This window comes from Castor canadensis, chromosome 1, assembly GCF_047511655.1.
Source record: "Castor canadensis chromosome 1, mCasCan1.hap1v2, whole genome shotgun sequence".
Taxonomy (NCBI): Eukaryota; Metazoa; Chordata; class Mammalia; order Rodentia; family Castoridae; genus Castor; species Castor canadensis.
In genome coordinates this window covers 148,181,777-148,321,995 of record NC_133386.1, presented here as the reverse complement: position 1 = coordinate 148,321,995, position 140,219 = coordinate 148,181,777, and the positions used below count along the sequence as shown (strand labels likewise).

Genomic DNA, 140,219 nt, shown 5'->3' with positions numbered 1-140,219 from the left:
CTCCCTTGGTGGCTGTGACCAGACCTGTGGGCTGCATGGTAAATCAGCGCATCCCCGTTGGGCCGAGCACAAAATGGACCACGGTGTTTATGTTTGCTCGCCAGCACGTGGGCAGCGGTTGGCCAAACTGATTGGCTTGCAGAATGGCGAGGTGCAGCTCTCTCGTAAATAAACGGCTGTTCTTCCGGGGTTTTTTGTTTTAATTTTTCAGGACTCATTGGCCGCCAGAAAACAACAGCCTCACTAGCAGTAGACGAGGGCGCACGGCTTGTGAATTCTGGATGTTTTGTTGGTGTGAACTTACTTTGAGTCACATCGTTGGACCGGTAGTCCTGGGTTTAATGGCCATTTGCGTGTTATTTCTTTTGTCTTTTATTGTAACAATTTATGGGTACAACACTTTTCAAAGGCTAAAGTCAAGCTGTCTTTGTGCTGGTGGTGGTGGTGGTGGTGGTGGTGGTGGTTTTTGTAGCCCAGCCTGGCCTCAAACTGCTGGAGGTCCTCCTGGCTCTGCCTGGCTCTGCTTGGACTGCAGGTGTGCATCATCCACTCCCACCTAAGCTGAATTTTTAATGAAAACTCATCTTAGTACTTTACCGAATGGAGGCTTTCCTGAGATCACAACTTTGAAGGGTCCACAGCTATCTTCCCCAAACATTTGCTAGCTGATGTATAAATGTGACTATATTCTAACTGAAGCAATTTTAAGCTAGTGGAGGACTAGAACTGTATACGTGGCCATTTTTTCAAGGAGAGGTATCCTCTGATCCATAGTGGCCAAGCCCAGAAAGTGATTTCTAGCTCCCTCCTTCTCACACCTCCCATAGTTACCATTTGCTCAAGTGTATGTGAATTGTAAATAAAAATAACTTTAGAGGTCTGGTGGAGTGGCTCAAGTGGTAGGAGTGCTGGCCTAGCAAGCATGAGGCCCTGAGTTCAAACCCCAGTGCTACCAAAAAAAAATTATAACTTTAGAAAACATTCCCCCCCTATCTCCCCATTCACAGTACAGACAGGTGTATATCCAATAGTTTACTTTGCCTCTTTCTGTAACGTGTAAGAACACAGCCTGTGGTAGGCACCAGAGGGTCAAAAGCTGCTGCTTTTTATTGATCTATAACATGAGTTATGTGAAAAAAGTCCTTCCTAGGTAAACAAAAACTAAGGCTCCTTAGACACCTGTTCTCCATTGCTAACCATGCAAGCTCGCTCCCTTCCCTCCCCCTACCTTCTGATCTTTCACAATTCCCTGCTTTATTGCCTTAATCTATCTCAAAGTATGATGTCTGTTACTGTCCCCAGCTAGGGAAAAAAAAAGTCCCTGAGGATAGGGACATTTATCTTGTTTATTGTAATGTTCTGAATGTGGCTTAGGTGCTGCCTATCTTCTGACTGATAAAAGAACCCTAGTTTACATGTTTGTTGGTTTGCTTCCTAAATTGTCAGGTTTGCAGATAAATTTGCCTATTTAAGATTGAGCAGATTACTACTTTATTCAATGAAAGTTTGTAAAGGTTAAAAAGTATCCAGTATCACACCTGATTTTTTCTTCGATGTTTTTTTTTTTTCCCCTTCTCTCAATAAAAATATAAATTGTACAGAAGTCTTCCACCTACTCCTTCAGCCCTTCTCCCTCCTCTTTTCCTCTTCCTGGGAAAACACACTCTTAATAGTGTTGTTTTGTTTTCTTTCAACTCCTACTGGGCCACCTGTCTGCTTCCATAAACTGGGAGGACCTCAAAGTAGTCAGGAGGAAAAGAGCCTGTGGTCTAGATGGAAAGTGTTCTTGGTCCACAGACCCAGAACTTTGGATTCATGGCATCCAGATCCTCACGCAGAATGAGAGAAGTATTCGCCCAAAAATGTACAGAACAAGTTAGGGAAAGGAGGAATTTTTTAAAAGATGGAATGACAACAGTAAGGGCTGGGATGTTGCTTAGTGGTAAAGCACTTGTTTAGCATTCTGAAGGTCCTGGGTTGATGCCCAGTACCACAAAAACAACAAAACACTAGAGCCACTTCCTATAGGAAGCTTTCTTTGACTTTCCTTCACCTGCAAGGACTGTGGAACACTTACTTTGTTTATTTGTCAGACTTCCCTCCTACCCAGGATTTGGAAGCAAAGTTTTGTCCTTAGAGTTCCAGCAACCAGCACTGTGCTTTGGATCCTGGGAAGATGCTTAACAAATATTTCTGAAATAACTGAAGGAAAATCTAGCAGTCATCTTTTAAAGTGAAAGTACCAAAATGAATAAGAAACCTAAGCCCTGCCTTCTCCAGCTAAGCACATGGCATGAGGTTATGGTTTAATTACAGCAACATCCTAACTGAAATTTTCAGTGACTGTTCTGATTTTTTTAATTTCAGGCTCCTCCAAGTACAGCACACTCTGTACTAGAGAGAAGGGTTACACCCACCTGCCGCAGGGCCTAAGACAAATTTCTAGTTCCTTTCCCCACCCAGTGTTGTTTCCAGCTGTAATGTTGCTCGGCAACTTTTGCAGAATCTACATGCTTGTGGTAATGTTGTAATAACTGAGTAAAAATCTTGCCTGCAGCTGTGGAGAGAACAAACTTAACCTGTTTGTCTTCCTTGGATCCATGACTTAGCAAGTAACAGGTTTTAATGCCACTGTTGTCAGCCTATTCACCTTCCTTTGCAGCAAAATAAGCAAGATTCTTGCCCTGAAGATTTATAATCAAGAGTCATAAATCACCCTCTCAAGTACTTTATTTTATTTACTTATTTTTGGCAGTGTGGAATTTGAACCCAGGACCTCACATTTGCTAGGCAAGCACTATTTTTTGGGCAATACTGAGGTTTAGACTCAGTGCTTCATGTTTGCTAGGCAGGCACTCTACCAGTTGAGCCAGTCTATCAGCCCTTTTTTGTTAGGTATTTTCCAGTTAGGATCTCATTAACTATTTCCTTGGGTTGCTTCAAAATGATCCTTCTGATCTCTGCCTCCTGAGTAGCTAGGATTACAGGTGTGAGCCACCAGTGCCTAACTCTCAGCCCCTTTGCTTTAGTTATTTTTTAATAGGGTCTTACGTTTTTGCCTAGACCTGCCACCACCACACCCATCTTATTGGTTGAAATGGATGAGCTCACTAATTTTTTGCTTGGGCATGAGCCACAGTATCCTTCAATACTTTAAATACATATAGCCACTCTGCCAGCCTTGTGAATATTCTTAACAAAAGTTTTGCACTCTGAGTGAAATTCTTCAGAACTAAGAACTAATTTTTATCAGTGACGTAGTCATAGAAATGTTTCATTAGACTAGTGGGGCTTTACCCAAAGCTGAATCTTGTTTATGCTTTTGATTCTGGAGAAATAATCAGTTTATCTCTAAAGAACCTACTATGATAGATTTCTGATTTTTAAACAAAGCCATGTTGATCAAATCTCAGATTTTCACTTAGATATGCTGAAGTAGTTCAACTGTATTCTTCATCTTCCCTGTTATCTTTACGTTTCCCCTTCTGCTTGTTCTCTCAACAAAACTTACTTCAACTCAGCTCTGTTACCCACTGCCACTTGGCCCCAGGAATCTAGGTCTTAGCCTGGAATGTGGTAACTCCTCACACTGTTCTCAGGTATAGGTTAGATTTCTCTACTTTGTCCTTTGTTTAATACCCCTGCTGGATGGGGTTATTTGGGCATTTTACCACACGTACACCCTGAGAGTACAGTGTAATAAAATCCAGTTCTTCTTTAGTTATTTAATGGATTAAACATGAGATTAGTATGGCCCCTTGCAAGGTTCAGAAAACAAGTGTGCTTTTGACAATAGCAGTGCTGTTTGAAAATAATCTACATTTGTTTATAGCATTTACAATTAGTAAATGTAACATGTGATTCCTGATGTCCTCAAAATAAGTTTACTTAATATGGGTAGACATTTGAATTGTGCACAACCAGCTAGGATAATCAGAACAGAGATAGAATCCATGTAAGAACAACTTGAGAAGCATAATTTGAGAAAGGTGACTAGTTGAGAACTCATAGTTTAGTGAGATAAACATTATTTCTTGTCATGCCTAATTAATCTTCAGGAACTACTACCATACTGTTTTCCATTTATCTTTCTAATATCTATATAAATTAGATCAAAGACAGATTTCATTATTATCCTTTAGATATGAATTTTATGGATTTTATGGATTCTGTACAAAAACCGAGGACCTAAGATTCTCATTCAGGTTTTGTTTGAGGTCTTAAGGTAGGAGAGACCATGCTAGGGTTTTTAGGTTGTGTGTGTGCCTACACAATACCTTGACTATCACCAGCCTTATTAGTGGAAAGAGCCTTCAGGCTCCTAGTTATCTCATCAGCTCTCAATCTTTCATGGAAAGTCTTATAATCAATCAGGTGGTGATACTAACTGCAAGACCTTTCTCAAGAGAAAATATCTCTGACCACATCATTCCTGGATAAGAGGAGTTCTCAACCAACATGTTTTAAAACTATAGCTTTTTGAAGCAGTTAGCCAGGACATTATGCTTCCTGTTTTGTTTTGTTTTGTTTTGCAGTACCGAGATGAATACCTAGGGCCCTGCACATGCTAAGTGAGCACTCTACTACTGAACTACATATTTGACATAACTCCCTTTTCTCCTCTTATTTATTTAATTTTGGTGGGACTGAGGTTTGAACTCAGGACTTCACATTTGCAAAGCAGGTGCTCTACTACCTGGCCAAATCTCCATCCCAGTTTGCTCTGGTTATTGTGGAGATGGGGGGGGGGTCTCACAAAGTATTTGCCTGGGCTGGCCTTGAACCTGGATCCTCTCAAATCTCAGCCTTTCAAGTAACTAGGATTACAGGAATGAGCCACTGGCACCTGGCTTCAATGTTTGTTTGTTTGTTTGGTAGGTTTTTTATTTTCGTAGTACTGGGATTTGAACATGGGGCTTTTGCTCTTGCTGGACAAGTACTACCACTTCAGCCACACATACAGCCCTTTTTGCTTTAGTTATTTTTTTCAAATAAGGTCTTGCAATTTATGCCCAGACTAGCCTGGATCACAGATCCTTTTACCTTGTAGCTGGAATGACAGGCACTCACAACCATGCCAGCTTTTATTGATTGAGATGGGGTCTCATGAACTTTTTGCCTGGGCTCATCTCAAACTGAGATCCTTTGGATTGCCATCTCCTAGAGTAGCTAGGAATCTAAGTGTGAGCTACTGCACAGGCTTCCTGTATACTTTTAATGAGTTTGAGTAGCGAAAAAACTCATTTCACAGAAAGGTCACAAACAGGGAATCACAGATCAACAGGCTAGCCGCTCAAAGCCAAGTGGTAGAGCTCTTGCCTAGCAAGCATGAGGCCCTGAGTTCAAACTCCATACTGCAAAACACACACTCAAGACAAAACAAAAACAGGGCAGTGCTGAGGTTTGGCTCACACAGTAAAGCTCCTGTGTCCTGAGTTCAGAGTCCATCACAAAAACACACACACACAGAGCAATCAGGTAATTGACTAATTGCTTGTCCCTTGGATTCCTGACTTGTATAGGAAATGACCTGGATGGACAGGAGGAATGAGGACAGCCCACTGTTTGCTGGCCACATTATAATTATTTGAAACAACTTTCTTGAAATTACTATAGCATAAAAGATGTGATGACTCTTCTCCAGTGAGTCAAGGAGCCCTGCCTCATTAGGGGAGGGAAAGGAGATAAGACAGCCGTGTCTGTGCTGGTCTTTTGTTAGCAACAGGAGCATGTTTGGGGATTGCTGTGTTTTGATGACTCAGTGTGAGTCACCTTTAAAGTTCTATAAAAGGCCTTGTTCAGGTCAGACAGGATTGAGGATCTCATCCAGCAGTAAGCTGGGTAGAGTGACATGATCAGTGAACTGGAAGCATAAGTGCATACATAATAAAAATACATTAGTTCTTAAATTCAGAGATAAACTTTACTTAGAACCATCTATTGAGTGTCTACCATTCAAGTACCATCTTTAGCCTGCCAACTGCATGTTACCTTTAAACAGGTCAGAAGATGAGAAATGTCCTAAATACTACAAAGAGCAGGGTACTTTGGAAAGGCTGGGAGAGGGGAGGATATTTTTAGTGGTGGCTATATGATAGCCACTGAGTTCAGTGGCTTTACATCTTGTTTCCTTTATAGATGAAAAAATGAAAAACATTGAGCTGAGAATATAGCTCAAAAGTGTATCTGCTTAACAAGGCCCTGCACCAAAGTGGGGGGAATCTAACAAGATTAAAAATGCCCACATAGGGCTGGCAGAGGGGCTTAAGTGGTAAAAGTGCCTGCCTTGCAAGCATGAGGCTCTGAGTTCAAACCCTACTGCCACAAAAAAAAAAAATTGCCCACATACACAACCATATAGCTAGCATTAATGAAGAGACTATCTATGTATCTACATAGATATATGTAGGTATATATATATTCTTCCTTCCTCCTTCCCTCCCACCCTTCCTTCCTTCCTTTTCCTTCTGTACTATGGTTTGAACTTAGGGCCATGTGCATGCCAGGCAGGAGCTTTACCACTTGAGCCACACCCCCAGCCCAGGACTGTTGAAGCAGGATAAATCAGGGAAAATGAGGCATAAAAAAACAACAGCAGCCAGGAATTCAGAGGTAACACTGTATTAATAAATAGCTTGGTTAAAAGCACACAGGCACTATTTTCTTTGCTTTAAGTCTTATACTCATTCCCTCAATAAGCTATACCATTTAGTAAAAAGAGAAAGAAGAAAAGAGCAGTTCACTCCCTGTGACCTTGCCCAAATAATAAGCGTGCTCTGAAAACTCACTAAGAGTATATTAAAGACACTTATCCTGGAGAAAAAAAAAAATGCCTGAGAAAATGACTTCTCTGGCATAAAAAGTGTTTACAAAGATGGACACCTGTCTTAAAGGGAGCATCCTTTGTTTAACCTTGAAATTTCTGGTTCCAACTGATAAAACAGTGTAACAGCAAGAATGATTAAATACACAAGGTGTCAAAACAAAGGGGAGCACTTATCCTAAGGTAAATTTGAGACACCCCCACTGTACTTTTTCACTCTAAATATTGCTGACATTAGAGCACTCATTACACCTTTTATCAGATACGCTGGTACCCATGTCTGGGCTATGTTCTATCTATCTTTGCTTTGCTTGACTAATAAACTTTCTTGTCTCTACCTAAATGTGTCCTAAAGTCCTTTTTTGCAACCACATCACAAACTCAGTACCCAAGGGTCAGGCGGAGGCCTCCCCCTTTCAGAGACCTCCTCACTGGTTCTAATAACAATGTGATTTCTTGTCAACATACAAACCATAGTTCTCAGCCATCAGGCTTCCTAATTCCTGTATTACTCCTACCCCAGTAATAAAGGGGTAAGATGAAGGGCAAGAATTAATTAGGAGACAAAAAGCAGTGTCACTAGCCCCAGCTGGTGAACCAAGCTAATTAGGCAGTGTGATGTCCAGAGTCTTCCATCTAGACAGCAGGACACACAGTGATAGCATGAATGTGGGAAGTGGATCCAGAGGGAATCACTTGCATCTTTACTTTTTTGTTTCATCCTAAAACCCAAATGTATTTTAAATTCTCTTACCAAGGCAAAAGATTGCATGGACAAGTAGAGTGGCTCAAGTGGTAGAGCGCATGCCTGGTAAGCTCCAAGTTCTGAGTTCAATCCCCAGTACTATTAAAAAAAAAAAAAAAAAAGAGAGATTTCAAAGTTTGATATTCTGTGTCCTGAAGGTTATGCATTCTTGTCCACTATTGGGGTGGGTATGACTTGGTGCTACACCCCCAGTCCATTTTGCTCTGGTTATTTTATTGGAGACGGGGGGGTCTCTTGAACTATTTGCCTGGGCTGGCCTCAAACAGGGATCATCCTGATCTCAGCCTCTCAAGTAGCTAGGATTACAGGTGTGAGCCACCAAAGCCCAGCAATTGGTGCCATTTTTAAAAAGATTGGTTTGGCAATTTCTGAAGCAACTTAAATATTCAAAACATTTTTTTGAGGTACTGGGGATTGATCCCAGGGTCTAGAGTATGCTAAACAAGCACTTTTACCACTTGAGCCATGCCCCTACTCAAATACTTGCACTTTTTGACACAGCAAGCCCTGCTGAAAAACATTTGTACAGATTTACAAAAATATATAAAGAATGTTTATTGCTATAGTATTAGTTTACTCAGTAAATACTTAGTGAGATTCTCCTATGGGACCAACATGCTTCTGGGAACACAACAATAACACATAACAGAGCCCTTTCATGACATTTTTTGGGGGCGGGGAGGAGTTCAAGATAGGAGTTTTGCTATGCAGCCCAAACATGCAAGGCTTGAACTTGTGATCCTCCTGCCTCAGCTTCCTGAGTGCTAGGATTTCAGGCCTGCACCACTGTGCCTGGCTTCTTTCATAAAAATTTTTTGTAGTAAAAATAATAGTAAAGTTTATTAGGAAAGAAATTTAGTATAAAAGTACAAAAGTGGGGAGAAGTGCAGGAAATAGGAGTAGAGAGACTCATTTTTGAGGTCTCTAGTGAAGATACACACATGTAAGTAAACAAACGCCTGTTTTGATACCACAACTGCAAGCCACTCAAATGTGCATGACATATTGTATAACTGTGGCTTGCAAAATAATAAACCAGAGCTACAAGATAAAAAAAAAATGTATGATAGACTAAAAAACAGTTGCCAAACTGTATGATTCTATTTTTTAAAAAAATTAAAAATCGATCCAAAGCCAATGTATTTATCTCAGGGAAAACATGTAAAGACAAGTTGTTAAAAAAAAAAGTCCTGATGACATGGTAAGACTCCATTAGAGGGATTGGACGAATGGCTCAACTGGTAGAGTGTCTGCCTAGCAAGTATGAGGCCCTGAGTTCAAACTCCAGTACCAAAAAAAAAAAAAAAAGACTCCATTAGAACTAAAGGGAACCAGTCCTAGGTCAGCTGGAGGAATGCAAGGAAGGCTGAGCTTCTTCATGTGCCTTGTTGGTCTTACTGAGTGACAGTCTTGGTTGATGTCTGCAGTCTCCAATCACTAACTGGTAACTGACTCACATTGGTTTGTGCACTAATAAAGGCGTTATTGTTGCATTGAAAAAAAAAAGTCTTAACTTCTAATGGATTGAATGAGGCATAAAAATGTCCAAGTGCCAGGAGGAAGGACTGTCCTTAGTGTTCTCCTTCTCTCTCTTTCTTTACCACTTGAGCCATGCTGCCAAACCCTTTGCTATCTGTAAAACAGGAGTAGGCTGATGGAATTGTGACACACTTCTGAAGATCTTGGAGCTCTCCTCTCCTTCAGGTCTCTAAGTCTGAGCCCCCTTTGTAATTCTTCGCTTCCCCACGCTCTCTCTGTCCTCTGGCTTTGCTGTTGGGAAAGGAGCCTCTGCCTCTGTTCTCAATCTGTTTACTTCTTGGGGCCTGGCCTTCCCGCCTGTCTGCCACAAGCAGCTTTGTGCTCTGGCTGCGGTCTGTGGAGGAGGTGCTGATAAGGAAAAGGGTTTCCTGGCCCCTGCTGGCTCATTATAGCCTCGCTTCTAAGTGCAGCCTAAAGGGCTTTGTCCCAGGTTACCCTAGAGTATTAGGATTGCTTACCACAGCCCGCCCAGCATTGGCTGGTTCGCCAATCTTCCATTTAAGGTATTTGAAGCAGCCAGTTCTTCTGTGTTCCAGGCCCATCAGCACTCTCACCCTCGCCACCAAGCTCTGCGGACTTTCAGGGCCCTGTGTGGAGGAGGAGGGGTGGGGGGAGCGGAAAGGGGAGAGGGAGGGAGGGGGGAGGAGGAACAGAAGAGCAAAAGTGGCCAGTTTAAAAAAAAAAAACATGTAAAATATAGAAAGAATATTCTGTGCTCTTGTGTTGTTTTCAACAATAATTCATTTGGTTCTTTTGGATTTCTAAGTAGACAATCATATAATTGATGACAATTCTCTCTTTCTAGTATTTTGATCTTTATTTTATTGTCTAATTGCATTAACTAGCACTTCCAGAAAAAGCATCAAGTAAGTGAGGAGCTGAACACCCTTGTCTTGCTCCTGACTTTACTGGGGTTAGTAAGAATAATAGTGGTTGGGGAGAGGGGGCTGGAAGCATGGCTCAAAGGGTAGAGCACCTGCCTAACGAGTGGGAAGCTCTAGGTTCAACCCCAAATGCTGCCAAAATAAATAAATAAGGACTAACAGTGGTTGATGAGGTATGAGGTATGTATGCTTATTGTGCAAGTGTATGTGCGGAAGATTTCCATCTGTATCATGTTAAAGATGTATCCTACCCTTTATCACTCAGAATATTTATGAAGAGTAAATATTAAATTATATCAGAATTTTAGTTTCTCTTTATTATTTTTTTTCTCGTTTTATTTATTTATATTGTGAATTAGGTTAATGGATTTCCTTATATTACACCTCTCTTTCCTTTTTTCCTGAAATAAACCAAGTCAAGTTCTTTTCAAAATGTACTGCACAAGTAGGGTCATATTTTCTAGGCTTCTTGTATCTACATTTATAAATTATATTAGTCCATAATTCTTCTGTTGTACAATGGGAAATTTTGGCTTGAAATATGGAGGTGTTTATTTATTTGTTTGTTTGTTTTAAGAGATGCTGCCTTGATCCCCTGGCCTCAAGTGATTCTCTTCAGCTTCCAGAGGAGGGCAGGCCACCTCACTCAGTTTCGCTTACTTCTTTTTCTTTTCTTTTCTTTCTTTTTTTTTTTTTTGCTGTACTGGCTCTTGAACTCAGGGCCTTCACCTTGAGCCACTCCACCAGCCCTATTTTTATGAAGGTTTTTTTTTGAGATAAGATCTCGCCAACTATTTGCCTGGGCTGGCTTCAAATCACAATCCTCCTGATCTCTGTCCCCTAAGTAGCTAGATTACAGGTGTGAGCCACCAGATGGCTTTCTCCTTTCTTTCTTTTTTTTCTTTTTTTAATGCAGTACTGGGGCTTGAACTCAGGGTCTCACACTTGGTAGGCAGGCATTCTACCACTTGACCCCTCATCAGCCTTTTTTGTGTTGGGTGTTTTCAAAATAGGGACTTGTGAAATATTTGCTAGGGCTGGCTTGAAGCACAATCCTCCCTGAATAGACTTAATAGTACGAAAAGTGATTAATTCCCTGAAAAGTTTTCAAAGAAGCTGCTGCTGAACCTAAGTTGTGATTTTTTTTTTTTTTAACTCAGGGCCTCACAATTGCCAGGCAAGTGCTCTACCACATGAGCCATATCCCCACTCCTGTTTGTTTTAGTTTGTTTTCAGATAGGGTTTCCATAGTTTTTGCCTGGTGGGGGAGTTCGGTCTTCTGCTACCTCAGCCTCCCAGTTAGCTGAGATTACAGCTACGCACTGCCGAGTCCGATTTTGTACGCATGCGCGTTTGTACCTGTGTATGTTTAGTATAGCTTTTGACAGCTTTCATCCACCGTTATTTATCTACAGATTTTCTAGTTTTCGAAGTCCCTGTTGGTAATTTACGATTCCTTGAATATTGTCTGTTTCATTCAGGTTTTTAAACTGTATTAGCGTGGAATTAGACAAAGTATTCTCTTGTAATTCTCATCATTTCCTCTATACTGATGGTTATAAACACTTCTTCATTCCAAATTTGCTTAGTTATGTGGTTGGTTTGTTTTCTGTTTTGTGGTGACTGAACGCAGGGCCTTGTGCTACTAGGCAACCCCTCTTTCTTCAATGTCTTTCCTTCTCTCCTCTCTCTCTCTCTCTCTCTCTCTCTCCCCTCCCACCCGCCTTCCTTCCTTCTTTCCTTATTGCCTAGTGATTTGTCAGTTTTCTTGAGTGCTTCCTCCCTCCTCAAAGAATCATATTTTGGGTTTATTCACCGATCACATCTTTTTTTTCTTTTTTTTTAAATAATTCAAAATGGCCTCCTACAATTGTGGTTCAAAGCCAGCCTGGAGGAAACCAGCTCAGGCAACTACTTCACATGACCCTATCTCAAAAGAACCCATCACAGAAAAGGGCTGGTGGAGCGGCTCAAGGTGTAAGCCCTGAGTTCAAGTCCCGGTACAGCCAGAAAAAAAAGGCCTCCTATATTCTGTAGCTTATGGCCGTTTCCTCCATCTTCAAGGCACATCACTCCAACCTCTGTTACCACATGTCTGTCTCTGTCTCCTGCTGTATCCGTTTATAAGTACCATGTGAAAACCTGAGGCCCACCCGGACGATCCCAGGACAGTCTTACCATCTCAAGATCTTAATTTAGTCACATCTGCAAATCCCTTTTGCCATATAAAATAAGAACCAACAGCTTCTGGAGATGAGACTATGGCCATAGAAAGGAAGGTACATTACTCCGCCTCCCACATCCTGTGAGCAGCCTGTCCTAAGACTCTCTGGAGCAGCCCACCCAGAACTGGTCCACACACCCTGGGGCCAGGAGGAGCCCTGGGCAACAGAACTCCTGTGATTTATCTGAACAGGTCTCCTTTAGGCTGTTTCAAATTTCAGCTATTATGAGTATCCTTGGCATCCAGTCAGGATCCTGTGTGAGCTTAGCCTTAGGACACATAATTAGGAGGAAAATTGCTAGGTCAAAGGAATGTGCACTTTAAACCTATTTCCTTAAATCTTTGCCAACAACATCAGCAACTTTTTTTTTCTTGGGGGAGGGGAGAGATGATGGGGATTAAACCCAGGACTTTGTGCATGCTTGGCAAGTGTTCTACCACCGAGCTACCCCAAACCCATCAACTTTACTGATATTTATCAGTTTGATAGGTAAACAATGGGATTTCAATATAGGGGTTTTTTCATCTTTTTATTTTTATTCTTTTTTTTTGTGGGACTGGGGTTTGAACTCACATCTTTTTATTTTGAAATCACTTCAGTATAGTTTTAATGTTGATTCCTCTCATTACAAGTGAACCTATGCAGCTTTTCATGTGTCCTTCCTATGATTTATTGGGCCCTTGCACACTCCATCTGAAGCCACGGTCAACAGTGGCAATTAGGCAAAGAGTGGTGTCATAGTATTAAAGCATCCCAGGAGGGTAATGATGGATGGAGAACTCAGAGGCAATGAAGAAAGAGGTGAGTCTGCAGGCTTAAGACCCCTGCTTCCAGGCCCCACTTCCAAACCAAGAAGGAACCCTTGGGGTTCTGCTGGGATAAACTTAGTTTAGTAATCTGGGATCCAGGAGAGGAGATCAAGGCAGAGTCAGTCAATCCTCAGTTACAAGGCCAGAGCCTCCTTATTGGACTTGGGTCCAAGGGCAAGGCAGCAAAAACCACAGACTGGGTAATTTATAAAGAAAGGAAACCTTGTCTCACAGTTCTGGGGATGTAAATGTCCAAGACTGAGGGTCACATCTGGTAAGGGTCTTCTTTAATTTTTTTTGGTGGTACCAGGGTTTGAACTCTGGGCCTCACACTTGCTAGCAAGGTGCTCTACCACTTGAGTCACTGCACCAGCCCACTAAGGGTCTTCCTGCTGCATCATAACACATGGAAGGTATCCTATGGCAATGCAAGAAGCTGTTCAAGACAGAAAGCCTGGGTGCTAAAGTGATCCTTTTAACAGGAGCCTACTCCCCCATTACTTCATTCACCTCCAATCACCTCTTAAAGATCTCATTTCTTGCTGGGCACCTGTAATCTAACTACAGGATCAGAGGGAGAGATCAGGACGATTGCATTTCGAAGCCAGCCTGAACAAATAGGTGGAAAGACCCTATCTTGAAAACACTCAATACAAAAAAGGGTTGGCAGGATGGCTCAAGTGGTAGAGTACCTGCCCTACAAGTGTGAGGCCCTGAGTTCAAACCCCAGTACTACCAAAACAATAAAAATCTCATTTCATAATACTACTACAATGCAATTGGTGGCAATTTTGGAGGGGACATTCAAACTATAGCAATACCTTATTCTTTCCAGTCATGTCTGGCCCTGGTGCCCTGAAATAGGCTCTGCCTGAGATTTATAGAGTGCCACCACCCTGCCTATCCATTAGAACTGGTCCGAGGAGTATGAACCGGTACTGGAGTAAGTGACCGGGGTGGGGGAATCTTTAGGCCTGACAGAGCTTTTTCTGTGTTTGTGTGAAATGGTATTTAGTCCTCCAAACCTTCTAATCACAGCATACAACCTGGATCTAGACAACAATGGTTATAAAGCCAAAAGTGGGTGCCAGATTGTGTAAGGAGACAAAACTAGTCTCCCAGGTCTGGCATAAGCATTTCTTCCTTAGCGACATCCCAATGACCCGAGGAGGTTGGCTGTCATGGTCCCTCTCTTCTTATCAGTCACCCTTTTTTCTCCCAGCCCAAAATGATTTCCTTCAGGGTGTTGGAACTGAGAAAAAGATACATTCAAGTATGGTGCTTTGACATGCTGAGTACTTTGAATGATAGGGTGGGGGAGTGAAGAAGTCTCAGAACTGAGGTCCTTTTGGCCTTCTGTCACCACCCCTGTCTCACCCCCACCCGCTGGGTGCGGATGGCACACATCTGTCACCCCAGCACTCAGGAGGCTGAGGCAGGAGGATCAATATTCAAGGCCAGCGTGAGCTACAAAGCAAGAGCCTGTCTCTGTGGAGTGTTTTGTTTGTTTTTGTTTTTATATTTTTGTTGGTTGTCTATTTGTTTTGCTCTTTTGGGACAGGATGTCACTTTGTGGCCCAGGCTAGTCTGCAATCAATCCACTTCCTCAGTCTCCTGAGTGTTGGGAGTATAGGTATGTACCACAACACCCATCTTGGCCTTTCTTTGATACTCATGTCTCCAGTCGCCTTTTCCCTATTAATCTGTCTGTTGTCAGTTTATCTCATCGGACTCAATTATTAAACCTTTGGAGGGAATTTCCCTTTGCCCCTATAAAGGTTAGAGAGAAGACTGTCAGGGTCAGCGCCAGGCTAGTTCATCTGTCCCGGAAGGAAGTAGTGAGCAGTAGCTGGCTTGGCTGTGCATTGCTTCCTGACCCTCCATAGCACATCCGGCTGATGGCCCAGTGCCCACCTCCTGCCTCTTTGTGAGCCAGTTCTTTCCATCAATTTGCTGGGTGCTGATGACTCCCGTCTGTAATCCCAACTACTCAGGAGGCAGAGATCGTGAGGATTGCAGTTAAAGCCAGGCCCCGACAAATAGTTCATGAGACCTGTCTTGAAAATACCCAATACACACACACAAAAAGATAAAAGATGCCACCAACTTCACAATAGTGAAGCCATCTTTGCAGAAAAAATGAAAAAGGGGCCACTTTTCAGTTGCTGCTGGCTTTCTGATAAAAAAAAAACAAAAACCAAAAACAGGAAGCAATTTCAGGATATTGGAAAACCCCTAAGGCAGAAGGAATCTGCCTGGTCAGGTTTATCTGGGTAAAACCTGGGATTAATTGGGAGCTGCTGCCAGTGGGACCTGCCTTCCCAGGACCCCTAATGTCACAACAGCTCTGTCACTGGTTTTGGAGCAAAGTTTGCCTATTCAAAAAGATAAAGCAACAACCCCCCAGGGAGATGGAGCAGGCAGATATTGCCTCTTTCCTTTTCCCATAGAAATGGCAGAATTTGTGTGATAGACTTTGGGACTGAGTCTGCAAGCCGGATGACCTGTTTCTCACACCACTTTTGAAGACTGGGGACCTTGAGGCAGATTAGTGGAGGTGCTCAGACCTGGAGAGAGTTTTCAGATGCCCAGGAGCCCTTGGCATCACAGGGAAACCTGCAGAGGTGACATCAGCTCAGGGGAGTTTAAGGATTGACTTTAGAGACAGAATCTCTTTTTCTTTTCTTTTCTTCCCCCTTTGGTCAGATGGGATTTGAACTCAGGGCTTTGCACTTGCAAAGCAGGCACTCTATCACTTGAGCCACACCTCAAGTCTGTTTTGCTCTGGTTATTTTGGAGATTGGGGCTCACAAACTGTTTGCCTGGACTAGCTTCAAACCTCAATTCTTTCAATCTCAGCCTCCCGATTAGCTAAAATTGCAGGTGGCAGCCACCTTTTTTTTTTTTTTTTTTTGGCAGGACTGGGGTTTGATCTCAGGGCCTCATGATTACTAAGGCAGTTGAGCCACATCCCCCAGCCCCGTCTTCCCCCCTTTTTGTTTTTAGTTATTTTTCCCTCTCTAGATAGTTTTCTTTTTTTGTCCTGGGCCAGTCTTAGCCTGTGATCCTCCTACCTAGCCCTCAGGCATAGCAGGACCACTGGCTGGCTACCTACATACAGCCTCAGGCTTGTTGGCTGAGATGGAAATCTCACTAACATTTTGCTGGGAGGGCCTGGAACCTCCATCCTCCAGGATTCTGCCTTCTTAGTAGCTGTGATTATAGATGTAAGCCACCTGGCTGGCCAGAATTTCATTTTCTTTCACCTGAATGCAAAAGAATAAGCAGAAAATACTTCTGCCAAATAGTCTTCATAGTTATCCATGCAATTTATCCTGATTTTTCGAGTGCTTTTCATGGTCAGTATGGCTCCCTGTCCCTCAATTTTGGTCATGGTCTGAAAGCAAAATGAAACTTCTGCCTGGAGAGTTGAGGTGTCTCTGTCTCCAGCCAGGTGAGTTTGGAGTGAGAGCAAACAGCTAGAGGTGAACTGTGTCTGTTCAAGGCCCTCAAGAGTTACAGGGAAGATTAAATTCCCAGTTGTTGTCAAGGAGCCCATAGTCTAAAAGAAGAAACAGATAATATAGATTCCACAAACACAAGTCACACACTACAGCAGAAAATGAAGGACTAAAAGGACACATTCCTCAGCTGGGCAGACTACATCGTCTGTGCGGCCAAGTGGTCAAAGAGTAGGAAAAAATGCTTTGGTGATGCATGCCTGTAATCTTTGCTACTCAGGAAGCAGAGATCAGCAGGATCATGGTTCAAAGTCAGTCTGGGCAAACAGTTTGAGAGATCCTATCTCGAAAAAAACCCACCACTAAAAGTGCTGATGGAGTGGTTCAGGTGGTACAGCGCCTGCCTAGCAAGGTGAGGCCCTGAGTTCAATCCTAGTGCCGCTAAAAAAAAAAAAAAGATCTGCATAAAGGCAGACAAAAAAAGACAAATATCGTGTGAACTGAGTTGCCTAGAGGAGTCAAATTCATAGAAAACAAATGGTGGTTGCTAGGAGCTGAGGGGAGGAAGGGGAACAGGGAGTTAGCCTTTTTAATGGGTACAAATCTTCCATTTAGGATGGTGAAAGTTCTGGAACTAGATGGCAGTGATGGCTGCATGACAATATGAGTGTACTAAGTGCTACTGAACTACACAATCAATAATGGTTACAATGGCTGGGCGTGATAGCTGCACGCTTGTAATCCCAGTGTTCTGGAGGCTGAGGCAGGAGGATTGAGAGTTTAAGGGCAGCCTGGCCAACAAAGTGAGACCCTATCTCAAAAAAAAAAAAAAAAAGGGGTTGAAATAGGCTGGGAGTATAGCTCGGTAGTGGAGTGCTTACCTAACGTGATGTGTGAGGCTCCAGCAGCTTCATCCCTAGCACTGAAAAATAAATAAATAGCCGGGCACTAGTGGCTCACATCTGTTTGCCTGGGCTGACTTAAAACAGAGATCCTTTCAATCTCAGCCTCCCAGGTAGCTAGGATTACACGCATGAGCCACTGGCACCCCACCTGGTTCCCCAAGTTTTTTGTGTTTTTTTTTTTGGTGGTCGTGGGATTTGAACTCAGGGCCTCATGCTTGCTAGGTGCTCTACTGCTTGAGCTACTCCATCAGCCCTTTTTTTGTGTTGGGTATTTTCTAGATAGGGCCTCCAGGGCTGGCTTTGAACTTTGATACTTCTGATCTTTGCCTCCTGATTCCCAAGTATCTTTAAAACTCAGAGCTACAGCACACTTGAAAGGGTAGGCAAGAGGCTGGCCCTGGGGAGACTTGGCTACTGCTGCATCCCTGCACCCAAAAGCACTGTGGTGCTGTCAGCCTTGAGTGGAGATGGCCACCACACCCTGCTCTACAGGTGCCAGCAGAGAGGGTGGCAGCAGTTATGAGGTAAGGATGAGAAGGAGAAGCCTAAATTGTGCATGGTGACACATGCCTGTAATCCTAGCACTTGAAGGCTGAGGCCAGCCTGGGCGATGTAACAAGACCTTGTCTCAAAAAAATCAGAAAAAGGAAGGAAGGAAGGAAGGAAGGAAAGGAGGGAGACATGCACCAATGCAGGGATTTCATGAACATATTTCACTATTTTGGCAGTATTGGAGTTTGAACTTAGAGCCTTGTGCTTGCTAGGCAAGCACTCTACCACTTGAGCCACACTGCCAGCCCTGGTGTTGATTATTTTTGAGATGGGGTCTTGCTTTATGTTCCAGTGGGCCTGGACTGCAGTCCTTTTTGTGCTTCCCTGCATAGCTGGGATGACAGCTGTACTCCACTATGCCAAGCCATTGCTTGAGATTGTGCCTCATGAACTTTTTGCCCAGGCTAGCCTTGAACTGTGATCCTCCCAGCGTCCACCTACCAAGTAGCTAGGATTACAGGATTGAGCCGCCACACCTGACATTTTCTTTTCTTTTCATTGGTGTATATTCAATTGTAAGGAAACATAAACTCAAATCTAAGTTTATTTTGAGAATTTCCAGAGGGCAATCACAGCGCATTATATTCTAAGTGCAGGATCCTTCTGGGAGTAGGGTCTTACTACTGTTTATACTCATGAAACCAGTCCTGTTCCTCAGGGAAAAAAAAGTTTGGAGAGTTCCCCTCATCCCCAGAAGAAACCCAAGTCTAGAAAGCTTTGCCTGCGGAGGGGGTAGAGGCAGCCAGTCTCCATTTCCCATGTTCTCGTTCCCTCGTTGGCAACAGCCTTCAGCTGTGCCCTCCTCGAGTGGTCTGCTTATAGTGGACTGCTCTGCAATCTTATCTGAGTCAGGAACTACTGGACAAGTTCCTTGGGTTGGTAAATGGAATTCAGCACATTTCAACACAAGATCCAGTTTCCCAAGTTGCTTACCTAGCCTCAGGTGGCCATGCAGGAAGGCCAGCATAATGTGAGGCTGGCCAGTTAGTTTGCCCCTGAAAGCTTGGGAGATGGATATGGGGGCAGGACAGATCTGGCCTGGCTGCGACCTGCAGAGGGATACCTTTTTCTTACTCATTTCCTAAATTCTTATAAGGAGCTCAGACTGTAGGTAATCAACTTTTTTTTTTTTTTTTTTGAGACAGGAGCTAGATATGTAGCCCAGAGTAGCCTTGAACTCACGATCCTCCTGTGCGTTTTCTTTGTAGCAGCCTCAAGTCGTGCCTGGATAGAGCAGGGTGTTTTTCTTGGACGGAAAGATTTGCCTTGAACATTGATTGGACACGTTGCAGAAGGTTATGTTCCAACTGGTATAGACTTTTTTTTTAAGTGTCTTTTGGGGATTTTTCATCTCTGGAGGACTCCTTTCTGCGTCTTGCACTGCAAAGAGAGCCCCACGGCAGTCTTACTAGCTACTGTCAGTCAGAAGCTGGAGTCTTGGGGGAAACCGGTCATGTAGCCATGTTGGGGGCAACCAGCAGTACAGTACCCCATGCCCCTTTTCTGGGGTGCCAGGAAGGCTTTTTTTTAGCCTGGAAACTATCAGGCTCACCAGAACTGTCCAGCTCAATCTTGCCCAGTCCAAATTGCCAGGGGCCGGAATAGAGAGAATGATCTGGAATCTCAGCAGCAGCAATGTAAGGAGCAAAGGAAAGCTGACACCGTGGGTTTTAGTCTTGGGAAGTAAAGCACAGCGGAGCGGCTCCCTCTTGCCAGCTGCCAGGACACACCCGGGAGGCTGGAGCACCATACTGTGATCACACAGATTCTGGCTTGCTCCATCGTGCCACCTCTTCCTGAGACTCAGCAGGCCTCAAGTGGCCGTTCTGTGTGTGCTTGTCTTCATCAACAATTAAGACTGGTCGGTGACTCAAACCTATAATCCTAGCTACTTAGGAGGCAGAGATCAGGTGGATTGAGGTTCGAAACCAGCCTGGCAAGTAGATTTCAAGCCCCTACCTTGAAAATACTCAACACAGGGCTGGTGGAATGGCTTAAGTGGTAGAGTGCCTGCTTAATAAGCGTAAGGCCCTGAGTTCAAACCCCATACCAGTAAAAAAAAAAAAAAAAAAAAATCTGTGGCTGACTGGGTTTGAACTTGGGGGCTTCATGCTTACAAATTACAAAGCAGGCACTCTACAGCTTGACCCACTTATCTGTATTCTGTGAAGGAATACAGAAGCCCTTTTCCTTATTCTACTTCCTAGGGCTTTATAAGGAGCACAGACTGTAGACAGTGTACTTGTTTTTGTTTTCTGAGACATGGTCTCACTTGTAGCCCAGGCTGGCCTTGAACTCTATCTGCCTCTGCCTCCAGAGTTTCTTGATCCAGTTCATTTCATTCTTGTTACTTTATAGATGGGGTCTCTCAAACTTTTTGCTGGGACTGGCCTCAAACCTTGGTTCTCATCTCAGCCTCCCCAGTAGCTAGGATTACAGGCATGAGCCTCCCGCACTTGGCACATCAGATCAGGCCCTTTTCGAAGGTTATGTAGCTGTAAAGGGCCTTGAAAGGAAAGCAACCAAACCTCTACCCAACCTTGAATAGTCTCACTTAAAATGATTAAGTCATGACTCTTGTTTTGCATAAGTTCTAAGAACCTGATCAAAGAAAATACTTACTTTAAATAAAACAGCTCAATGCTATTTGTCTTTGTATAATAAAGCTTGAGACGAAAAAAAGAGCCATATTTCAGTGCCCTGATAACCAAAGCTGGGTGAAAGACAGTGAAAGAGTAGTGATTAAGGACAGCCCTTTACTTTTTTTTTTTTTGTGATATGGGGTTTGAACTCAGGGCTTCTCGCTTAGCTAGGCAGGCACTCTACTGCTTGAGCCACGCCCCAGTCCTAGAAAATAGTTTGAGTGTTCAAGTCGTTAGGCAATTAGAAAAGTTCACCTTAAAAAAAAAAACCAAAAAAAAAAAACAAAAAAGAAAAGTTCACCTTGATAATCTCTGCTGTAGTAAATTATCATTAGAGGAGACAGCTGTGGGATAGTGGAATTAAAAAAATAAAAAAACCCACTGAACTTGGAGTTAGAAAGCCTGGTTTCTCCAGTTCCAGCTTGTACTTTCACAGCAACAAGACAATTAACCTCTCTGGGTGCTCAGTTTCCTCATGTGCTGTAAATGATACTATCTCCCTGACAGTAAATCCCTGTATTCACAAGATTGTTGGGAAAAAGTAAGAAGTGTGTATTCTGTGCTTTGTACACAACATCCTCTCAGCCTATGCGTGCTGGGTTATGAGCTGTGACATTTGTGACACTTTCTGAACATTCCCCCCAACCCCACACAAATTTAATGAAACAAATAAAAGGTAACATTTAAAAAATTGCTGTATTCAAAATTAATAATAAACTTTAGAGTAAAGAAGCTTTAAAGCAAAAATACATAAGCAAAAATAAATAATTACACCAACCCGCTAACCTAATTTTCAGAGTAAAGCATTTCCAATTACAGCGCTGTTAGCTTGGGCACCAACCTGTGGTCAAATTTTGATAGTCCATTATCTTTAAAAACAGTTACAAAAAACTGAACACTAAGTGAAATCTTTAACAAAACCCAAACACTGGATTTAATGTTTTAATTTTAAATAACCAAACTTTGTAATTTTATACATAATCCATTGTAATGCTAATATAATTAGCATTATAGCTTGAAAAGCCAGTATGTAACAGGGATGAGAAACTGTAAGTGAATAGTCTTCAAACCATGAGATACAAATAAAAATGGACAAGTATATAATAGAACAAAAACTGCAGACACTCTACTAATGGGGGAAGTATCTGAAGGCTTCACATCCTTTATTGTCCATGATGGCTTTTGGAATTATGACTGTTTCACATGTAGAACCTTCTCCATTTTTAGTTACAGCCTTTATTTTCTTTTTCACAGTAAGTTAAAAATCCATCATAAGACTCCATTAAGATTTCACTGGTCTTGCAAGTAGATTCTAGGAGTTTGCAATCTGATAAAAGAGTAACATGAAAATTTACTGTATTGCCCTAATTTCATACTTCCTTGTACACAATGCATCACTTTGGGAATTTATTCCAGGGGTTATATACACAAAAGTGTCAAGAATAAAATGTTCTCCACTCTTGCATTAAAATGTGCAGTGTACAGGAAGGGAACTTCTGGTCTTCCTGGAAGGGCTTCAGGGATTTCTGCTGCCAGAAGATGAAAGGCTCTCTCTGCTTTATTGCTCTACTGTTTTGAGGATTAATCATCCAACCCCGGTGTTTCTCCTTGCTGGATTCTAGATGCTATTCTGATGGCTTCTTCTAGAGATGGCTGTTCTCCAAGCTGAAACAGCAAACTCACATCAAACACGAACAATCCAAAAGTCACAATCAAGAGAATGCCAAAGAAATGTTATGCACCAGAAGCAAAACTTCTCTTTAGGATTCTGATACTTGGGCTTGTAAAAATACTACTGCTGATCCAGTTTTTTTTTTTTTTTTCCTCCGACACTGGGGTTTGAACTCAGGGTCTCATACTTGCTAGGTATGCACTCTATCACTTGGGCCACTCCACTAGCACTGATTTGTGTTGGGTATTTTTGAGATAGGGTCTGGAGAACTATTTTCCCGGGCTGGCTTCGAACCTCCATCCTCCTGATCTCTGCCTCCTAAGTAGCTAGGATTACAGGCGTGAGCAACTTGTGCCTGGCAGTATTTGGGATTTTAATGAGCTCTTCATACATGCCAGGGGCAAGAGATTATCATCTCGACTGATGGAGATGGAGAGCTTCCTGAACTGTTAGCTTCTGTACTCATAAACTAAGTAAAACCAATCAGTGGCTGGCATTTTCCTAATTATGTACTAATCCTTTATCAAGTAAAGGGTTGGGGGCATAGCCCAAGTGGTAGAGGCCTAGCAAGCGCAGATCAAGTTCAAACCCCAAAAACCCCAGTACTGCCAAAAACAAAAAAGTAAACATATGGAGAAACAGCTCTTCCTCTTATGTGCAGTCAGCATCTAGAATTCTAGATTATCTGCTTGATTTAGTGACTCTTCTCACAGAATGGATTTTTTCCAGGTCTTCTGACATTCCTCACATTAAAATGGGGCTGTGTAGAACTTATCAGAAGACTAATTACAGGTCTATGTTTATACTAGGTTCATCTCCAAGGATAGCTCCTTAAGTACCTTATAGAGTCCTTCCTAGTCAGACTTGACAGTGAAGATGGCTGGCTGCATACACACATGCACAAATGCCTGAAAAAATTTTTTCTTGCTATAAGTTCCCCAAGAATATGCAAAGGTAGTAAAGAATAAAGTGTGGGGTTGCTTTGAGATTGCCTCATATTGAGCAGTTTCTTTAGAGCAAGCCAGGTACACAGATCATTCTGTGCCTATAAAGGTTATATACAAAGGTTGCAGGCCTACTCACCTGAACTGCAATCTGGGTGCCATTGGATGTCGCCACTAAGGTCAGAGGCCTGGTTTCTGTGGTTACTAAGTGATGGCTATGCTGCTGGTGACCCATTTCTGATGAGGCCGTGTGGAACGCTGCCAGGTCTTGGGCTACAATTGCAACCTTAAGCAAAACAAAACACACATGAATTAAATCTGTGATTCAAATAGGTTAAATCCACTTTATTCGAGGTACTGTAGACCTTAGAAGCCTTACGTATTGTTATTCTGGACTCTTCTGAGGAAGTTAAGGCTCAGAGAGAAGGGACTTAAGATTATGAAATGAACCAATGACAAAACAGGGCACAGGACATTGAGATGTGGATCTGCTATACCAGGCAGGCTCCATGAGCCAGGGAGACCTGGCTATACCTAGGTTCTGTTACCCCTATGTGGCTGTTTGGGAAGTTATACATGTAGACTAATTCACATCACCAATGTCTATTTATTCCTCAGACTATTTTTCTTCCGTTTGCCTGTTGCATTTATTAATTAGATTAACAGACAACTAAAAGGGCCAGTGGCATTACTAACAAACAGCAGTATCTCTAACTTTCTCTTTCATTTTTGTTTTTGGTGGGACAAGGGTTTGAACTCAGGTCTTCTTGCTTGCTAGGCAGGCACTCTACCACTTGAGCCACATCTTCAGTCCATTTTGATCTGGTTATTTTGGAGATGGGGTCTCCTGAACTATTTGCCTGGGCTGGCCTTGAACTGCAATCCTCCCAACTTCAGCCTTCTAAGTAGGCAGGATTACAGGTACAAGCCACTGGCACCCTGCTAACAGTATCTCTTTTTGTACTCACATTCCATCTTAGACTCCAAACAACTCTGCAGTCCTGAAGCCTCTAGCTGGATTGGTTAACAGTGCTTTTGTGGCTGTTATACCATAATTATAGCTTTTAAAATGTATGTAATATAGAAAATGGTAACAAATACTTCTGTTTCAAGAGATTCTGAAATTTCTGGGCTGGGGATATAGCTCAGTGGTAGAGCACCTCCTTAGCACACTGGAGGCACTGGGTTTGATCCCTAGCATTGCAAAAATAAACAATAAAATTTTCTTCAGCCAAATTCAGAGGAAGAATGGATAAAAACTAAAATTGCTATTTTACTTGGCCATTAATGCACTAAAAATGCTAGATTTTTAAGCCAGTAGATATTAAACTTGGGTCAATCCCAGTGACGTTCCATAATCTAGGAAGAAAAACAGATTTCAGTCTAGCAATAGCAGAGGAGTGTATACTGCACTAACCCTCCTGAAGATAACAATTATAAACTCTTGAGAAAAGTATGAAAAAGCAATGGTTTGAAGGTATTGGAGAACAATGGAAAAGCAGAAAAAAATTGGAAAGGATTCTCAAAAGAAGGGAGCTACACACTAGATTAGATCTATGTTTGAACAGATTTTCCACTGAGTATGGTATCCAGTCTTTGCAACGCGGGTGACTTTAGGGTATTAGGCAATGGAGCCTAGGCACCAGGATGGCTGTACTCTGAGAGGGATATCCAAGAAAGAAGAGATGGGCTAGAGGGGTGGTCAAATGGTAGAATGCCTGCCTAGGAAGTGCAAAGCCCTGAGTTCAAGCCTCATTATCACCACTTTAAAAAAGAGAGCGAGAGAAAGAGAGAGAGCAAGAAAGAAAGAGAGCAAGAGCGGGAGCCCCTAAACTATATTTAACTCTGCTCAGGACTCTTTGCTCTCATTTCCTGTGTGGGGAACAGAAAATGTTTCTCCCTCTGCCCCCGATTCTCCATACTTTGTTTATTGAAATAAACCCTTACTAAAAAAAAACAAACAAAAAACCCCAAAAAAACCCAAAAAACTCTGCTCAAATCCTTAAGATCCAAGAGCCACAAATACATGCAGTTTCCAATGAAGTTACAATAACCAGAAGCTGGAAGGGTGAAAAACTAAGAGATTTCACCTGTACTTACTGAAAGAGAGACAGAATTTAGAGGTTCTTTCTAGACACTGGGAGGGCTGTTAAACACCTTGGGCTTTACCTTAAAATCCTAAGGGCCATAATTCAGGATTAAAAACTAGGTTAGGTTGAAAGATTCACCATAGGGCTGGGGTACATGGCTCAAAGGATAGACTGCCTGGCTAGCAAGCACAACTGGGTTCAAACTCCAGTACCAGGCTGGGATGCTGGTGGCTCACACCTGTAATCCTAGCTACTCAGGAGGCAGATACCAGGAGGATGGAGGTTTGAAGCCAGCCCGGGCAAACAGATCTCAAAAACCTATCTTGAAAAAACCCTTCACACACACAAAAAAAGGGGGTTGATGGAGTGACTCAAGGTGTAGGCCTTGAGTTCAAACCTCAGTACCAAAATAAAATAAATAAATAAATAAACAAACAAAACAAAGCCAAAAAAAAAAGGCTGAGGGCACAGTTAAAATGATAGAGCGTGCCTAGCATACACAAGGGCCTGTTTTGCAAACAAAAGAAAACCTAAAAACAAAACAAAGGAAAACCTCACAGAAAATTAACTTAGAAGATTAGTGGGTAAATACAAAAAAAGACACACGATAATCAGATTATTAATAAGCAGACATAAGGACAAAAATCTAGAGAACAGTCAGGACAAATGACACATTATAAACGGGAGCAAGTGATCTGAAGACAGCTGACTTGTCAGCAGAAACAATGAAGGACAGAGACAAAGTGCTGAAGCAAAAAGGCCAACTAAAAACCTTAAAGCTAGAAAAAATATGCTTTGAAATAAAAATATCTTTCAGAGACAATTGTGACATAATAGTTTAGATAATAAAAACAGAATTTTTAATATGTAGCTCTAACTATAAAAGCAAAGCATCCTTCGGGCCAAACAGAAACAACACTGGAAACTCAAAAATCTAGAGGAAGGACAGGTGCACACTGGAAATGATTAATTTAACTGGTATCTAAATGTTTTCCATCATTCTGTAACTTACTTAAAAGATTAACTGTTTAATGCAAAAATATAATACCATGGGGTTATAATATATATAAATATAAGTTATAACACAATAGCACAAAGAATGGGGGTATAAATAAAATGATATTGTTTCAAGGTTCTTAGGTTCCATATAAAGAAGTACAATGTCAAGTGTAAGTAGCCGGTGATAATTAAGGACACCTATTGTAATCCCTAGAGCAACCACCAACAAACAAAACAAAAACAACCAAGAGGATATACATAAAATCATTAGAGGAATTAAAATGAAATATGCATGCCCCTAATAACAAAGCTTTAGTACTTGAAGCAAACAAAATAAAACCCTAATGAACTAAAAGGCCCTTAGTTCATGTTCCAGTACCAGGCCAGGTGCTATTGGGAAACTGATGAGATACACATGGAAAACAAGTCTTAGTAAATTTCAAGGTAATTAAATCTTAAAGAACATGTTCTTTAACTACAACAGAATTCTAGAAAAGCAGCAAATATTCAGAAATTAAGCAACATAAATCTAAGTAATCCATAAGTCAAAGAAGAAACGATGAGAAAATACTTCAAATTGAAAGGAAAGTAAAATTTGTTAGTTAAAGCTAAGGCAATTCTTACAGAGAAAACTGTAGCTTTAAATGCTTGTATTAGAAAAAAACCTGGGCATGGTGGTTCCCGGCTGAGGCCAGCCTAGGCAATTTAGAAAGGTCTTGTCTTAAAACTAAAGAAGGGATGAGATATAGTTACAGTGTCAGATGCTTGCCTAGCATGTACAAGCCCCTGGGTTCTAAATTCAAATACTGCAAAAGGCTGGTGGAGTGGCTCAAGCAGTAGAGCGCCTGCCTAGCAAGCATGAGGTCTTGTGCTACCAGACCCCAGTGCTACCAAAAAAAACCCCCAAAACAAAAACAAAAAATCAAGTACTACAAAAACAAAAAAAAAGAAACAATATTTAAAATAAGTGGTTTTAGTTGCTGCCTTAAGACAACATAAAAAGGAGAAAACTGAAACTTAGAGGAAACAGAAAATAGAAAATAATGAAAGTCTGAACAGAAATTAATGAAATGAAAAATAAGAGAAAATCAATATAGATAATAATGTATTCTGTGATGATTAATAAAACTTATAAAATCCTAGAAAGATGATCAAGAAAAAAGAACATGCAAATTACCAATCCTAAGAGTGAAAGAGGAGTCAGGCGCTGGTGTCTCACACCTATATCCTAGCTACTTGGGAGGCTGAGATTGGGAGGATAGTGGTTTGAGGCCAGCCTGTGCAGTAGTTCGTGTGACCCCCATCTCCAAAATAACCAGGGCAAAATGGTGGAATGTCTCAAGTGGAAGAGCGCCTGCTTTGCAAGCACAAAGCCCTGAGTTCAAAACCCCAGTCCCACAAAAAAAAATTTTTTTCAGATCCTACAGCCATTAAAGGAATAATGAGGAAATACTATGAACAACTTTATGTCAGTAAGATAGTTTAGATAAATTCCTTCAAAACTGAGTCAGGCACCAGTGGCTCATGTGCAATCTTAGCTACTCAGGACGCAAAGATCAGGAGGATTGAGGTTCAAAGCCAGCCTGGAGAAAATGGTTTACTAGAACCTATTTTGAAAAAATCCTTCACAAAAAAGGGCTGGCAGAGTGGCTCAAGGTGTAGGCCCTGAGTTCAAACCCCAGTACCTCAAAACAAACAAACAAAACTATGGGCTAGGGATGTAGCTAAGTGGTAGAGTGCTTGCCTGGTATGCATGAGGTATCTGGGGTTTGCTCCCCAGCACTGCAAAAAAGAAAAAAAAAAAGAGATTTGAGAAATTCAGTAGGGGTAGAAGGAGAGGTTGGGGGAAGGAGGAAGAAACTGAAACCTGACTTTTCACCTGTATAAAAAGAAACAGCTTTAGCCAATTTAGTGTTACAGGTAGAGTCCAAACATCCCAAGCAAAAGTGTATCATTTGCCAGTGGCCTACAGCTACAGAAAGAGCAGGGGCAGCATCTGGTCAGCAGGTGAAACCCCCAGCCCTGTGATAGCTCCAGCTGCTTGAAGCTGTCTGGCTTCATTCCAGCTCTTAAAGCCTCAGCTCCTGAATAGTTTCCTGATCCTTCGGCTACAGACAAGTTGTATGGGAATGCTTGCCTTAGGGTCACTAGTTTTTCAGACTCCCAACTGTAATTGGTACAAGGTGTTATTTACCCAAGCTGAGTTATAAACTCAGTCTAGAATCTTAGAGTTTCAGAAATGACTGATTAAATGGGAACAACCTACAAGACAGCCTGAAGGCTACTGGTTATATTTTGGTCTCTTTTTAAAAATAAAGGTATGGAGTGGGTGGTAAGGGAGGGGGTGGGGGCAGGGGGGAGAAATGACCCAAGCCTTGTATGCACATATGAATAATAAAACAATAAAAAAAAATAAATAAAGGTATAATTACATATAATAAAAATGCATGAATTTTAGGTGTCCTGTTGAGTTCTGACAGTTAGATGATACTTTTTTGTTAGTGGTACTAGGGTTTGAACTCAGGGCCTCATATTTGCTAGGCAGGTGCTCTACCCCTTGAGCCACTCTGCCACCTCTTTTTTGTAGTGGGTATTTTCAAGATAGGATCTCAAGACCTATTTCTCCAGGCTGGCTTTGAACTGCAATTCTTCTGATCCTTACCTCCTAAGTAGCTATGATTACAGGGGTGAGCTGCCAGTGCCTGGCTAGATGATACATTTCTGAAACCACCAACTGAAACAAGATATTGAGCAATTTCTTCATGGTCAATTTAATCAATTTCTCTCCAAAATGGATTGTGTCTGTGGTAATTTCATATAAATGGGAACACACAGCATATATTCTAGGGGAATTGCTGATTAGAGGGTAGAGGTATGTCTGATTATAAGAAACTGCCAAAGAACCGATGCTCCAAGTGGTTTTAACATTTTGTGCCCCTCTGGTATCTATGAGTGCCATTTCCTTGGCAACATTTGGATTTGTTAGTCTTTTTTTATTTTAAGCACAAAGCGGAAGGCTGTGGACCAGGCTGGTCTAGGCAAAAAGCAAGACCCTAGCTCAAAAATAACTAATGCAAAAAGGGATGATGGAGTGTCTCAAGAGGCCCTGAGTTCAATGCCCAGTACTGCAAACCCTCCCACCAAAAAGAGCAATTTTAGCTGGGTATGATGATTCACGCCTGTAATCCCTACACTTCAAAGTCTGAGGCAGGAGGATCTTGAGTTCAAGACCAACCTGGGCTATACAGAGAGACCCTGTCTCAAAAAAACAACCAACCAACCAACCAACCAACCAACCAAAAAACCCAAACAAAACAAGAAGCAGTTTTAAAATATATTAATGTCACTTATTTTAGGGGAAGTAAAAATTTAAATAGCAAAATAACACCAGGTTGGCAAAAATCCAAAAATTTGACCCCACTAGGATGAACTATGCTGGAGAATAGGCCTTCTCAAACCCTGAAGAGGGGAATGTGGACTGAACAAACCCTAGAAGGGAACTCAGGCAACATTTAACACAATTACATATATCTTTGCACTAGCAACCCTACTGTAGGAATTCATCTAGCACATCTGCTAGCACATATGCACAATCCCATGTACACATGTATTGTTTGAAACAGCACAAAACCTTTAAGTAAATCATGGCACATCCATGTAGTGGGGTAGAATGCCACTTAAAAAAAAAGGAATAAGGAAGCTTTCTTCATAATGGAAGAGAAATTTTCAAGATGTATTGTTAGGTTTAAAAAATAGGCTGAGACTGGCTGAGTGGCTTAAGTGGTAGAATGTCTGCCCAGCAAGCAAAAAAAAAAAAAAAAAAGTAAAATGAAATAGCAAATGAACTTATTTCCTAAATATCTGGTTATAGTGATGATGACAGGAATAGTTTTCATTAATGAAGATATACTTCACATGTATTATTGTGTACTTTATGGTACAGATGCCCATTTTAATAGATGAAAAAAAACAGGCTCTGGGGGTTAATTAGCTAAGTTATAAAATGGGAGTCAATCTGTCTAAGCACTATAGCTTATGGTGTATCTGTACAACAGAGTTGTTTGGTTTTTTTTTTTTGTGGTCCTAGGGTTTGAACTCAGGGCCTTGAATCTGCTAGGCAAGAGCTCTACCACTGGAGCCATACCCAGCTCTTTTTGCTTTAGTTATTTTTCCAGATAGGGTCTCACATTTTTGCTGAGGGTGATACTCCTACATATGCCTCCAGCTTAGCTGTGATCACAGGCATGCACTGCCATGCCTGGCTTGTTGACTGAGATGAAGGTCTCACTAATTTTTTGCTCAAGCAGGAATCGAACCACAATCCTCCCAATCTCTACCTCCCAAATAGCTGGGATTACAGATGTGTACCACCACACGCAGTCTACACATCAGTGTTAATACTGATAGATGTATTGATTGATACAACCCATAAAAGTAATTACCTGCTGCCCTTCTGTGCCCTCAGCGGTGACCATAGCAACAGAGTGTGTTCCTGCTGAGGAGATGACAGCGTCATGAGCAGGGACTGTGATAGGTGTGCCATCCTGTGTTACCATTGTGATGGTATTGCCAATGGCCTGCATGTCAGCTTGAGATATGTTGACCTGCAATATAGCGTATTTTGTAAGTCAGTCAATGTTGTCATACTTGGCAATCTTAACAAGGCCTGAGCCTAATCCTTGCACAATTTACTCTACGGGAGCAAATAAACCTTTCACGATGGAATAAACTCAGTCATTACTCAAATCAGTAGTTTTCAAATGCATCTACTCCTCTCCACTTCTGTTGCTAATTTTAGACCCTTATTTCTGCAGAAATCCAACTTTTCCAGGTATCTAGTCTAACCCTTCCCTAACTGTCCTCTATCTTGACATTCTTCTAAAACAAAAGCCAAACAAATATAATGTGACTGGATCTGCTTTGCTTGGTGCCAGTGGCTCATGCATGTAATCCCATCTGGTTGAGATCAGGAGGATTGCTGTTTGAGGTTAGCCTGGACAAACAGTTCTCAAGACCCCCATCTCAAAATAACCAAAACAAAATGGACTAGAGGTGTGGCTCAAATAGTAGAGTGCCTACTTTGCAAGTGTGAAGTCCTAAGTTCAAACTCCAGTCCCACCAAAAAAAAAAAAACAAAAACAAGTCTTGTCATGCTCCCTACTTAAATCCTTCCACTCACCCTCACCTATACTTGAGACTTGCTACATGGTATTCCTGACCTTTTATGACATGGCCTTTAACACTCCCCCAGACTCATCTTCCACCACTTCCAAACCTGCATCTGACACTCTAGGCACAACTAACCATTTTCAGTCCCAGGCAGTGTCACAGTTATATTTTCATGATTTGCACTTCCCTTCCTTCTTTGCCTGGTGAGCTCATGGAAATCCTTCAAGACCCCTCTGAAACACCATTTCCTGTGAGGGCCTCTAAGATTTCTGCAGGAAGAATCATTTATTTTCTCTATCAGGCTTGCTACAGCACTTTACATACCCCTTAGTTATATACCACTAATTGTGAGAAATTTCATTCACTGTAGGAATGTGTCTCTTCTACTATACTGTGATACCTCTTTTCCTGGACACTCTGCACTGTCTGCCAAAATGTCTGACATGACACAGATGGTCAATAAATGTCTGTTGTTTGACTGTCTGGAGGAATGGAAAGGAAATTCAACTGCTGAAGGAAATGGGAGCTAAAAGTGTATGGAGAATACAATAGTGGGATGGGGAAGATGCTGTTCTACAATCGTGAAGAGGGAGTAGACCCATACTCTGTATGATCAGAAATGAATGGATGAGTCTATGACTATACCAACCTAAACACATCTGATCTGGGAAGCTAAGCAGGGTTGGGCCTGGTTAGCACTTGGAATGGGAGAATGAATGGATGGCCTAGGGGTAGGTTCCCTATAAACACTAGTTACCCAAAAACACAAGAGGCTGCCACTAGAGAAACTGCCCAGTTACCTGAGTATTTCAGTAGTGACTGTTTCCAAGCTGCTACAAAAGGGATTTCTTCTATATAGGGAAGGAAGGCCTACCTCAGAGGGCTTCTATATGTGATGATGTCATTCAAGAAAAAGTGTTAGAGCTGATGTTGAATTAAAACCAGGTTAATAAAGTATATTTAATCTTGTATGTCAGTCTGTGGACAAGGAGCACTGTGTGGAATTGTGGTACTGATGTGGAAGAAAAGGGATGTATACAATGGCAAGAGTATTTTGTATTATTCAATCATGAATAAAATCTGCCTCCATCCTAGCTAACATTAGCATGGCTAACAGCCATCAAAACAACGGCAGAAGCAGGATGCCAGTGGATCATGCCTGTAATCCTACTTGGGAGGCTGAGATCAAGAGGATTATGGTGGGCTGGTGGAGTAACTCAAGTGGTAGAGCGCCTGCTTATCAAGCATGCAGCCCTGAGTTCAAACCCCAGTACCACCAAAAAAAAAAAAAAAAAAAGAAAAAGAGGATTGTGGCAGCCGGGTGCTGGGGCAGAGATCAGGAGGATCAAGATTTGAACCCAGCCTGGGCAAATAGTTCAAGATACCCTATCTCAAAAACACCCTTCACTAAAAAGGGATGGTAGAGTGGCTCAAGGTGTAGGCCCTACATTCACCCCATTACTGCAAAAAGAAAAAAAAGGACTGTGATTTGAGGCCTGTCTGAGCAAACAGTTCATGAGACTCCATGTCTAAAATAACCAGAGAAAATGGACTGGAGTTATTTCTCAAGCCTAAAGCCCTGAGTTCAAATCCCAGTCCCACCAAAAAAAAAAAAAACCCAGAACCACCCCCCCCCACCCCGCCAAAAAATAAAACCCAACAAAAAACAATGGGAGACTAACTGTGGCGTATAAAGCCCTAAGATGGGTAGGAAGAGATCTCTCCATGGTGACAGGAAGATAAAGATGGACATAACAATTCCACCTGCCTATTTTTGCCAGGTACTAAAATAACCTTATCTAGAGCTCAAAAATGAAATCAAAGCTGCATTATTTTAGGCTACTGCATCTAGAAAACAATGACAAGTTTGGCTATCAGAAAACAGCTTTTCCTGTGGGAATTCAAGATAACTTGTTCTATAAACTCTGTGAAGCTAGTTGAATGAATTCCCAAGGTTCCTGGTAAGGAGAGTGCTCCAGTCTGGCAATTTTACAAGTTCGCCCATCACCTCTTCCCAGGATCTTTTAGTGACTTCACCACCGTAGCCAAGGCTAGGCAGATTTCTCATTTTTATTCATTAATCTAAACAGCCACCAAATCCCATCCCTTCTCTGACCTGCGTTTTACATGGATCTGTGACTTTTCAAGCCCAATCTTTCTGTGGTTCGGACCTTTGTTCATACTATCTTTTTTTTTTTTTTTTTTGCAGTACTGGGGCTTGAACTCAGGGCCTTCACCCTGAGCCACTCCACCAGCCCTATTTTTGTGAAGGTTTTTTCAACAGTGGATGTCTTGAACTATTTGCCCAGGCTGGCTCTGAATCTTGATCCTCCTGTTCTCCGATTCCTGAGTAGCTAGGATTACAGGCGTGAGTCATCAGCGCCTAGCAAGACTATCTCTTTTTGTTTTTGTTTTGGCAGCACTGAGGTTTGAACTCAGGGTCTGACGCTTGCTAGGCAGGCACTGTTACCACTTCAGTCATGCCACCAGCCAAGCACAACACTCTCTTTCAGGAGACTATCAAAAACCTTTAGGAGATCTACCACTGCCTGCAGGCTGACGTCCAAACTCTACACCTAATGGAGAAGCAGCCTGCCTTTCAAGCCCAGGTGCAGAGAATTATTATTGAATTTGTTTGGTTTTGGTAGATACTTACATGTTGAGTCCCATCCTGGGATATGAGTGTAACCTGCTGACTCAACCCAGACTGGGTTACTGTGGCTACTTGTGTAGACACGACATCGTCACCTTCTACGCCTGTAACATATGTGATCTGGGACCCTTTAAGAACATCTTCACCTTGACCTGTTTAAAACAAATGAGTCAATCTGGGTCTTCTTCAGATTGTACAACTCCTTCACCATTTAAAATAAACTGAATCATTAGACCAATTAACCAATCATTTAGGAAATAGGAGGCATTTTAAATAAAATTATATATAATAAAATGTATATGTATTATATTGAAATCAGGAAAATGGCTTTTATAACTTCTAATTTTTTTTAAGCTAGAAGAAAGGATTTTGAATGTTTTATTTTTTTGTGGTACTAGGGTTTGAACTCAAGGCTTTGTGCTTGCCAAAGTGTTCTACCACTTGAGTCACACTTCCAGTCCAAGAACCTCCTTGTAATTCTTCCACTTATACTTCTGCAAAGCCAAACAAATCAATCAGACCAAATCAAACCTCCCATCAAATTGAAGTGTTTTAATTTTGGGGGACTTCTTTTCTCTTAGTTGGAATAATTTACATGATATTGTGCACATGTCTGGGGACAGAGCAGGGAGGAACTGCACAGAAAGAGTGGCAAATAACCCTCCAAATATAACAAGCATACCCTAAGTTCTTGCAGTTACTTAAGAAGCCATAGAAGTGATAAGGCAATCTTTATAAACATTAACCACAAAACCAGAATGGTGTGTAAACACAGTGTTCTAACTTACTTAGTCTTTAACACAATGATTGATTGTGAAGTTTTCAGTATACAATGACATCACTGTGTAAAGACAAAGTAATGGCATGTTATCTGGGGTGAGGTTAATCATTTAATAAGTGACAGAACAGGAATCCCAGGTCCCCTTCTTTATTTCACAATGAATCAGCAAAGTAAACAGTAATTTCAACAGTCATTACTGCTATTCTTGGCAACCAGAAGATTAGTGATCCCTCTCTTTCAACATTTTCCACCTCCCATGAACCAGAAAGAGAGGGAAAAAAATTTCTCTTCCATGAAGAACTTCTTACACTAGGAATACTTTTCAAAATCATTGGTTGCTGATGGCTACAGCCAATGTGTAATTTCCATGATAGTCATTACTGAACTCTTTTTTCTTCTGTTCCATAGCTATTTATATCCTATTACTCCAAAGGATTACAAAACTCAGGAGTCATGTAACAGAAAAGAAACACAAATCCATCCCTATTCTTATCATAGCTTAGTTTTTTAAAAAACAATATATATATTATTATATCATAGACTTTTATAGAGTATAAGAACTTCTAGTTGGGCATCAGTGACTCACACCTTAGTCTTAGCTACTCAGAAGGCAGAGATCAGAAGGATGGTGTTTGAAGCCTGCCCTGGATAAACAGTTCACAGAACCCTATCTCAAAAAATACCCAACACAAAAAAGGGCTGGCAGAGTGGCTCAAGTGGTAGAACACCTGCCTAGCAACTATGAGGCCCCGAGTTCAAACCCAGTACCACCACCAAAAAATAAAAAGAAAAAAAACCCTTCCAATAATCTGAAATATCCACATGTAAGAATACTAAAGAAGCTTAAAAAGGGAAGAGTCTTAGAAACTACATTTGCCATCATTAAAGCATGCTTTCGAAGTAGAAGGATTTAGCGTTGTAATGTCTTTCTATTTACTTCTTTCCTAGTATACAGTATGCTATCGTTAACCATAGTCATCACACTGCATAACAGATGTGCAGAATTTACTTCTCCTAAGTGAAATTGTGTACCATTTGACCAATGTCTTCTAACTGTGCACACTAGTGGTGTTTTGGCTAGAAAATAACACAGCACTCAAAACTGAAGGAATTGTTATTTTTATACCAGCATCTCATAAATACTTGAAAGGAAAAATAAGAGCCAGAGGGAATCATGTGAGCAGATGAGCAGTTCTTTCCATTAGTCTCGAACCAAATGTCCACCTGGATATTTCTGAATGCTTCAGCCAGTTGTCAAAAGTGAGCAAAGATGTCTTCTTATAATTTTCAAATTTATCTATGAAGTACTCAATTAAATGGTGACACAACTTGCTTTGTCATCTGATTTAGAAAAACCTATTTCCTTTTACCTATTTTCTTATGATTATTTAACTGAAATCACTGAAAGTAATTCCCTAAATTATTTTTTCCAAGAGCTTATTTTCATTAAAATGAGCAATTTTGTTTCTTATAATACACCTAACAGAATCCTAGTCAATAAAGAGTTATTTGGAACACTTTCTCTGCTCTTATGATTAAGGTCAGCATACTCAATGAACCTAAATCCTCTAGATGCCCTGCCTAACTCTCTAGACTTCTTTCACTATCTCCTATTCACTCTCCTTCTCCAACCTCTGGGTTTTTTGCATGTGGAACCCCCTCTACTTGGACATCCTCTTGCCTTTGCTCCTTGCTTCCTTTCCTGCCACCCCTGCTTCTTCACCCTCTTATCTCTCCAAAAGCACTTTTTCAAGCTGGTGCCGGTAGTTCATGCCTCTAATCCTGGCAATCTGGGAGGCTGAGATGGGGAGGATCATGGTTTGAGGGCAGTTTGGGCAAATAATTGGTGAGACCCCATCTCCAAAATAATTAGAGCAAAAATGGACTGGAGGCATGGCTCAAGTGGCCGAGTGCCTACTTTGTAAGTGTGAAGTCCTGAGTTCAAACCCTAGTCTCACCAAGAAACCCCTGACTTTCTTAGGGAAACCTTCTCTGCTCTACCCTTTTATGCAACCCAGAGCATTTCTTCAATAGCATTTACCACAGTTACTAATTAAATTGTGTGATTAAATGAATGAAACTTCATAATTGGAGAAAATATAATGGATCATAAGTTACGTTCATAACTATTGATTCTCAAACTCAGAAACAGACAGAGTGGACAAAACTCTTACCTGGGGGAGGCTCAAAGAAGGCTTCCTGCTCTTCCTCGATGGGCTCAGTGTCATTGTGGGCTGTCCGTTTGTGCATGGCCAGTGTGGAGATCTGCTTGTACGTCTTCCCACAGTGGTTACAGTTGTATGGTTTGGAGTGAGTGTGAACAACATGGTGCTTATACAAACTGGAATATTCTGTAAACCTTTTGTCACAGCCAGGAACTGTACAGACATATGGCTTTTCTCCTAAGTAAAAGAACAGGACATAAAAAGGCATCTGTTAGCTGGGAGCTGGTGGCTCACACCTGTACTCTCAGCTACTTGGGAAGCTGAGACTGGGAGGATCATGGTTTGAGGCCAGCCAAGGGAAATAGTTTGCAAGACTCCATCTTAAAAATAACCAAAGCAAAATGGACTGGAGTGTTGGGCTGGGTGGCAGGGCTGAAGGGACTAACTGCAAACAAATCTTTAACTCTGGGCTGGTAGAGTGGCTCCAATGGTAGAGTACCTGCCTAGCAAGCAGTAGGCCCTGAGTTTATATCTTTAACATTTTTTTTAGTAGGCTTGTTCATAGTAATAGTATGAATGAACCAATTCTGAAACTATTTTAGATGCAAGTAAAGACTGACCAAATGAGTGTGATAGTGTATACCTGTAATCTCAACACTTGGGAGACTGAGTTAGGAGGATTGTAAGTTCGTTACCAGTCTGGACTACAGTGAGGTCAAGGCTAGCATGGGCTACACAGCAAGGCCCTAACTGAAACAAAAACAAAAATAAGAAAAACCAAAAAACCAAAACCAACCCTCCCTGCTCCAAAGCAACCTAGTAAATGTTTCAATGAGGTCAGAGGCCAGGAGGGAACATCCAAACGAATGGAGAAAAAAAAAAAAAGAGCCCTATAGAATGAACTGAAACTGAAGGTATAAATGTCAACTCAGTATGTGTGCATACACATGCATGTCCTATTATTTCTCACTTTACACCTTCCTTGGGTAACTGCATTTTTTCCCATGGTTCTAAACAAAGTAAAAGGACTCACACAGGTAAAATCTTACACTAATGTAATGCAATATAAATTTTAGACATAAAGTAATTGGAGACAGGCTTCCTGTCCAATTCCCAGTCCCTAAGCTCAAAGCAGGCAGGATAAAGTTCTTAACGAATGGTTGTGGTGAGAGAAAGGGACATGGCAGATGATTTCCTGGGCAGGAAGATGGTAGCCAATTTCAACTTGGAAAATCAGCTCAAGTGATTTAGGCTGGAGCAGAAATAACCACTAGGTGGCAGCAAACAACAGTCAGAAAGTAAGTGTCTTTGGTTTGAGTTTTGAGCTTCCTAGGTTGACCTCATCTGGGTACCTGATTAACCTTGCATAAAGGAAATCCATTTTTACTGAACCCATCTTTTCTGTTCTATTTCTCTCTCTCCCTCTCCCTCCTTTCTTTTTACATTTCTGAACTTTCTTTCCTCCCTACTTTCCTCAGTGCTGGGATCCAACCTAGACCCTCTCACATACTGGGCAAGCAGTCTACCAAAAAACTACATCCCCAGAGTATTTCTGAGTCTTTACACTCCACTTATAACACAACACGGCCAATTACTGTTATCAGTAATTGTTCTTTCAGTCCAACCTATCTCTTAGGTCAGATCAACATTTGTAATTACTTATTGGATCTAACTTCAAATGATTCTCAACTATGTCTGCATATAAAAGACCTTAGAAGCTTTATAAAATTTTTAAATTTTAAAGGTTTTTTTTTTTTTGTGGCATATAACATTTTTAAATTTTAAAGGTTTTTTTTTTTTTTTTTTTTTTTTTGTGGCACTGGGTTTGAACTAAGGGCCTCAAGCACTCTACCACTTGAGCCACTCTGCCAGCCTTTTTTTTTTTTTCTTTCCCTTTTTTGAGATTGGGTCTCACTATGTCACTATGTAGCCCAGTCCAGCCTTTAACTTGAAATCCTCCTGCCTCAGACACCTGAGTATTGGGATTCCTTGGAAACTTTCAATATATCCTGATGCTTGGGCTTCATTCCAGTACTATTATAGCACAATCTATACAGACAGGAGCTAGGGAATTAGTCTGTTTTGAAAAGGTAAACCCAATGCACAGCCTTATTAGCAATGCTCTTCTGAAATGTTTCAAACACACCGGTATGCGTAAACTTAATTATCTGCATCCCTCTCCCTCTCATCAGAATCTAATCTGCCTATAAAACGTGCTGTCACATGACACTATAGTCCACTACTTCAAATGGGAAAAATAATGTTTTCCCAGCCCATCCAAAAGCCCTAGCCAATTACCCTAAATGTCACAGAAAAGCTCTCAGGCACCTGTGTTATAGTCCACTTAGAATTTCTGCATAATAAAAAGTGCTTAAATGTCAATTACCTATTGATTTAACATTGCAATAAATAACTGCAGTTATCAGAAGGCTGTAGTATGATTAGTCCTCCAACTCCAGAGTAACTCCATTTGCAGCAAGTTGACATTCAGTTGTTCTATGGGCCAGAATGCAGCATAACAGACGCTCCTCCTCATAGTTAGATAGTACCTGCCAGGGTCAGCAAGACTGAGTCTTATATTTGAGCCTGTAGTGACTTCTGCTGGTTTTGACCTTAGCCTGGATTTCTACTATAGACTTAGATCTATATAAGAGTTTGGTAGGTGGGGCTGGGAGCTTTGCAAGTTTGGGAGAGTCCCCCAAAGCTCTTCAGGAGTTTTGGGTCATGCTGGGTATATACGGTCCCTTGTAATTATGCTCTGTAAGTAAACCCCTATTAAAACTCATTTTACTCAGGCTTGTAGAGTGGCTTAAGTGGTGGAGTGCCTGCTTAGTGAGTATGAGGCCCTGAGTTCAAGCCCCAGTACTACCAAAAAACAAAACCAAAAAAACTCAACAATTCATTTTACTTGTTCAGGCAGAACTTTTTTGAGTTATTCTTTGAGCTGTTGGCACCATCTTAGTTCAGAGGCACATGATTCCTTAGACCCTCTGAGAAAATTCATACAATATGAGTGTATGTTTATGTGCAATACACGTGGTATTGTTCAGTATCACAGAACATTTCAAATGTTCAACAATATTAATATTAATTTTATATCTTAAAGATATAAAAGGAATGCAAGGGCTGGCAGAGTGGCTAAAGTGGTAGAGCACCTGCCTTACAAGTATAAGGTCTTGAGTTCAAACCCCATACTGTTAAAAAAAAAAAAAGGAATGCAAATTATATTAGCAAAATATAACTTTTCTTCTAATATGCAGCTTTCTTTTCTAGGTCTCTTAGATCTTCATAGGCTTTCTCAATTTCTTAGCAGGCACTTTAACTTAATGTTGGGAAGATGAGAGCGATAATGCATCACACACTTACACAATGTAAGAATGAGATAGAAGTTTATCAGAGACAGGACTCAGTACAGCCTGTTCTCTCACTCAGACACACAAATTCAGCGTTTTTCCTTTCATAGAAAAATACATGTACAAATAGATTCACTGCAATGGCTTTTCAATTTGGATCATAAATTAGAGGTGTAAGTCAGCACAGCACTTGCCTAGCATATACAAGGCCCTTGGTTTGATATCTAGTACTGCAAAAAAAGAAAGAGGAAAGGAAGCAAAGCAAGTAAGCAAGCAGGAGGTGGGTACAGAGGCTCACACCTGTATTCCCAGCTAACTGGAGGCAAAGATCAGAAGGATGGAGGCTCAAGGTCAGTCTGGGTAAAAAGTCAGTAAGATCCCATCTTGACCAAACTAGGTGTGGTAGTATATACCTGTGATCCAACTACATGAGAGGCCATAGGTAGGAGAATCAAGGTCTGAGGCTAGCCCCAGGCAAAAATGTTAGATCCTACCTAAAAAATATCTAAAGCAAAAAAGGTGGCATGGCTCAAGCAGTAGAGCACCTGCCTAGTTTACTGAGGCCCTGAGTTCAAACAGGGATGGAAGAAAGGAGGAAGGGAGAAATGGGAGGAGGGAGGGAGGAAGGGAGGGAGGGAGGGAAGGAAGGAAGGAGAAAGAAAGCAAGCAAGATGGATGCTATGACATGGTTGAACCTCAGAAACATATTGCTGGGCATGGTGGTACATGCTATAATCCCAGCAATCTGGAGGATGAAGCAGGAGGAACTTGAGTTCCAGGACACCTGGGCTACATAGTTAGACCCTGTCTCAAAAAACAAAGGAAAAAAAAAACCCCACTATGTTAAGACAAGAAGCTAAAAGAAATTATGCACGTAAGTATAATTCCAATTATATGAAAATAAAATGGTCAAATCCACAGGGAGAGAAAAGTAGATCAATGACTGCTTATGGCTGGGTACTGGGGTCAAGAAAATAATGCTACCAAGTATGCAGTTTCTTTTAGGGGAGAATGAAAATGTTCTAGGAGTGGATTGTGGTGATTGCTGCACAGCCTGGGGAGTATACTAAAAACACTAAACCACTCATTCCCTTACTCACTCATTCACTCATTATTTTGCAGCACTGGGCTGGAACCCAGGGCCTCCTCATCTATGCTGGTCAAGCATGCTAACCACTGAGCAACATCCCCAGCCCAGAATCATATACTGTCAATGGATGCATTCTCTGGCATGTGAATTAGAACTTAGTAAGGTTGTTTACAAAAACAAAGAGAAAATTTATCCATAGACCACTCTTCCCCTTGTTCCATAAGGTTCACAAAGTTCAGTTTAAAAAATAACCTTACCATGAAAGCAATAGTAGGAATCTTTCTGTATAGCTATCCTTAACTCAACTAGCAAAAACGCTTTGTCTTCCTTATTATGCTTATGTCTTCTCTTCAACAAAATCAGTGATAAGGGCAGAACAGACCTGCCTTAAACTAAGGAGGGGAAGGGGTGAAGGGTGCGGGAGGGGGCAGGGTGGAGAAATGACCCAAACAATGTATGCACATAATAAAAAAGAAAGAAAGAAAGAAAGAAATAACCTTACCATGTCAGCATAACAGACAAGTCCCCAACTACTTACCAACCTCACCTTGTACACCTCTTCTCCATGCAAGATATGCTTTAGTTACACAGAACCACCCAGTATCATGCTCTCCATATATCTGTGCCTTCATCTGTGACATTTCCCTGCCAGGGATATTTCTCAGAAAACTTCAGGATTCAGTCTAGAAGTCAAGGTCCCCAGTAAAGCCTTGCTGAAACGCTTCTCCAATTTTTGCAGAAATAACGGCTCCCCTTCTATTCCCATAGGTTCCCTTTCTTCCTCCCCACCCGTGCTGGGCACTGGACCAGGGCCTCAAATGTGACAGGTAAGTGTTCTACAACTAAGCTACACCCCCAGATTTTAATAAATCCTTCATTGTAAAGATTTTTATTGTGTTGTCTGTTTTTTTTTTTTTTTTTGGTGGTACTGGGGTTTGAACTCAGGGTCTTGCACTTGCTAAGCAGGTGCTCTACCACTTGAGCAGTACCTCAATCCTTTTCGCTTTATTTTTTGGATAGGGTCTTGCATGTTTTTGTAAGATGCTGGCCTCAAACCTTGATCCTCCTGATCTCTGCCTCCTGAGTAGCTGGGATTACAGCTGTGAACCACCACATCTGACCCAATCAACCCTGTTGTGCTTTCTTGAGACAGTGTCTTGCCATATAGTACAGGTTGACATCAAACTCTCTATGCTTCTGCCTAAGCCTCCCAAGTGCTGGGAATATAGGTCTGTGTCACCAAGTCCTACTTTCCTGTAGCATCTTGTACATAAAATAAGAGATGTTATGTACCAAGTCCATGTCCCCTCTCTCTTCCCAAAGAGACTGCCCTTGACAATATCTTATTTGCTTCTGTATCTCTGAGGCCTGGCAGACAGACCCACAAGAGATGCTCAATAACTGCTGAATAAATAAATATATAAATGATAAGGTGAAAAATTTAAAGTTGCTTAATCTGTTTCCACTATGCCAAGAGGCAGGAGGGAAGAGATTAGCTAAAAATGGTTTCTGGAAGAGGCAGGAGTTAAACTGAGCCTGGAAAGATAAGAGACTAAGGGATCTGAGACCATTACCTGTGTGTATCCTCACGTGGTTTTTATAATTGGTTGCACTGGCAAATGCCCTCCCACATCCTGGTTCTGTGCAGTAGTAAGGTCTTTCTCCCGTATGCGTCCTAATGTGCACTTTTCTGATATTTGATGTTGTAAAGGACCGACCACAGCCTTCAATGGGACATTTAAAGGGCCTTTCTCCTGAAAATACAAAGGGGAATAAATTAGACGGTTCAACAGTATACAGAAAACTGCGATGTCTCTTCCTTCAGTTCTGCTTGGGATCGTGCTCATAACTCTGGCCTTTTTGTGTTGCGCTTCCCTTTCATCCATTTCTCTTCCACTACAAACCTAAATTTTCATAAGAAAACCTGAGTGCTATTCAAGACTCATCAGTGATTACATGATTTTCCAAGACGAAATCAACCAGGTGGGCATACTAAAAACAGAGCTGAGAAAAACAGAGAAAATTATCAGAAAGAAATACAAAAGAAAAACAAGAATCAAGAATAAGGATTAAGTTAGAACAATCCTAGGATTCCCTAAAAGTCTATTTCCTGCTTTTTATTCTATAATACCTGGAAGAAAAATAACTTTTGGTCATTTCAAAATCTAATGCCTTGCACAGAATACACATCAAAATACTTGCTGAATATATTTCTATTCTTGTAATAAAAGCTTATGAAAACTACTCTGCCAATTATATTACTTTCCTTCATATTTGTTTTACACAACCTTGGAAACCAAAGGCCTTTAAAATAGAGAAGCAGGAGTTAGCCTTTACTTTTAAATTTCTATGTATCCTTTTCTAGAATGAGCTCAAATTAATCCAACAACTTCTAGGATGGAGAAAAACACACTCACTTTCTCAGATAGACAGATAGATAAGACAGATACATATATACACACATAAACACACACATATGTGTGTGTATGTGTATAAGACAGACGCAGATATTGGTCTGTATACATAGTAAGTTTGTTATTTTTCTTTTGATCAAGTGAAATTATGATTTCCCTATTGGTGAAAATCCTTCCAAAGGATTTCTGCCCTCATGGGACATGATGGTGTATACCTGTAATTCCAACACGTGGGAGGTGAAGCAGGAAGACTGAGTTCTAGGCCAGCATGGACAGACTCAATAAAAAAATAATAATAATAAATAAATGAGGGGAAAGAGTGGGGGCGTAGCTCAAGTGGCAGAGCACCTGCCTAGCATCCTAGCATGCGTGAAGCCCTTGGTTCAATCTCTAGTACTGCAAGAAAAAAAAAAATTGCTGTCCTCAAATATGACATTAAAAAAGGAGCATGAGCTGGGCACAGCGGCTCACACCCTTAATTCTATGTATTTGGGAAGCTGAGATCAGGAGACCTCATCCCCAAAATAACCAAAGCCAAATGGACTAGAAGTGTGGCTCAAGCGGTAGAGTGCCTACTTTGTAAGCATGGAGCCCTGAGTTCAAACCCAATCCCATGGGAAAAAAAAAGGAGCACAAAACTTTTTCTTTTATCATTATTGTTTGGAGACAGTCTCACTACATAGCGCAGGCCATCCTTGAACTTATGATCCTTCTACTTCAGCTTCTCAAATGCTAGGATTACGGTATGCAGAAGCAGGAAGCTTTGATCTGTTTTTCTTCTTTTGGTGGTGCTAGGGATTGAACAGAAGACCTTGTGCATGCCAGGCACTCTACCACTGAGCTACACCCTCAGCCCTTATCTTTTCTTTAATGTGAGTTTTGTTTCTATATTTAACCTAAGGAGCTGGGCACTGGTGACTCATACCTGCAAACCTAGCTGCATGGGAAGCTGAGATCAGGAGACTTGTGGCTCCAGGCCAGCCGGGGCAAATAGTTTGAGAAGTTCCATTTCCAAAATAACCAGAGCAAAATGGACTGGGGGTATGGCTCAAGAGGTAGAGTGCCTGTTTTGCAAGCTCCAGTCCCACCAAAAAAAAAAAAAAAAAAAAAAAAAAAAAAATTAACCTAAGGAGACAAAGAGTATACCTTGGGCAAGTCCTTTTCCTCTATAAGTCTAGACAACTTCTAAAGTCTGCCCAGCTCTGACATGCTATGGTAAAGATCAACTGTCCTAGGACAATTTTCATTGTACCACATATACTGCTACTCTGACTCTGTAGCACCTGATTTATTTTTGCTCTGAAATTACCTCTGTTTATCTATAATAGAAGTCCTTAAGCTCCTTACTCAACCTTAAAACCAATGGAAATATTAGTTAAAAAACTGGTGTATGATTCAATCCCCAGTACTACAAAAGAAAAGAACAAAAAAGAACCAAACAAAACAAGCAAAAAATCCAAACTGGTATACTGGGGTTGGGGGCATGGCCCAAGTGGTAGGTACTTGCTTAGTAAGCATGAAGCTCTGAGTGCAAAACCCCAATACTGCCAAACAAACAAAACAAAACAAAAAAAACCCTGGTATATGAAGAAGTAATTTGTTGAATGAACACTACCAAAGGAATCACAATTCTGGTATTTTTGATCAATATTAATGGAATTAGATAATTGGTTGCATATAGCTTTTATATAACAAGTTGGCTTTATATTGCAAATCCAAGTAGAATCTGCAGAATTTTGAAAGCACTTCTCTGATACAGTGAATAAAAATAAGTGCAGGAATGAAAGAGAATCAGAGACCTACAGCTCTATTCCTAAGCATTACAAAGTAAAGCCCATTTGGAATATCTGAAGTAAATGCTAAATCCTAATGCCTAGAAGAATCCACAGAGAAATTTACTAAACTATTTCAGCATATTTAGAAGGGCAGAAATGATAACATTTGGGGATATAGTTAAAACATCTGTACTACATATTTAAAACATCTGTACTAAAATCCCAAACTCAATTATCTCATGCTATATTACTCAGTCAACAATTTATAACAGCATCTGGTATTTGTTATCAACAGATTCTGAAATTTGTCTAGGTCTGATCCAAAACAAACAATTACCTTTGTAATATCAATTCCACAATCATCAAGTGTAGGAGGAAAGGGAGTGAAGGAAAGATAAGGACAATGCAACATTTAGGAAAAGGAGATGGGAAAATTTAAAGAAGAGAGAATATGATCACAAGGAAGGATCAAGTCTTCATTTCTGTAGAGTTGTTAGGGGGTCACACATTTTCTTTAGCAATAGCTTAGTGTAGGAAGGTTATACCAAATTGAAAAGGAATCGGATGTGTGAGGTTCTGGTCTCTGGCTACTATGTGTGCAATCCTAGGAAAATAGGATAGTTGTTCAGATCATTTCTGAACTGAAGGGCTGGTGATCCAGCACCACTATTCACCTTTTTTGGGACATGGAACCATTTGAGAATGTAACAGAGTTCTGGGCCCTGGTCCTAGAAAGAAGCATACTTACACAAACAGGAATTTTTCCAGAAAGTCTGTTTCAGAGACTCCTTCTCCAAGTGCCCTCCTCACAAATTAAGCATTCCTGGCTTGGCTCAAGCCACACTTTTGTAAGCATGAAGCTGACTTCTAGCCCTCGTCCTACATATGACATTCTGTTCACACTATTACCTGTATGGGTTCTGATATGTTTCTGTAGATCTCCTGAAGTTTTGAAAGATTTAGTGCAATTATCTTCTGTACATCGATATGGCTTTTCTCCAGTATGAGTTCTGCCATGACTTTTTAATCCATAACCTTTAAGAGAAATTTAAAAGAAATATATACTCCTCTGAACATGCACAATGAGATTAAGGCATTAAAAATACAGCAAGGATAAAATACTAGGCAAATACAACAGAATAACTATTAAAAATGCATGAGGACTGGAGGTGTGGCTCAAGTGGTAGAGCACCTGCGTAGGAAGTGCAAAGCTCTGAGTTCAAACCCCAATACTGCCAAAAAAAACAAAACAAAATGCATGAAACAGTATTGACAGCTCAGAACTGTCATGCCGAGAATTCAATAATTTCATCTCTGTTGAGAAAATATGACTGTGTGCCTCTCTTTTTTAAAATGCCCGATTTTATCATATGATGTTCACAACTCATACTCCAAAAACCTAAAGTAGTATCAAGACAAGGAGTGAGGAACGGAAGTCAGGAGGCGTGGTACCAGTCCTCGCCTTGCCAGCTGTGTCCCCAGGCAGGCCCCAGCCCACTGCTAAGTTCCAGTTCTCAGTGGCTCCCTAAGATCTGTATAAATTAAATTTTAGGTCAGCTTTTAAAGCTTGACTTTTATTTTCCTAGCTAAAAGAAAGCAGGGTGTGGAGTAAAGAGCACCAAACACAGTAGGCAAAGACAGGTCTATGTAGAAAAATAAGCACCAAGAAAAGGTTTCAAAGCAAGTAGGACAAGAGGCAGAGAGATTATAAAAACCTGCTTATGTGCTTCTGTGAAATCAGACAAGGGCCTCTGGTCTATCTCTGCTCCCTAACAGAACCAAGGAACAAAAGATATTTATTTTTTACCTGTTGCAAATGCTTTCCCACAGCCTGCGTGCTCACACTGGTAAGGCCGGTCTCCTGTGTGTGACCTCTCATGAACCTATTATTAAAACACAAGCATGATTATATTTCCTTTACACATTCCTAGGCTAAGTTGGTCTTAACATAACCCTATTTTTTGCCCCACTGCTGAATATTTTGCTGTGTACTTCAAAATCAAAAACAAAAGACAACTTTTTCACACTATACCCAAGAATTCTCAATACAGACATAACTGGTATATATTAAAAAGTACTCATTTAGAATAAGGAGTAAGAACATTTGCGGTTTGAGTGTTTCTAAAGTGGTTGAAGTGCTCACATGAAACACACTCACAATGAGAACTAGGAACAAAGGGCAGGGAGAGGTTACCCAAGGTAAGGTAAAGTGTTGGAGGCTACTGCTGGAGGAGCCTGGATCTGAGGCAAGGTTCTGCCACTGCCTAGAGGTGGCCATGGGCACCTGCCTTCTCTAAGCCTCAAAGTTCTGTCTGTAAAGTACAGACAGAATAGTTATCTACCAGGAGATGCTGCTGTGATAAATGAGTCATCGTGACAGTGGGCAAACTTCACTGAGCATTTAACACATACCATGCCACTTTTAGTACTTCACATGAATGGTATTGACTTATTTAATTTTCATAACCACTCTATGAGGGATTCAATTTGACAGCTGGGGAAAAATGAGGTACCAAGAGGTCAATGAACATGCTGAGGTTGCACACTGATAAATGGGGAGACAGGTTCTAGGGCCTGTTCCAAATGTGCTAAGTTCATACCTCCTGCCACATTGTAAGTTATGCAATAAATCTTAGCTACTATTATTAAGAGTCATGGTATATTCTATTGTATTCAGTTACAATTAAAATAAAAATACTTGGCCTAAATATTTGAAAGGACAGGACAATCTTTTTTCTCTAGTGCTGAGGACTGAATCCAGGGCTTTGCACATGCTAGGCAAGTGTTCTACCACTGAGCCACGCTCCCAGCTATAGGACAAATTAACACCCAAGTTTGCTAGATTCCAATGAATCACTGTTAGCAGAGTGATTATATATGGCTTTCTCCTATAATTATTTGAAATTTATTACATGTATTGAAAAGTATTCAAATATATAGACTATCTACCATGTGCCAGGTAGCATGTTGGACAGTAGAGAGATTACAGAGACGAAGAAAACATATTCCAAGTCCTTAAAGAGCTGACGATTTCTGAAGTCTACAGACAGAGGCTTTTGTTTGAGTGTGAACACGTGTCAGCATCTTGTTAAGTGGGAGAAAATGGTTTGAATGCTACAGTACATCATGTTAGTATTTAATGTCTGAGGTATTCTCATATCTAGATACGACATTTCTCTTATATGCACCTTAAGATGATGAGCTGTTGTATACAATTTTCCACATCCATCATATTGACATCGAAAGGCCTTCTCTCCACTCTGTTGAGATTTAGCAGTTACTCTTGTTGCATGTCCTTGTAAGACAATCTGGATAAAATAAAAAGTATGATTTGAATTATTTAACAGAAATAAAATAGATGAAGTTACTATTTTCATAATAAAAGATAAAACTGTAATGTGAGTTCCAGACTCAATTATCACTTTACTAAGCATCTATCACTCAGGTTCACTCTGTTCTATGGCTGAAGTTAGCAGCTCTGGAAGATTCAAAAGGTGAGCCACAAGAATTCATGCTCCAGCTTACAGATTTATTCCCGTTCTAGAAAAATGCCCACTGTATGTAGGTATGCCTAGCACACACAAGGGATACGTCTACTGCAATAATCCTTTTCTGTTTTTTAACGACATGGGTCCTAAAACAATACCAAAGCAGTTTTAATTTCAAAAGCAAAGAGAAAGAGAGCATTAGGTCATTTGAGTCACCTGCAGGAAATATTACAATCTGTGTGATCCTAGTCTGTACTTTTATAAATTATTTTTTCTGAACAAAATACAGTAAGAATTCAAACTATGAAACTGATTTTAAAGGTTTTTTCTTGTTTTTGTGTGGTACTGAGGTTTGAACTCAGGGCCTCATGCTTGCATGGCAGGTGCTTTTTTTGTGTTGGATTACTTTTGAGATAGGGTCTTGCTTTATGCCCAAACCAGCCTGAACCGCAATCGTCCTATATTTATGCTTCCTCACATAGCTTGGATTACAGATGCCCACCACCATGTCCAGCCATTGGTTAAGATGGGGTCTTGTGAACTTTTTGCCCAGGCTGGCCTCCAACTGAAATTCTGCCAATCTTTATCTCCTTAGTCACTAGGATTTCAGGCTTGAGCCACCACTGGCCTTAAAGACTTTTTAAAGATGACAGCCTATTTTAGAAATTATGACACCACAAGAATTGAAGAATGATTTTCCACTGTGTGGGACATGGAGTGATAATGTTAAAATCCTGTCTGTGCAAATTTTCACACAGGCCTCAAAAATGACTCTGCGACGGGCTTACTGTTAGCTTATATTAATTGTATAAAGGCTTCACTGTGTTATTTCCATATATGCATGCAATGTACTTTGCTTGAATTCACCCTTTCTAATGCTCTTTCTTGTCCCTCCTAAAAATCATTTTAAACAAGCTTCATCATTTTTTTTTTCTTTCTTTTTTTGACAATACTAGGCATTGGACTCAGGGCTTTGTACTTGTTAAGCAGGTGCTCTACCATTTCAGTCATGCACTCAGCCCTTTTAGCTTTTATTTTTCACATAGGGTCTTACATTTTTGCCTAGGGCTGGCCTTGATCCTACTACTTGTGCTTCCCAGGTAGATGGGATTATAGACACCCTACCACGTTCAGTTTATTTGTTGAGATGTGTTTTTACTATCCTTTGGCCAGATTGGCCTCAAACCTCTCAAGTAGCTAGGATTACAGGTGTGAACCACCATGCCTAGTACTCATTATTCTATTTTCATAATGCATACAAAGTACTTTGATCATAATCACCCCTTCCATTGCCCTCTCCTTTTGCTCTGCCCCACTGGTTCCCCTCCCCAAACAGTCCCCATTTTACACTCTTTATCATTAAAAAAAAAAATGCCTAGATTCCTCATGAGAGAAAACATGAGATATTTGTCTTTCTCAGTTTGGCTTATTTCACTTAACATAATGATCTCCAGTTCTATCACTTTTTTTCCAAATGACTTAATTTCATTCTTCTGTATGGTCAAACAGCCATAAAACCCATAAAAATTGCAAAATAATAGCTGCTTCTGTGGCTGAAGGGGTGGAATGCCTGCTTAGCAAGCTCATGGCCCTGAGTTTAATCCATAGTACTGCCAAAAAAAAAAAAAAGAAAGAAAGAAAGAAACAAGAGTTTCAGCTGGGCATGGTTGTACATACCTCACCTATAATCCCAGCATGTGGGTGGGTGAGGCAAGAAAATGGAGAGTTTGAGGCCAGCCTGGGCTACAACAGTGAGATCTTGCTCAAAAAACCAAACAAATAACAACAAAAAAATCCCTTCACTATTATTAGCCTTTCATGTATTACAATAGGAATACAGGTATACTACAGGAATCTGGATTCCATAATAAAGAATGAAGAGAAAAAGTTCAAATGAGCTATTATCCACTAGCCACAGAAAAATGTTATTAGCATCTTGATGTATTTCCATTGAGTACTATTTTTTGAGACAGGGTCTGGCTATGGAGCCCAGGTTGGCCTCCAACTTGAGATCTTCCTGTCCCTGCCTCACAAGTGCTGAGATTACAAGTATGTGCAACCATACCTGGCTCCATTCAGTATATTTTAAATGCACATTTATTAAAGTGTAGTTTTATTTTAGCAGAACTGGCATTAGGCTTAAATGAATCCTAAAGGTAGATTTTAATTGAAAATGAGAGATCAAATCAAGAGAAAAGAGTTCTTGCTATTCTCTCTTCCTCTTAAGAGCACTATGGAAGTGAGAGCATTTACCACCTCCCCACGTTTAAGTAATAAGCCCAATAAGGCACACCTTCAAACTAGACAGCCCCACATCAGAATCTTTTGTTTCTGTAAGGCTTCCTCCCAGGCCAGCTTTTAAAAAGTTTACAACAGGGGTTTGACATGTCTAAGTGACATGTAAGTAAGTAATTAAGTATTAAGCCAATAAAATAATAATGAATTTCAATTCAATGAATATTGGAATTTTTTTTTTTTTTCAAAAACGTACTTGTTAGAGCTGGAGGAATGGCTCAAGTGGTAGAGTGCCTGCCTAGCAAGTGGGAGTCTCTGAATTCAAACTCCAGTACCACATACACACAGAAAAAGTACTCGTTTCTGCTTCTATTTTAAGGTCTACTATGGAGGCTGCAGGAGTCCAGGGCACTAACACGAAAGTCAGCAACATCAATTAAGGGAGAATTATTGAGGACTCCAATGTATGCTTGTGGAATGGGGACAGGCGTAATAACAATGGAATTTCTTACTTTTAATCTACTTGTAATCATTAGCATTTGGCATTCTTTAAGAATTACTAGTAGGGCTGTATATATAGCTTAGTGGTTACAGCGTTTGCCTAGTATGTCTGATACCTTGGGTTTCATTTCCAGCATGGTGGGGAAAAAAAAAAAAAGAAATACTTGTGCCAGGCATGGTGGCACAACCTGTAATCCATCCAGCACTAAGGAGGTTTAGGCAGGAGGGCTGCAGATTAGCTTGGTCTACCTACCAAGCAAGACCTTATCTGAGAAGGAAATTAAAAAACGTTAAGAAGAAAAAAAAATCAACAAAAACACAAAACAAAATTAAAAGATGAAGTAATTGCTCTCACAGGAGTTCTTGGAAAGTTCTAATAGGGGCAAAATGCAAAACTGGAGAGAGCTGTAGGTTATGGCAAGCTGTCTTGAGTTGAAATTTGAAGACTGAACAAGAGGGGTGAATGGTACAGCAAAAGGAATAGGAAGATCAAAGGTTTGGAACTGTGGCCGGAAGTGGGACCTTAATATGACAGTGCTGTGCTTACACAAATAGAATGGTTAACACGGAAATGAAAGGGATGTTTAGGACCATGTGTATAACGAGTCTGAGATACCATTCTGAAGAGCAAGCCTAAATAATGAAAGCAAAAATAAGACATTAAAATATTAAGGTAAGGGACAGATTGAGATCAGTTCTGTGTTTTAGAGAGAACTCTGATTACAGTATTACAGGAGGGAAAAAGTGAAAAGACAAAAAGTTATGAAGAACACAGGAAGTTTGTACAATCATAAATGTGGAGGACAGAATGATTAAAACAAATCTACAGTGACAATGGAATAGAAAATGACAGATGAGTCTACAGAAAATTTAGGATAAAAAGTGGACAGAATCCCAAATTCAAAAGTTAAATTAATAGACTAAAGCTGTAACAGGTACTTCTGGGTTATATACTGTCAGATATATGCAGACATTGTAAAAGGAACAACTTGATACATTATCACAGGGGTAAGTCTCAAGGGCAATTTAGAAGCTAAAACCAGCAAAATACTAATTAGCTTCTAAAACCATGCACTGAAAATTACTTCATTGTTATTTATGCTTAATGTATGTTCTGAGAATTACAATAACCCTTAGCGCTGCCATAAATTCACCATGGAAGATTGTTTAAATCCCATAGGGCCTATTTGCTGCCTGTAAAAGAACAAATTGTATAAATCAGTGGTGATTTTGCTTTTAGGAAGGATTCAACTCCTTTGACAGATGAAATATTTCATAGCATTCTAGTATGTAAAACAGATCAAGGAATTGCTGCTGCTGGTCCAAGCAGGCATAGACCTGCTAATCCCTGAGAGAACTCCCAAAAAAAATAAATAAAAATAATAAATAAATAAACAAATAAATAAAATTCTAGGACTCCCAAAAGACAGTTTTAAGATAGATAACCTAAGTCCCTTCTGGCTTTAACACCTGGAAGTACAAATCCCAGTGGTAATTACAGGACCTTTGCATTTTTAGGAGGTACAAATCCCAGTGGTGAACACAGAACTAGATCTAAGATTGAACTCCAAGGTGGCATCAATAGTGAGGTTAACTATGATTTTTTGAGAAGGTGCACTTATGTGATGTATTATGGTAGGTAGTTTGGGTGTTTCTGGTGGTACTAGGTTTCGACTCAGGGTCTCATGTTTGCTAGGCGGGCACTGAGCCATTCCACCAGTCTTTTTTTTGTTGGGTATTTTTGAGATAGGGTCTCAAGGACAGCCTATTTTCCTGGGCTGATTTCGAACTGAAATCTTCCTGATTTCTGCTTCCCGAGCACTTAGGATTACAGGCATGAGCCACCAATGCCTGAATGTGGTAGGTACATTGCAGGTGGGATCTAATTGGTTCTCCATCCTCACCCAATGAATTAAATATTATCTTTGATTTACAAATAAGAAAAATGAGACTCAGACTAGTTAATTAATGTAACTTGCTCATGTTCAAAAGCTGGGAAGTGAAATTGGAGCAGACTGTTTTGAGAGCTCAAGTTATTAACGAATCAGGCTTTAGGATACTGTAGCCCGCTGGTAGTTAACTGGCAGAGCTTCTGAAATCATAGTGTGAGAGACCAGTAGGATTGAGGGTAACCACTGCATTTTATTGTCTAGCTCAGTATGTTGAATTCTACATACTATAGTGACGCATGGCAGATACAACTTTTACTATTTGATGTGCGTACACTTACATATTATAATACAAATTATTTATACTTTTTATTTTATTTTTTTGGTGAGACTGGAATTTGAGGGCTTCACACTTGCAAAGCAGGTGCTCTACTACTGGCATCACAACTCCAGGCCATTTTGCTCTGGTTATTTTGGAGACAAAGTCCCATGAACTATTTGCCAGGGCTCGCCTCGAACCTTGATTTTCCTAAGAGCACCTGGCTAAATTATTTATACTCTTAGAGAAAGAAAATGAAAGAATTTTTAAAATTCTTAAAATTCTTTTTAAAATACAAGAATTTTAAAAAATATATTTTCTTCAAGGAAAAGAACTAACTATAGATGTGTGGTATCAGGGCCCCATCAGCAATGCCAGTAAGATATAAAAGAAAAAAACCTCAAAAACCAGATACATAAGGCTGGGGATACAATAGTAGGGCATATGCAAAGTCCTGGGTTTGATCCCCAGTATTGGGGAAAAAAAACAGGTATCTAGCAATGATTATTAGACAGTGGGTCTTTTTATTTTCATTCGTTTATACCATTTGGATTTTCTAAACATAAAATTTGAATTTTCTAAAAAATAAACCTTTATTTAAAAAAAAATGTATGCAACAGCTGGACCCAAGTGGCTCATGTCTGTAATTCTAGCTACCTGGGAGGCTGAGATTGGGAGGACTGTGATTTGAGGCCAATAAGGGCAAGTAGTTTTCAAGACCTCATATCCAAAATAATCAGAGCAAAATGGACTGAAGGTGTAGCTCAAATGGTAGGGCACCTTCCTTGCAAGCGTGAAGCCCTGAGTTCAAACCCCAGTCCCATCAAAAAAAAAAAAAAAAAGTATACAACAGCTTTATGTATGTTAAGATTATGGGTCATTTTGGCATTTCTTCTCTGAACTCCCAATTTTAAAAAACTGCAAAATATTATCATCATTATTACTATTTGTTGCTGGGGACTGAGCTCCTGAGGACTTTACACATGCTAAGCATATACTCTACCACTGAGGTACTGTCCCATACCATTTTTTTTTAAGTATTAGCATTATACCCAGGGCCTTGCATATGCTAAGCAAGCACTCTAATACTTGAGCTATGCCCCCCAAGCACTCCCCCTTTTAAAAAAACTCTAGAAATAATATCTGTTTGAGGCAATAGATACGTTAATTATCCTCATCTGATTACTACATGTATGGAAACATTATACTATACCCCCAAAATATGTACAATTACTGTGTCAATAGACAAAAATCCCTTGCCCTTGATTAATAATCACTGATCTAATTAATATCTTTCTTTAAGAGATAAAAAACATGACTGGAGGTGTGGCTCAAGCGATAGAGCACCTGCTTTGCAAGCATGAAGCCCTGAGTTCAAACCCCAGTTCCACCAAAAAAAAAAAAAAAAAAAAGATGAAAAAAAGGGGCAGCTCAAGTGGCAGAGTGCCTGACTAGCAAGCATGGGACCCTGAGTTCAAATCCTGGTACCACCACCAAAAAAAGAAAAGAGAGATGAAAAACAGAGACTTACAAAAGCAAAGTTTGAGCTGGCTCAAGATTACACAGCTAAATAAAAATACAGAAAGTAAGTTTAAAATATGATCCACATTTAAACTGCCTATATTACACAAGATTTGGTAATTGTCCAACTATGTTCTGGCATAATTAGGCATATCCCATTTACAAACTCTGATGGCCAGTGAAGAACATACAGAGGCTGGCCATGAACTATTTACACTTTATGTGACCTGGCTTAAATGTCAGGCTGAGTCTGGTGTGGCAGGATACAGGAGGCTAAGACAGTAAGATCACTTGTGCCCAGGCGTTCCAGGCCAGCTTGGGCAACATAGGGAGAGCCCATCTCAAAAAAAAATCAGGCTGTTCCCTCTATTATAAGAACTAAAGGGAAATCTTGAGGTGGTCATGGGTAATAAACCTGAGAAAGCGGGTGCCTGGAGGCATGTCTCAAATGGTAGAGCATCTGCTTTGCAAGTAAGCCCAGAGTTCAAATCCCAGTCCCACCCCCTCTCCCACAAAAAAACCCCGAGAAAGTATGGCTGCAATAATCCATATGCAAACAGTGAAGACAGAGGAAGCCTGTCTACAGAGGAAAAGGAACAGATATGCACAGAAAAGACACACTGAGGCCTCCTGGGGAGCAGGGCAGGAGACCAGCCTCCATTTCTGATTGCTTTGCAATTTTAGTTCCTGTGAGGTCTAGTTGCTCAGCAGTTCCTATTATGGGCTTCCTCTAAGCTGTGCTATATTCTTGTAATTTATCTCTTTTTTCATGAGCGGCTTGACTGGCTTTGTTGTATTTTCTAACTACCAGGGCTCCAACTGAAATGCTGCCAAACCAAAAACCTTTGATCTCCAATGGAATAAATCTTGGAAAACCGTGAAAAAGGTCTGGTATTGTAACAACATGAAAAACATCAATAATGATTAATAGTTACATAGCGCTTACAAATTCACAAATAGTATTATCATGTTTACTAAAATATTATTAATCAAATGAAGATTTCATTTGGTTTAAGTCTCATGAGCTGGGTAAGGCAAAAATAATTACTACAGGTAGACCCTCAGTATCTGTGGGTATATGGTTCCCAGGAGACCACTGCTGCAGGAAAACCATAAATGCTCAGGATGCAGAGTTCAGTACTGTACTGTGGATACTTCATTCATTTTTCCCATAACGCCAGTCCACTTGAGCTAAAGACATGCCACCTTTCAAGAAATCCAAATTTCACTTTATCGCTTCCATTAAGCATATTATAAGCCCCTTTTGGCTTGGGAGGATTACTATAACTTTTACCTTGCTTTTTTGGCACCATTTGCTGTTTTTAAAAAACCATTTGCTTTTAGGGAGGCACATTTTCACAAAATTAAGGGCAGGGAAACACTCGGCAGACCACACAGTGATTGAAACACAATGGACACAGGACTGGGAGCTCTCTGCACCAACTGAGCTGTGTACTGCACATGAGGGAATTTAAAATTTTTGTTCTTGAAATTTCTTATTTTTTTTTTGACCATACTTGGCCAAAATTGCTTGTAATAAAGCTGGGAATAGGATAGGCTTGCTGTATTTGTATGTAATAGGTAAGAAATCTCAATTTTAGAGAAGCAACTTGCCTAAAGTCATGTAACTACAATGTAAGCAGAGAAGAACTCAGGTCATATATTTTTTTTTTTGGTACTGGGAATTGAACCTGGGGACTCAAGGATGCTAGGCAAGCACTCTACCACTTGAACCATGCCCTTCGCTGGCCCAGATCTTTTGATTATAAATTATATACCTGTTCAATACGTTTTCTACTTAATTAAGGGTGATGCTGCATGAGGGCAATGACAACAGCTATCGTCTCCTACAAAAACCCCCTTCCCCCATCCTTACAGTTCTCACAAATGAACAAATAGTCATTCTTAGAAACTTTTAAATTGGGGTTTTCAAATTCAGCACTGTTGACACTTTAAAAGGGTAACTCATTATTGTGGGGGGATTGTCCTATGCCTTATAGGACGTTTTACCCCCTAGATACTAAATAGTACTCCCCGGATTTTGACAACTGAAATGGTCTCCAGATATTACCAAATGTCCAGGATCAAAGCTACCCCCGTATGAAAATCTCTACTGGGGGTTGTTGAACCCAGGGCCTTGTGCATGCTAGGCAATTGCTCTACTACTGACCTATATCCCCAACAGAGAATCTCTGCCTTAAATATTCTAGACCTTTCTGTCATGTGAAATTTTTTTCATGTTAAGAGATAAGCTTAGGTGGTACAATAAACATATTCATGTTACAGGTGGAAGAAAAATTTCTAAACTGGAAACATCACAAAAAACATCCAGAGCTTAGAAACAAGACTATTTACAAAAAATCTATTGTATTAGCTACCAATGTCTTTAAGGGTCAACCAGATATAGAGCTACACCTTCCTAAGGAATTCCTTCCAGAAGGAACACAAAGACAGGACAAAAAGTTACAGGGTCTGCTTATTCACTATAATTCTTTGGGATAGTTTAGCTTTTTAATACCACATACTGGACCCTCAACCTCAAATATGGTACTCGAGTGTTTTAGAGAATAGTAGATCCATGAAGTTCTGGTCTAGTACTAGTGAAGAGAAAAAGAATGAGTCACAAATACAAGTCACGCATGCAATTAAAATTTTTCTAGCAGCCTCACTGAAAAAAGAAATAGGTGAAATAAATTTTAGTAATTAACTTATTTAACCCAAATAATTGGTCCAAAATATTATAATATCAACATGCGATAAATATAAGAAATTATTGATGAAACATTTAACCTTTTTTTCATACTAAGTTTAGAGATCCACATCTTAATTTGGACTAGCCAGATTTCAGTGCTCAACAGCCACATGTGGCTAGGTGCTACTGTACTAGACAGTGCAGACAGAGCTACAGTAACCTCCCTCCCTGTAAAAAAAATTTTTTTTTCGGGATGATGAGGCCACTAAAATCCTACCCTGACAAGGACATCAGATCTCAATGTCCTCTTAAGCACTTTTCAACCCCTTCCTATGTCCAAGTCTCTCAATAAAATGATTTGAACCCCAATAAAAGAAAGAAAAGAATCCTACCCATCTACCTTCTATTTCTTTATCTATTGGTACCAATAATAAATGGTTCTGTGTGTCCACGTAAAAAGTAATGAAGGCTTTTTAATGACATTTTCTCCTACCAGTTCTGAATTCCTACTTATGTTTCTGAACTCAGAAATTAACAGTTGATGTTAATAGGTTTTTATAGGATAGTATGAGGTTATGGCGCCAATGGTAGAGTCATTCAGTTTTTGGTAAGATTCACTCTATATTAGCTTATTACACCTTTCTTAAAAAATATTCCACTACTTACATTTTTTTTTTAGCCACGAATAGGAATGGGCCACTGAAAACCACTCACCTATACCTCTTACACATATTTACACTGTATTTGCATTTTAGTAGCACTTGGCTTAGACAGATTTGACATAGTACAGTATGAAAAATCTTGAAGTTTCATTTTATTCACAAAATGTAAACATGAATTCAAAGACTTGAAAACTCTGCCAAAAACCACATGGATTCAAAGCTGATGGGCTTAGTAAACAGCAAACTGTGTTAATGCTGTAGCCTCTCCCGTGCTCCACTTCAGTTGACAAACAGAAATACTGGCTATGCAGCAATGTTTCTACTGGTGATATGGGTTGATTTCCATTATGTTATACACTTTCTAGTATAAATGTAAAATCTTCTTGAAAACCCTCAACAGTATCGCTCAGTGTCATTAAGTGGATATACTTATGACAAATTTAAAAATGTGGTCCGGAAGCAGTAACTTTCTGAGGAATGTGAAAAAAAAAAAAAAACCCTGCTACTCAGGACTAGTCAGCAAAACATTAGACATAATCACTGAAAAGATTAAGAGTGGCATTAAAGCAAGAATATACTACAATGATGATATAAGCTCCAAAAACACCCCCTACAAATACTCATTCAAAAGTCTTAATTAGCTGGGTGCTGGTGGCTCACGTCTATAATTCTAGCTATTCAGGAGGGAGAGATTAGGAGGATCAAGGTTCAAAGCCAGCTGGGGCAAATAGTTCTCAAGACCCTATCTTAAAAAAAAACCATCACAAAAAAGGGCTGGTGGAGTGGCTCGAGGTGTAGGCTCTGAGTTCAAACCCCCAGTAACCGCCCCCTTCCCCCCCCAAAAAAAAAGTAGTCTTAATTATAGAAGTTTTAGTCTTAAGCCAGGCCCCAGTGGCTCACAGCTGTAATCCTAGCTACTGGGGAGGATGACACAAGGAGGATGGAGGTTCGAGGCCAGCCCAGGCAAATAGTTTTCAAGGCTATCTCCAAAATAACCAAAGCAAAATGGACTAGAGGTGTGGCTCAAAGAGTAGAACACCTATTTTGCGAAGCCCTGAGTTCAAACCTCAGTCCCACCAAAAGAAGTTTAGAACTTGTAAATTGTAGGAGATGTCCAATAATGAGTCTGAGATTACTTTGTACTTCCTACAAAACATTTAAAAGCACTTCTGTCCTAGGATGTTACTTGAGTAAGGGCCAATAACTGAACTCGGGGTGAGAATTTGAATCTAGGGAAGCCAACTCAGACAATCTGCAGCACAGGAACAGTGTTCTACAAAAAGTACAAAGAACTTTGCTTAGTGGGAACAGTGATAATTAGCTGGGCTGGACCTTCCCTACAAAATTCAAAAGGGAAAATATAGAGGAAATCAATTGGAAGTAGAAGAAACTGAAAGATACAAATAGCAAAGCAGCAAGAGTTAGTCACAATAATGATATAAAGTCCTAGATAAAGGATTCAAATTGCCATGGGTGGGAGCAGTCACAAGATCACCTGCTTTAGATTCTAGAGCAAGCCTCACCAAAATTTCTGTGACAGGACTGGAGGAGAAGCTCAAGTGGTAAAGCACCTGCTTTGCAAACATGAAGCCCTTAGTTCAAACCCCAGCCCCACCAAAAAAAAAAGATTTCTGTGCTATTTCCATTTTTGTAGTAACACTGTCAACCCTAATGAACCTTAGGATCTGAGACAGTTTCAGAAAGTTGTTACCTAATACATACGCTGTTTTTCTAAATTTGTGAGGTTTTCCTAGAAAGACAGTGAGCTCTGTATTTTTCCTTCCACCCATAGAAGGGCCTAGAAATGCTAAGAGAGATTCTTATATTATATTAAAAAAGAAAAAAACAGTTTTACAAACCAGGCATGGTGGTACACCCCTGCAATCCTACCACTCAGAAGGCTAAGGCAGGATTACTGGGCTACATAGTAAATGAAATGCTATCACAAAAAAAAAGAAAAGAAAAAAAAAAAAAAAAAAAAACCCTGAAAAAAAAAGAGCAGCTTCACATACCTGCATTTTTTTCTCTTGCTCATTTTCTCCAATCATTCCAGCACCTGTTACACTTTCACTTCCATCAATGGATACCTATAGGAATAAAAGACAGCATAAGAGCTGGCCACCAGTGGCTCAAGCCTGTAATCTTAGCTACTTGAGAGGCTGAGATAGGGAGGATCACAGTTCCAGGCCAGCCCAGGAGAAAAAAAGTTTTCCAGACCCCATCTCAACAGCAAAAAGCTGGGTGTGGTGGCCAGCGATGGCAGAAAATATAAAATAGGAGGATTGAAGCCTGGGCAAAAAATAAGACCCTATATCCAAAAATAACCAGGGCAAAAAGGGCTGGTGGTGTGGCTCAAGTGGTAGAGTGCCTGCCTCAAAAGTGCAGAGCCCTGAGTTCAAACTTTATACTGCCCACCCCCCAAAAAAGAAAAGAAAAACAGAAAAAAATTAGCCCTCCTAACTCAAGATTTTATTTTTTCTAATTTCTACTCTTAACTCATAAACAGTTCCATCTATACATTATTACTTCTGACACTTATCGTAGAGTATTTCTTTTTATAATCAGCAGCTATCCATTTCGTTTCTCTAAGTCCTTACCCCATTCCCTTATTTGTCTTCCAGTATTTATTTCTACATTTTTTTTTTTTTTTTTTTTTGGAGACAAGATCTCTATAATGTAGCCCAGGCTATCCTTGAGCCTGCCTCGGTTTCCTGAGTGCTGAGATTACAGGCATGTACTACCACACCTGGCTCTTCTTTTAAGATAAATGCTGGTCTCTGTGATGCTGACTTTGATTCTGAATTGCTAGTTTTTTGATAAAATGTGCTTTTTGTTTTTCTTTTCATGGAAATAGAGGATATATCTAGAATGGTCTTGACGTTGCAAAATGCTGTACCTTTGCTGCATACTGTTCCAAAGCACTGATGGTATCAGGGTCAATTGTGGCATCCCCAGTGTGCAGCCCTGCCACTGTCCCATCAGCCTGAATTGCCAAGATGGTGTCAGACTGTGGGACTTGCACTGCATGGTGGATATAGGCTGTGGTACCATCTTCCAGCTGAACTGCCTGTAATGCACTCTGGTCATAACTATCTGAGAAAATGGAAAAGAAGGGCATTAAACAAAGATAAAGTCCAACAGACAGTTACATATTTAAAGAAAGAGCAGAATGAACTTTTACTAAGTAGTTATTATGAATAGTGGACCACATGCTCTGTGTGTTAGTTCATTTAATCATCACAAAACTTCTGTGAGGCGGGTATATTTCCCACCCTTGTTGTCCAAACAGGAACCTGAGGTTTGGGGCAGTTTGCCCTTCCAGATTGTTCCTGGACAGCCCAAATCATCAGGAAGCTTTTCCTTAAATCATGCTCAAATCTGCTGCCTTGTACTTCAAAGAGCACACACAACTCTGTCATATGACAACACTTCAGCAGCTAAAGACAGGTCTTACTTCCCCTTTCAACTTTCAACTTCTCTCTTATTTTATTCCTGTTTCCAAAGCTATCATACCTTTGGATGCATGGTGAATAAATGCCGTGGTTCCATCTTCCAACTGCACTGCTTGACCATCCTCTAGACGCAAACTGTCCCCTGCTCAAGAACAATGCTTACATTTAGACCCCATATTTTCCAGCACCTTCCGATTAACTCAAGTTGCAACAACAGAGTTGGTAAGTCATTAAACACTGTAAATCGTTGAACACTGAATGTCAGTAAAGCTGCTTTGAGAAAGTGTTTGAAAGTAAAAAGAATTAGAATACTTGTTTTAGGAATATATACTAGAGATGAAGAGAGTTGAAAGAAGAGGAAAGTAGAAGAAAATGAGAGACATGTGGGATTCAGCTAAAATACACATTTTCACTTAGTTCCCCATTGATCTCCAGATTGCAGTTCAGGAACTTCTTTTCCACTATCTTCGTAAGAAACGCTTGGTTAAGTTAAAATGGTCTTCAGATCCTGTTTTTGGCATCTACTGACTTCTCTTTCCAGAAAGATGACTAGAAATCAGGACACCTCCTAGCAGTAGGAGGGAGCAGGAGGCAACAAATATTAAAGTCAGAATAAGGAGGGTTTCCTGTATTTTTTTTTTTTTCTTGGTGGTACTGGGGTTTGAACTTAGGGCCTCACACTTTCTAGGCAGGCACTCTACCACTTGAGCCACTGTGCCAGCCCCATCCTGTGTTGTATATTAAATACTTACTACTTTTAGGTATGGGTACATGTTGAACATAGGCAGCAGAACCATCTTCCAATTGAATAACCTGGCCATCGATGAGTCTTCCATCTGTAATAAAAGATTCAAGCCAATAAATCAGCATAAGCAAAATTTTAAAACTTTATACAATTTCAAAATGATATCAACTATAAAAACATACACTACTTAAGCTCATGTTCATCTTGATTCTTCCCTCAATGTTCTGGGCAATTCAATAACACATCCAGTGATCCTATAGAAAGCAAAAAATCCTCCCTCAGCCATCCTTCCTCCCCTCCAATTTTCAATCAGATGAGTTCAAGAGGAAGAGTGGCTCATCACAGCAGCCACATGAGGTGAACCTCGGTGTATGTTTCAGAACCACTTAGGATCAGTGACCCTTACCATGGGGAAGCAGAACAGACATGTCAGGGTATGTGAAGTTAGTTGTCACTCTTGCCCCTGAGGGCTATGTAGACCCTTGCCTATGTACACGTGTGCTTAGTAGGGTTCCATAAAAACAAAGAGTTTTAGAACTGGGCTATTTTCTTGCACAAATTAATTAAATGTCAATTCAGAGACAATGTTATTTAAATGAAACCAAATGTTTTTATTCTTGGGTTTTATAAAAACAGGAAATAATCACTTGAAGTAAAGAAGCAAGAAAGGTCTTATTAGAAATAGGTCAGAGATACTCCCCACCCTGCTCTCTTCCATTAATTTTGATACCCCAGACTATTTTCCAAATATCTCAAAGGATGCTCCCAAATTATTGAAACAGAACTTAAGTTAAATTGAAATAATTTAAAATTATCAAATGCAATATAGCATCTTTAGGAGAGACTGAAAAGGAGGTAAAGTTACTAGGGGCTCCAATTCTGTGGTTATAAATCACTGGTGTTAACCAACTGACTGTGTGTGAGGCACATACCTTTAGAATTGTGCTGTATGTAAGCAGTAGAGCCATCTGCAAGAGTTACTGCTTGCAAGCTTACACCTTCCATATTTTCTAAATTGTCACCATCTATTATAAAACAAAATTACTTTCTTTAGATAACTCTCATAAGTGCATGCTAATTAAATTTAAAAAACAGGGCTGATGGAGTGGCTCAAGTGGTAGAGCAACTGCCTAGCAAGCATGAAGCCCTGAGTTCAAACCCCAGTATCACCAAAAAAAAAAAAAAAAAAAAAGAAAATTAGGTAAAAGGCAGCATGGCTAACTCTTAAAGAGACTCAACAGAATACTTTTAAAAAGCATTTATAAAAAATATTTCCCTGTCCTACCTTACCTACCAAATTAAAAACGATCACAGAAGGGCCAGGCACGGTGCTCACACCTGTAACACTGGCTACTCAGGAGGCGGAGCTCAGGAAGATGGTGGTTTGAGACTAGTGAGATACTATCTCAACCAGTAAAGCTGGGTGTGGTGGCTTGCACCTGTCATCCCAGCTATGAGGAAGGTGTAAATAGAAGGACTGTAGTCCAGGAAAAAAATGTGAGACCCCATTCAAAAAATAACTGAAGAAAAAAGGGCTAAGCGTCTGGCTCAAGTGGCAGAGCACCTGCTAGCAAGTGCAGAGCCCTAAGTTGAACCCTCAGTACTGCCAAGCAAAACAAAACAAAAAAATGCTCACAGAGAGTGCTCAGCTTGTGTTGCTTCTAACTAAACGAGGAACAGAAAAGTAAACACAGTGCTATTAGTTTTCCTTAAGGCAAATGGCGTTTCCAGGCCCACACGATCCGTCAACTGGACTGCTCACCTGCCACGGTCACCGCTTCTGTCAAGCACAGGGTGACGTGCTGAGCCTCCATTCCTCCTCCCGGAAACTCTGCCATTCCCTGAGAATCCCGATTGATTTGGGCTAACAACATTTTCGACCTTTGAAGAAAAATACAGCACTTGAGAACAAAGAATGATGCATACGAAACAAAAGCTACAAATATTTGTGAGCCACAGATCGCTAAGGATGTAAAAGGTATCTGGAAAAAAAGATGAAGCTGGGTGTGGTGGCTCACGACTGTAATCCTAGCTACTCAGGAGGTGGAGATCAGAGGACTGCAGTTCAGGGCCAGTATGCTAAAAAGTTCCTGAGACCCCATCTCAACCAGTGGCTGGGTGCTGAGACATGTGCCTGTCATCCCAGCTATGCAGGAGGCTGAGTCTGGGAGGATCTCAAGAGGCTGAGATTTGGCAGGATTGTGGTTTCAGGCCAGCTTGGGGAAAAAGCTTGCAAGACCCCATCACAACCAATGGATAGGTGTGGTGGTGTGTACCTGTCGTCCCAGTTACATGAGGAAGCACAAACAGGAGGATCACGGTCTGGGCCCAACTGGACACAAAGTGAGACCCCGTCTCAACAATAACCAATGTGAGGGCTGAGGGCATGGTAGAGCAAGCTGGAGGTCCTGATTTCAACCCTGAATACCACCAAAAGATGTTTTTAAAAATGAAATTTCACTTGATACGCAGAGTAGGAGTACAAAAACTGTCTTAAGCCTCAGGAAAGTAGCACTGACAATACAGCTAACAATAAGAACACACCTGCACAGGGCAGCTTGGTAAGTATACCCTGGTTTGAGGAATAGAAGCAGCAGAGAAAAGAGATGTTCTGACATATTCCAAACACCACTTCCGAAGGTGTTCTGTTAAAAACCATGCCATTTCAAAATTGTGATTCTACACTGTACTTTATTCAAAATGAACAGTGTACATGTTAAAATTTTATTACCCAAATTTCTAATCTTGTCATGGGTAAGGAAAGCAAAGCATTGTCAGACCATTTAAAGTTAATGACACACAAATTTTAACATTTCTACCAAAGTAGACCTTGTTGTAAAAGCATAGTGAACAAGAAACTACAAAAGAGAAGTTAAAATATATACCTCTAATCAGAAATAATTGCTCGTGTGGGTAATTTTTCAGATCCAGTAACTTATCTCATTATGTTAAAACATAGTCCTGAAAGGCCAGGAAGTTTTGGGCTCTTCCAACTTCCTCAACATCTCCAAAGCTGTCCCACAAACTTGTTTCTTCATATTTAAAATACTTTGCATTTGTTTCAAACTCCTGCTGTCCCTTCCCCACATCCCACGGCCAGCAAATCAATCAATTTCACAGAAAATACACGAGTCATGTGAGAGCAGCTCCTGAGAAGCCTTTCGCTTGACTGCATTCCACACAGCATTTCCTGCTCCTTTCCTGTCAGACTGCCTTCCCATAAGTGAGACGAATCCCTCCAGGGTGTTCTGAATCTCCCCCATACCACCCCACAAGATCTAACCTGAAGCTACACCCCCGTTCTGTTTCCAGAATTTCACCAGTCTCTGGGGGTCTCAGGGTCTGCTCTACAAACAAGCCCTCTACCCAAGTTCCTTCCCATTAGTAACCTAGAAAACATAAAAATAAAATCAAAACTGGGTGTCGGTGGCTCAGGCCTATAATGCTAATGACTTTGGGAGGCTGAGATCAGGAGGATGGCAGTTCAAGGCCAGCCCGGACTAGTTAATGAGACCCCATCCCCTAAATAACCAGAGCAAAATGGACTGGAGGTGTGGCTCAAGTGGCAGATTATGTGCTTTGCAAGCACAAAACCCCGACTTCAAACCCCAGTCCCACTCCCCACCCCCTAAAAATTAAGTGAAATAAAATAAGCGAGATTCTCACTCAGCTACTAGTCTCACTTTCCTCCTCATCATGGGGAGATTTCTCCTATTTTTTTTTTTTTTAACCTCTCTCTCTTTGGTGGTGTTGGGAGTTTGAACTCAGGACCTAGAGCTATTAAGGCTGGTGTTCTAGTACTTGAGCCACATCCCCAACCCCATGGCTAGATTTCTTTAAATGTTGTTTTTGGGAATACTTCCAGAGGGCTGGGGTGTGGCTCAGTGCCTAAGCCCAGCACTAAAGGAAAAAAAAAAAAAGAATACTTTCTCTCATTTCTCATTACCACCTGGTTTCTGCCCTTAACTGTTTTGCAATTGCTCTGAAGGGTCACTAATCACCTCTACTTGAACATTAAATTCCAGGGCTATCTATAGGATTGACCCAGGAGAAATAAAAATATACATCCACGAAAAGATTTCCACAAGAATGTTCAGTTTTATTCATAATAGTTCTGAACTAAAAAGAATTCAAATGTTTATCAAGAAAACAATGGATAAATAAGTTGTGATAAATCTACACAATGGAATATTACTTACACAGCAACAGAGAAAGAACCACTGTACAGGCAAAAAGCTGATAAGACTGAGATGGTGTTATGTGTGCATAATCCTGGCACTTGGGAGACACAGACAGGAAAATGTCAAGTTCTAGGTCAACTTGGGCTACATAGCAAGACCCTGGCTCAAAAAACAAAAACAAAACAAGAACACTGGTGAATCTCAAAAATATTACATGGGAAATAAACCAGACACAATATAATATATACTATATAATTCTATTAACGTTACTTCCAAGAACAGGGAAAATTAATCTACTAGATGGGAGATCTATTATGGTAGTGATTTCAAGGGCAGACACTGAACACAAACGAGAACAAAGGGATTTTCTATAGTCGTGGAAATGTATGTGCTTCTCTCTCTCTCTGTATATGTGTGTATATTTACACACACACACACACACACACACACACACACACACACACACATTTGGTGGTGCTGGGGATAGAACCCAGGGTCTTGGGTATGCTAGCCAAGTATTCCACCACTGAGCTACATGCCTGCCCCTCATGTCTTCTTTAACTGATGACCACCTGGTTGTATACAACTGTCCAAACTCATTAAATTGAACACTCAAAAACTATGTATTTTATTGTATGATGATTATACCTCTTTTTTTATGGCTACTGGGGTTTGAACTCAGGGTTTTCCACTTGCTAGGCAGGTATTCTACCACTTGAGCCACACCCCAGCCCTCAAATTTTAAAAAAAAGTCCTAAAAGCTGGAAGCAAGTGGCTCACACCTAGAATCCTAGTCACTCAGAAGGCAGAGATTAGGAGGATTGTGGTTCAAAGTCAGCCTAGGCAAAGAGTTTGAGAGACCCTATCTTAAAAAATACCCAATCCAAAAAATGACTGGTGGAGTCGCTCAAGTGGTAGAGTGCCTAAAGTTCTAAAAAAAGACCAAATTTTGACAACTTTAAAAAAATTGAAGGCTACTTTCCAATTTAAAAAATTTCTCCATTTCTCCTGTGGGAATAAATATCGAGGAACCACTAGGTTCTAATTTTGCTTGCTTTTTCTTTTTTCAATCTATGTACTTTCTTTTTGAGAAACTGTATCTGTGATTTCAAAGATCTCCTTCAGGCTGTGAAGGGTGGCTCACGACTCTAATCCCAGCTACCAGGAGACGGAGTTGGAAGGATCACAGTTTGAAGCCAGCCTAGGTAAAAAGTTAGCAAGACCCCATCTTAACAAATGAGCCAGGCATGTTTTTGATTTTTTTTTTAATAATCCCAGCTACAAAGGAAGGCAGAAGTAGGAGGCTAAAGTCTGAGGCTAGGCATGGTGAAGTTTTTGTTTTTTGTTGTTTTTTTTTTAAATAATTCCAGTTACAGAGGAAGGCGTAAGTAGGAGAGTAGAGTCTGAGGCCCGTCCAGGCAAAGTTACCAGGAGACACTATCCTAAAAACAAAGCAAAAAAGGGCAGGGAGCTTGGCTCAAGTTGGCAGAGTGCCTGCCTAGCAAGCTCAAGGACCTGACTCAAACTCCAGTACTGCCAAAAAGAAAAATCTCCCTCAGCTGGGCATGATGGTATACACTGATAATCCAAGCACTTGGGAAGCAAAGGCAGGAGGATAAGAAGTTTGGGGCCAGCCTGAGCTATATAAGACTCTGTCTCAAAAACCAACCCAAGTTGGGCGCCAGTGGCTCATGTCTGAATGTAATCCTAGTGGTTCAAAGCCAACCCCAGCAAAGAGTTCACGGACCCTATCTCGAAAAACCCTTCACAAAAAAAGGGCTGGTAGAGTGGCTCAAGGTATATGCTTTGAGTTCAAGCCCGAGTACCCCAAAACAAAACAAAACACAACTCCTTCAAAGACCTTCAAAGCTCTCTAAAATCTGTCTAACCTTTTCTGTAAGGCCTCCTGACCACTGTATCCAACTGCTTACTGGTTCACCAACATGGTCCATAGTCACCTCCATCTCAACATGGTTTCCCTTTTCTATTTTCACCTCAGTGATAAAAACAAGCACCAGCTCAATCAACCATTAAGAACTTTCAACTTGCATAAAGCCCTGAGTTCAAAACCCCAGTCTTACCAAACAAACAAACAAACAAACAAAAGGAACTATCAACTCTGTTACCTAAACATCTGTCAAATCTGGCCACTTCTCTGATCACTACCTTAATTCAGGCTACCATCACCCACTTGATTCAAACAGCCTCCTAAAATCCACTTCTATCCTGCTCCAATCTAATTTTCACAGCACAGTACATGAGCTCTCAAATCTTAGAATAGCATGCTCTGTTTCAAAACCTTTAATACGTCCCCATATTGTCAAAATATCATAATTTGGCCTCTAATAACTTTTCTAATAGGGTAATTAATAATTCTTCTGGCTTGCCCAACACTAAGGAGATGCCCAGGACATGAAATAAATAGGGTTTTTTTTTTTTTTTTGGGGGGGAGGAGCACTTTCAGTTTCAAACTGGAATAGAGCTGGGCTCGTAGGTTAGTAGCACTTGCCTAGCATGCATGAGGCCCCAGGTACCCTTCCCAGCATCACAAAACCTATCAATCAAACGAGCAAACTGGGAAGGACTGTGGATGTAGCTCAGTGGTAGACTGCTCACCTATCTTGCTCTGGGTTCCATCCCCAGCACAGAGAGAAAACAAAACCTTCCTGTCTGACACAAAAATAAACCGGGATAGCCTTGGGCAAATCAGGACAAGTTGGTTACTCTACAACTCTACATTCTTCTTCTTCTTCTTCTTTTTTTTCTTTTTGGTGGTGCTGGGGAGTAGGCACTCTTTATCACTTGAGCCACTCTGTCAGCCCTTTTTTGGGTTGGGTATTTTTGAGATAGGGTCTCTCGAACTATTTGCCCAGGCTGGCTTCGAACTGCAATGCTTCTGAATAGCTAAGATTACAGGCATGAGCCACTGGCACCCAGCTTCATTCTTGCTTAGGTCACAATCTCCCCAATACCTATTATCACTCAATGCTAATAAAATGCTAATAAGACTAATATATAGTGAATAAGTTATAATTTTAACTATCTTTTACATATTTACTATTTGCCAGACATTGCTAACTCGTTTAATCCTCCTAAGCAATCCTATGAAATAAGTACCATTTCATCCCAATTTCTTATATGAAGAAAATGAAGTTCAGAAAGGAAGAATGATGATTTTACCATCACAACAGAAGTGGTGAAGTTCACCTTCTAACCATCTGCTCAGAAGCTCTTAGGTGAGCTAGTGGATTATTTACCATACTCAAAACAAACAGCCCATGGTGCCTCTGGCATCTAGACCACTGTACGGTGGTATCACACCATCTCCTCCTAACTCCTCTTTGTATCTGGCTAAATTCTTCTGGTCTCAGGTTCCATGAAGTTTTAACAACTAAGGGTCAGAATGTACTTCCCATGATGCTCTTTCTATAGCCCTATCATAAACACTGATCACATTTTATGTGTGTGTGTGTACTTCCTCAGTACTGGAGTTGTAGACATGTACCACCACACCACGCTCTTCAATTTCTTTTGCTTAAGTGTAATTAAAAACAAACAAACAAAAAAACCAGTAGCCACCACCACAATCTTACCTTAAAAACTGTAAATATGGTCTGGTGGAGTGGCTCAAGTGGTAGAATGCCTGCCTAACAAGTGTGATGCCCTGAGTTCAAGTTCCCAGTACCGCCAAAAAAACCCCCAAAGCAATAAGTACTTTTTATATGCAAAGAACTGCTCATAAAAATTTCATTAAAGTACATAATAAAAAGATATACTAAAAATTATCCTTTTGGAGGTGTTTTTGGCCTCTAAAGGAAGACAAAAAACAAATTACAAAAAGTGATTACAGCCTGGGAATGCAGCTGAGTGCTTGGCATGAGCAAAGCCCTGGGTTGGATCCTTAACACCAAAAAAGAGGCTAGGGATAGAGCTCAGTGCTAGAGTGCTTGCCTAGCACGTGTGAGGCTTTGAGTTCTATCCAGGACTGCAAAATAAATTAAAAAATTAAAACAAATCAATAATTTGTGTTTATGATCACCCCCTCCCCCTTTTTTTTTTCTTTGCAGTGATGGGGAATGAGCCCAGGGGCTCTTCTAAACTAGGCAAGTGCTCTGCCACGGAGCTACATCCTTAGCTCTAAAGAGTTTTAATAACAGACAAGTCCTAGTATATTTTCTTTAAATAGTAATTTCTGTGGGATTCTCAATGAGTAAGTATGCCCATTTATGAAAAGCTCCCCCAGAGTTTAGCATGAACTCTTTATTTAAAAACACAGATCTGTAATACATCGATTAAAAACATGTATATATATTATTATAGCTCAAGTAAAAGTGCCCATCTACAAGTCTACAATGATTCTTTCTCCCCTCACCTAAACAAGTGATAAATGACACAGGACAGGGAAAAACTTCCAGTCTACAATTGTTGCTCACTTTTTCTTTTCTTTTTTTGTTGCTGGGAATTCAACTCAGGGCCTCATACATATGAAGCAGACAATCTACCCAGTGCAGCAATCAATCAATAATAAGACAGATCTAAATAAAATGGTGAAAAACATGTCTATGATAGAGGAAAAAGCAAGCTGCAGAAGAGTATACATGGAGTGACTCCATTTGTGTTTTAAAAAATGTATGTGTATCAGCACAAACTTGCACATTTAAAAATTCAAATGGTTTCTTCCCTGGAATAGGACTAGGAGATGAGGGTGGAATGAGGAAAAGACTTCCAATTATTACTGCTATTGTTTTTTGCAGTGCTGGGGATCCCATCCAAGGCCTTGTGTATGCTAGGTAAATGGTCTGTCCTTGAGCTCATCCCCAACACTGGGGCTTTCAATTTTTACTTTGTACATTCTGTAAGTTAAAAAAAATTACTATGTTTTATTTTCATGGCTTTAAAAGTCTCTGGATGCATTCATAATACGATGGTATTACTGGGAGGTGGTGCCTAGGTGGAGGAAATAGATCACTAGAAGCAGGCCCTGGAAAGACATAGCTTGTCTCTGGATTACTCTCTTTTGGATTCCTGGCCACCTGGCCATCTCTCTTTCCAGATTCCTGGAATCTTTTGGATTCCACTTCCTTCTGCCATGATGTTCTGCTTCACCATGGCCCAGAAATGATGGAGTTAGCCAACCATGGACTGACACACCTCTTTTACTGTGAGCCCAAACAAATCTTTCCTCCTTTTAAAGCATTTCTTTCCAGTATCTACCACAGTGACAATAAGCTAACTAACACAGATAATTGGTAGCAGAAAGTGAAGCATCTGTTCCTGATAATATAGCTCAGAAGTCTTTGGAACAGGTTTGCAGGAGGAATTTGGAACAGTTTGGTGATTCAGCCAGCTACAGAAGCCCTTTCCCTTTAGAAGAGAGCTCCACCAGGGCTGCCTAGGAAGTTTTTTCCTCCAGGGTTCATTTCATCATGCTTAACTGCCTAGGCACTCAGAAATGGTTTACTGTCATGTAACAGGTGGGTCCAGTCACTGCTTGAGGTGGCAGCAGACTTTGTTGTTGCCCATGTGAGCTGGTTTTGCAGACAAGCAGAATGCAACAGTTATGGGCTTATGGAGGTCTCAAACCAAATTTTAAAGGAAAGCCAGGGGACTGATGGAGTGGTTCAAGTGGTACGAGTACCTGCCTAGCAAATATAAGGCCCTCAGTTCAAACCCTAGTGCTGCCAAAAACAAACAAATACAACACTCTGAGTCAAAGGAAAGACAGGAGTCCAGATAATGTATAGCAGGGTCTGATTCTCTGCAGGCAGCCCAAGGGCAATGCCTGATGTTGTCAAGAGCTCAGGCAGCCAAGAGAGCTGGCCCAGGAAAAAGGCCATGTGGGTTGCAATACAGCAGGGGCAGCCACTCCACTGGGGACAGGGTCTGGGAAGTGGCGGGGGGGGTCAAAGAGAAGGCTCCTCATCCTCCTGGTCCTTGTCTTGGTGGTGCCACCCTCGAAAAATAAAACAAGAACAATAAAACCACAGGGGAGGGCTGCCCAAGCCCTCTGGCCCTTACCTAATGCCATCTGCTCCATATAGCAGACATGGAGCTACAGGACTTCATGTCTGTCCTGCTGAATTTCAGCCTTGCTTTGCTCCAGTTCTTTCTTGCTATTTTTCTATTCCTCTTCTTTGGTATGGGACTGTGTACCCTGACTCACCATTGTATCTTCGAAGTACATAACTTGTTTTTAGTTTTCCAAGCACTCACAACTGAGTTTTCTTAAGTCTCAGAGGAAACTTTGCACTTGGACTTTTGAGCAATGCTGGAACTACTGAGACTTTGGGAACTCTTAAGAGTTGGACTAAATGAATTTTGCATTGTGAGATGGCCATAAGCATTTGGGAGCCAGGAGCAGAATGTTATGGCTTGAATCTGAAGTGTTTCCTCAAAAGGCTCAAGTATTAAGTTTGGTTGCCACCAATATAGGGTTTTAGAAAATGGTTGGACCTTAAGGGCTCTGATCTCATCAATGGATTAATCTCTTGATGATTTAATAATATGATGGCATTACTGGTAGGTAGGGCTTAGCTAGAGGAAGGTCACTGGGGAACATGCCCTGGAAAGATATACCTTGTCCCTAGCCCCTTCTTGTGTCTGTTTGTCTGCATGTCTGTCTCTCTCTGCTTTCTACCTACCATTTACTGAGAAACTTTGCTGTCTTTCCTTTCCACCATGATGTTCTGCATCACCATGGCCCATAAATGATGGAGCCAGCCAGTCATGGACTGAAACCGCTAGAACTTTGAATCAAAATATGTTCTGGCTCCTTTTGATTATGTCAGGTATTCTGCCACAGCTATGAGAAGTCTAACACAGTAGGTTACTGATCTTGTAGGTTATTAAGCTGGGCATGACTGTGAATGTGTGTGGTCCCAGCTACTACCGTAAAATGCCCAACAAATCACTTAACACAGTGCCTAGCCAGAGTTAAATGCTGCATAAATGGGACTGCAATTTTAAGTACAAGAAATGTAGTTAGATTTTTATTATTATTTCACTTTGAAAATTGGGCTAGCAGAGTGGCTCAAGTTGTAGAGTGCCTGCCTAGCAAGCATGAGGCCCTGAGTTCAAGCCCCAGTACTTAAAAAAAAAAAAAGAAAATTAACATTTTATGCTAGTAATCAATTAAAAATTTCAAGAAATAGTATCAAATGTAATTAATATATTATGATATTAATCATGTATAAATGTATTTAGTTATAGTTATAAGTTAAATGTCTGTGTCTACATATTAATGGAAAAGTATTTCCATGGGGTATAGAGTTCTCACTGCAGCATAGTTTTAAAATGGGATTAGGTTCATGAGAAAGTGTGGAGAAAAGTGTTCAAAGTATTAAAAAACTATTTTTCTATGAGAGAGTGGTTTCTCAATCTAAATCCACTTAACAAAATCACTTCAGTTGACAACACACTTTTAAATTACTGTCTCACAAAAGCTCTTCCTTAATGCAGATTAAATGGAGAAAGGAGCAATGACATATACAACCCAACTCTTTCAAATACTACTGTCTTGAAATAAAATCAGAAGCAAAAGGATTCAGAACTAGGTAAAACCTCAGTTTTAAACACCAGCCCCCCTTCCAAACAAAAAATAAAAACTCTAGATAAAACGTCAAAACTAAATAATGAAAACCTGAGGACTCATGAAGTTCTCCTTAAATGATCACAAGCTGTACATATATTGAAAATAATGAGTAACAGTTAATCGCTTGCTCTAATCAGCAGGGTCGTACTTCTATGAAGGACACACTGGACCTTTATGTCAATATCCCAACACTCTAGAAAGCACTTAAAGCTGGGCACCAGAGGCTCACATCTGTAATCCTAGCTACTCAGGAGGCAGATATCAGGAAGATCACAGTTTGAAGCCAGCCCAGGCAAATAGCTCTGGAGAGCCTATGTGAGGCCCTGAGTTCAAATCCTATTACCTGCCCCCCCCCCAAAAGGGGGGTAGCTTAGAGCCCATTGTAGTAGGGCAGGTCTGTAATCCCAGCACTTGGGAGACAGGTAAGAAGGAACTCAAGTTCAAGGTTAGCTTGAGCTATGGAGAGACTATGTCTCAACCTCTCACCTCCTGCCCCGCCCCCCCATCTATCTGATTAGGGACTCCTACCTAAAGTACCTAAAGAATACACACAACTCAATGATAAAAAAATGACAATCCATCTTTCAAATGGGAAAAGGATACAAATAGACATTTCCCCAAAGATATACAAACGGCCAGTAAGCACATGAACAAATGCACATCATTAGCCACCAGAGAAATGCAAGTCAAACCCACAAGACACCATACCCATTAGGATGGTTACAAAAAGCAAACGAACCTGGTATTAACAAGTGTTGGCAAGAACATGGAGAAATTAGAACCCTGAATGGTTTAGCCACTGTGAAAAGGTTTGATAGTTTTTTTGTTGTTTTGGTTTTGTGGTACTGGATCAAACCAAGGCCTTACCCATACTAAGCAAACACTCAACCACTGAGCTATATCCCCAGCCTGAGTTTCTTTAAAAGACTGAACAGAGACATAAAACCTATGTCCACACAACAAATTGTACATAAATGTTTAGAAACAGTATGCATAACAGCACAAAAGTGGAAACAATGCAAACATTCATTAACAGATGGAAAAATAAAATATGTATGTCCATGTACATAATGGAAAAATGAAAGTACTAATTAAATGAAGTACTGCTATGATATGAACAAACTGGCAAATACTAAGCTAGGCAAAAGAAGCCAGTCACAAAAAAGATCACACACGCCTGATTCTATTTATTGGAAAGGTTCAGAAATGCATAGATTTGGGGGCTGGGAGGAAATGGGGAGTAACTGGTGGTGAGCGTTTTGGGCAGAGATGAACATATTCTAAACCTGACTGTGGTGATGCATAAACGAAACTGGTGTTTTACGCACACAAAATGCACAACTTTGAGCCACCTACAGGCTAACATATGTAATCCTAGCCACTCAGAAGGATCGAGGTTTGAAATCAGCCCAGGGAAGTAGTTCTCGAGACTCTACCTCAAGGAAACCCTTCACAAAAAGAGCTATTGGAGTGGCTCAAGGTGTAGGCCCTGAGTTCAAACCCCAATACCGGAAAAAAAATAAAATAGGATAAAAGAAAGAAAATACCCAACACAAAACAGGGCTGGTGGAGTGGAACAAGTGGCAGAGCACCTGCCTAGCAAGAGTGAGGCCTTGAGTGAAAATCCCAGTACCGAAATATACATATATAAAACTTTGAATATAAAAATTAAAAATCACCTTACAGTTTAAATGACATGTAAAGTATGTACATTGTGTCAATAAGGCTGATATTGTTAAAAAGTACAGGTGGGAGATGTATTTGTAGAGAGCCAAATGATTACAGAATTTCAGAATAGTCAAAATACATCTAGACAAAATTATGCATCTTCTTGATGCTTTGGGGTGATCTTGTCACACTCAAGACACTTCATGAACTTAGTACATGTACTAAGCAAGAAAAAAGTATTAAGTATTGTACAATTTTTTTGGTCAACTACAGCAGAACACACGGACCTTCTATCTAGTAGGATTAAAGACAGAGCCGACCACAACCTAGAATCAACAATTTCTCACCGCATGCCTCCTTGGCTATGCCAGCTGATTCAGATGCTTCCAAAACAAAGGCAGAAGCTGACTTTAAACAAATAATGGGCTGGCAAATAATGGATAGTCCTTATTTTTAAAAACTGAGTACAGCCAAAGGGGGAAAAGTGTTCAAAAAGAGGAGAGTGAACAAAAATTGGTTGTCTCACAGTAAATCATTACAAGGGACTATCATAATGGGACTATAATGGTTTGTTTAATCTTTGGCCAAAATATGGAAAAGGGGAAAATGACAAATTGCAAACTTCTAATATTCGAGTTAAAAAAAAAAAAAAGCAACGGGAAGGACAGGAGAAATCTGTCGGCGATCCGAGTGGGAGGAAATCCTGGGTGCCATGTGCAGGTAGGACCCGGGCCGGCCCTCGGGCAGCCCGGCCGCCGGCGCCCCTGCTGGGGCCTGGTGCGAACCGCGGGCCGGGCCCAAGGAGCTTCGCCTCGGCGCGCCGGGGGACGCGCTCCACGCGAAGGTCAGGCGGAGAAACGCCGCCAGCTTCCGCGGGCTCCACCCTCCCCTCTGTCTCTCCCTCCCCTCCGAGGTCCCCTGAGGGGAACAGGCAGGGTGCGGCGCGCAGACACGGGGTTGGGGGGGGTGGGGTACTCCTCAGCGAGAAAAGCTCCGCCGCCCAGAGTGGCGGCCGCGGGTTATTAATAAACTCCGCTTCTGCCCAAGCGCCGTACCGAGGCGTACGTAGGATCGGCAGGGCCTGAGGTCGAGGCTCAGAAGCGGGAGCCAAGAGCTCGGGCCCAACTGGGCCCGCGCCGCCGCGCTAAGGGCGGCGGCCGGGCGAAGAATAATGCACACTGGGTAAAAACACATTTATATACGAACCTCCGAGAAAATTTTCCAACAATTCCTTCGTCCGACCACCATGCACCAGGACAGGAAACAGCCGCCCGGCCCCCAGGCCCCGCAACCCGCATAGGAAGTCTAAAGCCCGCCCCCAGCTTCCATTGGGCTGGCTTTATGTCACTCACCAGCCACTTTCTTCTTGCTATTGGTCCAAATTAGGCCTACACGAAAGGAAACGCCATTAGTCACGCCCCCTTCTTGCACGTCACCCTCGCCGGGTCTTCCAGCCAGCGCTTGAGTGGCTCGGGTAAAGTGCGGAATCAAAGCTCCTATGTCTGACTGGTTGGCCGAACCGTTCATCCCAAAACGACATCACCTCACTGACAAGTGAATTATGCTGGTTCTGGGGCCCCAGCGGCAGACGCCATCTTGTAGTGAGGGAGGGAGGCTGGTCCTTGTGATTACCCGGGAGGGACTAGGGGTGGCGGGCGCCATTTTCCCCACAGGGGCAAGCAGGCGGCTTTGGATCTCCCGGTGGGCTTGCCGGAGCGCATTCTGCAGACCTGACGGGCTGTGCCCAACAATTGCCGAATGTTGTCCCATTGGCAGGGAAGAGAAGGGGAGGACTAAGATAGGAAAGGAGACCTGCCGGCTCCCTGGAGACGCTCAGCGCTGGCTGAGGCCTTTGGTCTTGGGCGAGGGCTCTGCTTTCCGAGAGCTGCAGTAAGCCAGTGACCGGCTTTCCAAGCCCGCCTGCGCGTCTCCGGTCGCCGGGCGGTGCGGTGGGAGCGTGGGTGAGCCTTGGCCACGCGGCGCGGGTGGGCTTGGACTCCGCCGGGACATACTGCGGGTGCCCTGGGCATTCGTGTGCTTTAGGCTCCCAAGTTTTGAAGTGGATTGAGCTGGCATCGCGAACTACAAGTTACAGGGATGGGACTCCCGAAAACTATGAATAAGAGTGGGTACAAATCAGTGGTGGTAATGTTTTTTGGGATTCTCACCCCAACCTTTTCTTTAAATTAAAAAAAAAAAATTATTGGAAATACTAGTCATTGCAGTAAGTACCCATTTGCTTTGGCAGCCAGCAAGAAGAAAGAGAGAAAACGTGCAGCCTCAGTAATTTTTCAATCCGGCATGCCAGGTGAAGTTAACAAGAAAATGAGGTTGGTGCGCTGTACCAGATTTGGGAACGGAGAGTTAAAGTGATGTTTGATTTCGTTTCAGTCGTTTCAGGTGATAAGGTAATGGATAGAGGGATAAGCCAAGACGATCTTAAAGATAGCGCTCTGAGAATATTGAAAATATTTTGGCTTATAACGGAGTCTAGTTTGAGGTTGCAGTGTTGCACTTTTTTCTGGTTAGGCTTACCCTGAACACTAGGTATACTTGTTAAATTGATACCCAAACGCCATTTAAAGGAAAACAGGACTTTATGTAAGATTGAACGCATATTCTTTAGAAATTTAAAGCAGTTTTGATTACTTTTTTGCTCTGAAAAGAAAAATATAGGGCCGGGGACGTGGCTTAAGTGGTAGAGCACTTGCCCCAGGTTCAAACCCCAGTACCTCTTAAAAAAAAGAAAAATGTGCTGGTGGAGTGACCTAAGTGGTAGAGCGCCTGCCTAGCAAATGTGAGGCCCTGAGTTTAAACCACAGTACCACTACCAAAAAAATATAGTGTTTTAAAAAAAGATGTTACATTGGATTTTAGGTTCCTTGACACTGGGAGATTTTGGTCATTTAAAAGTTTCCTACCCAATAAATCAATTATTTCTTAGCTAGAGCTCAGATGAAAAATATGGGGTTTTAGTTTATGGTTTCTGCATCTCCAGATGATGTATATTTTAATCAAAAAAAATTATTTTTTTAAATGGAGCTTCGTGCTTGCAATGCAGACTCTATACTGCTGGAACCAAGCTTCCAGTCTATTTTGCTCTGGTTACTTCAAACATGGGGTCTCGAGTTATTTGCCAGGGTTTCACAAATAGCTGGGATTACAGATGTGAGCCACTGGTGCCACAAACTTTTTTTTTTTCTTCCCCATACAGGGTCTCTCCATGTAGTCCATGCTGGCCTGGAAGTCATGATCCTTCTGCCTCAGCCTCCTGAGTGTTGGGATTAAGGTGTGTGCTAGAGGGAGAGAGTTGGTAGGGGCAAACCTAACCAAGGTGCATTGGTAAGCCTATATAGAGATGTCACACTGAATCCCTCCCTCCACCTTACAATATATGCTAATAAAATTTTTTTTAAAAAGTGTGCCAACTATAAAGGTTTTTTTTGGGGGGGGGTTAGTACTGGGAGATGAACTCTTAACTTTGCATTAGCTGGGCAGGTGCTCTACCACTTGAACCACACCAGTAGGCCTTTTTGCTCTGGTTATTTTTGAGATAGGGTCTTGCTTTTTGCTGGGGCCAGCATAATCTGTGATCTTGGGATGATAAAACATTGCTGGAATGACACACCCCACCATTACCTTTTTCTGTTGAGATAGGGTCTCTTGAACTTTTTTCCCCCTGGCCAGCCTGGAATCTAAGTCCTCCTAATCTCAGCTTCCCAAATTACTTGTCAGAGAACTTTAACCAAACAAGTTTGAGTTAAAGCTCCCCCAAAACCAAGGTTGTGGCTCTGGTAGAGTTCTTGCCTAGCTATACACAAAGTCCTGGGTTGCATTCCCAGCACCAAACTGCAGCTAGTCAGAAGGCTGAGGCTGAGCAAGTTAGCCAAACAAGTCTCAAAAAAAACCCCTAAAACCAAAATTATTTTGATATCATTCATGTGTCATAGAATTCATTTTATAATGTGTATTTCAGTGGTCTTTAGTGTATTTACAGGTGTAACCATCACAACTATGTAACCTAAAATATTTTCATCTTCAAAAGAAAGCCCAGGCCCATTAATAGTCACTCCCCCTGGCAACCACTGATTTACTTTTGGCCTCTGGATTTCCTATTCTGGGCATTTAGTTAATGGAATCTTGGTGTCTGGCTTAACTGGGAATAATGTTTTCAAGGCTTATGCATGTGAGCATATTAACAGTACTTAATTCCTCTTTATCACTCAGTATTTGATTATATGGGTATATCACACTTATAAATTGATATATTTGGATTCTATCTATTGTTTGGCTATTGGAGTAAGGTTACTATGAACATTTTTGTGTGGCCAGCCCTGTCCATCTTTTTCTATTATTGGAGACATACTAACAGATACCAGGTTTTGCTGTGGTTTTGATTTTTATTTCCTCAATAACTGATGTTGAACATTTTTTTTCTGTATTGACCACGTGTGTAACTTCTTTAGAGAAATGTATAGTCTTTTGCTTATTTTTATCCTTTGTTTGTGGTGCTGGGGATTGACCATAGAGCCTCACACATGCAAGGCAAGTACTCTACCACTAAGCAATATCCTGCCTTCACCCATTTTAAGTTAGTTTGTCTTTCCAAGAGTTTTTTGTTTTTGAGAGGTGCTAGGAATCAGCCTCAGGACTTTCACAACTTTTCCCATTTTCTGGATAAGAGCTCCTGTTGGATACATGATTTGCCAATGTTTTCTCCCATTCTCTTGGCTGTCTTCTCACATTTTTTTTCTTCAATGTTGAGAATAAAACCCAGGGCCTCATGTGTGCTAGCTAAGCACTGATACTGAGCTACATTCCCAGCCTTTTTTTCTCTTTTGGAGATTCTTGGGTTTGAACTCTGGGCCTTATACTTGGTCACACATGCTCTATTACTTGAGCCATGCCCCCAGCCCTCACTTTGTCTATTCAAGCACAAAATTAGAATGTTTTTGTTGATAAGAGACTAGGTAGCCCATGCTGGTCTCAAATTCGTAATCGTCCCGCGTAGCCTCTGTGCCACCATGCAGATGTAATTTTTTATTTTGATGTAGTCAATTTTATCTGTTGGCTGGTGCTGGGAAATCAAACCTCAGGGCTTCTTTTTTCATGCTGTTTTATAGCATATGCTTTGGTGTTTATCTAAACCACTATCTAATCCAAAATCATGAAGCTTTACATTTGGGTCTTTGTTCTAATTTTGGGGTATGTGTTGAGGTACTAACTTCATGCTTTTGCATGTAGATAATCTGTCTCAGAACCATTTGTTCTTTCCCAAATCTAATTGCCTTGGAACTTTCCTTGGACATCAACTGACCGTAACTGTGCTTATTTCTCAGCTCTGGATTTATCCCATTGGTCCCTCTCTATACCAGCACCACACTATTGTGATTACCAAACCATGTTCATTTCAACTTTTGGCTATTCTGGGCCCCTTGTATTCCCATACAAGTTTTAGTGTGTGCCAGTTCCTGCAACAAAAAGGTAGCTGAGGTTTTATGTGGATTGGATCCAATCTGTAGGTCAACCAAGAGGGTGCTGCTGTCTTCACAATATCTTCCAATTTGTGAACATGAGATGTCTTTCCATTTACATAGTTCTTAGTGTCTCCTAGTTTTCAGTGTAAAAGCTTTTCCTTTATTTATTCATAAATATTTTATTTTTAAATGTTATTTTTTTAAGTGAAATTTTAATTTCAACTTCTAGCAGCTTTATTGCTTCTGCATAGAGAATCTTGAAGTCATTTTGTATTTGTATTTCTCTTAGAGGACTTTCTGCAAATCACCTGTGAATATATATAGTTTTGCTTCCTTTCCAATCTGGTTGCCCTTTCTCTTCTTGCCTACTTGCCCTAGCTAGAACTTCATGTATCATGTTGAATGATGCTGGTGTGCAGGAGCAACCTTGACTTTCAGAACTTAGGAAGAAAGCTTGTCTTTTATCAATGATACTAGATTTAGGTTTCTGGTAGATACCTTATCATGTTGAAGTTTCTTATTTTTCTAGTTTTGGTTTGTTACTTCAGTGTACACGTGGAATCAAAATCTATAAAGGTTAATTGTTACCTGTATTTCTAAACATCTAGAATGACAACTTCACAAACAAAAATTACTTTGGCTACTTATTCCTCCCACACCCATGGGCACCCATGTTGCTGTTTCTCTTGATTCACATGGTCAAAGGAATAATACTTGGACTTACAAAGAAGCAGTAATCACCGGGCACCATGACACAAGCTCATAATTTTAACTACTTGAGAGGTGGAGATCTGGATGCTTGTGATACAAGGCCATAGTGGCTTATGCCTGTCATCCCAGCAATGGCCAGAAGAATCAAACAGGAGATCTGTGGTCCAGGCAAGCCTGGATAAAAAGTGAGACCGAATCTCCAAAAATAACCAGAGCAAAAAGGGCTGGAGGCATGGCTCAAGTGGTAGAGTGACTGCCTAGTAAATAAAAGGCCATGTATTCAACCTTCAGCACTGACCAAAAAAAACAGTGTAGCCAAGGTGGTGGTGGTACTGAGAACAAGGTCTGAGGTTAGCCAGGGTAAAAAGCTAGACACCCTACCTGAAAAAAATCAAAAGGAGTAGGAGCATGAGTGTGACAACTCCACCAGCCCTTTTTGTGAAGGGTTATTATTACTATTTTTTTCAACATAGGGCCTCTGGAAACTCAAACCATGATCTTCCTGAGCAGCTAGGTTCACAGGCATCAGCCCACCAGCGCCTGGCCATGGCTAAATCTTAATTATGTTATACAACCTCTGCTGTTTTAGGAATCTGATTTATTTAATCTCTCCTCTCCTTCAATAGAGTAGTATCTCCAAGAGCATGTAAAAGTACTGAGATGCATCCTTCCTTTACTATGAGCCAAAGTATGAACTATTCCCAGGGTCGCCAACCTCACTTAAGGGTAAAAGCTGAAATTCAGTAGGGATAAATGGTACAGAGAGATGACCTCTGCCAAAACTTCAATATAATTTTAGGTCACCCATTTTATAAACATATGCAGAAAGCCTATTATGCTTACCAAAGTCACAGTCTAGCCACATTTATCTAATTAATAATGCTTTCTTTTTTGGGGCAATACTGGGGTTTGAACTCAAGGCTTCCCAAGTGCTAGGCAGGTGCTTTACAGCTTGATCCATGTCTCCAACCCAATACTTTTCATTATGCTTGCCTCAGAGGGCTGTATCTGGGGCTCAACAGCAGAACTGAGCCACAGAGCTGTAGTTTGACCACCCCTACTTTACTTTGGTTTCTTCCAGAGCAAGGTACAGCAGTCACTACATTATATGATACGTGAAAAGTAAGTTTACAGAGTAGAAAAATATGAAAAAAAGGAAAAAGATAGAAGTCTATGTACACCTAATTGAGTACTGTATATACTTTCTTTCCTTTTCTGACTGTTACTGGGGCTTGAACTCAGGGCCTCACACTTGGTAGGCAGTGCTTGACCATTTGAGCCACTCTGTCAGCCTAAGTACTCTTTTCCAAAAGTCTTACATCATCATCTAGAAACAACCATTAAGTCTTATGATCTGTGAGACACTTAAAATTTAAGGAAATCATGAAAATAGGAGTATAAGCTTTAAAGTCTGTAAATGGATATTGGTTAGGATTACATGACACATGAGACAATAAAACTTGTTCTTAGATATGACAGTATACATTTTTGTAAAACAAAATCTCAGCAAAGGAGAATTTTCATTATGTGCACGGGAATAACTAAAATCTTTATTAGATGTAGTTTTTCCAATAACAATAATGTGGAAATTGGAATTATCAATTCAAAGAACGGTGAAGTCTGAAATTTTAAAAAGTAGATATTAGAGGGGACAAAAAAAGTAAAGGAAGACAAGAATGTTAATGGTATTCAGTATCTCCCCTCTGTACACAATGTTTCATATATATACAACTACTCCATTTTTACTTTATTGATTTGATATAATTGTGAAATCCCCTTAAGCAACCTAGGTTATACACTTGGTGTCCAACTTGGCGAGAGGAGGGGGTAAAGAAACACTTGATTAACAGTTTTCATCCAAACATTTTAGACAGACTTTTTTTTTTTTTGGTAAAGATTTTAGTAGTAAATTCATAAATATAGGAAATACTTTCACTCCTTCAGTGTTAAAATAGAAAACCAAACAGTGCCAATAGCAGTGGCTCAATTATTGTATACAAGAAAAACACAACACCAATGGGTTTTCTTAATTATGCATTTTAAATATCAATATGTGCATTTCATTTTTACAGTTATAAATTTTCTAATCTGTTTTAGACAACAGCATGTAATAATTTTGAATCCACTGAGATGTTGCTTTCAATTTGAAATATCGTGTTTACATCTATATAAAAAATAATCCAATGTATGATTCATCCTGCAGATGTTTAAGATCAATAATGGCTTATTTTTGAACATGCAATTAGGAAGAGAGGGAAGCAACCCGACCTCTCTACACTGTCTCGTTGCTGGCTTGATTTTGCAGTGGTATCAATAGTGGTTTTGGAGGGAACCATGGGCCTTCAGCATACCTAGTTAAGATCAGATGCCACAATCATCAAGAGATGGGGAAAGGGGAATGGGCAGGTGTTAGATGTCAAGTGTTCATTTTGCACACTTGCATAGGATAAAAACAGGCCAATGGTGGCAGTGGTGGTGGGGTTATAATTAGGAACAAAACTGCAATCAAATCAAGACATAATAGCCGAATTAAGTTCTTTTAATAGATTGCATATATAGATGTTTAGCCATACTCTAAGATCAACTCTTTAAGAGTAGAACTTTATATCCATTTCACATGCTTAAGATATCACCTTCCTTATTTGTTACAGTAAGGTCTTGTATCCAAATACCCACTTGTACACTGAGAGCTTTAAGGAAAAAAAAAAAAGGACACAGAGGGAGTTGCCATTTTTAGCAGCAATAAAATATCACTAACCCCTTTTTACATACCGAATTCAAGTCACTATCAGAGGTGAGTGCACCACAAAGTCACCAGGTACAAAATTGCTAGTTCATTTTTAAATTAATAATTAACTTGAAATTACCCCTGCCCCCCCACCCCATCACATCCCTTCTTATAAACAGCAAACATTTTTGCTTTTATACATAGGCTAGCAGGCTTGTTTCAATATGAAAGTGCTAATTCATTTACAGATTTTTAAATCAGTTATGTAGTGCTACAATAAATGTCCAATAATCTACATAGGAACAATCTTTGATGAATGAAAATGATGAAGACCGAATAAGGCTTATCTTACCTTATCTTATATACATAGAAAGGATACCCAATGGTAAGGAAGAGACAGATCAGACAGATACTCATAGGTGTAAAAATTACATCTACCTCTGAGCTTTATACTGTAAATGAGACATTTTAAATAGTCCTGTAGCCCATGCCTATTTTTTTCCTCAGAAAAAGAAAAGCTGCCTTCATGACATCCCCTCTTGTTTCAGATTTCCACAGTGTCATTTGAAGATTCAGAGTCAGGATCTTACTTTCTTCAAAAATAAAGAAAATACCCCCCAAGTTATCCCCAACCCCAATCCCTCTGGTTTTTCTTCCAGTACCAGGTTGCATGATCAGGTCCCACCTCCTGGGGTTTTTTGTCCATCTATTGATCAATAAGCTTAGAATAGATAACATGAACCAGTTCTGGAACCACTACTAGGAGGAACACAAGCTCTTCACTACAATCACACAGCAGGAAAGAAAATGATTAACTCAATTCATCCCTGGTGCTGGGCCTCCAAAATTGAAAGAACTTGGCACAACTGGAGCACTGAATTTGTATCCTCCATGCTTTTCAATCATTTTGGACTCTAGAAAACAAATAAGTAAAACTTTAACCTCTGTTCTCTCCAACATGGTGTAAGAACACAGGTGGGTGCATGTGTTGCATGTTACTTTTTTTTTTTTTTTTTGCAGTACTGCAGCTTGAACTCGGGGCCTACACCTTAAGCCACTTTACCAGCCCTATTTTTGTAAAGAGTTTTTCGAGATAGGGTCTCACAAAACTATTTTCCCAGGCTGGCTTCACACTGCGATCCTGATCCCTGCTTCCTGAGTAGGTAGGATACAGGTGAGAGCCACTGGCACCCAGCTGTTACAGATTTTTTTTGTTTGTTTGTTTCGTTTTCTTTGATAGGGTCTTGCAATTATAGCTCAATCTAGCTTCAAAATTTGCCTCAGCTTCCAGAGTTCTGAGATTATAGGCACATAGCATTTGCCCCACTTTTTTGTTCACTTCTTAGCCTATTTTCATTTCCAACTGTAAAAGAAGTCTGTAAATACCCGATTATGAGTCAAATATATCAGTAAGGAACAAAAAAATCTAATGAATCAAATGCAAGCAAATCCAAAATATACTTACTTCAGAATGCTATGCCTTATTTATAAAGAGGACCCTACTTTGACAATGACTATAAAAAGTTGGGTATTAAGACCTACAGAAGATGGTTAGGTGATACATACTCTAAAATACATGTTTATGAAATGCATACTAAACTGTTGAAAAATGGAAAGAAACGTATGGGATTTTCTTCAAATACTTCTGAGGAGAGTAGCTTAGTGTGAGGTCCTGAATTCAACCCTCCCATTCCCACAAAAAATATTTAAACTAGTAAACTGTATTAAAAAAAAGTTATTTTCTCACATATTAAATCCCTCAGATTAGAGTTAATTACGATCACCTGCAAGAGTGATGTACCTTTATTTGTGGGGCTGGAACCCAGGGCTTTGCACATGTGAGATAAGCACTTCATCAATACTCAGCTGTACCCCTAGCCTACACTATATAGCTACACCCCTATTTATACGATGTTAAATCCCTCACAAAATTTTAAAGCAGTCATTAATTATATCAAAAAGGGTTTATAGTTGACTAACATACCATGGGCTGCTCTTCTTTGATCGGCTAGAGTTGCTATGTCCTGTAACTGTTTTCTTTGTTCTTCATTTAGACCATGAGTCAAGGCTTGATACCACACAGGATTACGATTCTGAATAGCTATATTAAAACAAAAGCAAGGAGGGAAAAAGAGCATTAAGAGAGTAGCTCCACTCTATTCGGTTCCCCTACTCTACCCACATACAACACTGAAATTCTCATCCATTTATATATTCTCCAAAGTTTTGAAGTTATTTGTAAGATAAAAAATATAGTAATGAAAATTAATTCCAGTTCATCTTTGTGGCTCAAAAAATCTAACTGCTCTCATAATTCATGAAATATGGATTCTGAGTCTAAATAAGTTCTTATATAGTAAGTAACAAAGTATGCAGACTTTAGGAATAAAATTAAGTTAAAAATGATAAACGCTATCATGGTTAGAATTTTTCAACATCAGAATCAGATAGGTGCAGGAAAAATCTGAATGCCACAAAATAAATCATTTTTCTTGCTTTGGCTACTCAAAGCCTTCCTTTAACATATGGATGGACGGACAGACACACCCACACCAATCCACACACATCCTGCTCCAGGGATGTAGTACAGTGGTAGAAAAAGCTTGCCTAGCATATAAAAGGCCTTGGGTTCAATCCCTAGCCCCCCCCGCCCCCCACACACAAGCTGGGTGCCATTGGTTCACACCTATGACCCCTGTGAGGCTGAGATCTGGAGGATATAGGTTCAAGGCTAGCCTGAGCAAGTAGTTCTCTAGACCCTATGTCCAAAATAACCAGAGGTGTGGCTCACACACCTCTGTAGTAGTACAGTAGTACAGCGCCTGCTTTGCAAGCATGAATTCCTGAGTTCAAATCCCACTCCCAAAAACAAAAAAGCAATTTTGATTTTTCTCTAACCTTTTCTTCAAAGAATAGACACAAACAAAAACAGATTTGTTCAATGAAATGATTCTAGATGTATGACTTACTTTGAAATATAGCTTTAAATATCTGATATTCATCAACAGGGTTGTCCTCATCATCAATAATTGTGGAATAGCCTTCCAGAGCAGTCTCCTCAGCATCATCTTCTTCCCAATCTTCGTCATCTCCATCTTCACCTGCTTGCTTAGCCAGAATCTCCAAATATTCTTGCCCATCTTCATCAATGTCATCTTCATCACTCCCCAGTTCCTCTGCCAAGTCACAAAATAAGTACTGCTATAACACCAAAATACTGTTTCACAGTAAAGTGGCAGCCACTTTAACACTCAATAAATTACAAGTCATGAATAAATCCAAGTTCCAGGAACTGGTGTTTAAACACATGTCCAGCAATGAACAGATGTAAAAACTCTGATAAGGCTGGTAGAGTGGTTCAAGTGGCAGAGTACTTGCCTAGCAAGTTTGAGGCCCTGAATATAAACCCCAGCACCACCGGAAAAAAAAAAAAAAAAGAGAGACAGCGCTCCACCCCACTCTCGTTAGAGATTTAATGTAAGATTCCAGGTCCTAAGATTTAGTCCGTGATATGTTCTGAGTCTTATGGTATTTATACCACAACTAAATACTGATAATCAAGTAATACACTTTAAGTTATACCCATAGTTCCAGCCACGAATGAACAGAAAGCCTCGTGACAATTATTTTTATTTTCAAAGAAAACTGCAACAAGTGAATAGCTAACTAACAATAAACATCCAAAGCTCTTTACTCCACAAAAGTAAAACACCTGTCATCCACTTAAGCACCCGGAATAGATTCAGGCAAAGGAACCCTGAGTTGGAAACAACTGAGAATTAGTGAACTCCATCTACACTTGACCTTTCTCACCCTGTTATTTCTGTGTTCCTTTTCTCCTCTGAGTAATCTTTCACCATTTACTCTTCAGGGTACTGCACTACCTTTTGAGGACTGGTTATGAGGCATTTCAAGTTCTTTGGTAACAGCAGTATTACCTACTGTGAGAAAGGTATTTTACTGGTAAACAGATGGTACCTCTTGTGGGCAGGCGTGCTGGGATTACAGGCATACCCAGCTCATAAAACTTTTTTTTTTAAGTGCTGGCTAAATTAGTAAATTATAAAAAGACAAAAAAGGTAATAGCTATTTTATTTTAAACCCTTAGAATAAATTCTCTTAACCAACACTCATCTGATTTATTGTCTTGGCTCGGTGCAAGTGGCTCACGCCTGTAATCATAGCTACTATTAAAGAGGCAAAGATCAGGAGGATAATGGTTTGAAGCCAACCCAGGCAAATAGTTTGCAAGATCCTATCTCAAATAAAAAAAAAGGCAAAACCCAACACACAAAAAGGATGGTGGAGTGCCTCAAATGGTAGACCATTTCCCTATCAAGTGTGAGTACTGAATTCAAACATCAGTACTGTCAACATAAAAACAAAAACCAGTATTTCACACTTGAAGTACATCACTCAACATCTATTTAATTTTACAGTGCAAACATATATTATGTTTTAGCACTGAGAGATGATAGAAGGAATTCAGACATTTAAAACTATAAATCATGTAAGTTATTATAGCAGTATGTGTTCCTTTGTCAATACTGTTAATTCTGGGGGCTTTGTTTTGTTCTTTTGAGACAGGACTTTACTATCATTTTGTTCAGGCTGGTCTCGAACTAGTAGGCTCGTGGTTCTCTTGAATCTGGCTTGGACGGTAGGTATATGCCGATGTGCTCAGCTTAATTCTGCAAAATATTACAGAACACCAAATGCTAAGTACTATATTAAGTGTTGAGAATTCCTCCATGTAATCCTTACAACCTATTATCAATATACTTCTGATTATAAGAATAAAATGGTAGAATCTGTTTAACACCTAACAACTCCTCTGTTGTTGTTGAGATGGGGTCTTGCTATGTAGCCAAGGCTGGCTTTTTCTTCTAAATTAATTCACCACCTTATGTCATGACACTCAGTACAAAGTCTCACTCACTATGTAGGCCAGGCCAGCCTTAAACTTGAGATCCTCCTGCATGGGATTACAGGCATTTACCACCATGCCCTAATCTTATTTATCTTTTTATCTGCAATGCAAACAAGTATAGATTTACTGACTGTGTACTATAATGCCTGGAACTGTTCTATATGCTGGGAGACAAAGATGAAATTCCTGCCTTTGTAGACTTTTGCATCCTGGTGAAAAGATAAAGGAAGTCATTCTTTGAAGGAATGAATGTAAAAGCATTTAGCTATTACCCTAGATTTCTTTGGAAGAAGGGCTAGAAAGCAAGTTAGTACAATGATATCTATAACTAGATTTGTTTTGGCTTTTTCCATTATAAATCCCTTACCAGTTTCATCGTCGTCTTCAGCTTCATCATCATCATCACTGTCATTCTCATGTTCTGCATGGCAGGCATATGCTCTTTTTAATCCATTAAATAAAAGAATAAAAGCTGGCAAAATCTGTCCTGAAACCTGATTTAAAACTTGTGGTATTTGTTCCATATCAATAAGAGCACACAGGCCCAGTACACACATCTTTCTGTCATGAAGCCTAAAAAAGTAAAATAAAGTAATGATTTTCCTATTTTATTAAATAAGCAGAGATCCTTATAAAGGTCCAATTTATGTCACTTACCCCAGGAAACAGTCAACATCATTAAGCCACTGTGTAATAAAATGATTTGTAACTGGTTCAACATTATTAGGGAAGCGAAGATTTTCTAAGGTATTGAGTAGTAGATGTGGATTATAATATAAGGCTGCAATTGCAACCTGCAGGCACATTGTTCGAAGTTCACTTGTCTTCACCTCTCTTGTTAGTCTCTCTAATGCTGCTTCCACAAATAGGGGAATGCACTGTAGAGAAAGATTGCAAGATATTTCAAGACTGTAATTAATATTATTCTGTTTCTCCTATCCATATTAATTTACTTGCCTAACTAACTCTTTTGTCCATTAGATGAATGACACTGAGGCATTGTGCCAGAAAATCTAATTTTAGAGGAATTAAGTCTTCACTTCAGACTTCTCTGAAGTCTCACTAACCTGGTCAATGCCACGTCCTTTGCACTGTAGAATGATGACCTCTAACAATTTTGCTGCATGACACTCTGCATCTTCTCCTGCAACTCCTGTAAGAACCTGATCAACACAGAATATAAATTGCAGCAAGGTTTCAAGAAACCTATAAAACAAGAAATAACTTCTTGTCCCTGTGTCCAGGGTTTGAGTATTACTTAAGATATTCTAATATTAATGACTGCAGACAGACTAATTAGCCTGTGAGGATTTGGAGTTTGCATACTTGCAATGGTCTAGCCTTCTGATGTTCTGGTCATTGATCAAAGTACCTACACTAATGGGCTTTCCAGACTGCTGCATGTTAACAACCACTAACTGCTCAAAAGTGGAAGCTAAAACACCTAACCTTTCTCAGAGAAACCTGGTTCTTATGTAAAGAATTGCAAAATACTAAGATACTGCTATTTCTAGGGAAAACATTTTTCTAAAGTCCAATAAAATAAAATACTAAGTTGGGGTGGAGAAAAGAGGAGGTAGCCTACTGATGGCGTATGTTACGCTGTAAACCCAAACAAGAAATAAAGAACATAGACTTGACATGCTAGTTAACACTAGAAAACTGTAAATGTAAAGACCAAATGTCTTAGAATAGCAAAGTAGATGGCATGGATATCTATATTCCCAAAGTATAAATATAAACAACTTAATTGACAATGACATAATGCATAACTAGATGATAACTGTGTGACAAAATGCTTAGAAGAGAAAGGTATTAGTGAAGCACAAGGACATCTAAAAATTTCATGGAGGAAGAAAATATTTTACTGAGAGGGCACAGGGACAGGCAGGACTGCTCCTCAGACTACTGCATTTGGTCTTGAGTTCCTGGTCTGAAGCCTTTGCCTCAGCCTCCCAAGTAGCTGAGATTACAGGCAATGCTACTATACCAGCCAACAAAATCATTTTTTTAACTGCCTGCTAGAATAAACAATAAATACTGCTAGAAATTCAAATGCTACCAATTACATTGATGGACCCCCAATCCAAATATATCATTCCAATTACACGGTAGAGAAAACTTATCCCCTAACTCTTCTCACAAGAATTGTTTGGTTTTCTTTTGGTAACACTAAGGTTTGAACACAGGGTCTTGAGCTTGCTAGGCAAGTTCTCTACCATCACTTGCGTCACACCTCCAGCCCAAGAATCTTATATTTAAACAAATAGTAGCACCCACTTCACACTTCTCCTTTGATTTCTCAGGAAATGACAGAATACTTTTGACTTAAAAATTCAGATTTTACAATCTTGCAGTTTCCTAAATAGTTAACTGTATAGCCCCTATACAATGCAAGCATTTCCTTTAAAAAACAAATCTACCCATGCCTGATTCTTTATTAAAAAATCTATCAAGTTCCTGAATTCTTTCCTTGTTGTTAATTCCATAGTACTAAGCTAAAGTAACCTCCAGGATCTCTAAAGATCAAAATATTTGTAACTCCAGGTAAACAACAGAGCGCAGACAGAAGAAATGTATTTGCCATAGTCATTTCTGTGGAACTGAGGGACCAATGACTTTCTTTCCTTTTTTTTTTTTTTTTTTTTTTTTTTGAAACAATGCAGGGCTTCATACATGCTAGGCAGGTGGCTTAACCACTTAGCTATATCCCCAGCTTCCATCAAATCCACACCTGACACATTTAGCACAATGTAGTATCACATGTACCTTCATAATATTTTTTATAGGTGCAACCTCCTGAAATCTGGTATTATCTAAAAATGACCTACCTTTTTGCACATACTGTATATCATCTCAAGATACTTGGTATCAGATAGAAGTGTGTCTGTATCAACTGTTACATAATTATGCAGAAGAGGCATCATGTCTGTGTTAATAAAAAGCACCAATTATACATCTTTACTAATATAAACGCTTCATGTTTGCTTCTGAAAATTTACTTAGAAAAAGAAAATCATTTTGATATTATTTTGTTTCTATTATTCACTTTTAATTAAACTATTCATTTATATGCAGAAATGAACCTTTTGGTGAATTCATTTGTATTTTGTAGTTAAAGATTATACACTCACATACACTTATTTGAAGTAACACTGACAGCTATGGGGTGTATTGAAAAAAGAATAAACCTAAAATGATAATTAAATCAAAATAATGAAATCCAATCTCATGTCATTCTTGAAACATTAATTGCCATGATAACTTATCCAAACAATGAAGCAGTTGGAGCACTGAAAAGTGTATGATAAAATTATAAATTATACAAGTCAAAAACTGGAGTGGGAGTAGAGGCACTGATAACTCAGCATCTGCGTATTAATTTGCCCTTACCTGTAAAGTAATCAAAACCATCTTGTTGAAAGACTTCAAATACAAGGGGTAGTAGCTGCCACATCTGTGGAGACACTTGCTGACATGTCAAACTATGTGCTAAAGAGAAGATCTCCTCATAGAATTCTAAAAGAGAATACCAAGTCATTAGGAAATGCTTGCTCATATGAAATAGGACTAAGTTCTTAGCACAATCAGAGGTATAATACCTAAGACATGCTGTTGTAAAACAGTGCCAATGACTTGTAAGCAGATTCCCTCAAGCTGCTGGGTTATCTAAAAGGGGGAGGAAAAACACACATGAAACTGCCGTACAGTGAATGAATAATTAAAATAATGCATAGTGTAATTCACTAAACTTATGAAAGGACATAGATACTGTGAAATTATGAATCAGTTTGAGATTGAAATTTAAAGAAATACCATTGCAATGAGAAAACCAACTACTCTAAGCAAAGTCTGTAGGTTTTTTGAAATATGCAAACAAATTCAGCCCAGATGTAACTGAAATCACCGTCAGTAATTTATATAGAAATGATATGAAGGCATTACTCCTCCCAATTGCAAGAGATCTTAAGTCACCTCCATTTTTTTCAAGTTATATTAGATAGTGATACATGGAATGTGTACTCAGGCTCCAAGTCACTCAAGATATATGGGAATTAACTCCTTAACTGGACCCCAAATATGAATGTTAACAGAGATGAGGAAAGGGTAAGATTTTATGTACTAATCAGAGATGTGGATCATTCATTTCAAATACATAGCATGTAATACATTTTTCAAATTCTCAAAATAATTCACCTGTTAAACACAGTTTTCTGAACATCTCACATTGAAAAGGGCAACTTGCAGATATATGGAAACATATGGCTTTATAGACAACAGATATTACTGTTATTAATATCTGCATTAAAACTATCAACACAAAATTGAGCTGGTGGTATGGCTCGAGGGATAGAGTGCTTGCCTAGCAAGTGTGAAGCCTTGAGTTCAAACCCAAGTACTGAAAATAAGTAAATAATTAAATAGAAGAAACTATCAACACAAAATCTATGACAATGGTTACTTTTAGTAAATGGAAGGAAGTAGGAAAAAGAAGTTCATATTTATATGAAATTGGAGGGGATGGAGTATAACTCAGGGGTACAGCACTTGTCTAGTATGCTCAAAACCCTACACCATACCATCCCCCTCAAAAAAAAAAAGGGCAAAACAAAATTATTTTCTTTGTGGAAATAAAACCTAAGGAGATAAAATAACAATGTAAAATGCAATAAATTTAAATGGTGCTTAGGTGGTATCAGTTTGTTTTCAGTTCTTTACTCTTTCCTGCATGCTTTAAAATATTTAAAAATCTGAAAAACGATAGAAAAAAATCTGTAATTCCCTTATTTTTCCAAATGATAACAGAAAAAAAAGAAAATTAGGAAGATGATAGTGATAATCACAAAACAATGTGAATGTTCCTAATACTAGAGAACTGTATGTGTAAAATGGTTAAGATGAGCTCTACTGCTCAAGCAGTAGAGTGCCTGCTTAGCAAATGTGAAGCCAAGTTTAAACCCCAGTAACCGTCTAGAAAAAGGTTAAGTTGGTAAATTATGTTGTGTTTTCTACCAAAATTATTTTTATATGAAAAGATATGACAGTATGTTAATATTTAATGTACCAGTTTTATCCTCAGAAATTAAAACTGGCAAAATCAAGAGTAAAATAGTCACAATTATCTAAGCCAGAACCCTTCTACTGTGGTAGAACAGTTAATGTAAAATGGCATGCCCTAAAACCTGTGCAATACTGAATCATTTTCTTACCTCTTTATGATCTTCAACTACACTGAGAAGTGTATCAATTGTGTTCAGAATTCCCATAGCAGTGACTGCTTTGTCATCACTTCCTTCTTCATCTGGCCCAGTCTGGATTACTTGGTTAAATGTCATTGCCTTGAGTCAAGAGAATGCAACCTAGGTTTGTCATTCAATCATTATAAACATGTTGTTACTGTGACAGGGTCTCATTATGCAGCCCAAGCTAGCCTCCAACTCACAATCCTGGGTGCTGGGATTATAGGCATATGGCACTATGCTCAGCCCGGCCACAGGGTTTTATATTTAAAACGTTCTCATTGGGATAGCACAGCAAATGAACGTCTATAAACTGATTAAAAATAATTAAGAGCGTGGGCTCTATAAAGAAATGATCCTGCTCTGGCACTCTGTTAACCATACTTTTCTTTCTTGACATGTCATTTGTGGAACTTCATAGAGATAACTATATTAATAAGGCAAATGATAGACTGTGCTTAATACTATGGGCACAGTGGAGAGTGTGTGTAGTATCAAATACCAGAGAAGCTGAAGCTGGAGGACAGCTTGAGCCCAGGAACTTACCCAGGTATTATAGTCTCTTAAAAAATTTAAAACAAAAAGAAAAAACTTACTAGATATCCCTGACTTCAAACCCCAGCACCACAAATAAACGAATGAATAAATGAATATGGCTAATATTTGACAATGACAAAATACGGGTATGATTAAACATGAAGGAGACTGTTGATATATCTTTCTTAAAACTGAATCAATTGTTTTACTTATTCCAGCAAGCTACTCAGATGCTGCAGCATGTGGTAGTTAAAAGCATGTACTGTGGAGTCAGCTATGATCCTAGCTACTCAGGAGATCATAGTTAAGAGCCAGCCGGGCAAATAGTTCACAAGACCCTATCTCGAAAATGCCCAACACAAAAAAAGGCTGGTGGAGTGGCTCAAGGTGTAGGCCCAGAGTTCAACCCCAGTACCAACTATATATAGCGGAGGCCCAAACATCCAAACATGAATCCAAGCTAGACTGTGACTAGCTTGGGCAAGTTATTTAACTGTTTTTATTTTGAGGTACTAGGGTCTGAACTCAGGCCTTTGTGATGGCTAGGCAGGCACTCTACCACTTGAGCCATTCTGCCAACCCAGTATTTTGAGATAGGGCTCTTGAACTATTTGCCCAGGCTGGCTTCAAACTGCAATCCTCCTGATCTCTACCTTCTGAGTAGCTAGGATTACAGATGTGAGCCACAGATGCCTAACTGTAACACATTAAACCTTTTATTTTTTATTTTTTTTTTTCACATTAAACCTTTTAATACTTCACATTTTCTCTATGTAAAATAGTAATTCTGGCTGAGCAAGGTGGCTCAAGCCTGTAATCCCAGTTACTTGGCAGGTAGAGATCAGTAGGATCCATTTGAGGCGAAGCCCAGCAAAAAGTTAGTGAGTCTGCCATCTCAACAAAAGAGCTGGGTGTAATGGCACACGTCTGTCATCCCAGCCACAAATATGGCTTAAATAGGACAATGCTGGCAAAAAATGCAAAACCTTTCCTGAAAAATAACTAAAGCAAAAAGGGTTGGGGCCATGGCTCAAGCAGAAGGGCACCTGCCCAGCAAATGCAAGGGCCTGAATTCAAACTTCAGTACTTAAAAAGAAAAAAAAAAGTTTAATTCTCACATAGGATAGTGTAAGAACTGAGTAAGACTACATGCTATATAGAAAGCCCAATGAAATAATTGCTTTATATATCCGTCAAGCCACTTGTGAAGCACTACCTGGAGCATACTGAAAGCTTAATTAAAATACTTGCAAAATGATAGGTTTAAACAACATACCAAATGTTGTGTCATTTCTACTGCAATAGGAGTAACTTCTTCACTATATTCACAGATCATTTTCTGAATTACATTGGTAAGATCATCATTTTCTGTTTCTCTTATAATATGAAGAAGGGCCTGCATTACAGGTCTGATAAATGGTGTGATGTATTCTTTAGCTGTAAGAGAAAAAGAACTTTTTAGCAAAACAATTAAATGACTTAAAAAAAACCTGTTATATCATACATCAAAGAGATATTCTCCGCCCCCCCCTTTTTTTTTGCAGTACTGGGGCTGAAACTCAGGGCCCTACACTTGCTAGACAGGCACTCTACCACTTCAGCCGTTCCACCAGCCCTAAAATCTAGTTTGTTTCCGCGAGTTTTTTTTTTTCTTTTTTCACTAAAAGAGTTTTTCAAAAGAACTTTCACATAACAAATATGCTAACATTCTAGGATTATGCCTTATATCATTATGTGCAAAGGCAGTATTTTTAACAAACAATCCTTTACCTTTTTCTTGATTGCTGATCAATACTTGAAGTGCAATGGCAGCTTCCACTTTCACAGGCATTTCTCTATCATCAATCAGACATCTTCTTGTTAGCTCTAAGGCTGTTTGGAGGTTCTGATCACTTTTGAACTTCACTTCACAAAAATAGTGAAGTACCCAGCAAGCCTTTTTAAAAAACACAGTGAGTGACTACACATACCTTATATTAAAAAACACCAAGCTAAGCTCTTTCCAAAGCTCTGTGTGCAGGAATTTGGAGGCTGGCCAGTGGTAGATATGTCGAAACACACAACACTAGGCCAGTACTATGATCCCAAGTTACTCTTTGGCTGCATGCTGTTTGTGTGGATAGCAAGATCTGAATGCAAAACACAGACAGACACTGCTACCAGACACAGATGAGAACTATGCACACATTAGAGCAGCCATTTAAATATTTATATTAAACAGAAGTTTTATATGAACTACGGCTTTTTCAAGTGAACATTAAAAACGTTTGATATAAAAATCTAGTCGCTTACAATATAAATAAAAACACAGCTTTAAAACATACCCGTGCTCTCATGTAGCCTAGTTCACTGCTGAAGAGAGGGAATACATGATTCTGTAACATATATTCCATCTGATCTTTGTAGATCTTTTTCTGTAAATATAAACAATTATTTATTTTGACACAGCTTGAAATATAATGGTCTTAATTTTCAAGCAGGTACATCAGTGTTATTCATGTCACAACATACACTTATTGTGATCCTTTGAGTCTCAGGATCCACAACCAATACATTGTTATGTTTTAATTATTACTTTGTAGGAAGGTGAGTCAAGATAGGGTCTCCAATATATAGCTCAGGTTGGTTCCAGTGTGCTGGGACTATAGACATGCACAACCACACAGGGCACATTTTGATGTTTTTGAATCACCTAACTGAAAAGCAATTAACCAAATTCATCATTATGGAGCATGCATATAATCTCAGGACTCAAGAAGTAAGAGGCAGGAGGACTGAAAGTTTGAGGTCAGTCTGGACCATACAAAAGTTCAAGCTCAGCCTCAACTACGGGGTGAGACTTTGTCTCAAAGAAAATAAATAAACAAACAAGGGTTAGGGATGTAGCTCAGTGAGAGAGTACCTCCATAGCATGTACAAGAACCTGGTTTAATCCCTACCACAGCAAAAACAGCAACAAAAAACACATAGAAGAGTTTCTTAAAGCTGGGCACCAACGGCTCACACCTGTAATCTTAGCTACTCAGGAGGCAGAGATTGGGAGGATTGCAGCCTGAAAGCCAGCCAGGGCAAATAGTACAAGAGTCCCTATCTCAAAAAAACCTAACACAAAAAGGGCTGGTGGAATGGCTCAAGGTGAAGGCCCTAAGTTCAAGCCCCAGTCTGGAGAAAAAAAAAAAACAAACAAAAAACCTCATCAACACAAATTTAAAGAAGACTAAAAAGACATGATAATTAAATGCAACGAGGAATGAGGGCTCCCCTGGACTGGATCATGGACTAGAAAAAAGGACATTAGTGAGAAATCTTGTGAAACTTTAAAAAGTCTGTATTAAATTTCTGTATTTGATAATTATATAATTTCTATGATAAAATGTTAGCTTTAAAGGAAGCTGGGTAAAGAGAAAGGGTAGATAAAATATCCAAATATAGCAACAGAACCTACTTAAGATTCCAAAACTTTGGCTGGTGGTGTGGTTCAAGTGGTAGAGACTCTATCTCAAAAATAGTCAACACAAAAAAAGGCTGGCAGATTGGCTCAAATGGTAGAATGCCTGTCTGCCTAGCAAGCATGAGGCCAAGTTCAAAACCCCAGTACCACCAAAAAGACTCCCAGACTTCAAAAACAACAAATATTTAAGACTGTCTTTAATTTACACTTTATAAGCTAAGAAGAATGCGTGCATAGGAAAAGAAAAACTGAAAAAATACAAAATATACACAAAAAAATGTGATGAACTCTGTGAACAAGGTATCTGGTAACGGGAAGGTACAGTAACTAAACATTACTTATGAAATCAAATACAATGTGGACAACTGAATTGAGGGTCCCATACATAATCTAATCTATAGTTACTCTTTACTTAAATTGTGTAACAAAAGGATGATAAGCACAAGCTGGAAATAGATACATTCATGTTTACAAATTGCCTTTTTAAAGAAAAAAGCTATTTGTCAGTTATCATGCAACACATAAAATTACTCCAAAAAAAAAACAAAACAAAGAAAAAACTTTAAACTCAAGCAAAAACAAAAAACATAAATTGTACATTATTTCAAAATCTTGTCAAAACTTGCACTTTAAATAAAAGATACCATAAAGAAAGCGAAAAAGCTAACATTAAAAAAAGGTATAACCACTTTGGAAAATTAGCTGTGTGGTTTCTCCTAGGTGTGTACCCAAAAGAAATTAAAACATACACCCACACAAAAACCTGTACATGAATGTTGATAGCACCAGTGTTCAGAAAACATGAGTCCAGTAACTGAAGAATGGATAAATAAAATGAGGTATATCAACTTAATGTTAGTTGGCAATAAAAAAAGGTAAGTACTGACACATGCTATATGAAGAACCTTGAAAATATTACACTAAATGAAAGAATCCACTCACCAAAGAACATATTTTATCACTTCCTTTATATGAAATGTCCAGGATAAGCCAATCCAGAGACAAAAAACATTTAGGGGTAGCCTAGGGCTGGAAGTTTGGAGTGTAATGGAGACTGATGTCTCATGTGTACAGTGCTTTTTGGTTTTTTGTTTTGTTTTCCTCGTGTTATGAAAATGTATTGCAATTAGATGGGGTGATAGCTGCAGAAGTCTGTGAATACACTAAAAATCATTGATATATGTATATATCTTCAAATGGTCAAATTGCATGGTTTGTGCACTTTATCTAAAATGCTATTAATTTAAATAAGCTGCATACACATATACAGAAGAAAATACCTTCAAAAGTATTTCAGCTAATGAACCAATCATATGCAAGGCTCCATCTTTTTTTCGAGGATCAGCATTTGGTTCTGTAAGAATCTGGTAACAAAATCCCATAGTCTTCTGCAGTACCTAGATTAAGAAATAATTGGTAATTTACTGAACATCCCAACAGTCATTAAAAAACACACTAACAAAACAAATCACGTGGCTAACATTTAAAACTGAGCATATTATATTTAAATAATATTATTAATTTAGCAATATAGCCAAAGTTACCTGAACAATAAATACCTTACCTCCTTCCTCTTACTACAGGCTGTAAACAAAAGTGTCTGGGCAGCAGTAGTAGGAGAAATGAAATCTTCAAACACATCTGGAGAACAAATTCAAAACAGAGAAGTCATTTTAATTTGTTTGCAAGCAACATTCACATCACCTAATTTACAAATTTGCTCTTTAAAAAACATGGCATTTAGATGTGCAATGTGCTAACATAAAGCCTGCCATCATAACACTGGAAAGGCTGAGGCAGGTGGATCACATTTTTAAGGCCAGTCCAGGCTATGCAGTGAGATCCAGTCTTCTGAGAGAGAGAGACAGACCAGATCCCCATATTATTTTCAAAAACCTAATTCTATGTAAGTTTTTGTTTATTTTTGAGACAGGGGTGTCACTATGTTATCCCAGCTAGTTTCAAACTCATGTGATCTTCCCCACCTCAGCCTCCCAAATTTAGCAAGTACTATCAGCATGTTGTCACCTCACTCAGCTTCCATTTCTTGTCTGTTAAAATTAAATGCTAATCTATCAACTCCTTTATTTGATATTATCTCATAGAAAACACTGCAATTTTAAGAATTCTCACAATAGGGTCACAAAAGTACAAACAATAAAGTACTGAAGACTCTAGTAGGAAGAAACACTAATAACCCAACACTTGATAAATTATAATTTTTTAATTCCATGCATGGACCTCATACAACTCTACCTTTCACCATCCATCTTTATAATTCTCATACATACAACTGACATAGGACCCAAAAATGTAATTTAGACACTCAGTGTTAAGCTGCTATCTAAACTATCTACTAGTTTTAGCATATACTACAAACACATCCAATAACCCAAACAATAAACTACTGAATTTGTGTTTGCTAAAAATAAAGATCATTTTAAAATGCCATAATTAGATCAGGCGCCAGTAGTGTCGGTAGTTAGTAAATGATAAAAGGACAAAAAAAGTAATAGCTATTTTATTTTTAAATCCTTAGAATAATTTCTCTTAACCAACATTCAAATGACTTATTCTCTTGGCTGGGTGCAAGTGGCTCACACCTGTAATCTTAGCTACTCAGGAGGCAGAGATCAGGAGGACTGAGGTTTGAAGCCAACCCAGGGCATATAGTTCTCGAGACGCTATCTTGAAAAAGAAAAAAAAAAAAAAAAAAAAACTATCAAAATAAAAGGGCTGGGAGTGGCTCAAACGATAAGGGTCACTGTCTATAAAGTGCCACCAAATAAATAATTAAAAAGTAAAATAAAAGGTCATAATTAACACAGTAGTCCCAAAAAGGTCTACATCAAAAGATTATATCAAAACAAAGAAAATTTTACAGTATCAAGGCTGAGGCCATTAAAAAAAAAAAAAAATCCTTACCAAACTTCATGCGTATATATTCATAAGGGTCTTCTTGCCAAAGTTCTTCATCAGCATCTGTATAGCACATCAATGGAAAAATAACATCTTGGATAATGCCCTGCAATTTAAAAGTTAAGAAAGTAACAACCTTCAGCTTTCAAATTTAAACTGTCTTATCTCCTTCAAGTACTAAACAAAAATAACCCTACAATACATATTTTAAAACTACTTGCTAAACTTTAGTAATTTAATGCATTCTCATATTACAGGTTCTTACCTTCCCTGTAACAAGTAATTATAAAATAAGACGTATGTATACATAGACGTTAAGTATTCTGAAAAAATTTAATATAAAAATTTAGTCTATCAAATCCTACATCTATAAAAGCAAATTAATTACTCAAAAAATAACATAAGCCAATTATCCCGGAGACCAATCTGGTGAAATAAACCCCTTCGCTTACTCCAAATTACATAATTAAAATGTTAACTGATTATAATCCCATAGTAGAAACTTTAATGCAAGTTTGAAGGTAACAGTTTTAGACTAAAAATAAGCTGAATATTCACAAAATGCCTCTCATAACTTTAGGTCAAAGTGTTACATCTCCTTTTTCTGCTATGATGAAAAAAATCACCAGAACTAGACTAATTAATAAAACACGTAACTTTTCAAGCTTTATGGCAATTGGATGTCATTTGTATTATACAGAAAGTTATTACTTGTATATGAGGCTTCAGATTCTTCCAGGTAAGGGCATGGGAAACTCCTTGATTAATATAGTTTAATGTCTGTTGTAAAACTCGAGGAGCCATGTATTGCTTCTCCTTATACTGATACAACACCTTCAATAAAACCTTTGGGGGAAAAAAAGTTCAATCAAAAACTGAAGTTCATTTAGAAATTTTAACTACTTATAAACCATTAAAAACATCTGACATTCATCTTAATGCTCAAGTTATCACCACAATTTTCTTTTAAAAAGAAAAATTTAAAATAAAGTAGAGAAATATATTTATCTCCAAGGCACCTAAATAATATACTGACATAAGACTGTGTTAAGGGCTGGAGGAGTGGCTCAAGATGTAGAGTGTTTGCCTAGCAAGTGTGAGGCCCTGAGTTCAAACCCCAGTGCAAAAAAAGACTATCAAAAGCCTAGTTTCTGGCTAAGTGAAAAATGGAAGAGAAAACCTTGTATTACCAATTTATTGAACACCACATTATTCTGGGAGAGCCAAATCTTACTGATCATCTTCTGGGAAAACATTATCCAAACCAGTCATCTACCTATTTAGGTTTAGTCACCACTTGAGTAAAGTTATGAACCACAGACCACTGGTGGTGCCCAAGACCCTTTCAGAAGGCCTGCTAAGAGTAGAACCATTTCATAATTACAGTAGGATGTTAACTGCCTTTTTTCTTAGCTGTGTTACATTTACATTAACAGTATTAAAACCTGGTGCCTAACATGAATCAAGGGAGTGGAATGTATTCTTTACAACATATACTCGTAGAACAAGTTTTCCTTAGAAATGTCCTCAATGAATCAGAAAAATAGTAATTATTAAATGAGAAGTATATCTAGAACCCATCTGCTATATACCAAAGTTCAACAGTTGGAAAAGTACTTTTTGGAGACTGAATAGCAAGCTGCAGTAGTTACTTATTTCATTAAACACCAACTGGAAAGAACAGATAGGCAGCCTACTACATAAGAATTCTTTCACTTGTGCCAAGACCCCAACCTAAGTGTCATTTTCTTTTTAAATTGTACAAGGAAAGCCTGTATCAACTCAATAAATCAACATTTTCATAATGGTTAAGTCCAGGATATTACAAAATCATGCAATGTAAGTACAATATATACCATGAGTTTTAATGTTAAGAGAATGCAAAAAATTCAGTGTTACAGTTTTAAATCCCACATTGCAATTAACTTGAGAAACTACCACTGAGAAGTTTGGGTGTGATCTTAAAGAATTCTAAAAGCCAAGCATGTCATCCTATCATCCTATCATCCTAGCTACTCAGGATGGAGAGATCAAAAAGATCACAGTTAAAAGCCAGACCGGGCAAATAGTTCATAGGACCTTAACTCAAAAAAACCCATCACAAAAAAGGGCTAGTGAGATGGCTCAAGGTATAAGCCCTGAATTCAAACCCCAGTACTGAAGAAAAAAAAAGAAAGAAAGAAAGAAAGAAAAAAATTCCACAACTGGGCTGCCAGACTGACTCAAGTGGTAAAAAGTACCTGCCTACCAAGCATGAGGTCCTGAGTTCAAACCCGCTGCAAAAAAAAAAAAAAAAAAAAATCCACAATTACCAGAAGAAATATTAACAGAAAAAAATACTCCATTCCTTTTTTTTTAAATATCAACCACAAAAAAACATACTGAAAACAACAGACTGAACAAAACAGACTGAAAGAGATGACTTTCCAAGTGTCTTTACATTAAACTAAACATTAAAGGTAGGAAAAAAATGTAACTGTAACTCCTCTGTAAAAAAAACCTTCATTTTGAAAGTTATTTTTCTCACACACACACTAAAGCTTTTTGTGTTTATTTATTTTTCTTTTTAAATTATTTTTTGAGGTACTGGCATTTGAACTCATAGCCTTAAGCTTGCCAGACAGGTACCCTACCACTTGAGCCACTCCACCCGTTCTTAAAGTTTTTTTATGTTAACAAGTAATTACTGTTATTGTTTTTAAATGAATTAACAATTAAATTTCCATTATCTTTTTGAGACAATCTTACTAGCTTGCCTCAATTTCCTGACCTCAAGCTATATTCCCACATTAGCCTCCTGAGTAAATGGGACTATAGACATGTACCACCATACCCAGCCTAACTGCTAAATTTTATTTTAATTTCTAATGTTAAATATTACTAGGTATAAACCATGTAAATGAAAACCTATGGGATCCTCAATAATTTAACACTATAAAGAAGTCCTAAGTCCAAAAATGCTTGAGAACCGATATAAGATTGAAACATACATTGCTGAGATGAAAAAGAAACTAGAAACAAGCAAGAAAAAAATTAACTTGAAAATGCAATCTTTCTACATAGAAAAACTATTTTAGACTTACTTGCTGGACACCAACAGCAAATGCCTTCAGAAATACCTCAGCAAATTCATTATACTCCTTGGAAACATTCCCAGGACTTCCATATCTAAAAGAACATTAAAATGCCCCTTACTTCTTTATAATGCTTTTTAGATACAGTATAAAAAGAAAATCTTTAAAAAAACAAATTTAAATCACCAATCACAATGTATGGAGAAAACTTACCTCTCAAAAAGCCTTGCTAAAATATGTAAAGCCCACTTCTTACATTTCCACCATGGTAACTCAGGTCTATCATCTTCTTCAACTTGAAGTGTTTCCTTTAAAGAGATATTTACTTAATGATGGTAAAAGATAATACAATCTAGTAGAAACAGCCTGAGAACAAACTTGGTATGTGTCTCAAATGCTGGCTTTTTAAGATTAGATTTGGGAAAATATTGCCCTTTATTTAAATCTCAGAGGCATGTTCACTGCTTCACTACTTGGTTACAAAGGATTTGGGGTTTTGTTTGGTGGTACAGGGTTTGAACTAAGTTTCCACTAGACAGGCAGGCACCTTACCACATGACCCATGCCTTTAGTCCATAAAGGATGTGCTTTTTAAAAGCAAATATTTTAATCAATATCTAAATAATAAAAAGTCAATACAAAGGACAATCATAGCTTAAACAAAATTGGAAAAGTTCATAATGGAAAGGACATGAGACCCCATTTCAGAAATCTAATTTCAGGTATATCAATATAAATGTACCTGAAATCTAATTTTAATATAAATGAAAACATTCATTGTAGTACTAGTCACAATAGTAAAAAAGTACAAATAGCCTAAACATTATTAATTTTGAATTTTGAATTTAATCCACTGAAAGAATGAGCTGATATGCTTACCTAAGTCATTCGTGACACACGTATATGTGTATATACACATACATATAAATACATACAACACATATATGTAATTTTTTTTTGGTGGGACTGGGGTTTGAACTCAAGCCTTCACGCTTGCAAAGCAGACGCTCAACTGCTTGAGCCACATTTCCAGTTCATGACATACTTTAAAGTTAAGACAAGTAAGAATACAGAAGTGAAACTCATATATTGTCAGTGAAAACAACCACTTTGGTTGAAAGTCACATCGGAAGACACTTCTACAAGTAAACATATATAAGAGAGAAAAGAAGAAGAAAAAATGTGAACATATATATTCTATGATCCGATTCCATTCTTTGGTATTTACACAAGAAAATGAAAGCTTATGATCACAAAGTCTCATAAGCATTTTCATGTCTCTATTTTGAATACAACAAAAATCTGGAAACCATCTTGATGTCCATTCATCAACATGAGAATGTATCATAAGCTGAGGTACATCTAAACAAAGGACATCACTTAGCAATAAAAAGGAACAAACACTTCTACACAACATGAATGAAATCTCATAGACAGATTAAGTGAAAGTAGCCAAAAGCAAGATTACTATTATATTTAATTCTCAAACAGGTAAAATCTGAGAATGATGACAGGAGAGTAGAGCCAGCCATGAAGAAATATTGTGAGGTGATAGCTGCAATAATCCACTGAACTATTTACTTACAATCTGTTACTGAATATAAATTATACCATAAGAAGGTGAAGAATATATATACCAGACTTTTTAAAGTTATATTTTGTATTGTATATTTAATGTATACAGAAAAACATGCCAAACCAGTGTCCTATGGTATGGGAGAAATGATCTATGTACTTCTGCAATCTTTTAAATTTCCTTGAAGCAAATCTAATTTTAAAATAAGGATTGAGAATATAACTCAGTAGAAGAGTTTATGCTTACATGCAAAAGACCCCGAGTTCTATCCCTAGCTTAAAAAAAAAAAAAAAAAAATTAAACCATGAAACAAGTTGGTCTCACCTATTCCTTTAACACTTTGGGCTGGTGGAGTGGCTCAAGTGGTAGAGAGCCTGCCTAGCAAGCATGAGGCTCTGAGTTCAAACCTCAGTACCACCAAAAAAAAAAAAAAATTAAACAATGTCACTTTGAAAAGTTACATAACCCTCCCAAGTCTAAGTTTAAACTTAGAAGGTTTTTTTTTGAGGACTAAATAATAGGACTTGAAACATACTAGGTATTCAACACCTTAAAACTCCCTTACTTTTATAGAAAACTAGATTATAAGGAAACACAGTAATTTTAAAAATTGTGATTAAGTACACAGCACAACTGGACAACCACAAATGCCCTAAACCCCACAAAGTTGTATATTTTAAAAGAGCAAATTTTATACTGTAAGAGATAACTCAATAAAGTTATTCTTTAAATATAACAAAACTACAAAGTTTGGCCAACTTGTAAGTTAAGTTATTCCTCCGTTCATGGCCATCTGACAAGTTATTAGGCTACAATCTAGTTATAATCTCCTAATTTAGGTAAGAACTGAGAAGAACAATTAGCATGAAATAAACAGATATACGCAAGCAGTTAACTAGTAATATGAAATAACTCCTCACATTTTTTTTACTTAGCATACGCATATTAGCTAAAGAAACAAAAAGGCATGTCTACATTTAGAAAAATGTATCATGAATTATAAGTTCATAAGGAATGTTACAGGAAATGTCAGTTAAAATCCTTAAAAGATCATCAAGTACTTACATTTTGTAATATAAGAGAACACATTAAAAACTTACATTAGGTACATCCCTATTTACAACAGTCTTCAAAATTTCTACCCATTCTGTCAGGTTCTGTTGGTTTATCAGCTCCAGGGGTAGTGTATACTAAATAAAAAACAAATAGTATTTTTAAGTTCTTACTAAAGAAAATCGCACTTCCTTTTTCTTGTCACAAGAACCTACCAAGAGTATTTCAGTTAATCCACATTTCCCTATTAGTACATTGGAAAAAATTTTTGGTTAGTTATCTACAATGGTCAGCAGTGACAGGGACCAACAGGGATCCTAGTTTTGTTTCCAACATTATTGGGACTTTATCTTATTTTTTCCCTAAGGTGTTACATTTATTCTAGATTTCTGGTGAACACCTTTTTATACAGTTAGGAAATTTCTATTCTAGGACTCTAACTCTTGCTTTCTTTTCTTACCTTTTTTTTTGTTTGTTTGTTTCTTTTTTTTTCTCTCTCTCTCTCACACAGTAGGCAAGCACTCTACACAAGGAGCACTATCCCCAGTCTTGCTTTCTTTTTTATTGGCTATTAAATTTATCAAATGCTTTATCTGGCATTCAAAAAGATAATTATATATCTTTTTAATATGTCTGAAGGGTTACTCACAAAAATTAATTTATTGTTGATACATTCTTGCATTCCTATTTTCAGCAGGCTGATAAAATCAATATCCAATTTAGGATATTAGGATATCCATTTGCACAAATGACACAGAACTATATTTTGATATCAGGATGTGTTAAGTCCCAATGAGTAAGTTGGGAAAACAAGTATTTACTTTGTTTTGTGCCCTGGAACATTTTTTTAAAAGGATTTATATTAATCTAAAGGTTGTCATCTTAACAGTTAGGAAAAATATGAAAAGGATATAGGTATTATCTACTTAAATCACTTACAAAAGAATTACATAATAAGGATCCAAAGGAATGATATTAAAGTGCATTTACACTAAGGTTGGAAGATAATTACAAGGTCTTTAAAAAGACCTAGCAGAAACATGGAAAATCCTACTAAATTTTAGAGGAGGTAAAGTTACAGGTATTAAGATTTTAAAATGTAATGATATGACTTGAACCAAACCTCCCAGCAGGTGAGAGGAACCACTCCATAACTATATGTTACAAAAAAGAACCAGTATTGGAATCTGATCAGAAACTCTGTTCTGTAAGAATTATATCCACTGGGAATACAGACTGAGCTACTTCCTTAGTGAGACTCTCTTATACTCAAAAGATTTAGAATGTACAGAAATGATAAAGCCCTACTCTGTGTGCTAGTCAAATCTACAGTATTATTTTGTATCAAAGTTAGGAAAAGGTTTTGTATTTACTAGGACAGTCTATGTATATTTGGAATATAAGACTGTTAGATTTTAACTATAATCAAGTAACTGGTTTTCAAGCTCATGAATTTTTTTCTTTTAGATGGAATCTTGTTATGCTGCCTAGTCTAGTATCAAAGTCCTAGGCTCAACAATCCTCAAGTGGCATGTACCAACATAAGTGGCTGACTTATGAATTCAACGGGTAAAAGATTTGAGAAAATTGTACTAATTTTAGCTAGGTATGGTGGCATGCAGCTTCATTCCCAGCTACTCAGGAGGCTGAGGCAGAAGGATCACTTGAGTTCACGAGTTCAACACCAGTCTAGGTAACACATAAAATCCCATTTTAAAAGAAAAGAAAAATATTTGTTATGTTGAATGTCTTTAGAGAACTTGAGATTGCCCACTTACATTTTAAGATTTATTACTGTTGATTATTCAGCGAAGTATCCTCGTCTAGACTCATAATTTTGACAACTTATATTGTGCTAGCAAAATCACCTACTTAGATCTTTCAAAAGTAATTATTCAGATGCAAAATTCTTTATTTTTAATGTAGTAAACCACAGGCTGTGTGTATGTGTGTGTGTGTATGTGTGTGTGTGTGTGTATAAAAACCTGCTTTATAAAAAGTACCTGAACAAGAGCATAGAAAATCTTGAATATTTGTTTCTGGATGAGGACAGACTGATCAGATTGGTCAGAAAGAAGCTGGATGAAACGATCCTTAAGAACTGGCAGGAAATGCTGCATTGCTGCTACCAACGGACTCCGCTCTTCTGGTTTCTTGTACCTATGAGTAGGAATACAAACTAATTCTGTAAGAATTTACTTTCACAGTTCATATATACACAAAACTATTTGCTTGTTCACACAAATAAATACTTTCTAGCCAATTTAGAAAAAGAAAAACCTACTCTACAACAAAACCACAAAGAAAAGCAAGCTGAATAAAAACCTCAGGAAATAGGACATCTAATATTAATTTATTGAACATTTATTATAGGATCAATAATGTTCAAAGTCCCCAGACCCCCACTGGTATTCTCACTTTTATAGTTGAGGTTACTGAGGCACAGAAGTTAAATATTTTTCCTAATTACACATGTAGGTATGAACCTAGATATAACTGGCATTCAGGGTTTGCCCTCTGAACAATTCACTCTGCAGTCCCTAACTGTAAATACTGATATAAACAAAGAGCTACTGTGATCTGGCTTCTAAATAGTAGTAGCTATACTACAATTCTTCTTCTTTTTTTGGGGGGGGGGCGGCGTAACTGGGGATTGAACTCAGGGCCTAAACCTTGAGCCACTCTGCCAGTCCTTTGCAAAGGGTTTTTTCACGATAGGATCTCACAGAACTATTTGCCTGGGATGGCTTCGAACCATGATTCTCCTGATCTCTGCCTCCTGAGTAGCTAGTATTACAGGCGTTCTTAAGTAATTTATATACCAGTGTATTTAATGTCCAAAAGCATTATAAACCTAAGTTGACACTTGGCAACAAAAAATGATGAACGTGCATTTCATAATCTTCATTTACCCCATTTGGGGTCAATGTTCACATATTATATAATAGAGACCATGTGTTCAACTACTGCATGCTACTGTGGAATTCAATACTGGTATTATATAACACATTATGTGAGTCTTACCAGTTTTCTAAACTCCAAAAAATTCATGATTAAAGGAAAATACCTTTGCTGTTTGGCTTACCACTCTGAGTGCTATACCTCAACTCCCAAGGCTATATTTTTCTTTTCTGATCCCTATATCTGATCTAAAATGATCACTTAGTCTAAAATCTTTCTTACTGATACAAATTATTTACATGAATTATAATTTGCTGAAATATGCAAAGAATGAAATAGGTGAGTGTGAATATTTCAAAATACATTGATTAAAAAATAGGGAATTCTAAAATATTCTTCATAAAAGATATTAAATTAAAATTAACATATAGATCAGTAATTTTCTTACTTATGCCAAATATAATTTTATATTTTCAAGTTGGTTTATATTTTCCCAACTTTTTCTACTTCCCAGAATTCCACAGGAATTGAGAAAGACACTTACTCATAATTTTTCACAAGCTGATAAAGGCAAAGAAGAATTCCTAGCCAACAAGCACTGTTATCAGACTGAAGATAAAAGCCGATCTTATCCACAATGGCAGTCCAGCGGCTTGGATAGTCATGTTTGATGATATGATGAATGCATGTAGTAAGCTGTACCCTAAAAGTCAAAAATAAACAGTGAGGAAGAAATTCTACTTAAATCAAATGTCACTAATTTATACAAAGAAAAATGGGCCGAATTTCAAATAATCCACCTGATGTGGTTCAAGTACACCTGATGTACATAAAATGCAGACAGGACTGAAGGTGTGGTTCAAGTGGTAGAGTGCCTGCTTTGCAAATCAGAAGCCCTGAGTCCAACAAAATAAAACCAAACCAAAACAAAAAGATAATTTAAAATAACTCATTCAACAAAAAGTACCTGTTTCCAACAATGAGATTGGACTTTGAGCACATGATAAAAGCGAGAGCACACAAGGGAGGGGTGAGGATAGATAAAACACCTAAAAAATTAGCTAGCATTTGTTGCCCTTAACGCAGAGAAACTAAAGCAGATACCTTAAAAGCAACTGAGGCCAATAGGAAAAGGGGACCAGGAACTAGAGAAAAGGTTAGATCAAAAAGAATTAACCTAGAAGGTAACACCCACGCACAGGAAATCAATGTGAGTCAATGCCCTGTATAGCTATCCTTATCTCAACCAGCAAAACCCCTTGTTCCTTCCTATTATTGCTTATACTCTCTCTACAACAAAATTAGAAATAAGGGCAAAATAGTTTCTGCTGGGTATTGAGGGGGTGGGGGCAAGAGGGAGGGGGCAGAGTGGATGGTAAGGGAGGGGGTGGGGGCGGGGGGAGAAATGACCCAAGCCTGTATGCACATATGAATAATAAAAGAAAAAAAAAAAAGTACCTGCTCCTACTCATTTCAAAGGAACCCAACAAGTATGTTACAAATGAGTGTGGATTTTTTTTTACATTGCTGAAACAAGTTTCACTTAAAAACATAAACTATACTCATTTAAAGTTTGCAAAACAATAGAAATAGGAGCATTTAGGGCTGAGGTTACAGGGGTGTGTGTGAGTGTAGGTGTGGGTGTGTAGCTTAGTGGTACAGTATTTGCCCAGCATGAGCTGGCCAGGGGTTCAATCTCCAGCATGGGGGAAGGGGCAGCACAGGCAGCACCACACGGACTGGCAGAACACTTCACTTTACAGTATCAAAAAGTTAAACAATATAAAATATGACAGAATTCCATAGTTTTTTGTCAGTGCTGGGATCTAACCAAGGGCCTTGCACATTCTAAGCAAGAGCTCAATTGTAGACCAGCCCTTGGTTTTTTGAGAAACTGTCTCAGTAAGTTGTCCAGGTTGGTCATGAACTGCCAGAGCACCTGGGCTGGCCTCAAACTCATGATCCTCCTGCCCCCTGACTCCCAAGTACTGGGATTATAGGATTGAACCACCGTGCTCAGCTCTGTAGTTTTCTTTACCCTCTTCCACCTGATCACAGGATGTTTCACAAGTTTTATATGAAAATTTTGAAGTTCTTGGTTTTACATATATAAAATTCAACTTTAGCAAGACAATGAATCAAGAAGGCATTCTTCTATCACAACTTGTTGGATAAGTTTTCTGCTACAAAAATGACAGGATTTTACGTTCTGAAAAGATAATCTACATATAAATGAGATACCTCTAAATAGGTAAATTTTTAAAACAATAAATACCTGATAAGCTCAGGTGAGTGGATGATAGCTTCTACAATATTTTCTCGAATGCAATGTCGATCTTCTTCTGGAATAGTGTAAGGGGAGATATCTCCTGGTGCTGTTTCCCGATCAGGCCAATACTGCGTTATCATATTTTTCAAATAGATAACACCTAAAATGTAGATCAGTTTGTCAAAATAATGTTGACTGTGAAAGTTCTGTGAATATCCCTTATAAGTGTTCTTGGAACTATTTTTTTCAGAAAATTGTATTAATAATCAGAACACAAATTTAATACTGCTGCAGCAATCACCACAAATTAAGCACATAGCTCATGAGTACTCAGCAAATAAACACACTATAAATAAAACTGTTGCAAGATTTTTTTACATCATATTTATCCTATTTCTTATAGGAGAGTCAAATAAATTTTATCAAAAGTTTAAATGAAATCTGTAAAGACAAAACTATCGCATACCAATACAACTTCTACGACTAATCACACAAAGGCGATTAATTTCAATCACACAGCAATTCAAATTTGTGCTATTTTACAGGGGAGCTCTCTGTGGTCAAAAATTATAGATTACAATTTCCTATCAGTTACAATACTGCTACCTTTCCACATTGCTATTTAACAAACTGATGACATGGTGAAATCTAGATTGCTAACTTGGCTTTTTACACAGCCATCTGGGTAGTGTAATTACAAATATTTATAAAGTACTACACAGGGAAATTAAAATTAATTAACCCATAAATTCTGTAAAACACTAACTTTTCTCTGATTGGCAATTCTGGGTTTTTTTGTTGTTCTTTTAGTTATTTACAAAAGGGCTTGTGGGGTTTTGGCCAGGGCTGGCCTTGAACTGCAATCCTTCTACTTATGCACCCCTAGCTGAATGGCTTACCAACCCATCCAGCTTTTTTGTTGAGAAAGGGTCTCACTAACTTTTTGCTCAAGCTGGCCTTAAACTATAATCCTCCCACCTCTGCCTCCCAAGTAGCTGGAATTACAGGTTGAGTCAATGCACCCAGCCTGATTGGCAATTCTTCTTACCACAAATTCTGCACCCATTTGAACAAGGATAACTGACTAAGCAAGCATTTTTGTATTCTAGTTTGCTTTATCTTGGAAATTCAATATTAATACTCCATCTTAACAGTATTTCAAAAAAAGACTAGCATTAAAATGCCCTGCAACATAAGTTGTAAGATAACACTATACCTATAATAAAGAAGGTTGACTCAGTATATATGGAACTGACATTTTCCAAAGGAATACAACTACACAATTATGACTATTTTCCAAAGTAGATCAAAATCAAGACCTGATGATGACACCTGCTATGTCTCTGGATACAACCTCTGAGCATTTCTTTCCACTATAATGAAATAAGTGAATGGGATACATATTTTGATAGCTTGAAAGTTTTTTATTCCAAAAAGACATGAACAACTAATAACTATACTGCAAGGATCTCTTAATTCAATTTACGTCACCCACAATAACTTGAGCTCTAGTATAAGACAGAATGAACTAATCATTCAGACTCTAACAGATGAAACTACCATATACTATGCACAAGAGTTTCAATTACTCCAAAGATGTAATTTTAAAATTAATAAGTACATTTTAAAATTGTGATCAATCCCATGTGGGGGGTGTGCATATAATATGTGTGTGTGTTGCTGGGGACTCAAGATAGGGCCCTGCACATGCTCTACCATTGCTAAATTCCAGCCCCAGTTCCATAGGTCAATTGCCTCCAGTTTTATTTATACACACTAAAACAACTTTCTACTTTAATTTTCTAATACACACAATCAAGTCTCCAGAATGTGTTAAAAAGCCACTGTCATGCATGTGAAATGCTTTCACCTTCTCAGTTAAAAATTTGAGACTGAAAGGCAACACTTGGAGGGAATGAATTCAAGTATGATATATATTACATATATTGTAAGAACTTTTGTAAATGCCACAATGTACCCCCACCCAGCACAACAATTAAAAAAAAAAAGGCAATCCTTCACATCTAAACCTTAACACACATAAACCACAAATATGTGAAGTTTCTAATAAAATTCTAATAACCAGCAGCTGGAAGGGTAAAAGAAAACTAAAGCGATTTCACCTCTAATCACTATAAGAGAGACAGAGTAGCTCAAGTGGTACAGCCCCTGCCTAATTAAGTGTGAGAACCTGAGTTCAAGCCCTAGTACTGCCCAAAAAAAAACATAAAAGAGAGGGCTGGAGCATGGCTAAAGTGGTAGATCACTTGGCTAGCAAACATGAAACCCTGAGTTCAAACCCAATATCACAAACAGAGAGATTTAAATAATCAGAGATCATGTCCTATTAAATTACAAATGCAGAAAAAAATTTACTGCTGAATTTGGTCCAGTAAAAATTACTGTATTATATTGGTACAAAATGTCCCACTACTGTACTAAGTAGAAGAAGCTGGTTTTTTTTAAAAAAGATCATAAACGACTTATATTCATGCATTCCTGAATACCTACAGTATGTCAAGCAGTATTTTAGGCCCTGGGAATACAACTATAAACAAAACACATTTAACTAAAACTAAATTCTATTCCTAACAAATGAAAAATGGTTCATTGCACCTGCACATTATAAATTATTTAATCATTAAAATACGAATTTGGAAGAAAAACAAAATTGCCCACTAAATTTTTAAGAAAAATGTTTATTAGACAACATTAAGTAAAATGAGCAAGAAAATTTAACAAAACAGGCATCAAGAAAAAGAGTAGCACAAAATAAAAAATGTTTTTCTACAACAGTGAAATTGGTACTTAATACTTCCTATGACAAAATTAATATACCTGCAATCAAGGAGTTAAAAGTATGAATTCCCATTATTTTGTAGACTAAGAGGTAATATTCAAAAGCAGTCTACCACATTTTCTAGACTTTGATAGAAAGAGAACTGCTCAACATCTTGTTGAATAGGAACTAAGACATAGTAAGCAAAAAATAACTATTCAAACAAAGAGGTTTGTGTGTGAGAATCACCCATCATGGAAGAAAACTGAGACTACATAGTCATTCAAATAAATCCTATTCATTTTTTTTGCAGCTTCTCTTTTAATTCAAGTAAGTACAAAGTATTCTTTCTACTATACCACCAACTTATCAAGGCTTTTGTTTGTTTTAAACACCAAAGACAAATGAGTTCTCAGGGAAGAAAAATACTAAATACCCCAAGATATTTCAGCTATTCAATTTACAAACCTTTTAAACAATATATTTATATACAATCAAGAAAATAATTTTAAAAACTTGCCTGCCTGTCTTACAGGTAAATCCAGTTGCTCTGACATAGTAATCTGGAGCAGTGTTGAAACAAAATTCAGAGATTTATGTGCCTGAAAACAAACAAAAAAATACGTTTTAAATTCCTGTAAATATATGTTTTTATTTACTGATTTTTATATTGGTCAGACAGGGTATCGCTACATAGTCCAGCCTGGCTTCAAACTCAAGATCCTCTTTCCTTAGCCTCCCAAGCACTGAGGTTGCAGGTATGCATCATCATAAATACAGATTAAAACAACAAATCCAAAGAACCTCACTACTGTTCCATTTCTTGACTTGTACAAAACATTCTTCGTAACTTGGTCCCAAACCTTATATCCCAAGACTTCCGTTAATGAACTTGAACGAATATGATGATGAATTCCCAAGATATTTGGATATTTGGATTTGTCTGCATACCACTACACTTTCCATTTATCCTAACCAGCTTTTTTTTTTTTTTTTCCTGTGTTACTGGGGTTTGAACTCAGGATCTATACCGTAAGCCACTCTGCCAAGCCTTTTTTGATGGATTTTGAGATACGGTTTCGTGAACTATTTGCCCAGGCTGGTTTTGAACCTCAATCCTCCTGATCTCTCTGTCTGCCTACTGAGTAGCTAGGATTACAGGCTTTAGCCACTGGTGCCCAGCTCTAACCAGCATTCTTAACCTACACTGGCAGCAGTGGCTCCAAAACAATATTCTCTGCTGCAACTATTTCCTTTTTTCAGTAATAACTTCCCTATGCAGCTGTTCTATCTATCTAGTACATAGTTAGATACATACTATATCAATAAAAATGAATAGCTTGCCATGCACAGGTGGCTCACACCTATAATCCTACCTACTCCAGGAGGAGGCAGAAATCAGGAGGATCACAGTTTGAGGACAGCCAAGGAAGTAGTTCTACAGACAGAGACCCTACCTCTAAAATACCTCAGACAGACAGACAGACAGACACACACACACACACACACACAGAAAGAGAGAGGGAGAGAGGGAGGGAGGGAGAGAGGGAGGGAGTGAAGGGAGGGAGGGAGAGAGAGAGAGAGAGAGAGAGAGAGAGAGAGAGAGAGAGAGAGAGAGAGAGAGAGAGAGAGAGACAGAGAGAGAAACAGCTTGGTGGTTTGTTTCCAAAGCAGGGTTTTATGTTTGTCTTGTTTGAGATAGGGTCTCACTATGTAGCCCAGGCTGGATTTGTGATGTTCCTGCTTTCAGCCTTCTGAGTACTTGGAATAACAGGTGTGCCACAAAGGTGCTAATAAAGGTTACTTCCTGATATGGTTGCTGTTTGATCCAAGTGTATTCTGTTTGAAAAATTGACATGTAACTTTTCTGTACATACTGCATTTCAATAGTTAAAAATCAGTAGCTTTGAAATGATACAATAAAAGTAGAATACAAACTGTCTGATCATAATCTAGTAGCTACATGAATATGCAATGCAACATATACAGAAGACTGAAAACAAATACAACAAAAATACTACTAGCAGTTATCACTGGGGTGGCAGGAGCTATTCCTTAGACATTTTCTGTTTTTCAATTTTTATATTATAGATTTGGGATTATGGATTTTCATCAAAATGATTAATAACCGGGCATTGGTGGCTCATGCCTGTAATCCTAGCTACTCAGGAGGCAGAGATTAGGAGAACCACAGTTCAAAGTCAGCCCAGGTAAATAGTTCCTGAAACCCTATCTCAAAAATACCCATCACAAAAAAGGGCTGGTGGAGTGGCTTAAAGTGTAGGCCCTGAGTTCAAGCCCCAGTACCAAAAAAAAAAAAAAAATTGCTAAACTCTTCCTATTTGTTTTCATTATGTTTTAAAAGACATGAACATTCAAGTTAAATCCCTTCTTGTATGTGTTCACAGATCCACTCACCTCCATCCCAGAACAGCCCACCACTATATAATGTATTTTTTCTGCACAGGTTCACATGAACGATATTCAGATTTTTATTTTAGTTTCCTCTTTATAGACTCTTTCCAAAATACTGTGCAAAAATATTCTTACATTCTTTGAATATATAAAAACTTATTGATATTAAAATCCAAAGTGATACTTTATTCATTCATTCAGTCAGTCCAGTTATTTACTTTGATATTCCTGGTTCAGGACATTATGCCAGGCACTGAAACCACAGGGCTTACGTTAGACAATTGAGCTCCATGATCTCATGGAAACACATACACAAGATAATCTAACAGATAATTGTAGTATTGCATAATGGAAGTAGGGAGCACCATGGAAGAAGCAAAGGAGAAGAAAGACCTGCAAAGAAAGAGTTAGGTGCCTGAAGAGTAAGTACTGACCATTCCCACAACACTAACTAGATCTGAACACACCAAATCACTATCACCTTTATATATCTTTCCATCTATGCTACTCTTTACACATTTTTCCTATTTCCTGTCTTCAGGTTCACTGGTGATTTCTCATCTTGTATAATCTATAAATGTTAGAACTTAACCAATATTCAATCACATATCTTGTCCACTCTCCAGCTGATCTTTTCCAGTCTCTGTTGTTAAATAGTGTGTAATACTTCCTATTTAGATCATAATAAAAAAAAAAACCTTGTCTAATAAATATCCTATTTCATTATTCGCAGACTTACTATGTTCAAAGCATCTTTTCACCTTTAAGTTTGTTTTGCGGTAGTGGGATTTGAACTCAGGGCCTACACCTTGAGACCACACACCAGCCCTTTTAGGTGATGGGTTTTTGAGATAGAGTCTCCCAAAATAGTTCGAACAGCAATCCTCCTGATCTCTGCCTCTTGAGCAGCTAGGATTACAGGTATGAGCCACCAGCTCCTAGCCCACATATAAGCTTTTATTCTATTATCTATATCACCTCTCCCAACTTCTCACTACTATTTTCACAGTAATCCTCACTTCCCTTTTACATCCTAATTTAACATATTAAGTCCTGTCAATTCTAAAATGCTCGTTTTTAAAATATATTCACATTCATTGCCATCAGTACCAATCTAGTCCAAATGACTATTATCCTTCTTGTTTTTTACACTGCCCTGGAACCAGGACCTCACACATACTATACAAATGCTCTACCACTGACCTATACTGTCATCCTTTTTATTTAGCTATCTGTATCCCCAACCATTCTCCATTTAGCTGCAAAGATCTTTTAAATTATAAATCAATCCCCTTTAAATAAACCTTCCAACAATTTTCTAACACCTTCCAAGGCCCTGAATGTTACTTTAAATTTGCCATTTCTTCAGCCTCATTTTAAGCAACTTTCTTACTCTCAACAGCCCACTTTTGGCAACCTTTAGGTTCTTTCACAAAAGAAAAATAAATAAAATAAATATTTCATCTCATCCATCTATCTCAAAGGGTTTATACATGCTGTGATTTCTACCTGCAAGATTCTTCTCTACCATGATCCAACATAGTTAACTGGCTTATAGCTTCACATTCTTTAGTTCTCACCTTTATCATTATTTTCATAGAGAAGTCTTTCCTACCTAATCACTCAACCTAAAGTAAGGTTATTACTCTCATAATTTTCATTCTTTTTCTTCAGAACATTTAAATCTAAGTGATGTCACTTCTTAGATTGTTAAGCCTTGAGCAAGTTGATTCAGCAAGTCCAAGTCTCAATGATAAAATGAGAATATAAAATCCACTCTGTGAGAAGAATGTTAATAAAACAGATCAAAAATATTTTAGCAATTTATCAAGCTATAGCAAACTGGAAACATAATTCGATGGTGGATTGCCTAGCACCCATGAGACCATGGGTTCAATCTCCAACCCATCCCCCAGAAAGACTTAACAGATGTCATGTTCTCTCTTTTTTTCTTCTGGCAGCACTGAGAGTTGAACTCAGGACCTCACATTTGCTAGATGCTCTACCATTTGAGCTACTTCACCAGCCCTTTTTGATTTAGTTATTTTTCAAAGAGTCTCAAGGTTTTGCCCAGGGCCAGGCTCCAACCTTGAACCACCTACTTATATCTCCTGTGAGATTATATGACGCACACCACCATTCCAACTTATTGGTTGAGTTGAATCACACTAACATTTTGCTGTTTGGCATCAAACAGAAATCCTCAGGCTCTCACCTCATAAGAAGCTAAGATTATAGGCATGCACCACAACAAACAGCCCCCACATGCTCATTATTGTTGTTTTGAGGTTTTTTGGCAGACCTGGGCTTCGAACTCAGGGCTGATGCTTGCAAGGCAGGCACTCTATCACTTGAGCCATACTCCTAGCCCTCATATTCTTAGAGAGTATCTTTTAACATTAGTATGGTATAAAAACTAACTTACTCTTGGTTCCTGAAATTATCTAGAAAATACAGCATACTTTGTTTTGTGTACATATTCAACCTCTCTTTTGAGGTTCTAATGCTCCAGTTTTTCCAGCTACTTGAAACATCACTTTCTGTGATCAGAAGCCCAGATGAAGTTGCTGGTTTAATTCAAAACAAGTTAAAACATAACTACCCATTACTGCTTTTCTTGGCCAGAAACATATATAGCTCAAGAAGTACACTATAAATGAGCAAAAGACCTTCATCAGCTTTCTTTGGCATAGGGGATGGGGGCTTTTAATGAACTCAGGGCCTCTTAAGCCACACCCCCCGGACTTTTTTACTTTAGTTTTTTTTTTTTTTTTCACATAGGGTGTTCCCATTTTTGCCAGGGTTGACCTTGGACTACCATCCTCCAAACTTCCATCCTGAGTAGCTGGGATTAGAGCTGTGAACCACCTCACCCAGATTTAAATACAAAAAAATTAAACCTGACACTGTGGCTCACACTTTAGGAGTAAATAAATTAACATATAAGTGGAGGATGGCTTGTACCCAGGAGGTCCAGGCCAGTGTGGACAACATAGCTGGGAGACCTTGTCCCTAAAAAAATAGTAAAACAAAACCACAGGGGTGGTTGGTGGAGTGGCTCAAGTGGTAAGAGTACCTGCCCAGCAAGCGTAAAGCCTGAGTTCAAACCTCAGTGCCACCAAAAACAAAACAAAAAAACACAGGGGTGGGGGAGGGGAGACTCAATGGTGGGCAGTTTGTCTAGCTATCTCAGAGCCTTGGGTTCACTCTCCACTAACAACAACAAAAAGATATAAATAAAATAAACAAAAAAAAATCCCACAAAGGTACTTCAAGAAACCAAGGTAAATAATTTTATCATACTGGCAGAAAAATGGAAGCAGAACATCAAAGGCAGAAAGCCATAAAATAACTTTAGGCTCAAGTAGATAAAACTTGAAACTTTTGGACTAGGGATGTAGTTCAATGGCAGAGCATTTGGCCCTGGATTCAATCCCCATTATAAGGGCCCCTATCAGTACAAAGAATAGTTAAATAAAAAATAATCTGCAATGTCTGAGGAAGAGTCCCTTAATCCAAAAGAAGAATAAGCAAATATGCAAGTAAATTTCAAAACAATTTGGGCTGGAGGCATAACCCAAGTGGTAAAGTGCTAAGGCCTTGAGTTCGAACCACATTACTGCAAAAAAATAAATAAATAAAAATTAGTACAGCAGGGTGCTGTGGCTCATACCAGTATTCCTAACTACTCAGCAGGCAGAGATTGAGGTTCTAGGCCAACATAGGCAAAGCAACTAATAAAAAGTCAAGTATTTGCCAAGCACCAGTGGTTCATGCCTATAATCCTAGCTACTTGGAAGGCTGAGAATGGGAGGATTGTGGTTTGAGGACAGCCTGGGGAAATAGTTTGAGAGATCCCAATTTCCAAAATAATCAGAGCAAAATAGACTGGAGGGGTGGCTCAAGTCATAGAGCACCTACTTTGCAGGTATGAAGCGCCAAGTTCAAATCCCAGTCCCCAGCCCGCAGCCCCCACACACACACACAAAAATCTGTCATCCCAGCTGTGGAAGGAAGCATAAACAGGAAGCTCATGGTCCAGACCAGTCAAAGCAAAACAAGCTAGGGGCATGGCTCAAGTGGTAGAACACTCAACCCGTGTAAAGCTGAACTCAAACCCGACATACACAATCATTTCAAGTATGCAATAGTCAATCCTACCCTGTCAGTTCAACAACATATGCAATATGCCAAAGTGTTGTAAGGATGTGAACAAACAGAATTCTCATAATGTACTGATAGGAATAAAACTGGTACAACCTTATTGGCAATCTGGTAGTTTCTAACATCCTAGTAATTTCACCTTTACAATACACTAGGATGAGAAGTGCTTAAGTCTACAACACTTATGAATGGATAAATGCACGTTCATACAGCAAAATACTACGTAACAATAGTAATAATAGTAAAAACAACCCACAGAATCAGGCAGTAACACTCATCTCCTGAAGGCAGGGGCTGTAGCATAGTAGTAGAGGGCTTGCCTAGCATGCCTTTATCTCCAGCACCAAAAAAAAATTGAAACGCCAACTCCTTAAGTACATACTATGTAATTCTATTTATACAAAGCTTAAAGGTTAAAGACAGGCAAATCTGGGGGAAGAAAGGTACTAAGTAGGAAGAGCACCAAGGGAACATTCTGGACCAACGAAAATGTTAAATACACATTGGTGTGAGTGATGGTTACACTGGTGTTATAACTAGGTAAAAGTGACTCAGATGTATCTTGTTCGAGCTATGTACTACATGGAAATCACTCTTTTAATTTTAAAAAACTCAACGAAACTATCTTTTGGGGGGTTTTGTTTGTTTTTGACACAGGGTCTCACTATGTATCCCAGGCTGACCTTGAACTCATTATTATCCTGCCTCAGCCTTCCTGAGTGCCAAGATTATGTGCATGCACTAACCCTCCCTCCTCACCTCCCAAGAACAAGACTACTTTTAATTAGCATCATTATTCACTGTAGCCCCAAAGTGGAAACAACTGAGATGTCCTCCAACTGATGAATAAGTAAAATGTGGCATACCCATATATATGAAGAAATACTACTCAGCAACATAAGAATGAAGTACCCATACATGCTACAACACGCATGAAACTTGAAAATATGCTATGTTAAAGAATTCAGAAACAAAAGACTACATACTATATGATTTCAATTATTTGAAATGTACAAAATAAGCAAATATATATTATACAGAAAGACTAGTGGTTGCCCAGGGCTAGAATGAGGAGTGACTGCTAATGGGTACATTTCTTTTGGGAAAGATAAAAATATTCTAAAAATTGTGGTGCTAGTTGCATAGCCCTGTGAATACACTAAATATCACTGAATTGCATACTTTAAGTGGGTGAATTCACAAAGTTTTTAATAAAAATCAACAAAACTATAAAAAGAATCACTTAGCACTTTATTAATGTTACTCACTACCCTGAAAACCATGAAAGTACAAATTTCAAAAGTGCAACAGACAAAAAGTAACTTTCAAACCAGGTACTGGTAGTTCATGCCTATAATCCTAGCTACTCAGGAGGCAGAAATGAAAGAGGATCGCAATTTGAAGACAGCCTGAGCAAACAGTTTGAGAAACCCTATCTCAAAAAAATCTATCACCAAAAACAGGAGCTGGTGGAGCGGGGCTCAAGGTGTAAGCCCTGAGTTCAAACCCAGTATGGCAAACAAAAGAAGAAAAGGAAATTTTTGTCAGTGGGGATAATTAAGCAAACTCAACCCAGAATATCTATCTACCCACACCATACAAATTTCTACCCCCTGAAATCCCTAAGGCAGGAAGCCTTAAGTAATATTAAACAGCGCACTGTGGTACAAACCTAGAATCCTAGCACTTGGGAGTCAGAAGTGGGAAGATCAAGAGCCCACGGAGCCAGGGCTAGAGGCATGGCTCAATTTGTAGAGCGCCTGCCTAGCAAGTGCAAAATCTGAGTTCAAACCCTGATTTCTAACTCCAATACACACAAAAAAAGAGGCCAGCCTGGGCTGCACCATGAGACCTTGTCTCAAACATCAAAAAAGAAAAAGCAATACTAAATATTAGATGTCACAGTCTCAAGCAAACTGAGATTACACTTTAACAAAGTTGTGTAAAAATGGAGGAAATTATAAATTATATACAAAATGTGTAATAAAAAACATAAAGTAAGACATACATTAACTCTTTAGGGAAAATTATTCTTTTAAGCATTGATTGATCTCTAAGAACTTTCTGGCATTCCTACATATAGTCACCATTCCATATTAAAAAGAACTCTCTTCATATGTCTATGATAATTTTAAAAACAAAATAAAATATCATTAATCTTTTCCACAAAACTCTTTAAAGCTTGAGCAATTATGGTACTCTCAAGAGTTTGGCAGTTAGGCCTCAGAATTGATAGGCTACAATAGACCTTTTATGAGTCAAAGTATAAATGTCACTTCTGAATGCTAGCACTAATTATAGGCCCAGTCCTCTTGGGAAACTCTTGCATTCTAGCAGTCAGAAAACCAGAGAACTGAAGCAACAGACACTAATTAAGGTATGTATGTATAAAACTCCTAATACTTGAGTTTAAAAGCTACCAGCCATAGCACCTTTCTAAACAACTTTTTATCTTTTCATCATCTATCACCTAGCCAGATAATTTCAACATTCCTCCTTAATCCACCTCACCAAAATTCTCCATCACCTTCACCCATTACTCTTCACCCATTACTAATACTTGTAACTGCCAAGATATTGGCCTGGGGGCGTGGCCCAAGTGGTAGAATGCTTGCCTAGCAAGCCAAACGCCCTGGATTCAATCCCTACTAGCACACATGTGCTCTCTAGACACACACACTGCAAGATGCTATACAGAAAAGATGGTTTTACAATTATGTTGGAAGATTAAATGTTCTTGGACAAACTAGTAAAAATTCAAGTTAGACCCAAAGGACTTCAACCCAGAGATGAAGAAAGACATTAAACTGGGAAAGTATGATTTATGTCAAAGATAAATTATAAGAAGAATGAAAGAGAACAGTAAAACACAAAAATAAATACATTAATTTTGACATCATATTCTAATGAGGAGGAGTACAAACTACTCTGAGGTTCAAAACCAGCCTGAGCCAATAGTTTGTGAGGACCCCCCCATGTCCAAAATAACCTGGGTAAAATGGAGTGGAGGTATGATTCAAGCAGTAGAGCACCTGCTTTACAACTGAACTGAATTCAAATACCAGTCCCACCGAAAAAAACCAAAAAAATCTTATTAAGGATGGGGAGTGATGGTACATGCCTGTAAATCCTAGCACTCAGGAGGCTGAAGCAAGAAGATCTTGAGTTCTGGTCTGCCTAGGCTACATAGTAAGACCCTATGCCTGTCTCAAAAAACAAAAAGATCTAATGAAGTCTGAACTATTTAAAAGGTTGTCACTTGGCTAGGCATATTGCTCAGAGGTAGAGCATGAGCATGTACAAGGCCCTAGGTTCTACCTCCAGCACTGAAAGGAGGAAAACAAATTATTTTAATCATGACCAGATCCATGCTGTAAAAGATGAGGTCTTGAGGCAGTATGAAAGATATAATTCAAGCATTGATGACTATAAAACATTACAAATGGGACTGATAGAGTGGCTCAAGTGGTAGAGTGCCTGCATCACAAGCTTGAAGTCCTGAGTTTAACCCCCAGTACCAGAAAAGACAAACAAAAAACTACTAAAGCAACAACAAAACCATGATGAATGGAAAACTGTTATCACTGACAGATAGTAATAATAGGCCTATAAAACCTTTCCAGTCCCATTTTTATTCCATTGGCAGTTTCACCACTGTTTACTCTGCCCCACAAATAGGTCTAACTTTATGGAAGAGTTGACCTATTTGAAAAGCACAAAAAAATTGAAAAGCACACCCCCACACCAACAAATTTCCTTGATCCTGCTACACTTTTAACCTACAGTTATCCTAGCCCCATACTAGCATCACATTCACTAGCCCTATAATCAGAACTTGCTTTCCCCAAGGTTGGGGATACTTTAAAGGCTTTTTCTCCCAGAAAGCTATAACCTCTTTCAGAAATGTCAATAGCCCATTTGATTTTATCATGTTTTAGACACTGAGAAAGTCTATTCATGCCCATTAGTGGAAAATTTGTGAAATTCACGTAAGAGAAAGAAAAGTAAACCATAAAAAAAAAAAAATATCAGGCCAAATAAAAAAAGATGGCAATGCAGCTCGGTAGTAGAGCACTTGCCTAGCATGCAAAAAGTCTTGGGCTCAAGCTCCAGAACCACTAAAAAAAAGCAAACAAACAAACAAAATCAAACCACAAAAAAATCTTACTTGAAATTTTCTTTTCTTCTCTCCCACTCTTATGCATAATTTCTCAGTCTCCTTTTTTTGTGTTCCCAAAATGGACATAGCTCAAAATTTAGTACATTGGTTTACCCTATACTTTTAGTCCATACTCTCTTCTTCTGTATAATCACCTGCAGAATAAATTCATTTCTTTGAAGTGCTTCACTTCATTGTTGTTAATCTTTAGCTCTACAATCAAACTGCATGCTAGACTTTCTTATTTTTATACCAGTTTCTCAAACTAGACCTAACTCTTAACTCGGTCTGGGGGCGTGGCTCAAGTAGTAGAGTGCTTGCCTAGTTAACTGTGAGGTCTTGAGTTCAAACCCCAGTACTTCCAAAAAATAAACAACTCAAATTCACTTTAAAGCTGAGGTTGGTGATCATACTTATAACCCCAGCTGTTTGTGGTGGAGACTAGGAGGATACTGGTTCAAGGTTAGCCTAATCTTGTGTTTTCTCCCAAATCAGTTCCTCAGACCCAATTTCAGTATCTTTTAAAGCTTATTCTTCAGACTACAACTTTTTATTCTTTCTCTCAAGTGAAATGCAACCAAAGAGACTTCAATTAGCTACTAAAGAGACTTCAAAGTTAGGTACTGTACTTTAGACTACTTATAAAGAAGAAAAGACTAAAGGATACTGAGACAATTTTTAATAAAATGAGTACAAGTCAGGTAATGCCAAGAGCCAAAGAACTGAACTGGGGGGGAGGGAGGGGTGCACACTCAGGAGGCCAAGGGAAGTTTTCAAATTCAAGGCCAGTCTGAGCTGCCAAGACCCTGTCTCTCCGACCCCCCACACCTGAAAAAAGAGTCAAGGAATTTCTAAACTTTCCATTTCACAGAAGAATCTGCCAAAGCAAATTATTATATCCATTTTACCAACATGAAAGCATAGTGAGGTGATGTGTTAAGTCATCCTAGTGGTAGAATCAGGAGTAGGCTAACGATGTTCAATGTATCCTCCCTTCATCAAATAATGGTAACACATACTTTCCAACTAAAGAGGTTTTAAAAATTTCATTAGGAGCTGGAGGTCTGTCTCAAGTGGAAGAGTACTGGCCTGGCCAGCAAGTGCAAGACCTTGAGTTCAACCCTCAGTACCACCAAAAAGAAAAAAAGAAAGAGGGAAGGGGAAGGAAGGAGAGAGGGAAAAGAAAGAGGGAGAGAAGGAGAGAGGGAGGGAAGGAGGGAGGAAGGAAGGAAAGGACTTCACTAGAAATTACTTAGGGACCAAAACCCCATTTTAAAAATCAGACTTAGTTTAAGGTGCCACTGACAGAAACAATAAATGAAATTATTATATACTTACCTACTACATTTACAAATCCTAATCCAGTATAATCTTTCAGGTCTTCAAAACATGCTGTCACTGAACAATTTCCTGTCTAACAGCAAACTCCAAACAGTATCTACTTCTCAATATTCCTGGTTAAGGAATGTTATATTCTCAAACTATAGACAATTCTAGTCTTTTCATTCCACTTACAGCATTTTGTTAGCAAGTATAACAGGAGAGACTACTGTTGCTGATAACATATCTGCCTTAAACAAAGTCAGATTTAATAGTTTTCTCATCAGAAACATTAGCTCCATTATACAGTCCAGATCACATGTTAAGTGGTACTTACCTCAGTGCCTAAACACAGACAACTGCTACTGAATGAACCAGAGTAGGAATTGTTATTCAGAATAGATTTTTAAAAATTTTTCCTACTGAGCTTGCTAGCCCATGCCTATAATCCCAGCACTCAGAAGCTGAGACAGAAAGATCATAAGTTCCAGCTCAGCCTCAGCTACATAGCAAGACTATTTCAAAAAACAAACCAACAAAAGTGAAAAGAGAATTTTCTATTTTGGGTGGTTCTGGGGTTTGAACTCAGGGGTTCTCAATTGCTAGGCAGGTGCTCTACCACTTGAGCCACTCCGTCAGCCCTCCAACCAGAGAAAATTTGAAGAAAGAAATTTCCTAACATTTAAAACGTCAATTCAAATGTAAACTTCACAAGAGCCAGAATTTATCCTCACGCCAAGATTAGATTCTAAGCATGGAAAATAGTCTATCCCAGCTACTTAGGAGGTAGAGATCTGGAAAATCAGGATTCAGGAGCTCACCTCAACAAGTAAATTGGATATGCACCTGTAATTTCAGCTACACGAGAGGCAAAGGTGAGAAGATTGAGAGCAGAAGCTAGCTGGAGGGAAAAGAAAAAAAGTGGGAGGGAGATACCTTATCCTAAAAAGAAAGCATAAAAGGGTTGGGGGGGAGGGACCCCCACAGGAGCCATGTGTGTGGCACAAGTAGTAGACCTCTTAGCTAGCAAGCATTGAGAGCATTTGGCCCTGAGTACAGATCTCAACACAGGAACAAAAGAAAAAAAAAAATGGTACCTGACACATGACAGTCACTCAAAATTTTTTCAAATACTTCCTAAATTTAAAAAAATTATTGCCTATCTACTGTCAGCTAATACTACAGAGCTTTTTTCTCTTTTGCTCTAAAGATCTTATTCCACTGGAGATAAGTTCAAAAATCAGTAGGTTCTTAAGGTAGAAGAAACAGTTGGCAACCACCTACTTCAAATAAAATTTTGAAACCAGGCATGGTGGTACACTCCTACAATCCCAGTAATCCCAGCACTGAGAATGCTGAAGCAGGAGACTGGCAAATTCTAGGCCAACCTGGACTAGAGACAGATTTTAAAAGAAGAAAAAACAAATTCCACTTCTAGATATTTACAAGTCAATCTCCAAAGTATTTCACTCAAATGAAGTGACAACTAGCTGGTGGAGTGATTCAGGTAGTAGAGCAAATAAGCGTGAGACCCTGAGTTCAAACCCCAGTACTGTCAAAAAAAAAAAAAAAAAAAAAGATTTTAAAAAATGAAGTGACAGATCATTTTGTAACACAACTCTTTTTAAAAATTCAAAGATGAGGGGTTGAGGCAATGGCTCAAGTAGTAGAACACTTGAATTCAAACCCCAGTAATGCCAAAAAAAAAAAAAAAAAAAGTATCTAAGAAAACTAAAGACTCAAAGATGAATAGTCTTAACATCTCTATTCAAGTTTTTATCTCTTTCTTCATTTAACAAACATTTATAGTGAACCTATTTTGTGCCGGGCACTATGTATCTGTAACTGTGCAAATTTCCTACAACAATAATACTACCTACTTTGGATCTCAGTGCCCAAAGAGCCATTTTCCACTGAGATATAAACTAACAAGATAACAGACTAAGGCAGGTAATAAATCCAAATGGCATGTTGGATTTGTTAGTGAACTGGCATATAAGCAGCAGTTCAAATAATATGCCAAGGACTTACTGATGCCATTTTCCTAGATTTTTTTACAGACATCATCTCAATCACAACACAATGACAGACAGGATCCCTGTTTTCATTATATAGATTAAGAACCTAAGCCAGGGGCTGGAGGTGACCCTGTTTCAAACTCCAAATACTGTGCACCCCCCCCCCCAAAAAAAAGAAAGTAAGCTGGGCATGGTAGATCACACCTATAATTCCACCACTTGGGAGGCTGAGGCAGGAGGATCAAGTTCTCAAGTTCCAGGCCTGACTGTAACACAGTGAGACTCTGTCTCAAAAAAAAAAAAAAGCTGGTACTTAAGAGGTTCCACATCCTCAAATTCAACCAGGTGCAGTTCAAAGTAACTAACATTCAGGGGGAGGTCCAGAGGTATGGTTCAAATGGACCTGAGGTCAAACCTTAGGGGAGGGGAACCAAGGAAATTCAGAGGGGAAAAATGCACCAGTACTAAAGATATAGGCTTTTTTTTTTCTCATCATTATCCCCCAAACAATAAGTAACAATTATTTACAAAACATTTACACTGTATTAATACAAGTAATCTAATGTACCTCACTGGTAGAGCACTTGCCATAGCACTCACTGTCCATTAAAAAAAAAAAAAAAAGAAAAAGAAGGGTTATATGTAAATACTAACCCATTTCAAGATATTTATTCTTGATATTTTGGTATTCTCAAGGGTCCTGGAACCAATCCTCCAAGGATAGCTAGGGAGAACTATAGAGAACTTTTCAGTAGTTTAAAAATATGTATTATTGCCAGGCACCAGTGGTACTCATCTATAATCCTAGCTACTCAGGAGGGAGGGATCAGGAGGATCCAAATTCAGGCTAGGCAAATAGTTTTCCAGGCCCTATCTGGAAAATACCCAACACCAAAAAAGGGTGGCAGAGAGACTCAAGTGTTACAGCACCTGCCTAGCAAGGGTGAGGCCCTGAGTTCTAACCCAGTACTGCCCTCCTCAAAACAATAAATAAAAATACACATACAAATATATCTGAAAGGTCTAAAGGGCTTTCAATTGTATTTCTAGGTACACTTGTACATTTCAATTGTTTGGTCCAATTTTAAGGCAAAGCCTGCTGCATGAAGATATCTACAATTGGGATCTGACAGTGAGTCCCCAAAATTATAGCAGTGGTCCAAAATGAAAAAGAAAAAAGAGGCATCAAAACGCACAACATATTACAGAATAAATCAGTGGGGAATAGTAAGTCAGATGTAACTTGAAAATGCCTGTCAAAAACAGTTCAATGGCATTTTCTTAATTTTATCTATATATTACTAAAAAATAAACAACCCAAACACCCTTGAGGTGAGGTTGATGTTACAGAACAAAGGCCTATACTGTTTATTGTTATCTACTGTAATCAGTAAGTAAAATATAACGTTGGCAAATCAAAGAATAGTAAAAAAAAAAAAAAAAAAGATAATTCCTGACTTCATGAAACTTAAAAATTTGGAATGGTGTAAAGGAATAAGGGTGCCAGTGACTCACATCTGTAATCTAACTTACTCAGATGGCAGAGACCAGGAGGATCATGGTTTGAAGACAGCCTGGGCAAATAGTTCTCAAGACCCTATCTTGAAAATAACCATCACACACATACAAAGGCTGGTGGAGTGGCTCAAGGTATAGGCCCTGAGTTCAAATGCCCGTACCACCAAAAAAAAAGAGAAATATGAGAAAAACAAGCCTAGGGAAACAGGAATGTGTTAGTCAGGAAACTCCTCTATGATAAGGAGACATCTGAAGAGATGTAAGGAAATGAGAACAAATCAGGGAGATAAGTGAATGAAAGGAAACTATACTATAATTACTTTGAAAACATTTACAATTTTTTAGTCAATAATCATTTACTGAAGAAAATTTTCATTCAAATGTTAGAGAACTTTTTCTTTTAGTTAAATTAGCCAAAATACAGCTTTAGTGAATGGCAAATGACTATTCATCTTATCATTTCCAAAGCAAAAGCCTCTCAAAAATAAAGAGCTACTTCCTCATTCTTCAACACTAATCTGGGATGTTTCCTAAATCTCAAGGTTCTGTCACCAAAAAAACAATACAAAACCAAAGTAAAGTTTTCAGATGTAAGTACAGAGAGAGATAAGGAGTGCATTAAAATGGAATAAAGTTTAGAGATGAGTAAATTTTCTGAAAGAGTTCCTTAGGAAAACTACTAAAAAAAACCTATTGTAATAAATTGAAGGATGTTTGGAAAAAGGAAATAGCTAGCAATCTCAGAAATGCAGGTTAGGTATCACTTTCTTTAACAGGATTAGCAGCATTCACTATATCCTCAAACAGCAGTTTGATGCTCAACTAAAAAAAAGGCTCTAAGCAGGGATGGTGATGATACACACTTGTAACTACAGCCAATCATGAGACAGCTAGAAGGATCACAGTTCACCGCCAACCAGGGTAAAAGTATGAGACCCTGCCTGAAAATAAACAAAAGCGAAAAAGGGGATGGGGGCTCCTGGAGACAAAACTCAAAGGCCCTGAGTTCAAATCCCAGTACCACTACCAAAACAAAAGGCCACTTTTTTATTACTTTGGTTATTTATCTTTCAAAATATAATTTGTGAAATAAATACACCAGGTCTCTTTTATATTAGTGCACATCACTAGACATAAAATACCTGTTTGCAGAATAACTTTAATTTAAAATTTTCAGGAAATATTATTTATCCAATTCTTGTACAAGGGAATCAACTCAAGTAATCATTTTGAAAATTAATTAGGGTTATAGGCATGACACTATTAGCTACTCAGGAAGCAGAGATCAGGAAGATCCAGGTTTGAAGCCAGCTGGGAGACCCTAAGTCCAAAACACCCATCACAAAAAGGGTTAAGGGAGTGGCTCAAGGTGAAGGCCCTGAGTTCAAATCCCAGCACCACAAAAATAAATAAATAAATAAAAATTAATTACATGCAAGTATATTGTCAAAACAATGTGGTATTAGAGTGAAGTCATGGTAAATAACGATGATTAAACTTCTAGGTTTTCTAAGCTTATACCTGCATTAGTATTTTGTATGTAAAAAGTTCATTGAAATTCATGTCTATCACAAAAGTCAAAACATGAAGTAATCCAAAACTCTCTCCATACTTAGTACTAATGGTTCAAAGTGGGAATCTGCTTCTACTATTTTATATTCAAAAGAAATCTAAGCTCTTCCCAAAGTGGCTTTGAGTCTAAGAAACTGAGCATGCCATCACCCTTTGGTTTCATGCAAAATGTTTATTTTGATATAACTTTACACTTAATTCATCTAAACTGTAAGAGATCTTTAATTCTAAGTTTCTTAAAGGTAGGGATCACAGTACAGCACTGTATATTTAAGTTGATCAATTAGTAGTATCCCTGCTACTTGTTAAATCAATGAAAGTAATTATCTTCCAAATTACTTACCTACCAGCAGCCAAAAGCAGAAATAACTGAATTTCTTTATTTTAAGTTAAAAAGTGCACACTAAAACTGACAAATTCAGTAGTATACTAAAACACAGTTACTAATTAGAAGGTGTTTTAGGAGCCTTTCAAATACTTATTAACTGCAAGGCGGGCCCAGGTGGCTCATGCCTGTAAACCCTAACTACTTGGGAGGTTGAGATGGGGAGGATCACAGTTCAGGGCCACCCGGGGCCCCATCTTCAAACTAACCAAAGAAAATGGACCAGAGGTGTGGCTCAAATAGTAGAGCACCTGCTTTGCAAGTGCAAAAAAACCAAAAACCAAAAAAAGCTGACGATGAAAATAGCAGAACTTTAGATCCATATAATAATACTGTTTTCCAAAGGGTACTCCCCAAGATATATGCGGGGTGGAAAAAAACAAAAAACCCTCACCCCTCAGCAAATCCAATATCCGAAATAATCTAGAGTGTGGCATGTTTCAAAGCACTCAGACTTACATTATCTCGCTTGACCATCAGTAACCCTATGGACTAATTTTATGAATGGGTACAACTCAGGATCAAAAAGGGTGACGCGACTGGCCCAAGGTCACTCAAGAAATCAGTGGTGCAGCTATACCTAGAAGGGTGCCCCTCACCTGACCCTTTCCACTCCATCACTCCGACTTCCAACAGTGGCATTATGACAGTAGAACACAGATCAGACTACCCTATGTAACTCGCACTACCCCTGCCCTGCCAAAGAGGCGCAGGCTTCCATCTGAAAGCTGCCCAGAGCAGCTCGCCGGAGAGAAGGAAGTTGTGCCGAGCGGCAGGCCACCGATCAGCCCAGAGAGAAGAGGCTGACAGGCGCAGCTCCTGTGGACCCCTCGGCATTGCCAGGAGCCTCCCCCCACCCCAGACCCGGCGCCAGAGAGACTGGGTTCGGAGACGTCTGAAAAACCTCCCGGGGAGTTTCGCCCCCTCCTGGACACGAGGCACAGGCTGGGAGCAAGCCAGAGGGCGGCCGGCCGGCCACCCGAGCCGGCCATGTGTCCAGCTCGTCACGCCCGCCTCGCCCGGCCGGCTCCTCACGCCCCAGCCACAGCCAGAGGCCCGGCCCGGGATCCGCCGCAAAGGCAGCCTCGGCGCCGCCGCCACAGCCCAAGCCGCCCCGGCGTGGCACAGCCGTCAGGTCCCCGCCCCACCCCTCCAGCTGGGCCCCTTGGCGACGCCGTCCGCGCCTCCGGCCAGGCCCCGAGGGCGGGCCTGCTAGCCCGCCTGCCCGCCGCCGCCGCTAGCCGGGCGTCCTTACTTCATTGAGCTGGCGCTCCGCAGCCTCACGCAGAGCCGGGTCCATGGTGCCCCGCAGGGCCTCGATAATGGTGTTGGGATCCATCGCAGCGTGGACTCGGTCAAACCCGGGGCACGGGTGCTACTGAGCCAGGAATAGCGCCACTCACTGCGCACATGGACTCGCCGCGCTCCGCAGCGGCAACCGGCGCGAAAGGAAAGAGAAGCGCCAAGGCCCCGGATAGAACCTCCTCGCCTCGGCGTGGAGGCGGGAGAAGCTCCGGCCACTTCCTGTCGGCCCTCCCGCAGAGCACTTTGGGAGTTGTAGTCTGCAACCGCAGCTGCAGCCCACGTGGCTGGCTCGCACAATCCAGCCTTACTGTTGGAAGAGGAAAAACCTTCAAACACTTCAGAAAAACAATTAAAGCCTTCACTTACAAAGATTTCGCGTAATTTTCCTACGGAATCTGCGTGATGAAATCCTTTGTGACTAGCTGGGTAATTGAAGGAAATTTTTTGAAAAGTGATTTGAAAAACATTTCTAAATGCTATAAAAATGTTTATACTCCAGTCAGTGAATGATGAGACAAACCTGTAATCCCAGCACTACGGAAGCTAAGGCTGGAGGATCGCCAGTTCGAGGCCAGTCAGCCTGAGCTACACAGTCAAAAGCTATCAACCCAATAACCCCATTTATGAAACTTTATCCTAAAGAAATGATGTCATACAAAATATTAAATGAGCTTGTATGTGAAAGGTACTTGTCGCATTACATATTTGTCATTACAAAATACTGAAATTATGACTTTTTATTGGTTATTCAAATTTTAGCTGGGATTTTATAAAAAATCTCCACTTACTGCCAGCAAAAGTATCATCCCTATTTAAAAATCAAAAACAAAAACTCACCTTCATGTGGTACACATCTGTAATTCCGGCACTCAAAAGGCTGAGGCAGATGCCAGGCGCCATAGCTCACATCTATAATCCTAGCTACTCAGGAAGAAGAGATCAAGAATTTTGAAAAATTCCATCACAAAAAAAGGGCTGGTGGAGTGGCTCAAGATGTAGGCCCTGAGTTCAAACCCCAGTACCACCAAAAAAAAAAAAAAAAAAAAAAAAGACTGAGGTAAGAGAATCTACAGTTCCAGGCTAACCTGGGCTACATAGTGAGACCCTGTCTCAAATATGCAAAAAACAAAAACAAAACACAATAGCAAAAAAAGTTTCAGAAAGGTTAAATAACTTGCATGAGGTCACTTAATAGCAAATGATACAATTATTTCAAAATTTTCATTCTTGTCAGTCACTCTGCCTATCAAGAGAAATGTAGAATATGAAAATATTTAAGCAAATTGCAAGAATCCAGCCAATTAAATATTTCACAGCCACTAAAAATAACAAATACTGCCAGACAGAATGGTACTGCCTATAGTCTCAGCTGTTAGGGAGGATGAAAGAAGACCATCAGTTTGAGCACAGGAAAGTACAGTGTAAACATCATAACAAGACCCTTAGCAAAATTTTAAATCTGGTTTGTGTTAAGTAAAAGTTAACTCATACACTGCAAGGTGTAGGAAGATTTGTTTTAATGAATCCAATGCTATAGATTTGATTACTAAATTTGAACTGTTAACCGTTAACAATTTTAGACTTGTGGCTTTCTTTGACTTGTTTTTGCTTTTACTTCTATGCTACACTAGTTTGCCATGTAGCAATTGCACTGTGCAATATTACAATAAGGACTGGGAAAATTTTTATGGATGTAATGTCTATTACAGTTTGCGATAGTATTTCTCTCTAGTTCTCAGTGATTTAAATGTGACCAAGCCTTCTGTACTTTGTCACAAAAAGCGGGTTTTCCAGGTGACTATTTTGGTGAGTGTCAAAATAAGAATTTATGGTGTATTACTGTTGATTCACTTTGAATTAAAATATATATATTGCAGCAAAAAAAAAAAAGACCCTTAGCAAAAAAAAAAATTAAGTGAAAAAATACATAATTTGTAGCAACATGAAAGCTTATGTAAGGATATAACTTTGTAACATAGACAATGACTAGAAGCAAGGCTCTCAAATGAATTGATTTTCTAAGACCATAAGATTCGAGGTAATTTTCATTCATATTTTGCTATTATTAGAAGGCAGTTAAGTAAAAAGAAATACTTCAAATGAATTGTAAAATGGGCACTAGTGGCACTAGTGGCTCACACCTATAATCCTAGCTACTCAGGAGGCAGAGCTCAAGGATAGAGGTTCAAAGCCAGCTCTAGGGAAATAGTTCACAAAACAATGTCTCAAAAATACACACCATAAAATAGGGCTGGTGAAGTGACTCAAGTGGTAGAGTGCCTGTCTATCAAGTGTGAGGCTCTAGGACCCCAGTACTGCCTAAATAAGAAAATAATTGTAAGCCTTCAAATATAATTTGTTAAATGAACACTTATTTTTTTAGTTTATAAGAAGGAAAAGGGAAAGGCACACAAAAGCCCTTGCCTAGAATAGTGGGTTTTGCAATAATACCTCTTATATGCCAGCCACTATCTGGAAGTCAGGCATAATTATTCCTAATTTACAAATGAAGAACACAAGGCACAAGGCTCAGGTACTCTACTTAAATTGTGAATAGTCATAAAATCTTTGTAGAAGAAACTGCTATCATTGTTTTAGTACAATCTGTTTAAGAATTTTCTTCTTCCAGCCAGGCACTAAGTGGCTCACATCTGTAATCCTAGCCACTTGGGAGGCAGAGATCAGGAAGACGGAGGTTCGAGGCCAGCCCAGGGTCTCAACTTATGAGACCCTATCTTGAAAATACCCAACATAAACAGACTGGTGGAGTGGCTCAAGTGGTAGAGTGCCTGCCTAGCAAACTGAGGCCCTGAGTTCAAAGCCCAGTACAACAACAAAAGAAAAATTATAGAAAGCAAGGATTATATGTAATTCACTTTGCATCCTCACTTCCTACCACAAGCTTGAATGTCTAGTTCAATAAACATTTTAATAAACAAATGAAGAAAGGAATGAATGAAGTAGTGATGACTTTAGGTGGCTGAGCCAGAATTGAAACCTCATTTTTCATGATTCTAAAGACAGTTCTTTTTGTATTATTAATCTGTTTTGGATTCCAGAGTTGACTTGAATATTATGGAATCATGAAGATTACAGCAGAACAGAATGTATGGAAAAGCACCTGGCACATAGATGGTAGTCCAAAAATGTTAAGTTCCTCCCCTTGAAACTGAAAGAGACAAGGAGTGATGGTTAAAAAAAAAAAAAATGTGTGTGTGTGCATGTGTGTGTGTGTTTTACACTTTAGTACTGGGAACTGGGAGCCAGAAAGCCTAGACTGGGACAGCTGTCTCATGCTTCAGAGAAAACTGAGCACACTAGGTGCAAGACCAAGTGTAGGGAGCCAGAAATCCTTTAGTGACAAAAGGAGCTTGGTTCAGGAACATTCAGGAGCAAGCTGACAGAATAATTCACATACCCAGCTTATTCATAGATTTAGTTTTATCAAGCTAGTGTCACAGAGTATGTGATTTATATGATGAAATTTCAATGTGAACTGCTCCAGAGAGGAACTATGTCTTTTTTGTGGAAGACAGAAATGAGTTGATGCTCAATAAATGAGTGAAGAGTAAAGGAAATATGTTATGTTTGGACAGTGTCAACATAAATAAGTCACCTTTCCATACTCCATAATCCCAGTCCTCATACTACAGTCAACCTAGATATCTATGACCTCATTAGGCAAGGTTAGGGCTAAAGAATTCACAATATTCAAAATTAGCTCTTAAAGTAGGAAATACTCTGGAGTTAGTAGGTATAGGTAAGAACTTTCTCAATGAAACCCCAGCAGCACAGCAACTAAGAGATAGCATAGATAAATGGGACCTCATAAAACTAAAAAGTTTCTGTTCATCAAAAGAAATGGTCTCTAAACTGAAGAGAACACCCACAGAGTGGGAGAAAATATTTGCCAATTATACATCAGACAAAGGACTGATAACCAGAATATACAGGGAACTTAAAAAACTAAATTCTCCCAAAACTAATGAACCAATAAAGAAATGGGCATGTGAACTAAACAGAACTTTCTCAAAAGAAGAAATTCAAATGGTCAGAAAACACATGAAAAAATGCTCACCATCTCTAGCAATAAAGGAAATGCAAATTAAAACCACACTAAGATTCCACCTCACCCCTGTTAGAATAGCCATCATCAGCAACACCACCACCAACAGGTGTTGGCGAGGATGCGGGGAAAAAGGAACCTTCTTACACTGTTGGTGGGAATGTAGACTAGTACAACCACTCTGGAAAAAAATTTGGAGGCTACTTAAAAAGCTAGACATCGATCTACCATTTGATCCAGCAATACCACTCTTGGGGATATACCCAAAAGACTGTTACTCCAGAGGCACCTGCACATCCATGTTTATTGCGGCACTATTCACAATAGCCAAGTTATGGAAACAGCCAAGATGCCCCAGCACTGACGAATGGATTAAGAAAATGTGGTATCTATACACAATGGAATTTTATGCAGCCATGAAGAAGAACGAAATGTTATCATTCGCTGGCAAATGGATGGAATTGGAGAACATCATTCTGAGTGAGATTAGCCTGGCCCAAAAGACCAAAAATCGTATGTTCTCCCTCATATGTGGACATTAGATCAAGGGCAAACACAACAAGGGGATTGGACTATGAGCACATGATAGAAGCGAGAGCACACAAGGGAGGGGTGAGGATAGGTAAGACACCTAAAAAACTAGCTAGCATTTGTTGCCCTTAACGCAGAGAAACTAAAGCAGATACCTTAAAAGCAACTGAGGCCAATAGGAAAAGGGGACCAGGTACTAGAGAAAAGGTTAGATCAAAAGAATTAACCTAGAAGGTAACACACACTCACAGGAAATCAATGTGAGTCAATGCCCTGTATAGCTATCCTATCTCAACCAGCAAAACCCCTTGTTCCTTCCTATTATTGCTTATACTCTCTCTACAACAAAATTAGAGATAAGGGTAAAATAGTTTCTGCTGGGTATTGAGGGGGGGAGCGGGAGGGGGTGGAGTGGGTGGTAAGGGAGGGGGTGGGGGCAGGGGGGAGAAATGAACCAAGCCTTGTA

At 39.2% G+C, this 140,219-nt stretch overlaps 2 protein-coding genes, 1 long non-coding RNA gene and 1 other non-coding gene across 8 annotated transcripts; 1 reads left to right on the top strand and 3 right to left on the bottom strand.

Annotated features, from left to right (window-relative positions):
* Window positions 1-21,283: 21,283 nt before the first annotated feature.
* On the bottom strand, window positions 21,284-77,953 carry Znf143 (zinc finger protein 143). Of its 2 annotated transcripts, none has more exons than XM_074041125.1 (16): window positions 77,862-77,953; window positions 64,978-65,096; window positions 64,148-64,240; window positions 63,223-63,306; window positions 62,532-62,615; window positions 61,915-62,111; window positions 61,031-61,105; window positions 48,900-49,019; window positions 47,519-47,594; window positions 46,621-46,746; window positions 43,097-43,276; window positions 37,089-37,316; window positions 34,137-34,285; window positions 30,754-30,915; window positions 23,362-23,508; window positions 21,284-22,271 (listed from the first exon to the last, which is right to left on the bottom strand). In XM_074041125.1, the coding sequence occupies exons 1-16, from the start codon at window positions 77,951-77,953 to the stop codon at window positions 22,188-22,190; spliced, it is 2,016 nt and encodes a 671-aa protein (XP_073897226.1). In that variant the 3' UTR covers window positions 21,284-22,187. The 2 variants fall into 2 exon arrangements, with proteins under 2 accessions (XP_073897226.1, XP_073897228.1); XM_074041127.1 differs by having other exon boundaries at window positions 62,532-62,612.
* A 132-nt stretch (window positions 77,954-78,085) lies between these two features.
* Window positions 78,086-85,270, top strand: LOC141410804 (uncharacterized). Of its 3 annotated transcripts, none has more exons than XR_012435574.1 (2): window positions 78,086-78,209; window positions 78,904-85,270. It is a non-coding gene; the product is annotated as an uncharacterized lncRNA (long non-coding RNA). The 3 variants fall into 3 exon arrangements; XR_012435573.1 differs by lacking the exon at window positions 78,086-78,209 and adding an exon at window positions 78,226-78,780 and having other exon boundaries at window positions 78,908-85,270; XR_012435572.1 differs by lacking the exon at window positions 78,086-78,209 and adding an exon at window positions 78,226-78,780.
* Window positions 84,661-135,354, bottom strand: Ipo7 (importin 7). Of its 2 annotated transcripts, XM_020180071.2 has the most exons (25): window positions 135,107-135,354; window positions 116,821-116,902; window positions 113,528-113,681; window positions 111,797-111,955; window positions 110,355-110,511; window positions 108,399-108,488; window positions 105,936-106,030; window positions 105,732-105,816; window positions 103,360-103,494; window positions 102,655-102,754; window positions 101,294-101,370; window positions 101,010-101,126; window positions 98,603-98,692; window positions 98,049-98,214; window positions 97,555-97,715; window positions 95,712-95,840; window positions 94,104-94,170; window positions 93,895-94,020; window positions 93,333-93,430; window positions 91,569-91,664; window positions 91,159-91,379; window positions 90,869-91,074; window positions 88,541-88,747; window positions 87,556-87,672; window positions 84,661-86,485 (listed from the first exon to the last, which is right to left on the bottom strand). In XM_020180071.2, the coding sequence occupies exons 1-25, from the start codon at window positions 135,188-135,190 to the stop codon at window positions 86,388-86,390; spliced, it is 3,117 nt and encodes a 1,038-aa protein (XP_020035660.1). In that variant the 5' UTR covers window positions 135,191-135,354; the 3' UTR covers window positions 84,661-86,387. The 2 variants fall into 2 exon arrangements, with proteins under 2 accessions (XP_020035660.1, XP_073897221.1); XM_074041120.1 differs by lacking the exon at window positions 116,821-116,902 and having other exon boundaries at window positions 135,107-135,353.
* Window positions 98,289-98,472, bottom strand: LOC141416534 (small nucleolar RNA SNORA23). The gene has a single exon (XR_012441211.1). It is a non-coding gene; the product is annotated as a small nucleolar RNA SNORA23 (small nucleolar RNA).
* Window positions 135,355-140,219: the final 4,865 nt, after the last annotated feature.

Coding starts and splice junctions, on each gene's coding strand:
- Znf143 (XM_074041125.1), bottom strand. CDS start 77,953: ATGCGGGTTGCGGGGCCTGGGGGCCGGGCGGCTGTTTCCTGTCCTGGT. Junction 47,595..48,899: donor CAACAGCTCATCATCTTAAG/GTGCATATAAGA, acceptor TTTTAATAATAG/GTTCATGAGAGGTCACACAC. Junction 30,916..34,136: donor CCCAGGATGGGACTCAACAT/GTAAGTATCTAC, acceptor GCTATATTGCAG/GTCAACATATCTCAAGCTGA.
- Ipo7 (XM_020180071.2), bottom strand. CDS start 135,190: ATGGATCCCAACACCATTATCGAGGCCCTGCGGGGCACCATGGACCCG. Junction 110,512..111,796: donor CAGCTTGTGAAAAATTATGA/GTAAGTGTCTTT, acceptor TCCTACTCATAG/GTACAAGAAACCAGAAGAGC. Junction 91,380..91,568: donor AAGGACGTGGCATTGACCAG/GTTAGTGAGACT, acceptor CTTTCTCTACAG/TGCATTCCCCTATTTGTGGA.